Source organism: Dryobates pubescens, chromosome 30, assembly GCF_014839835.1.
Source record: "Dryobates pubescens isolate bDryPub1 chromosome 30, bDryPub1.pri, whole genome shotgun sequence".
Classification (NCBI taxonomy): Eukaryota; Metazoa; Chordata; class Aves; order Piciformes; family Picidae; genus Dryobates; species Dryobates pubescens.
In genome coordinates this window covers 3109191-3216350 of record NC_071641.1, presented here as the reverse complement: position 1 = coordinate 3216350, position 107160 = coordinate 3109191, and the positions used below count along the sequence as shown (strand labels likewise).

The 107160-nt window shown below is 42.3% G+C and overlaps 5 protein-coding genes and 1 non-coding gene across 10 annotated transcripts; 1 reads left to right on the top strand and 5 right to left on the bottom strand.

Moving 5' to 3' along the window:
* Nucleotides 1-5630: 5630 nt before the first annotated feature.
* Nucleotides 5631-7009, top strand: NKX1-2 (NK1 homeobox 2). Its single transcript, XM_054174606.1, has 2 exons — nt 5631-5808; nt 6411-7009. The coding sequence occupies exons 1-2, from the start codon at nt 5631-5633 to the stop codon at nt 7007-7009; spliced, it is 777 nt and encodes a 258-aa protein (XP_054030581.1).
* An 11512-nt stretch (nt 7010-18521) lies between these two features.
* Nucleotides 18522-34412, bottom strand: LOC104306203 (nucleolar RNA helicase 2). Its single transcript, XM_054174605.1, has 16 exons — nt 34234-34412; nt 33525-34185; nt 33051-33332; nt 31599-31674; nt 30446-30624; nt 29214-29331; nt 28403-28588; nt 26911-27056; nt 26512-26661; nt 24735-24896; nt 24131-24250; nt 23575-23648; nt 22361-22520; nt 21481-21615; nt 20672-20716; nt 18522-20200 (listed from the first exon to the last, which is right to left on the bottom strand). The coding sequence occupies exons 1-16, from the start codon at nt 34410-34412 to the stop codon at nt 20000-20002; spliced, it is 2874 nt and encodes a 957-aa protein (XP_054030580.1). The 3' UTR covers nt 18522-19999.
* Nucleotides 34413-35089: 677 nt separating this feature from the next.
* On the bottom strand, nt 35090-49623 carry LOC104306166 (nucleolar RNA helicase 2). Its single transcript, XM_009907117.2, has 15 exons — nt 49467-49623; nt 48611-48877; nt 47243-47318; nt 46395-46573; nt 44772-44889; nt 43655-43840; nt 42978-43123; nt 41915-42064; nt 40016-40177; nt 39181-39300; nt 38337-38410; nt 37986-38145; nt 37569-37703; nt 36455-36499; nt 35090-35639 (listed from the first exon to the last, which is right to left on the bottom strand). The coding sequence occupies exons 1-15, from the start codon at nt 49569-49571 to the stop codon at nt 35427-35429; spliced, it is 2136 nt and encodes a 711-aa protein (XP_009905419.2). The 5' UTR covers nt 49572-49623; the 3' UTR covers nt 35090-35426.
* A 1414-nt stretch (nt 49624-51037) lies between these two features.
* Nucleotides 51038-59943, bottom strand: STOX1 (storkhead box 1). The gene is made up of 5 exons (XM_009907158.2): nt 59933-59943; nt 59423-59486; nt 57703-57862; nt 52666-54949; nt 51038-51077 (listed from the first exon to the last, which is right to left on the bottom strand). Exons 1-5 carry the CDS (start codon nt 59941-59943, stop codon nt 51038-51040), a joined length of 2559 nt encoding a protein of 852 aa, XP_009905460.2.
* Nucleotides 59944-74521: 14578 nt separating this feature from the next.
* CCAR1 (cell division cycle and apoptosis regulator 1) lies at nt 74522-104315 on the bottom strand. 5 transcript variants are annotated; one of them, XM_054174780.1, is made up of 27 exons: nt 104219-104315; nt 103150-103268; nt 96427-96599; nt 95822-95866; nt 95115-95147; nt 93861-94054; nt 93265-93379; nt 92989-93181; nt 91718-91850; nt 91259-91420; nt 90687-90912; nt 89270-89383; nt 88258-88424; nt 87323-87533; nt 86438-86521; nt 85730-85915; nt 83958-84149; nt 83300-83533; nt 82887-82998; nt 82597-82638; nt 81208-81290; nt 80025-80171; nt 79482-79602; nt 78771-78956; nt 78199-78404; nt 76841-76938; nt 74522-75229 (listed from the first exon to the last, which is right to left on the bottom strand). In XM_054174780.1, exons 2-26 carry the CDS (start codon nt 103220-103222, stop codon nt 76879-76881), a joined length of 3492 nt encoding a protein of 1163 aa, XP_054030755.1. In that variant the 5' UTR covers nt 103223-103268; nt 104219-104315; the 3' UTR covers nt 74522-75229; nt 76841-76878. The 5 variants fall into 5 exon arrangements, with proteins under 5 accessions (XP_054030755.1, XP_054030754.1, XP_054030756.1 ...); XM_054174779.1 differs by lacking the exon at nt 74522-75229 and having other exon boundaries at nt 76499-76938; XM_054174781.1 differs by lacking the exon at nt 74522-75229 and having other exon boundaries at nt 76499-76938; nt 95115-95141.
* Nucleotides 88574-88637, bottom strand: LOC128898718 (small nucleolar RNA SNORD98). The gene has a single exon (XR_008462958.1). It is a non-coding gene; the product is annotated as a small nucleolar RNA SNORD98 (small nucleolar RNA).
* Nucleotides 104316-107160: the final 2845 nt, after the last annotated feature.

The following is a 107160-nucleotide window of genomic DNA, read 5'->3' as shown; positions in this document are numbered from 1 at the left end:
CGGAAGCATCTTCGACAGCGGAATCATAGAGACGCAGAATGGTTTGCAAGAGCACCCTGCGTCCTGATTTCACAGAATCAAAGAATCCCCATCAAGGTGGGGGGTTGGAAGGGACCTCTGGAGATCATCCAGTCCAACCCTCCTGCTAAAACAGGGTCACCCGCAGCAGGTTGCCCAAGACACAATGTCCAGGCGGGTTTGGAATGCCTCCAGAGAGTGAGACTCCACAATCTCTCTGGGCAGCCTGCTCTACGGCTCTGTTGCCCTCACAGGAAAGAATGGTTTTGTCATGTTCAGATAGAACCTCCTGTGTTGCAGTTTGTGCCTGTTGCCCCTTGTCCTGTTGCTGGGCCTCACTGAAGAGGTCCATCCTCTTTACACCTGCCTTTTATTGATAAGTACTGAGAAGATCCTCTTTCAGTCTTCTCCAGGCTGAACAGTTCCAGGTCTCTCAGCCAGTCTCCTCATCAGATTTTCTGAAGCTACGAGAATCTTGGTGTGCTTCCATCCTGCTTTCTCCCTTGGGAACAGGAGCACAGTGGGACAGTCACCTGGCTGAGGGCAGGTTCCCGCACTGCTCCCCCAGCTGCTGCAGCGCTTGTGTTTGCCCCATATGCACCCCATAGCATACCCTGCACTGACCTGGGTGTTTATGCAGGTCTGCAGGAACTGAAGTTAGACAAGATTGGGATCTTGCGTAACAAGGCAGTGATCCACACAGCCTGCCCAGACTCATGTCAGCACAGCCAAAATGCTGACAGGGCTGTGCCCTGTCTCGATGGTATCTTTTTGTACATGCCCAGAGCTCCAAGAAACGACAACCAAGAAAAACCTGCTGGCTTGTCATAAAGAATTGAACTGATCTCTGCTTACAAGCATGGATAAGATTTTATCAATGGTGTTCCAGCTTTACAGATAATATTGTTTTCTCCCTCGATAAAGTCCAAATATTTTCTTATTGCTAAGACTATCGACAGCATGCCACAGCTCTAGAATATATAAGGAGCTGTGGTGGAATTACAGTCCACTTTGTTTTAAGAAAAGCAGAGGAGCCTTGGCAGCATTGATTTGCATCACCACTCCTGGAATAGCCTCTGGCTTCTCCTTAAAGATAATATCTAAACCCTGAAATTCATTAAATAGACCCAGAAATGGATCAGGTTATTTAAAACAACATCACTAATGGCGCAATATCTCAGCTGTCTCCACCGATAGTGAACATTGTCTTGGATAGTGTTATCAGTCCAGGACACCCGCTATGAATATTGATCCACAGCTTGTTACAGCCATCACTTGCCGTCAGGACAGGTCAGGGTTGAAACCCACCTAGCATCAAAGCAATTTAAAGACAGCACTTGGGCTGAATTTTAATGCTCGATCTGGGAAATGGCCCAGCTTCAAACAGACTGCTAAAACTAACCCATGAACATCTGCTTTCTCATGTGTGCTTTTTGACATGCATGTACATCTGTAAGTTGTGTTCAGCCAAAGATATCTGAAGATGTCTGCTGGCTCACAAATCCATCTCAATGCTACAATTTACCTTCTCAGCTCCCGCAGACACAATTCAAACGGAAGTATTTGTAATCCCACATATATCAGATTGGGATTTTTTTTTCTTTACAACCTAAAAAAAAAAACACTGGTGCTGCCAAGGCTTGTGAGAATTCCTGGGACAGGGAAGGCTGCACTTATTTTACACATGACAATACTTAAGATTTCTCCATGTAGCTTGAAACTAATGCTGTGCCACAAAAAGAACCTTGTTTCAAAATACAAACAGTATCTGCACTAAGACTTCGTATCCATTTTCTTTATTGGATCTCACTTTTGAAGCAAGCTGTCCAGCACCTGCTCCTCTCCCCTTCCTTCTCCTTCTTCTGAACCTCAAGGAACTTCAAATACAGAAGCAATAATTACCTGGCATGCAGCAGTACTTTCCAGCTCATCACTGCTTTCATTTTCATGGAGGAGGCTTCCCCAAAACTAAGCATTTTCCTTCTGTACTTTAGTGTGTAAAATCTTCAAGACAGAGCTCCCTTCTCTTCTGTACCACAGCCCAGTGCCAAATGGGTTCTTAGATACTGCCACCACATAATTAACAATAACAATTACTTGTAATCACCTCACCCGGCACATCTTCATCTCATCTTCTTGCTCTCCTGTTATCTTAAGGCCTGTGTCTTTTCAGTGGTAAATAGAAAGCCCAGTTCTGCTGAGGCTCAGACACCTGTAAAGGGGAGGAGGAGGGTTGTGATCTACACCTCTTCCTAGGAACAAAGGCAGATGGAGTAGCAGATTCCTGCAGAGAGGTGCCCCTTCCATCATCTACCTTTCAGACTAATTCACAGCACCAACAAACACTAAGAAGAGGCAAAAGGCTCCTCCTAAACAAACACGGACGTACAGAAATCCATTGCTAGCAAGCTTTTAATAAGCATGGTTGACTAAGAGCAGTCATGGACATGGGACTCTTGCAGGGTAAAGAGTCAACAGCCAAGCCTGCTTTTCCACAGAATCAACCAGAATCACAGAATCAACCAGGTTGGAAGAGACTTCCAAGATCATCAAGTCCAACCAATCACCTAACCCTAACTAGACCATGGCACTAAGTGCCTCATCCAGTCTTTTCTTAAACACCTCCAGGGACAGTGATTCCACCACCTACTTGGGCAGCCCGCTCCACTAGCAAATCACTCTTTCTGTGAAGAATTTCTTCCTAACATCCAGCCTAAACTTCCCTCTACACAGCTTGAGACTGTGTCCTCTTGTTCTGTTGCTGGTTGCCTGGGAGAAGACAGCAACCCCCACCCGGCTACAACAACCCTTCAGGTAGCTGTAGACAGCAAGAAGGTCTCCCCTGAGCCTCCTCTTCTCCAGGCTAAACAACCCCAGCTCCCTCAGCTGCTCTTCATGGGGCTTGTGCTCCAAACCCCTCATCAGCTTTGCTGGACACGTTCAAGAAACTCAACATCCTTCCTGAATCGAGGGTCCCAGAACTGGACACAGTACTCAAGGTGTGGCCTAACCAGTGTTCAGCACAGGGGCAGAATGACTTCTCTGCTCCTGCTGGCCACACCACTCCTGATACAGGCCAAGATGCCATTGGCCTTCTTGGCCACCTGAGCACACTGCTGGCTCATGTTCAGCCTACTGTCAATCAGCACCCCCAGGTCCCTTTCTGCCTGGCTGCTCTCCAGCCACTCTGACCCCAGCCTATAGCGCTGCATGGGGTTGTTGTGGCCAAAGTGCAGAACCCAGTACTTGGACTTGTTAAATGTCCTCCTGCTGGACTCTGTCCATGTGTCCAGTCAGCTGAGGTCCCTCTGCAGAACCCTCCTACCTTCTAATAGATCAACACCTGCCCCCAGCTTGGTGTCATCTGCAAATTCACTGATGATGGACTCAATCCCCTCATCCAGATCATCAATAAAGATATTGAACAGGATGGGGCCCAGCACTGATCCCTGGGGGACACCACTAGTGCCTGGCTGCCAGCTGGATGTGGCACCATTCACCACCACTCTCTGGGCACAGCCCTCCAGCCAGTTCTTAACCCAGTGCAGAGTGCACCTGCCACGGGCTGACAGCTTGGCCAGGAGTTTGCTATGGGGGATGGTTTCAAAGGCCTTGCTGAAGTCCAGGTAGACTACATCCACAGCCTGCCCTGCATCCATCAGGTGGGTCACCTGATCATAGAAGGAGATCAGGTTGGTCAGGCAGGACCTGCCCCTCCTAAATCCATGCTAGCTGGGCCTGATTCCTTGGCCATCTTGTAGGTGCTGTGTGAATGCACTCAAGATCACCTGTTCCATAATCTTGCCTGGCATTGAGGTCAGGCTGACAGGCCTGTAATTCCCTCCTTATGGCATTTCTTGTGCATGGGTATCATGTTGGCCAGCTTCCAGTCATGATGGAGAGTGGCTTGGCAAGCTCATCTGCCAGCTCTCTCATTAACTTAGGATGGATCCCATCTGGTCCCATAGACTTGTGGGGATCCAAGTGGTCCAGCATGTCCCTTACTGCTTCCTCCTGGATTACAGGGGGAAGTTACAGTTACAGATATGTCTATGTGCCCTGTCCTGCTTATAGATATGAACAGACCATAAAGCGTTTCCACTAAAGGCAAGGAGGATTAGTCACAGGCAGCTCAGTGGGGCAGGTTCTCCCTCAGTGCAGGCATGACTCGGTTTCCCTGCCTGGGAAAAGTGTGAATGAAAATGGGTAAGTTCCAGGAGTTAAGGCCAGCTCTTGGCCCAAGTCTGAACCAGACTGGCACTGAGCAGCCCCAAAATTAGAGGCTGCTTTTTTCTCCCTCTGGACACAAAGTTGTGAACATCTGAAACAGCTAATGGCAGAGAGAATGCCTCAAGCTTGGAGCCTGCTTAGTGCAGTATAGAATCATGGAATCATTTAGGTTGAAAAAGACCTTTAGTATCATTGAGTCCAACTGTTAACTCAGCACTGCCAGGTCACCACTAAACCATCTCCCTCAGAATCACATCTCCACAGCTTTTTAATCTATTCAGGGATGGGGACTCCCTCACTGCCCCAGACATCCTGTTTCAGGGTTTGACAGCCTTTTTGGTGAAGAAAATTTTCCTAATGTCCAACCTAAACCTCCTCTGATGCAACTTGAAGCTATTTCCTCTTGTCCTATCACTTGTTACATGGACTAAGAGACTGACCCCACCTGGCTCCAACATCCTTTCAGGTAGCTATAGAGAGCTCAAGTAGCAGAATGCAGGAGCTATCCCTCCTCTCGGTTCACCTCGCTGGCCCTGGGGAGCTGCAGGTGGATCAGTGGAGGGTGGCTGAGGGATAGAGGCAGCTGGGGGTTCTCCGAACCCCGGGGGAGATGCAGCTCACCTCGCTGTGCATCTCCCCAGCTCAGGGCAGGTAACGGGAAAGCCCCGTCGCCGGGAGGATGGGATGCGAGGATGGATGGAGCCGGCGCGGCGGGGAGGGGGGCGCAGAGGCGGCGTGCCAATGGCTGCGCTGCCCCCTCCTCTGCCCCCACCCCGCCGCCCTCCCCGCTCGACCCTCCTCTCCACCGCTCACTCAGTGCCGCCAGCACTGAGGCGTGCGGCTCTGGAGGCGGCCCGGCTTGGTGCTCCGGCGCAGTCCCCTCCGCCGGAGTCCCCTCCGCCGGCTCCGCGCTGGGAGCCAGCCGGTCTCCGAGAAGCGCGGAGGCGTGGGGTGGGGAATGCCGGAATGCCCGGACCGCGGGGCCAAAGCGGCCCCCATCCATCATAAAATCTCCTTCTCCATCTTAGACATCCTGGATCCCCAGAAATTCAGCAGGAGACACGAACCGACCCCGGGGAGCTGGGGCAGCGCACCCCGCTCGGGCGAGCGGGAGAAAAGTTTGGGAAGAGTTGAAATAGGAAAAGACGCTGCAGCTCCCGGCAGCGGAAGGAATAAACTTGAGGCACATGGTAGGAACGCGCTCGAGTTTCTCTGGCCGGCGCTGGCGGGGCGAGCAGGTGGAGGCGGCGGTAGACTGGGACAGCCCCGCGCCCCGGCCCCCCGATTCCGGCGAGGTGCGCCCCTGCGCGGGCCTCTCGCTGGAAGATGGAACGGGCACCGCGGGAGCATGGGAGGGTTGGAGCCGTGTTTCAACCTCCATAATGCGGAAAGTTCTCTATGTCTGCCCGGTGTGCGGGGCATCCTCAAGTCCCCGGGCAGCGCTCCGGGTGTTTTTCCCCCAGCACGGCTGTCCCCGTGAACGTCTTTCCCCGGGGCGGGAGAGGTCGGCTGCCCCGGCCCCCCTGGCTGCCCCTGACCGGCAGCGGGACGGCGGGCTGGGTAATTGCTCAGCCCGTCCCCACCGGAGGATGCCTTAGCTCCCGGTGATCGATATCCTATTACAGACTCCCGCCTATCTCCTGCCCGCAGCTTGCAGGTGCCCACTTCAAACCTCCTTCCCCCGGCCTGATCCTAATATTGTTCGATTAAAACTTACCTTTAATAGATGACATCTATCGATCCGGCCCTCGCAAATCTGAAACTCCATTAGCGCGGGGATGGGGAGGAGGGGAAGGGGGATTTATTTCGCTTCAGAAGGGGACTTTAATAACTTCTTTTTTAATTGGTAAGAAATCCATATCGACGCCTCCTCTCTCCCCTCAGCAGATGCGATGGCGGAGCAGAGAAAGCGGAGGGTTTTTTCCCCCCTCTTCTATTTTATTTTAGTGATTACCCTTATTTTATCACGTTTGGGAGGGTGGTAGAGAAGAGGATTTTGCAGGGGGGGCGGATGGCTCGGTGCTGGCCGAGAGATAGAGGGATGTCGATCAAGAGAAGCCGGTTTTTTGGGGGTGGCAGGCGGCTCGACACTAGGCAAGGGGCGGAACGAGGGTGCTCCCCGGCAAATCCCCTGACCTGACACCGCTGCCATCTCCCCCTAGATCCGCAATCCCCATCAGAGAGCGGCGCCGAGGCAGCGGGGCAGGAGCACGACGAGGAGGGACCGCCTGGGGACGGGACAGAGGCTAGGGACAGGACCCAAGCCGCAGCTCCTCCCGGTCCGGAGGAGCCGGTCTCACCGCGGGGTACTCGGCGGCGGCGGGCCGAAGCGGGGTGCGGCAAGCCGCGCAGGGCACGGACGGCCTTCACCTACGAGCAGCTAGTAGCCCTGGAAAACAAGTTCCGGGCCACACGGTACCTGTCGGTCTGCGAGCGCCTCAGCCTGGCGCTCTCCCTCAGCCTCACCGAGACGCAGGTGAAGATCTGGTTCCAGAACCGACGCACCAAGTGGAAGAAGCAGCACCCGGGCGCCGACGGGACAGCCCCTGCCGCATCATCCTCCACGGCGGTGGCAGCGACTGCGGGAGGCGGCAGCCCCAGCCCGCCGGGCCCCGGCTCTCTGCCCTTCCAGACTTTCCCCTCCTACGCTGCCACCAACGTCCTCGTCGCGCCCTCCGCTCCCTTCCCGCTGGGCGGGAGCCCCTTCGCGCCTTTTCTCGGCCCCGCGTACCTCGGCCCCTTCTACGCCCCGCACCTCTGAGGGGACAGAGCAGGGCGCAAGGGCTTCGCTCCTGGTGGCTGCGTGGCGATTTGGTGTCACAAAGCTGATTTTGAATAGGCGGCACGGCAGCATGTTAAAGGTACTGGCGAAGAGAAAAAAAGTGCTGTAACGGCTGGATTTTATTAACACATTCGAGATGTAATTACAGGCGTTGGAGATAGGAAAAGTAACTCTCTTTACACATGCCTGACACTAATTCCCTCCAGATTCCTCTACAAGTTCCTTTATAAAACAGTCTTCGTTGCTGTTTGGCTTGCCAGCACATGTCCTAAACCTCGAGAGCTTGGGAGCTGTGGCTCTCATCACTACTGCTGTTCTCCTGATGCTGATGAAAGTGCACGCAGCCATTTCAAATCCCAGAGATACTCATCAGAGGAGACCTCTCCAGGCGCTCAATTTGCTTGTGGGACTTTGTTGTCCCCTATTTGACCCACATTTTAGCATAGTTTCTGTCATCTGGTCTGAAAACTGCAAGCTGTGTCCTTGGTCCCTGCCTGGAAGAGTTTTTTTGTCTGAGGTGATGTAGGAAACTGCAGCTCTGTGTCTTCAGGCAACGGCCAGAAGCTCTCTCCAGTCTGTGGGAAGGTGTCCAGTTGCTGCTAACACACACAGCCTCTGCCTGCCTTTTCAGTTCATCCCCTGTGACTTCAAGGTTTGGGATGAGATGTCTAAAGATGGTTCTTTTTTGCAGAGAACAGTTGTTCATGTAATAACACAGCACTAAGTGCCCAGTGAGGCAGAAAACATAAATCAGAGAAAGTGATTACATTATTCATTTGTGGTTGAAAATAAGTAAAACGCAGAATTTCCAGCGTGCCGGGGTCTATTTCCATAACAGAGAAACACATGCTTTTTCTGCTCTGCTTTTTGGAGCATTTGTTAGAAAGGAGAAAAATCACATTTCATCTTCATTCTTAAAGGCACCGGAATGAAAAGGAATTTTAGCTGGGGGCTCATCTGTCCCCACACGGACGGGAAGTAATTGGTTTAAAACAATCTGTCTCAGGCAGTTGTACAAATTACTACAACTTGCCGTTGAAGGCTGAATCCTCTAGGTCTCCTGCAATGTTTTAATACATACATTGGCTCTCCAACCAAAAAATTAGCTCGCAAATCCTATCTAGCTCTTCTTGTGTTTGTCTAAATAAAAAAGGGGTTTTAAATTATTCCATGTTTAATTGTTTTTTGTACTCGGATGGAGCAGTGTTTGCTTCACGGACTGGTATGCGGACCTCAGCAGTGCCCTGTGTAGATGTCTGCAGTTGTCTTTCCATGCTGGAGAGAAAGGATTTGGTCTCTACTCAATTAATCACACAGCTGTTAATAAACTATGAGGTTCACCTCATGTCATGGTTTTGGAATTCATAACTGCTGTGTGAATATATTTACCTGCGGGTTAATTAAAGTAAGTTTTTAACTCTAATTTGACTCTGAGTTACAAAAGATGGGGTCATTACAGCCACTCAGCACACATCCAGAGCTGCCTGTTTTGTTTTTTTTTTCTGGCCACTGAATCAGCACTCCTAGGTGTCTAAGCCATCAGGATAGAACACTGCTAACACACTATCTATCTCTCCATTGCTGGCTGCCTGAAGTCAGTTAAGAGCTCAAACCCCACAGGAAGAGAAAGGTGTTCCAGTCATCTTGGCTAGACCACTTCTCTGCCTCAGGTTAGGACTAACTGGACCTAAATCCTCTTGATCTATTTGTGGCCTCCCAGTTGTGATTGTCATCACTATGCATGCCAAAACCATCTTAATTTCATTTGTCTGTCACTCTAAGATGTTCCCAGAGCATGAAATGGTTGGTCACCTGCAGAGCACTGAAATGTCTTGGAGAAGCTGACTGGTGTCCTTCATTTGAGTAGTTCTTTTCCTCAAGAAGTGTAAAGTAGCAAAAACTAGAGGATGTTACAAATCAAAGTAACACAAATAGTGTAAATTTCCTCCTCTAGAATGTGGTTTTGCTGTTCATGACCCTTTTCAAGGCTCTGTGTTTGCTGGTAATTCTGCCTTTGGCAAAGCTATGCTAGCTTTATAGGAAACCTGAATACTTGCTTCCCATGCTGAACACCAGCCCTTTTTCTCCACCACTCCATTTAGTCACTTCTATAGCCTAGAATCACAAACATGTTTTACAGTTTATTTCAGAGATGATACTGGTCACAGTTACCACTTTGCATGGCTTGCACCTCTGTGCAGTACTGGAAGGGTGATCTATAGTAACAGGACTGCAGATTTTACAATAGTGATCCCAGGCCACCAAAGCTCTCCTGGTAAAATGCTTCAATCCCTTCAGACAGACCCTTCCCCTCCTGCTCTGCTGAGGGGACAGCTCTTTGGGTGGGTGATCTCTTCCTCTACTCTGCTCTTGTGAGATACCACCTGGAGTACTGCAGTCAGTTCTGGTGCCCCCAGCGTAAGAGTGACATCAAACTGTTGAAATGGGTCCAGAAGAGGGTCATGAAGATAATCAGAGGGCCGGAGCACCTCCCCTATGGGGACAGGCTGCAAGAGTTGGGGCTGCTCAGCCTGGAGAAAAGAAGAAACTGGGGAGACCTTAGAGTGGCCTTCTAATACCTAAAATGGGCCTACAAGAAACCCAGGAAGGGACTTTTTGCAAGGGCTTGTACTGATAGGACAAGAGGCAATGAACTGAAACTTGAAGAGGGCAGATTTAGACTGGATATTAGAAAGAAATTCGTAACAGTAAGATGGTGGCGAGACACTGGAATAGGTTTCCCAAGGAGGTTGTAGATGCCCCCTCCCTCGAGGTGTTCAAGGACATGTTGGATAAGGCCTTGAGCAACCTGGAGTGGAGGGTTTCCCTGCCAATGCCAGGGGTTTGACAGCTCTGCTTTTAGTTTAAAACCATCACTCCTTGTCCAATAGGCCCAGCTAAAAAGTCTGTGCCTGTGTTTCTTATAGGCCCCCTTTTAAGTACTGAAAGGCCACAATAAGGTCCCACTGGACTCTCCTCCAGGCCAAACAATCCCAAACCACCATGTTCAGAAAGTCGAGGTACCCAACAGCTGACCTCTTAAATGCCCTCATCAGCCCACTAAGTGTTCAGGTGACTGGGGAATGATTGAGAAGCATTCTTTTTGTCCCATACTCTGGTTAGGAATGAGATCAAAGTCTGGTTTTCAGCAGCTTTACAGCTCACAGGCAGACCAGACGTCTAGCAAAATATTTGGTGGGTGAGATCCTCCTGAAGAAAAATTGATAATAGGGTTCTTGCATCACTGGAGCTGAACACATTTTTTCTTTTCCAGTATGAGCCTGTATCAGCTGAAGTCACCTTGAACAGATCTTTACAGCACTTTCTTGACTTGGAAAACTCATGTTCCAGGCCCTGTTTCTGGCAGTGGACTCAGTAAAAGTTCCTGGGAAGATAATGATGTGCACAACTCAGTTACAAGCTGGATGTTACAGGTTTGGTTTAGCCTCTTATTTGGCATCTTTGCTAGTTTATTCACAGGAGCTGCTCTGTTTTGGCTGTGGTTCATGTAGCCTGTAAGCAACACCAGTTTTCCTTACTACTGTAGCACAAATAATAAACTCCAATTCCCTTAAGACTTTCCTTTTCAAACGATTAAGATTTGCCAAGCAACTTCTTCATCAAGCTGATCATCTCATTTTTGATCTTCTGTGTAATGCCACATGAAAAATAGAATTAAAAATGAGGCATTTTATGAGGCTTAGGCACATCACAGTACTGCAGATGGATTTCAGTAGTGTTCAAGACTCATTCTTTTCCACAGAGCAGCCTCTGGCATACTGCAAATACTTTCACAGATACCAAATCTATGTGGAATCATAGAATTGTTTTGGTTGGACAAGATCTTCAACATCATCAAGTCCAACTGTTAACCCAGCACTGCCAGGTCACCGCCAAACCCTGTCCCTCAGCACCGCATCTACACACCTTTTAAATCCCTCAAGAGACAGCAACTCCACCACCTCCCTGGGAAGCCTATTCCAGGGCTCGACAACTCTTTCAGGGAAAAAATTTCCAGGTTAAACCTCCCCTAACACAACTTGAACATGTTTCTTCTTGTCCTATTGATTGTTACTTGGGAGACTCCTGCCCTGAGTCAAACGTCTTTTCAGTGAGCTGTAGAGAGTGAGAAGATCTCTTCTTAGCCTGAAAAAAAATTTAAAGTCCTGAATAGGGAAGTTCAGGAACGAACAGCATGTCGTCTCAAAGTAATGGCAAGTGGCAAATGATGCAACAGGTCACCTTGCTAATCTTTCACTGCCATGATGCCAAGTTAAAGTCAGACTTGGTCGAGGCATTATGTAAGTTCTTCAGTGTCAGATGACAGTAGCCCTGCGAGCACTCACCATTTGCAAGATTAGCAACCTTTGTCACAGCAATGTCAGACACTTGAACAGCAGGGCTGGTGGGAAGGTGTCATGGAAGGATTTTGAGGAGTTTTCCAGCTCCCGAGATAAAGTATATCCAGATGTTCAGTGCTCAATCCTGAGATTAACCAAACTGACAAGATATTTGTTCTTATTACAGAGTTAGACATATTTATGTTCATTTTCTGTGTGCTCTCATGACACTTATAGATGCCATCTGGGTAAGATTTTGAGTATGGAGAGGAGGTAAAGTTGTTGTCTTTTCCAGAAATCACTGATAAAATGCAGGAATGAAGAATTGGAGTTAGGAAGTGGAGAGTCTGAAGGATACAAACCAAAATTAATTTGTACTAGGAAGAAGCAAATTCATATACAAGGCACTTGAAAGCCTGAAATTCAAACTGACTTAATCTGACTCTGCTTTAATTTGGATTTCATTTCACCATTTCTGATTTTTATGCTAGAAAATTTCATTGATCAGGATTCTGTGAATCCTGAGAATACTGTGGATTCTCTAGAGTTTTGCTGTCATAGTTCTCCCACTTGGCTTGTTCTGCTGCTGGAACTGCAGGTACACGACAGTCAAAACTAGACTATACATACAGAAGTAGAACTAGTTGCATGTCAGAACTAGAGCAAAATCTAGAGCTAGTCACTAGTGAGCTCTTTTAATCCTTTTGGTACATCTGAAAGTTGTTTTTCCCAAACTCTGTCCAATTTGTGTCTTCTTGGTAGAGTGATGCTCAAAGAATATGATGCCCACCAGAAATGTATGTAGAAAAGCTCTTCAGTTTAATTAACTACAAAATAAAAATGAGAGCTTATAATTTACCTTTAAATCTGGGTTTGACATACAAACAAAATGTCTTATCTCCTTTGTGGAAGCATCTGGATATAGATAAAACTGCAAAGAAAAACAATTCAATATAAGTTCAAACATTGGAAACAATGCCTAAGAGAAGACCATAACTATTTTCATTCCCTAATTCAGTTATCCATGCTGTCATCTAACCAACAGAATCTTATTGAAATTGTTGTAAAATAAGACAACACACAAATCAGGGAGGATAAGTATTAACCATAGCTCAGGGTTTATATTGCAGTAGGAATATCAGCTCTAGGGGTTGATCGTGGCGCTTTGAGTTAACCAATATCCATCCAATCAAACAGCACTATCATGAGGGGGTCATGCTATGCTTTGTCAAATTATCTTGAAAGATAGGAGCTAAAAGAGACATCTCTCACTGAACCTGAGAGGCAGATATGCTTTGCATGCATTAGCTTGTTGTTTCTATGTTCTGACTCACTGCACTGTAAAACATTCTAGCTGTGCTGCAGGACAGACTAAAGTTTTCCATCCTGCAAGAAATGTCTTAATGTAGAATTCTACTGTCAGTAAATGACTAGAAGAACACAAACACAGGCCCTGCAAAGGCATTTTCTATAGAAGGCACTATTAAATATCTGTCCAGACTTCAGCTCTCATTGATGAAAATTAAAGATCCACATGTATAAGTAGAAGCTTCTTGAAGTCATAAAATCATTGAATGGTTTGGGTTGGAAGGGATCTTAAAGATCTAGTTTCACCCCCTCTGCCATGGGCAGGGACACCTCCTACTAGATCAGGTTCCTCAAGGTCCCATCCAGCTTGGCTTTGAACACTTCCAGGATTGGAGTCTCCACAACTTTTCTGGGCAACCTGTTCCAGTGCCTCACTACCATCATGGGAAGAATTTCTTCCTAATGTCTCATCTAAGTCACCCATCTATTCATCGGTATTTTATCACCATAGCAATAAAGCACCTTCATCTTCCTGGGGCTTTTCCAGAGAGGTTTCCAAACAGAAAACATCTGCCACAGAAAGGTATTACCCCAATGTAGGTTTGCTATTATACCAGACACAGCAGGCAAACCCAGGAATGTCACATGTCCTGTGTCCCTTCGTTCACATGTACAAGTGCTGCAAGAGTCCCATCACTGAGTGCTGTTACCTTGTCAGTCCTTGTTCAGGTGACACAAACATCTATCTGCAAGGCTGGCCTGTGGTCTGCATGACACCAATATTGCTCTTCTCAGAAAGCTGTTTGGTGTGAAGCAGCAGGACAGGTGTCAGACTGTACAGAGTTCTCCAAGTCAGCACTGTTGGGTTTGCCTCAAAATAATGCCTTGGCTCAGAGAATCATTATTTTTTTTTTTTCTGAGTGGCAGCAGAGTTTCAATAAGAGGAGAAAGGGGGATGAATATCCTTTTGACTAGAGATGGGAAGAGGGGTGGGATTATTTTTCTGCCAGCACTGTAGACTTGTATTCATTTTTATCTAATTATGGACTTGTACCTTGAGCCTCATGTCTTGGATGAACTCCACATCCAACTTGCTGACTGCTCTGGGTCTCACTCTAAGGTGAGGAACTCTTCCTCTGAGCTGAGTAAGAAAATATCACAGAATGGTTTGGGTTTGAAGGACCTTAAAGATCATTTAGTTCCACCCCTGCTGCCATAGGCAGGGACACCATGCCATGGAATAACTGAATACTGGTGCTGCACGCTCAAATATTGGCTAAGTGCTTCAGACACTTGCTGCAGCAGACGCATGACTGTTGAACTCAAGAAGGGGTCCTGCAACCCTGCCACTGCTGCCTTCAGCAGCTCCCCTGAGCAGCATGTTAATTCTGGGCACACACTGAGCTTGTGCAGCCAAACCCACTTAGGAGGCCAAGGCTGCAATTCCCTTGTATCTGCCCTTTCTCTATATAACCACAGTAACTGGGATGTGGTTCCTCAGTCCCCTCATATACATATTCCCAATGACTTCAATGAATGTTTCTGCCTAAGCCAGAGCTGCAGAATTACTCCTAACAACTGGCATGACTTAACTTGTTCCTTCTTATAACTGTATGGCTTACTTACATGTCACTTTGTATTTTCTGGATAAGCAGAATGACTCTAATAACCCTCCTTCCTCAAGTAGGTCATGATTTTCTTCTTTCCTGCAGGGCAGATTACTGTGAAATGTAAATGTTTCATGTCTTCTCTTTTTCATGTTTTGGTTACTGTCATGTAGAGACTTCTAGGTATCTACAGGTAACTAAAGAGTACACATTAAGCTTCTGCTCTCCTTTTTTAAATTGCATAAAATTCTACATCTAGCTGAGAGCACCTGCTACAAGATCTGTGGCAATAGTTGCTGCTGTGCACAACCAGAACAATTTAAAATTCCAAATTGATAAGAATTGAAGAAGAAAAATGGATATTTTCTGTGCCTTAAGTGCCAAAATCGAAGGAAGACAGAGAATTACAGCAGGACAACCTGATCCTATATAAAACTATTCTCAAGCTTACATGAAGCAGGGGTTTGAGGTCATCCTCTCTCGAGTATTGAATAACTAGATTCCATCTGAAAGTTATTTCATAATCTTCATTTTCTAATCTCAGAAAGTCTGTATGAGCTTTAAAAACTACATTCACATGCAATATCTACACATTATTATGTAACTGTGCCCAGTTGTGGTGCCCCAAGCATAAGAAGGAAATCAAAATGTTGGAGTGGGTCCAGAGGAGGGCCACCAAGGTGATCAGAGGGCTGGAGCACCTCCCCTATGGGGACAGGCTGTGAGAACTAGGACCATTCAGCCTGGAAAAAAGCAAGCTCTGGGAAGACCTTATAGTGGCTTTCCAGTACCTCAAAGGGGCCTACAAGAAAGCTGGGAAAGAACTTTTTGAAGGACGTTGCACCAGGTTACACCCATCCTGGGTGGACGGCTAAGTGAGCCTCGCTATGCCCTCCCAGAGGATAAAAGAAACCTCATCCAGGTGAACAGAGAGGGACTTGGTTTTCCTCTCCCAGGAGGGGAGTTCCTCTGGGTCGAAGGTGATCTATTCCACTCCCCCTTCCTGTCCAGCAAGCCTGTAAAAAGGAAGACAGTGGTACCCTTTCTTTTTCTTCTGCCTGGCCTGCTGGAAAGGACAACAGCTGCAGGGTTTTTTTCCTGATTCTTCCACATGGTCAGGCCTGGCCTCTCGATGCTGCTCCCATGCTCCCTAAAGGACTAAATCCACTTACATCCAAGGAAATACAAGGCCATCCAGGCTTGACTTTGTATGTTTTCCTATTTATCCTTATCCCTCACCCTTGTAACCCTCCTGCACCCCAATACCAATATATACATATACACACACGTATTTTTTTAAAATTACTTCCACTTCCACACTGACTCCAGATTATTTTTTTTTTTTTTTTAAAGATTCACCTCCTTCTCTTTTCTCCTACCCCTTTTTCTTTCTCTCCTTTTCCTTATCAGGGAAAGTAGGGGGAGGGCAGGGGAGGAATTCTCAGTTTACTATCATCTGAGCTCTAAAACTCCAGTTAAGACTCAAAGCACCACAAGCATATAGTGATAGGATGAGGGGGAATGGATTGAAGCTTGAGGAGGACAGGTTTAGACTGGAAAATTTTCTAAATAATAAAGGTGTGAGATACTTACTGGAACAGGTTGCCCAGGGAAGTCATAGATGCCACCTCCCTGGAGATGTTCAAGGCCATGCTGGAGGAGGACTTGAGCAACCTGGTCAAGTGGAAGGCATCCCTGTTGATGGCAGGGGGATTGGAACTAGATGCTCTTTATGGTCTCTTTCAACCCAAACCATTCTATGGATCTATGAATTAATCTGTCTGGTTTTGAGCAAATAAATCCTTTCTTTCAGGCCTTGCAGAACCCAGAAGCAAGCAAGACCATTCTTGCTTGAGGATCATTTCTTTGTTTTGTTGAAACCACTGCATTTCAGAGGAATTTAGAATATTTTTGCAGGCACATGATGGCAGTTTTCCTGGGAGTCAGGACGGATGCTTGGCTGCTGAAATCCCCTCACAGGGCAGCACAGCTATAGCTCCATGAGCCCCAAATTCCACACTTCAGAGAATGACCATGGCAGCCTTTATTCCTGCATTTTCCAGAGGTGATATGTGCTGTTTACTCCTTTGCACAAGTTCTGTACTTTCTACATTTTTGTAATTTCCTCTGAAAAATGCACAGCTGAAGGGATAAAAAAAGTACATGGCTGGTCACAAGTGGTGCTCCCCAGGGCTCACTACTGAGGCCAGTTCTGATTAATAGCTGTATCAATGATCTAAACAAAGTGAGTGAGTGCACCCTAAGTAAATTTGTAGATGACACTAAGTTGTGAGGAGTGTTGATCTGCTTGAGGGTGGGAAAGCTCTACAGAGGGACCTGGAAAGGCTGGGTCAATGAGATCCATCAAGGCTAAGTGCTAGGTCCTGAACTTTATGGAGGCCCTGTGTTACTAGGGAGAAGGGACCGACCTGCACCTCACTCCAACCTCCTTTCAGGTAGTTGCAGAGAGCAAGATCTACCCTCAGCCTCCTTTTCTCCAGACTAAACAACCCCAGTTCTACCAGCCACTCCTCAGAAGCCCTTTGCCAGATCTTCACTAGAAGACCAAACCCTTCACCAGCAAACACATTTAGAATTGTCCTGCAAATTCAGGTTAAGATAATGTTACTGACTCTTTCTGGCTAGTTTGTGTCCTCTCTCAAAAAACCACAAAACAATTTAAAAACAAAACAAACAAACAAAAACCCAACAGAAGCAAACTATGAAAGTTGGTTGTGTTTTTTTGTATGTTTAATCAAATTAACTGCTTTAACAATGGGAATTTTTTTTAACATTTACATTTTCAAGTGATGTTTATTACTTGAAACTAATAACTGATTGATACTTTGATGGCAGGATGCACTCCTGATTTATATTTTCTTACACAGAAGTACTATGATTCTGTTGATGTTATGTGATGCTTTGGCTCAAGGCTTAATTATTTTTTGGATTCCAAAGCCAAAATTTGCTGGAAAAGGAAGAAGAAAAAAAAAAAAGACACAGTGACAAGAGAAAAAGCTGCAGCAAAGAAACATGACATAGCAAATGTCAGCCTGTCTCCTTCAGTAGATCCCAGTGGGCTGATATCAAAGCTGCCTTAGAGGTACAAAGCCCTCATTTTTTGTAATCTGTTTTGATATGCTATCATCTAATACATAGAAATTAAATTGTAAAATCTTTTGCAAAAAAAAAAAAAAGTTTTACAATTGCTGCTACCACAGGTCCTCCCCAAATGCACGGGGAAGTTCCTTACCAACTGGGACAGAGGACTGTAACTTCTATTTGCTATATCGGTTGCCTTAATGGAGATATTGTTTGGCTTAGATAAGCATGGGCAATAGTTTTCAAATAACTAATAGCATGATTCATACAAAGAGCTTTTCAATTTTACCTTGTGTTTCAGTCCGTTTTTTCTCTTTGTGTTTAGATTTGTGAACTTGCCCCAAGTGTGACAACTGGAACCTAATGAAGCAGTACCTGAGGTATGCTCATTTACTATCACCCTCTCAGCTGCATACCAGATGATGTGTCAGACAACAACAGATCTGTTTACTGTTGGATCACAGTACTTTGTGTGCATAACAAACTTTACCCTGATGTTTCCTAAAGGCCCCAAAACAGTAAAACCCATGCAGACGTGTCCAACCCTGCTGCTTTTGTTTGGGATAATCTTCTATTTGTAAGATAGACTAGTACTGCTTTCCAATACACTAGCAGAATCCCTGGCCCTCAGCCACAAAGGCAACAACTCTCCAGAAACATACACTGGGAAGATGTTATCTTACTCTTTTGACTGGGCACTTGAGCCATCTCCAATCTTACAATGAGCAATACATTTGTAGTGGTGTACCCAAACCTTCACACCAAGTAAGCAGATACAACCTCAGGATTCCAGACCAACTCCATTAATTCAACCAACATCGTTCCACACAAACACACAGTTCCTTGACAGTTTTGCAACATTTGGCAAAGAAGTACTTACCAAACCAAGCCATTTTTGGCAGAGACAACTAAATAACTGCTCTTACTTCATTTCTAGAGAGATACCTAACCACACAGCAGCTGCCATGATGGAGTGGTTGAGTGAAGACCCTTTTGAGACTCTTCATATGGTAAGAACTAGTTTTATTTCTTCAGACTAAAGAGATTCAGTATTCAGTATCACTAAGGTTGCAAGAGACCTCAAAGATCATCAAGTCCAACCTGTCACCACATGACTATTATTACTCCTAGTCCTACAAAACTGTGCTTACTAATTTGAAATAAAATAGACAAGGTTGAAGAGCAAATAAGAGGCAACGCTGGTAAACAATTTTCAGGATACTGCATATATAAAGCATCTCCCAACTTTATTTTAACAATAGTAATTAAGGAATCACAAATAAGTTCTGGACATACCAAGGTCTGCTGACAACTTCTTGCTCACTTCTTCAAAGTTCTGTCTCAGCCCACACTTAAATAGAAACTGGGAGTTGACAAAGCAGTGTACTCTCAAGAGTCTATCACACTGTTAGATGCTCTGCACACCCAGAGGCATCAGCAGTAAGCTTAAACTCATATCCCTACACATCTACCACCTGTGAATGATCTCTTTGAACAAGAAACAAAAGGCCAGGTGTGCTGTTTTTCCATGATTAATAAACAGGCCAGATCACTCAGGAGACTGAAGTGCCACAAATCTCCTTGCAGCTCCTCGCAGAGACCACACAGCACGGCCAACAGGCACAACACACACCCACTGCCTCCAAAGGCCCCTTACACCCTCTGACTGCACCACACTACCTCTCTTCACCCTTCACAACCCCAACCCACCTGGGCCTGTATGTAGAGGGAGACGCAGTCAGGGAAGAAGCAGTGCAGCTGAAGGAGCTGCATGCAGTGCTGCAGGGGCTCCTTGCTGGCTGGCATTTCATCGCTGTCACTGGGGTTAACACCCAGCTCATACTACAGCACGGCCCACTGCACAGCGGCGCCAAGCTTCTGCCTCACCTCCTGCAGCAGGGCCCAGGCACTGTACTTGGAGCAGCAGGGTTCAGTCTCCTGGTCCTTACGTGATGCTGAGGACATCCGTGCGGTGCAGAGCTTTGCACACACCGCAGCTTAGCCGCTCGATAGTGACAGCACTGCAGGAGTGGCCTGGCCCTGAGCTGCTGTCATGACAATTGTAGCACCGCCCATTTCCCTTGCCAGCCCCTTTCCTGCTGCTTCTGGTTCTGAGTGCCTGTCCCCACAACCTCTGTGACAGTTACACAAAACAGTAACAAGCACCGGGAAGCAGCAGAGGCTGTCAGGAGTACCCCAAGGGCCACCAGACCCCTGGCATTCATGGGACACTCAGGAAGAAGGGTGCTAAGTGGCTCCATCTCAAATTTCTCTGGAAAAAAGTTAGTTTTCAGAACCAGATTTTTTAATGCAAGGGCTGCTGAACAGGCAAGGTACAAACTGTTCATGTTTGGAAATGTTCCACTGCATTGCTGAGTTTCCAGCAAAAGACTTGTCCCCCAGAGATACACATGGCATAACAGCAGGAAAATAGCAGCAGCTGGTTTGCCAGGTAAAGAGAAATCTTCCCCAAAACCCATTTCAGCAAACATGATTTTCAGCCATCCTCAAAGACAAACTGCTTTATCAAAGAATAAAGACAAAGAGGAATGTCATTAGACAGGCTTTTACTTCTTGATAAAAATCAGCTCAGTCCAGATCTGTACCAGCAGCTACTCAAGTGACCTGTTAAAATCATGTCCTCGGTTTCCATTCTTATACCAGTTGTTCTTCTTGAAACCACCGCCGCTGCCACCTTGCCTCCCATTTCCAAACCTGGAGAACCCTCGTCCTGCCTCCTGGGGGAGCTCTTCTAGCTCAGGCAATTCCTTTGCCACTGACAGTTGCCAGCGCCGGGTGTCACTCCACTGTTCCTAAAATGAGACCAATGTAACAAAACTTTAGGTGCCTCCAGCTATGTTCAAGGTACCCTGTATTATTAAAGGCAACTTTGAATACAAAGGCATCTCCAGACAAATCCCAGCCATGCTGAAACAGGTCAGCAGATCCCTCTTGGGAGAGAGTTCACAGTCCCTGTGAGAAAGGATAAATGACCAGAAAGAGAGAAGAGGAAGGCAAGTTGACAGAAAAATGGTTAACTCTCAGAAGTACTGGAGATGTCAAAACCCAGAGCAGAGAGAGACTATATGAGGCAGTTTAATAAAATCAGGTAATATAATGAGAAGTGAAATCATAAAGGGTTGTATTTTCTAACAGCTGTGCTGTTGTCTAGGCAACATTCTTACCAACACACAAACCTTATCCTCCCATAATACCCTATACATGTCAATTGCTAAATCTCAAATCACCAGGTTCCAAAGCCAATTTTGTCCACAAAAACATACCTGTATGTTACCCAGTTCATCAACAGGGATATCAAAGCACACCCCCTATAACAGGAAAAAAAAGTAAGTAAGAAAAATAAAAGTGTCTGCTTTCTCTATCCAAGAACACACACCACCTGCAACCACTTGTACATGCTAAGTGTAGAAACCAGAAATAGCAGAACGCCTTATAAAAGCTGAAGAACAAAGCACTTAAAACACAAAAGGTCAAACCAAAATACAGACTGAAATACTCTCTGCTGACAGCAGCATTGCCTGGCAATCAGCCTGGCTGTTTAAAATCACCTGGTACCAAAAGCTGAAAACACACTTGCATAGCAGACAAGTGTCAGACACAGAGAAACCAGGCTGACAGTCAGGTGAATGCTGTATTGCTTCAGGCAGGCAGGCAGTGCCCTACTCTAGAGTTGTCTTTTCAATGCAATGCTGTATTGTGTTAGCCTAAGCTCACCATGAAAAAATAAAGATCACAGCCACTGCTATCATTATATATATATATGTATTGCTGGTGTGTTTTGTGGGTTTTTTTAGGACAGAACTCCTGCATGTTCACTTAAGAGCAATGTCTCCATTCAGGCAAGTGTATTTTAAAACACTCAGCTATCTTCAGGTTTTTTTACAGTGCATGCATACAGCTTCAGGGTGCCTTGTCTTAAGTTGCCATTTTTCTGAGCAATGAGATTGAGTAGGGAAACAGTGAGATATCAACATCCTCTCTTGGTATTTCAGAACTGCTGCCCAAATCACTACAAAAACTGACCATACATACACACACACCCCCCTCCCTGACTAGTGTTAGGCCACCTTACCATCTTTCCCTTGAGGAAACGCATTGAGGAAACTTTTCCATCTACTTCATCACCAAGCTGTTCTTTGAGTCCTCGCCAGGCATAGCCCATGGTATGCATTTCTATTGAACACTTCAACACCATGGTCACAAAGCCCTTCAGGAAATACACAGAGAAAAACATTTACAAGACTACACTTGGTTGGGCATGCTGTAACTAACTAATGCAATAAGTTATTTAATCCCAGGAAATCAGCTTCCCAAAAGTGAAGTAAAAGCCTCTTAAGAAGCTGAAAGTATCTATGTAACCTAGGATTGCCACTGATATAAATGCCAATAGCGTTTCTGTTATTTTAGCCTGAAGTAGAGACATTTATGGAACAAAGTTACCACTAGAGAACAGGTTAACAATCTCCAAACTGATACAAGAAGCATCCCAGTCCCATGTTATTTCTAAACTTTACCATGCAACAAGCCAGGCCAAGTGCTCCTTAAATGCATCAGAGAAAGGAAGGTCAGCACTTTGTGATGATCTCTTTGAATCAGGTAATCAAATGCTTGACTTACTGGAAATACTACAGAAGTATAAAAATCTTTTTAGGAAGAGATAACTACAATAGCATGAACCAAATCTATTAGCTTGTAAAATGTCATTAGTTAAACTCTCCTAGAGCACCAAAGTGGTTCTGTCACTTAGCTCTCTGGAGAAATTCTTGTAGCTCTCATTACAAGAAAATTTACTAACTGATTTTCAAGTCTCTCTGTTTTCCTGAGTGCCATTAAGAGCGGATTTCAGTTCAGGAACCAGGAGCTGGGGGAAACAGCTATTCAGAAACCCTACTGAAATATGCCACCTAAGCTAGACATAAGCAATCGTTAATGCCAGGTAAAATGTTACTCACTGCAGTCGAGTTGAGTAAGGAGCGCTGCTGTACGTAAGCTGCCCCAGAAATATGGGCAAGAGCTGCAGCCAGGGCAGCAACTGCACCTTTTTCATCTATGAGCTCTTGAGCAGATTTTCTGAAGTAGTCGACTGCAGCAGGAGGAATGGCTTCCAACAACCTGCAGGGTGGTAAGAGATAGCAAAGGCCAGTGTGAAGTGCAGTCACATTTAAAACACAGACTTCAGACAGCTTTCAAGATGAACAAATTATCTCTAAAGTCTTGCCCTATTCATGCTCATGCTTCGCCACCACTCATTTAACACATTCAGGATGCTAAATACCCTCCTATTCTGTTCATTTAGATAAACCTCTTGAAATGTGTCCAAACCCAAGGATGTACCATACAGCATGTTTGAAAGCATCAACAAAAATATCAAGGGCAGGCTCTAAGGTATCAGCATTCTTAAGGCCATACCCAAGGATCCACGAGGAAGTGTTACCAGCAAACTTCTACAATGCCACTGCTGGGCTGGGACAGACTCCTGCTCTCAGTGCAAGCTGATCACATTGTTTTCACTGCCTCTCCCAGAAACGGCTAATCTGGGAAGCTGAGAACAGCTACTCCTGTAACACCACTTTTAGTACACCAGCCTCTAAAGAGGTCTTTGATACACCAGCATCTCCCACCAATTTTCAGTACGCAGTAAAGCCAACACCATGCCAGTGATGTCTTTTATGCTGGCTGAATCATCTCGAATTATAATAATCCCTATCAATGAAATTTTCACCAGTGGGGCAGCAAATGTAAACAGAGCTGCATGGGATACAAATACAACCCTTGAGAATGAATACAAAAACACAGGACAGGCTCACTACTGCAGAGTAACTCACGCTAAATATTGCACTTCACACTGTATCATCCTGTATCATCCAAGAGGACAAAATGACAGTAACTCCCTGTTCTGCCACTAATTTCTGATGACATAAACAAAGGTTCATTTGTGCAGGAACTTGGAGAACACTACATTCTATGAAAAAGTCTGTGTTCAAGCAGAGGTTTATTGACATTATCTTATGAAAACAAGTCAGTGCCTACATGCAAACCAGCTGACTTTTACAAAACAAGCAAAGATGTGGTCACATCCAGGTCTGATCTCTTACAGCTTTGCATTAACAGCATTGCTGTTGGCAAGATCTCCAGACATCTTTTAAGAACAGGCAAATAAACTTACTTTTTGGCATCATTACTTGAAGCATTAATTACATCTGTAGCAGTAGGAACACCCACACGCTTAAAAGTAATCCCCTGAAATTAAGAAAAATGTGTTAGAAGGTGTTTTCAGCACTCTGCACCTCGAGCTTACTTAAGTCACATTCCTGTGAGCTCTAGTCACTTACTGTTTAGAACATCAACACAATCTTCAAAGTCACTTCTAAAGCTAGAATAAAACTCTTTTATTTCTGCCTCTGTTAATCTGGAGATACTTTACATCCACCTACATGCAGATTTTAAAGAAAGGCAGTTTCCTTCATGCATTCTCTGCCTGCTGACACCAGAGCACTGCTAACATGGGAAACTCATGGGACATTAGAAGAGGCTGATACAGAAGCACTTCACAAATGCTTAACAAATACGAATACTGCAAACCTACTGGACCGTGAGATGCACTGAGACCATGAGTCTCACACTGCGTTCCTAAGCAGCCCCTGGTTACAAACTGTAAGAGTAGCAGAGTCTTTTTGGGAGCTGAATAATTTCATTAAGCCAAGTTCTGAGGTAAAACTTACCGCTTTGTGCTCAACTTGCTTCAAAAGATCTTCTTCTCTTCTCTGAAATAAACAAATACAGACGCCAGTCCGTCCAGCTCGACCCGTCCGTCCAGAACGATGGATGTAGGAATCAACATCCTTCAGAAATTCAGATTAACATGGGAAAATACATCATTTGAAATGCAAGCTGAATTCTAAGTAGAAGCCCGAGGAGTGATACATTTTGTCTCTATACTCAAACTTACACTACACACAAACAGCTCAGGTTTGATATGCTACCCTTCCCAATGCATGCTTCCTCAGGTTTAACAAACATTAGTAACATAAGCTTTTTTAACAATTCAGAAGAAAGCAGCAGCAGTAGTATTTTAGAACTGTTGTGAAATTCAACAACATTCAGCAAGGACTCAGAAAAGCTGAGACAATGTTAAAAGCTATCTTACAACTTTCCAGAGCAACTAAAAGCCATCACTTTAACCAAAGTTCAAAAGCTTAACTAGGAAATTCTAGGCCTGCTTTTACAGAAAAAGCTAAACCTAAACATACTTCTGGTGAAACAGAGAAATAACCCACTGTTCCATCATAAAAAGAAATTACAACTGAAGCTTCCCTAATGACTTACTTTTGGTGGTGAACACTGTATAACAAGGTCAACCTCAGGAATATCCAAGCCACGGGCAGCTACGTTTGTTGCAATCAGAACTTCAAACACACCATTTCTAAAGCCTTTTAACGTAATTTCTCTTTGTTTCTGAGGAATGTCACCATGCAATGACTGGGCATCCTGTCAGTGAAACAAACCATTAGCATGTCGTTTAACAGAAGAGTCTAGGCTGCAGTATCTGAAGACATTTAATTACAACCCCCAAAATATTGTGCAGAACAACAGAAAATAATCGCACAGCTGATACCAAAGGAATACAAAGCATCCCATTTTGTGGTATGATCCTCTTCTGGGACAACAATTCTCACAAGCAGTATTTTTACCACAGTATAATTTGGAGTAACCAACAGTAAACTACAATTTGCAGCCTGCTGTGGCAAAATGGTCTAGTACAGCTTTCCCTCGCACTGGGACAAACGGAAGCAACTTTATTTAAGCAGTGCTTGTCAAGAGAGCTAGCAAGACACTTTGGTCCTTTCCCTGGGATGGAAAACCTAGAGAAGATGAAGTAAGGTTTTTCAGGGCATTCCCAACCCCTACTGGTGATCTGAATAATCTCCACTTTTAATGGGGTAACAAACAGACCAAGTATTTGACAAGGAGACAGGGGTCACACATTCCAAATTCAAATGAGTAACATTCTACCAGACAGTTGGATTTTCCTGAATACTGTTCAAAGAGTAAACATCATTAAGAGGTAGGAATCGGAAAAGCACACTAAGGATGGAGGATGTACACTACTCTAGGTCCTGTTTATTACAGTATCATTATCTCCTGGTTATTCATCATAAGCTGTGTGGTTTCCATTGATCCTGACCTGCATGATTTTAAAGCCAAAGGCAAAAGCCTGCTTTTAGAAACGGATTTTATACATCTTAAAACCACACGCAGGAATAACTCCATCCACACAGTTACAACCTCATACTATAGTAAGTATTTCAGGACATTTAACCCCTGAATATCATGGAATGCTGCAGGTTGGAAGGGACTTCAAAATACCATCCAGTCCAACCCCCCTGCCAGAGCAGGATCACCAAGGACAGGTCACACAGGAACATGTCCAGGTGAATTTTGAAAGTCTCCAAAGACTCCACACAACCTCTCTGGGCAGCCTGTTCCAGGGTTCTGTCACCCTCACAGTAAAACAAAACCCCAAAATTTCCTTTTGTTCACATGGAACCTCTGCTCCAGCATGCACCTGTTGCCCTTTGTCCTATCATTGGGTATTACTGAGAAGAGCCTGGCTCTTCCTTCCAACACCCACTCTTCAGATCTGTAAAAACATAAATGAGGTCACCCCTCAGTCTCCTATTCTCCAAGCTCAACTTCCTCAGCCTTTCCTCACAATGAGATGTTCCACTGCCTTCAGCATCTTTGTGGCTCTGTGCTGGACTCTTTCAAGCAGTTCCCTGAGGTCCTTCTTGAACTGAGTGGCCTAGAACTGGATACAATATTCCAGATGCAGCTTCACTAGGGAGGAGAACTTCTCTCAATCTACCAACTACACCCCTTCTAATACACCCTAGGATGCCATTGGTCTTCTTAACCACAAGGGCAAGACCAAGACTCACAGGTCGCCTTCCCCTATGCTGCCCTCCAACAGCTCAGATCCCAGCGGTTTTGGTCCATGGGGTTGTTCTTTCCCAGATGCAAGACTCTACACTTGCCCTTGTGGCATTTCACTAAACATATACAGAATATCCGGAACTGCTGCTCCCTGTTCAGACCCCCATACCTGTTTAAGTGAAGCATTCATAGCCAGTTCATTTGCTTCCTTTTTGGTCTCACAGAAGACAATGGTCCTCCCACGGCTGCCACTGTAGACTTGAATGATATCCCCAAGAACCCCTGCCCTCTGAGATGAGCGACACTGTATAGCCAAGTGCTGTTTGGGAAGGAAGCATGATAAGCATCTATGTTAAATTTAAGCCATGCACAGGACAGACAAAATGAACACAAAGTTTGGGGGGTTTTAAGTTTTCAAACTATTGTTCCTATATGAAGGCTTTGCTTAAAATATTTATTTCATTCATGCAGAAGTCCTTTCAACACCCCATTTATAGTCAGTGCAGAACCCACTTCATGCAAGCCACATGCTCTCAGGACCTGCACTGCTCCAGGCAGAATCACTCACTTCCACAGTCGTGGCAGTCCTCTGAGTCTTCTTTCCAATCAAGTCAATCTTTTCATATTCATCTTTCATGTACTTTTTTGCTACATCATACACCCATTGTGGACAAGTTGCAGAAAACAGTAGTGTCTGGGGAGTGTTCTCAGAACCTGGAAGGAAAGGCTACACATTACAGTCATCACAACAGACTCTGAAACTTGAAAAACAATAAAAAAGCAGAAGAATCACTCTCAAATTAGAGGTTTCTATGTGCAGTATGTCAGCCACAAGATGGCAACAGAAGCAATGAAAACATTTTTCCAACCCTTCACACACCAAAGGCAAAATTACAGTAATTTTATCTAGACCAAACTGAATCCTTTATCCTGCCTGAGAATAAATGCAAGACAATTCTAGATCTGCTAAAAACAGTTTATACCATGCCTGGTCCTCCCACATAACTTAAAAAAAAAAAAGATTCTTAATCCCTCTTTGTCTTTATTCCAATACTAACTAGCTGTGAACATTATGGCTACATGCAAAGGGAAACAGCAGACTGAAAAGGTAATTCTTAACCCTGGTCTGCAGAGGGTGCTAACAAGATTACCCCAGGTAAGAACTATTTAACAAACCTACCTTTCACATCTCTATTGTTCAAACAGAAACACACATAGCACAGAACACTCAGTATTCCCTACAATTTGTTTTCTGGGTATGAATAAAACTTCTAAGGTTGAATCATTATGATAAGCTAAACAGTTTTCCTTTTTTTAGACAATTATCTGTACTTTTGGGCTGTCAGGATAAACATCAGCTCTGCAGAAACATGGAGACTGAAACAGTCAAGGAAAACTGACAGAGACTGTACTGGATCAAGCCTAAAATCCATGAAGCTCATGTAGTCTTTCCAACAGTAGTCAAATGTAGTTGAAGACATGAAAACTCTGCCAGCAACCAGCATTTTGTGGCTACCAGAGGCAGAAATTATAAGCTTGCTTTTAGTAATCCTTCATATTTCCACTTCCAGTACTTCGAATTGCCTTCCAAAACTTTTTGGGCACTGGCACAACATGACAAAGAATTTCAGGCTATTAAACCAACCTCCTTCTGCTCTGTACCTGCTACCTGGTGGCTTTGCTCAGTGCCTACTATATCAGAAATGAGCAAATATTCCCTAGCTGTCAACTTCGTGTGATGACAAGCACAGACACACCACAACCCTAACCCTCTATTGCTCAGCGACCTCTCTCAGGGTGAAAAGTGCCAAGGCTTAGAGGGTTGGGCTGTGTTTCTTGCTTGCCTCTTTTTACCCCAGTTTCTTCCAGAGAGGCCATTCCAGCCCTTCTGTCATCTGTGACCTTGCTTTGAACCTTTTCCAATTCTACCTCGCTCTTTCCTCCGAGGTCCCAGTACTAACATCGAAGGATTCTAGCTGGGAGTGCACCAGAAGTTTTCAAAGCAGCATAACTGTGTTTTCTGCATTGTCCTCTCTTCCTCTCCTGATGTCATAATTTACCTCTTTTATAAGCAAATCCTAAGATTTCTTCCACTTGTTCAGCAAAGCCCATGTCTAACATGTGATCAACTTCATCCAAAACAACATGCTTCACATCGGAAAGATCCAGCTTGCTATTTTGAATGTGGTCTCTGATTCGTCCAGGAGTTCCCACTAGAATATCGATGCCACTTTTAAGAAGATCAACTGGAAAATAAGAAAAAGGACAGTGTCAGAATGCCAAGAGACAACAAGGGAAACAGTTACCAACAGTTCTAATTTTAGAACCAAAAAGCTATCGCTCTTAAATCTCTGAATAAAAGGACTATGCCCAGTTTGAGCAACAAGCAAGCCACTTAATGTCAGTGCAAGCTGCTCTGTCAACAGTTCCAGCTAAACCACAAAGCTACAGTAAGACACAACAATTTCCAAGCAGCAATCAGTGGCCACTGGAAACCCCCAGAGCATTATTACAGAAAGCCACTTTTTTCTTTTTTTTTTCAGCTAACTTCTTTTTCACAGCTACCTCTGGAGACACACAGTTCTCTTCTCCCTTTGGATGGCTGTCTGGTCCCAATGGATGTCCACACAAAAACACAGTAAAGAAAGTGAAAAGACTAGTCGCTTTGCAGACCCACAACCCTTCTCTTACATAAATATTTACTGGAACTAAAATAATTCAGCCTAGGCTGTATGCCACCTCTGAAAGGAGTATCATGGTTCCTGACTGAAGTGAAACCCTGGAGGGGGTGTAAAAAAGCCAGTGTTATTTATGGAGTTAATTTGAAAAAAGTCAAGTTGAACACAGTAGTAATCCTCAGCATTTACTTACGCTGCTCTTTATACGGAGTTCCTCCATAAAAACAAGCCACTGACAGCTTCCTGGTGAGATTCTTGAAGTCTCTGGCTACCTGAGTGGCCAGTTCCCTGGTTGGAACAAGAACCAGCACCTACAGGAAGTGAAAAGAGACCAAAATGCAGCTGTGCTTAGGAGAGGGTGCTAGGAGAACAGGTTTTTGTGCATGTTGAAGTTTGTACTCCCATTCTTGTTTTACATTTGTTGCAGAGGTGCCCACAGCTTCCCATCAATCCCAGCAACATTTCCTGCCACCTGGAGCCTAATAGCTAGCAAGAGGAAACAGGGAAAAGTGTTACAAGATAACACAGATGTAGAATAGCAACATTTTTTTCCCTGAAGTTAATGCCAGATAAAATATTCAGTAATGAAGGACAAGCAAGGCGTAGTTCAGCATTAAAGGATAAGAATAGCCACTAAAACATGTGGAGTACTAAGATCTTAAAAGATGCACTCTAGGAATATACCCTCCTCCACCTACCTGCCTACCCACTCTCCTCCAGTATCTATCCTTCCCATTTTAAGAATGAAACAATGAAGTAAAGAGATGAATTCTTCTCTGGAAATATTCCAGACAGTAAGATTTTAAAACTTACATTGTCTTTGAAATAATTAAAATAGAAAGATGAAGTAGGCACAAATCTGCAGACTACAATAGTTTTTCAGTCTAATAAGCTTTATTTGCACGAGAATAATGATACCTGATCACAGGTATCTAGTTATCAATCCCATCTCATGCCTAAGTAGAAATATAAACACCACTTGCATCCATTAGGCTTAGTCTCTGGAGTAAGAGGGGAAAAGGCAAAGCAAAAGCCTTCTGTTATCACCACAGAATTTACAGTGAGAAACAACCTCAGTGAACAGAACCAAGTCCAGCTGATTCTACCACTACCTCAGAAGAGGCAAGGGACTGAAGCCCAAAGCCACATTATAACTTCCTGAAGACAGCAGTCTGGAAGTCCACTAGCTATTACTGTAGTGACCTGACCATTAACCCAAATGGAGTTATAAGGAACCCTTAACATGAAACGTGTTATCATGGTGATACTGCAAAATCTCTGTCAGCCCAATCTGAGTAAAGTGTTCAGTATCACAAAACCCAATAAAGGTCAAAGAAGCCCCAGACAAAGATTCCCAAAGCAAACACACGTTTGAAAACTGCCATGTTCTAAGGTTTTGGCGTTAACCCTCGAGTGGTAAGTTACTTTTGGTGCACGGCCTCTCCTTCCATCTTGTGAGACACTCTGTAGTTTTTCAATCAGCGGAACAGCAAAAGAAAAAGTCTTCCCAGTTCCTGTTCGAGCTTGAGCAATTACATCTTTGCCATCATAGATAGGCTGAAAAGTCGTCACTTGCACAGGGAACAGGTATTTGACACCTCGAGCTGTAATATAATGCAAAGAGGTTTCATTAGAAAGTGAAGGAGCAGCTGTGTAACTAGTCTGAGCATATGGGGCACATAATGTCAAATTCTGTACACAAGAGACATGCCTTAGAAGAAAACCACCTATCTTTCTTTTAATTCCTGCTCTAGATCAAAAGGGATTCCAGCTCCAAACACACAGCTCAATATCCACAATGCAAGACAGCCTTCTTTGTAATTTCTGACATAAGACAAGAGGAGAGGAAGAAGGTAAAAAAAACCCCAACTTGTCTTTTCTAATACAGCCCAGGATATAGATTGGTAGCTTTGTTCTGAAAGGGGGGAGGAGATCAAGGTGTTTTTTTCAAAACACTCTAAAATTTTAGCTATTTTGCAATGTGGAGGTGAAATGATCCATCCAAGGCAAATTTCTGAGCAAGAAAAGCATAAAGGAACTAAAACTGTCTGATGAAAAAGAATTGCACAGAGGTTCCTAACACAGAGGTCAAAAACATTGCAATGGTTACTTCCTCAACAAAAGTAATTGAGAAGAGAAAAGAAAATGTCCTAAAGTATGAGAATAATTATAGACAATCTGTGCACAGGAGCCAAACAGTCTTCATACACAAAACATCGTTAACACTTAAGTGATACTGTAGACAACAGATATGAGAACTGAAGTAAAGATACAAAGTAAATAGAGTGGTGCTGATGAGAAGGGATGCCCTGTCTCTAGAACCTATGTCTAGGAATAATCACAGCACAGAAGAATAAACTCAGCTTAAGGCACTAAAAATTGATCAAAACTTTGTTCCTACTAAGGACAGCAGACTCTCTGTTTATCTACAGCGACTGCTCACTGCATATTCTTACCAAACAACAAACGAACGACCATTTAGGACAATTTACCCTTGGCTTCTGCGTCTATTCATATGGCTAACAGAGCGCAGCTCTGGACAAGCACTCACAGAAAATATTTTACCACATTAACTAACCTTTGAGAAGGTTGATGGTGTTTTGGGAGAGAGGGAAATTGGAGAAGGCGCCTTCTTTTTCTTCTTCTGTCAGCTCCTTAAAGGGTAAAGATGTAGAAGAACAAAATTACTAGCCCTAAGAGATAAGCAAATAACATATGCTACAGAGACACACCAGAAGTTGTGCATTTGCTTTACTGGTACAATGTTACCAGCTACCTTCTTTGTTAAACGAAAACCAAAGCCCTTATGATACAGGTACTTCACAAACAAAAATGTCATCAAAAAAGTCAAGCAGGAAACTTGAGTCCACCCAGCCTGTATTACAAGAACCACTGATGCAGGCTGCACCACCATCTGGAGTTACAATGTCTTGTGATTCTGATTCACTTAGGTTTACTTATTTCACATCATCTGGATCTGCAGAAGCCTTAAGACAGCAAGCTGTGAGCTTCCATTTAGTTTTACTGAATGTCTGGAGACAATGAAGAAATGCGACATGGAGTCTGGAAATGTCAAATCAGACTAATTTTAGGATCAAAGGCTGCATGAAGCATCTGCAAGAGGGGACTGAATGCTCTGTTAAGGGTGCAATTTCACAGGAATTTCTTTGTTCAGGTCTCTTTTGAGAGGGATCCTCCCCAGAGGCACCTAGTGTGAGCTGACCCTGCTGCTGTACTGCTCTGCTAAATTATATGGTTTTACAAAATACAGTGCCTGAGTGTGTTTTGGGAAACCAAGGGTTTGAACTTCAGGGCACACTAACATCACACACCTAGAAGGAAGGTAAGTGAACTGGAAGTAAAAATGATGGAACCTTGAAACATTAGTTAAGTGGTATAAAAGGCTGAGAAAACAGATGTAAACCTTTAGTCATAAGCTGCTGACCAAACTGGGAATGGAGCTATCTCATCTCTGAGCTTAGAAAGCAAGAAGGTCCATTCTGAACCTCAGGACTCAACAGGAGGGTCTCCTTTACCTTTCTCTGGTCCCTATGTAAATCATTTCAATCAATTCTAACCCAATTTTCCCTTCTCTGTTTCCTCCTCATAGTAACAAATGAAGCAAACCTTGGCATCGAACTCTGTCAAGTTGCATTTTTGCACTAAACCACTCATCCGCAATGCTTTGGCGCTGTGAGACACAAACCAAGTTGCTGCATGATGAGGAGCTAGCACATGGAAACGGCTCCCTGCTGGCTACCCTCCTGCACAGCAGGATAAGCTACTCTAAGCCGCATGGCGTTTGCCACAAGAGCGAAAGCACAAGGAGAGACAGCTACCACGTGTTGGCGTGTGCGGCTGCGCTTCGCTCACCGCCTCAGCTTGGACAGACACGAGCACTCCCGGGTGCTCAGGATCGGATGCCATCCATCTACGGGAAACCGCAGCGCACCTGCCAATGACAGCCCTCACACTACCAGTGGGACTTTAATTAAGCAAGCCAAGGGCTCCGTGGACGGGTCATTAGTACCTCGGCATCGCTGTCCTGCTCTCCAGTGTCCGTGTCGCCGGAGGCACTCTGCTCTGTCGGGGATATCACAGCAGAGGAAAGTTTCACGGTACGCTCAGAGCCATTGCTCTCTCCAACCAAACCGTTGGCTTTTTCCTTGGCTTTTTTTGTCTTCTTGGCCATGGGAGGCTCAAGTTCACCGTCGCCCAGCCCGCTCTCTTCGGGTTGATTCTGCTCGGCCTCGGCATTACCATTCCGCTTCACCTTCTCCCGCCGCTTCGGCTTCTTTTCCTGGCTCCCCGCCTGCCCAAGGAAACCAGGCGTTACACGGCGGAACAGCCTCCCTCGCCCATCCCCTCCAACAACGAGCTGCTGTTCGGCTTTACCACCTGAACCCCCTTGCTCGGAGCTCCCCCAGGAGCCCCAAGCCCGCCGCCGGGCCGCACAAAATGGCCGCCCCGCAGCGGCACGTGGCTCGCGTCCGCCCGCTCCCACCTTGGCTTTTCTCCGGCGACCGCGGCGAGGAGACTCGTCTCCCGCCGGTGCCTGCGGCTCGGCGGGGCTGACGGCGGGTCCAGCGGCGGGCATGACAGGCGGCTGCTCCCCGGGGATGTGCACGGCTACGCTGCCGCTGCTGCCGCTCTCGTAGCGGCGACACCAAGAACTGCGCCCCACCCCGGCGCGCAGGAAGTGAGGCGCGGCGCCGAGGGCGGCCGGCGGACGACCACGGCCACGAGTCAGGGCCACCGCCAGCAGCAGCAGCGGTCCCGACCTGGGGCCTGACAGCCAGCCCAGACAGCGCCGGTCGCTGGCCGGGACCGCCGCCGCCGTCCGGGCTGCGGAGAAGCCGAGCCGCGCCGCCCGGCCCCACACACCACCCATGAGGCCGCTGAGCCGCCGGCCGGACCCGAGCCCGCCTCTTCCGCCGGCGCTGCCCCGGCGCTGGTCCCTTCCTCCAGCTTCCCCCGCTCCCGGGGCACCGCACACCGGGTCCGGACAGCGCCGCCACCTCTTTCTCCTTCCTTCGCGGAGCTCCCGCCTTCGCGCTTCACAGTCCGACTGGGTTGCTGTGTCCCTACGTACCGGCAAAACGCTTCCCGTGTGTAATGGTGCGTGTAAGTCCAGTCGGCAACACGGACAGCGGGATCGAGTGCACCTTCAGCGAATTGGCTGATGGCACCAAGCTGAGTGGTGTGGTCAGCACGCCAGAGGTTCGGGATATTCAGAGACCTGGACAGGCTTCAGAGATGGGTCCGTGTTGAATTTCATGAGATTCGAAAAGGCCAAGTGCAAGGAGTCTTCAGACCGGGGATGAAAGGATTGAGAGCAGCCCTGAGGAGGAAGACCTGGATACTGGTGAATGCAAAACTGGACATGAGCCATTACCGTGCACTGACAGCTCAGAAACCAACCATGCCCCGGCTGCATTCCCAGCAGCATGAACAGCAGTTGGAGGTAGGGGATTCTGCCCCTCTGCTGAGACCCCACCTGCAGTGCTGGAGTTAGCTCTGGGGTTCTCAGCACAGCAGAGACATGGACATGTTGGAGCAGGACCAGAAGAGGCTACAGTAATGATCCTCTGCTGCAAGGAGTTGAGCCTGGAGAAGAGAAAGCTCCAAAAAGTCCTTATTGGAGCCTTCCAGTATTTAAAGGGAGCCTACAGGAAAGCTGGGGCAGGAACTGTTTATCAGAGTGTAGTGATAGGACAAGGGATAAACAGTCTTAAACATAGAGGGTTGATTTAGATTAGAGACAAGGAAGTTTTTTCACTGTGAGGGTGGTGACACACTGGAACAGGTTGCTAAGAGGTTGTAGATGCTCCTTCACATAGAAGCTTTCAAGGCCAGGTTGGATGGTCTAGTGCAAGGTGTCCCTGCCCTTGGCAAGGGGTTAGAAGAAGGTGATCTTTAAAAGGCTCCTTCTGACCCAAACCATTCTGTGGTCTAGGATTCTGTACCATTAAAAAAAACATCTACTCCAAGGATGCATATTTGAATGATGCCACTCAGCTTTGCCCAACACATGCTTTTAAAATCCCCTAACAGAATATGAACTTCTAAAATAGTATTTTATTTTTTTGGAAAATGTACACTTTGAGGGGCAGTTAAGATGTATACATTATACAGTGAGCCAGGCTACAGTTTCAAATGTGACACATTCAGGAAGAAAGATTTAGGTCTTACAGTTGAAATGGCAATACACAAAAGAAAGGAAACAGTAAGTTTTATTTTTCTGGTGCTTTAAAGTGAACAGGATTTTGTTTATGACCAAAGTAGTACTGGGGGCGGGGGGGAAATGATGACATTTTGCCAAGTGGTTCAAACACACTGGAACAGCCTATTTGAATATGATAGAAAATACTGCAGTCCCCTTTTTTTCCACTTTGGATTGTCAAAGTTAACGATCAAATGCTCTGTCAAAACTTCGTTTCTGGCCTCTGCTTCTGAATCTGTTTCTACCAGAGCCACCACGCCGCCCGTTCCTGGAGCTTGAGAAGCTTCGACTGTTTCCTCCGCCGCCACCTCCTCCTCCCGGTCGCTGTGATTCCACTAACTCAGGTAATTCCGTCGCCACGCACAAACGCCACTGTTTGGAGTCTTCCCATCTCGCCTACCGAAAAGGCAGACATAGCACATTAGATTCTAGGATTGCAAATACAGCGTATTTCGCAATTCCTGAGGTAGCTCAACTGAAAAGGCAAAATTAGAGGGGATTCAAGCTTCTAACCAGTGCTCACCACTGGTTTCAAGATTTTTTCACAGCTGTCCAAGCATACCTCAGATAATGTTAAAGAGAATGAAAACCTACCTTAGAGCTTTACAGACCAGCCTCATCAGTAAACTCTTTCCCCACCTTTCGTTTATTAAGGAAGACCACTAAAATGATTACTGATCACACATCCACACCCTCCCCTCAACTCCTCTAATCCAGACTCAAACGTTGGTTTTGCTTTATTAGTGAATAAATGATAGGGCGTGAGGGCACAGGTACACACTAAGGGAGAAATACCTGAAGGGAATAGGAATTTTGGCATGGGAACAGTAATTCAGTGAAGCAAAACCCTGCAATTCACTTTTCCATGGAGAGAATTCTGCTTGAAATTCTGGTTCCTCACTCTGGTTGCAGTGAGGAACAGAAAAAAACAGAACAAAATTCATTGCCCACAAAGATTAATCCAACAGCAGTAACAAGGGGTGAATTGGTCACTACTCTTCCCAGTGCAAGAGTTTCAAGCTACAGATTTTTGGTGATAGGGGAGTGGCTTTAGTAAAGGAACACTGCATGCTTATTCTGTTCTTCAGTTCCTTCAAAGCCAGTCCATTTGCCACTAAGAAAGCCAGGATACAGGCTACACAGTATTTTCTGCCTAAACCAGCCCAGTTTCATCTAGCATCTGCAGTAGCCAGAAATGTCAGTGAACATACCTCTATGTCCTTTTGGTCTGCTGCAGGTATATCAAAGCACACACCCTAAAAAAAAGAGAGTAACTTTAATGCATACCAGTCTAGCCTTTTAACTGACTGCATCTGGGGAAAAAAAAAAGCCTACAAAACTATGTAGTAGAACAAACAGCATTACATTTCAAAGTGGTTTTTAACAGAGTTTGAACACTGGAAGTTGCATCAATAGGACTCAAAACACCAATACTTGCACTTCCTGAATGTTTCCATCAGAAAAAAAAACAACAAACTGTAGTGTATGGCTTCTGTGGTGGAATTTGATATGAGCAAAGAATGCATGGCAATTTAGGTATGTGAAAGTACCAGAAAAATAAAACAGCAGAATAAGGGATACGAGAACAGCATGTGTTGACAGGACAGGAACTAAGTGATCTAGATCACAGCATTTCTCCACACAGATCAGAGTATGTTGAGAAACAAGAAATACCCCAGAAAAATACAAAGATAGGGCAAAATAGCAATAATGCCTAACACACACAAAAAAATGCCACAAAGCAGGACAGAAGCATTCCTTGTCCTCTGTGTTCCCATAAATAACGCTGGACACATTTGGTGACACATCCTCCTGTTAGTGAAAATGCATGCAAATTTTGAGACAAGGAGAATGAGGGGAAGCCCTTTTGTTTATAACAACTCTAGTTCAGGGAGCTTTGCTACAGTTGTTGTGACATTAAGTAGCAACCTAAAAACTAACTTCCTGATGTTTCTTTCTCAGGTACCAGAAGTATGATGGACATGCTTGATCAGAACTGACTGTCCTAAGAAATCTTGCTCTCTGTTTTGTCATTAAGGCACAGGTAGCACAGTTTGTACCTTTCACCTCTTTTGCTCACCACTATAGCCATGCTATATGCTGCATTAAACCACCTTGCCTCCTTAGTGTGTCAGCGAAGCAGAGCCCTGAGCCCCTGAGATGTCTATGCCCTAATATAACAGTGAGGCCCCACCTTCTATCAGAGTCATATCCTTATCAACAGAGCCTTGACTGGGGCAAAAGAGACTAAATTCTCCCCTAACAGTTGCTGAGAAAAGGCTACAACCAGAAGAAATCAGCAGCAAAGCTACAAAAAAAGCTCACCATTTTTCCCTTGAGGAAACACATTCTGTTCACCTTCCGATCAACATCATCACCCAGCAGTTCTCGCAGTCTTCGCCAAGCATAGCTCATGTTGTTTATTTCTTCTGAGCAGCGTAGTATCATGGTAACAAATCCCTAGAGGGGAAGAAATGGGGCATGCTCCATTCTGTCATGGAAATGAACTTCAGAACATCTATCAGACATGAGAACCCTGCTAATTTACACTTTATAAGCTAAGTTTTCAAGTGGATACTGTTATGGGAGAGTAAAAGTATTGATAGCCACAGTGTTTTTTACTTCAGCTAAATTGTTCCTATAAAGAAAACCATAAGGCAACAAATAACTGTCTAGTAAAACAACACAACTGTGTTGGTTTTTTTCCAGATTCCAGACAAACATTAGGCCATAGACCCTTACCGCGTCCGAGTTCAGCAGGGAACGCTGTTCAATGGAAGTAGCGCCTGAAATATGGGCTAGGGCTGCTGCCAGAGCGTTAACTGGTCCCTTTTCTTGTATTAAGAACCGAGCAGATTCCTTAAAATACTCAATAGCAGTTTGAGGAACAGAATCCAGACATCTAAATAATTGAAGAAAATAATAAAAAAAAAAAAAGATACACTAGTATTACTGGGGTCTGGAATAGAAGGAAAACAGCAACCTAAGTCTTTAATAGCAGGAAGTCGAGAGAGACAGCAAGGAGCAATCCAAACAGCCCTTCTGAACTTGGAAGACAAGAAGATACAACCAGGCTTGAGTCACCAAACGCACCTGATGGCATCTTTGCTGGAAGCCTTTATTATATCTGTTGCAGTAGGAACACCAACACGCTTGAATGTAATGCCCTGAAATTTAAAGAGTAAAATACAGATCAATAAACTCTGTTCTAAAGAAACAGTATTTGACTCCAATGAGACAAGCATTTAAATCTATCATTTTTCTTCTTTTCTCTTTTTAAATTCCCAGCTTTTGCTAGCAAAAGTTACAAGGTTAAGCTTACAAGGAAATGGGTAACACTTAAGAGACTTTTATGTACCAGATCAATTTAAATGACCCAGTGACCTTAAACTGACATCAATAGAGACGATTTCGCAGATTCCAGGGAGAAAAGAGTCCTTACACATTCAGTCTTAGTCTGATTTACTTAGATTTAAGTACAAGTTACACAGCCTATCTAAATGTAAGTCTTGAGCTTGGTGAGCCAAGACTAAACCACCTCATCCCAACTTAATCCCTCACTGGCAAGAAAACTACATAAAACAGGGCATGAAATGCAAAACCAGAAGTAACAGTTCTCAGTAATGCTACACATTTTCAACTCACTGACCAGATGGGCAGGGCTAACTGAATCCTGCTTTTTCTCACTTCCCCAGGTACAACCTTACTGGCACTTGCTGAAAAATGCCAGTGAACAGGATGAGATTCTGCAGCGTGCTTCCTGCCCCACAATAACCGACAGCATACCCAAAGTCTGCAAGGTAATTGAACCTCTGCTGGGTGCTTTATAAGCTACATTCTGAAGCTGAACTACTGAACAAAACACAAAGATTTGACATGCTACCCTAATGCTAAGTTACATTTGACTACTCATGATCAGAAGCAAGCTGTACTTTACCGCTTTTTGTTCCACATATCTTAATTGATATTCTTCTTTTCGCTGATAAAAGCAGATACAGATCCCAGTCCGTCCAGCTCTACCCGTGCGTCCAGAGCGGTGGATATAGGACTCCACATCCTTCAAAATAAATAGCTTTATGACTTATCTATTATCATTTAATGAATTCATTGCAGTCACTTAACACAGATGCTATTACAGCTAAGCTTGATCAGCACACAATAATTCCATCACTACAGTCAAACAAATAAGTTTTTCCATAACCCTCTAAAAAACAGTTTAAAAACCGAACCATGAGCATGGGTCAATTAAGTCTTGTTTTGGCACCACCACAGAGAATGAGAGAAAACATTTTGTGTATACTGCTATACCAATCCCACTCACTCTCCTGCACATCAACTTGAGCATGGTTATTGAGATTTTAATAGCAAATTCACTGAAATTTATCTTCTTCCTTTTACACCCTCTTAACTTCAGCCAGGCTTCTCACTGTTGAGGTCTCCTCCTCATATGCACCCCTACTTAGGGAATTGTCAAAAAACCTTTCTTTACTTCCCAGTGCTTCCAGATTTGGAACCATCATGCATGGCCTTGAAAGGAGAAGCTTTGCAGTACCTTCAAAGAAGGCATTTTAAAGACACTGTCTTTAAACATTCTAGGGATTGACACACTTTGAAAAGATCCTCCAAGAAACTACTTCTATATATTGGGACATCTGTTGTCCTTAATTACAACACTGATAAACTCTGTGGTGAATACCATCAACTGACAGCATACAATACTTGAAAACAAGACTACAAGTTATTACAAGATACCCAACATAACAATCTCCTACCTTTGGTGGTGAACTTTGTACGACGAGGTCAACTTCAGGAATATCTAAACCACGGGCAGCAACATTTGTTGCAACTAGAACTTTAAATGAACCGTTTCTAAAACCTTTCAGTGTGATCTCTCTTTGTTTCTGAGGAATGTCACCGTGCAATGACTGGCAGTCCTGAAAAACAGTATAATTACAGGACTGTATCAAAACCAAAGACAGTGCTTCATTTTATGGTCAGTTTTCGGTGCAGTACCTTGGTATTGGATAGATACCATAGGGTCACATCCGGAAATGAATTATCAGTTTTCATTTCTGATGCCTTAAAAGATTTACTGCACAGTTGTTATTCATATACCTTAAAAGGCCTTTAACAAAGGTAGGGAAAAAGAATCATAGCATGTCTCTTCTCTCTACCTCTACTGTGACTTATGAAAATGATTATGCCCTACCTGCCACCCACACCACCTATGCAAGGCCTAGCTGTCTCAAAATAGTTATTGACTATTTTCTCAGACCTTCTTAGTATTCCTGTAGCCCTCTTTTCCAAATAGTGCTGCTTTTTAATTCCTCTGAAGATATTAATTTCTCCCACTACTAACTTAAGCATTAAAGTATAAGTGGTCCTAAAAAAATCCCCAATGAACTACAGCTTCAAATATTCTTTTTCTTTTTAACACAAACATTCTGAAAGTCCTTCTTTATCACAGCAATAACAAGTGTGAAGACTAAACATACAAAAATTATTTTTTCCTCCAAATTTTGCAGGTAAAGAGAGAACAATTTGAAAAAATACTAAAACAATGCTCAAAAATCTTCTTCACAATGTTCAAAACTCTTTTTTGAGTCAGTTTTAGACTAGTGTCAGATGATAAGTGGAATAGGCATATATTCTGTTAGCAAGCATTAACAGGCAAAACCAGAAACAGCTAATTAATTTCCTTCTCTTACTTGCCAAGATCAGTTCTGCCTTGCCTACAAAAGATTCAGTATCACTAATACCACCACCATGTGGAAAAACTTAGCTCCATACTCACATTTAACTGTTACTGAGGTCATCTAAGAGTGGATGAGAAGCACTCCTGTCACAGTGGTGGCTGATGAAAAAGCTTATCTCCCTGAGAACATAATGCTCTACTGCTTTCTAGCCATAACTTAATTCATCTTCTTAGTGAAAACACAGACAGAAAAAGTAGTCACTGTGGTACCACTGCCAAAAGCAAGCATGCAGTGCCGGTGTCACTACACATCATTAGCACTGCACCACTGCATCAATGAGATATTTTTCCACCAGTGCTGGAATGTGCCACAGCACAAACCTCAGCAGTACACTAGAGGTCATTCACACAAGATGGCAGATTAAAAATGCATATGCAGAAAAAATTCAAACTCTTCATAACAGCTAATGAATATCTTAATGAAAATACAAACACAGCCCCTGTTATATTACAGCTCTAAACTCTAACTGCCCCCTCCCAACACTAATCCACATCAGCACTGGAGCTCAGTAACTGCTATTCCATTCCCATGACCTGTTATCCTAGTAGTTCATCAAGGCTAATTACATTTTTTTAATCCAAGACAATCCTCTTCACAGAAAAAAATAATTCACAACTACTTCATTTAATCTCTGAGAACTCTGAAGGAAGAAATCCTCTGTTAGGCCAGTATTCATCAGTGCAGCCTAGTCCTGAAGTCCTTAATGCTGTAAACTTTCAACCAGTTTAGCCTTTTTGTTGTTATTGTTTGGGTTAGGGTTTTTGGCAGTCTGGAAACTACCTGACTGCCTGGAAAAACCTGGACTTATCCCCTCTGAAAGTCTCCCTTTAAAATTTCTGCAGCATAGGCCTGGTATCGGCATAGGATCAATAGAACTCTGATACGTTTTGACACTTAATACAGACTAGTAAATACCTGTTTGATTGAAGCATTCAGAGCCAGTTCATTTGCCTCCTTTTTGGTCTCACAAAAAACAATGGTCCTCCCATGGCTGCCACTGTAGACCTGAATGACATCTCCAATAACCGCAGCTCTCTGAGACCAGTGACACTCTATTGCCAAATGCTATGGAAAAGAATTCCAGTGTTTAGCTTACATAAAACCACAAGATTGGTTGGACTCAATGATCTTAAATGTCTTTTCCAGCCTTAGTGATTCTATGAGTCTAAGAAATTTTCTTAACACATTTGAAGCTGTAAAATCCAGAAATACTGAAGAGTCATACAGAGTTTCCTGATGGGCAAAATATTGTAACTTGTGTTCCTAGAACATGCAAAATCTGGAAGGCTCTAATGTCCATCACAATTGGTCTAATATTCATTGGAATCCAGGGCAACAAGGCTGGTAAGAGGCCTTGAGCACAAGCCCTGTGAGGAGAGGCTGAGGGAGCTGGGATTGTTTAGCCTGGAGAAGAGGAGGCTCAGGGGTAACCTCATTGCTCTCTACAACTACCTTAAAGGTGGTTGTAGCCAGGAAGGGGTTGGTCTCTTCTCCCAGGCAACCAGCACCAGAACAAGGGGACACAGTCTCATGCTGCGCCAGGGGAGGTTTAGACTCGAGGTGAGGAGAAAGTTCTTCACTGAGCGAGTCATTTGTCATTGGAATGTGCTGCCCAGGGAGGTGGTGGAGTCACCATCCCTGGAGGGGTTCAAGAGGAGATTGGACATGGCACTTGGTGCCATGGTCTAGTCATGAGGTCTGTGGTGACAGGTTGGACTCGATCTTTGATACTGTGAATAGTAACAGTAAGAGTTAAAAAAAAAAAGTCCTATCACATTTTTAAAGCAAGAAAAGAAAAAACAGGAGTTGTTATGCCATTTCACTAGAGGACAGTACAGGGTCCAAGATTTTTGTCACAGTTCTGTCAAAACAACTTTCAACATCATTCTGTACCTTTTAATGTACCTTAGGATAGGATGACCACTTGTAGCACAAAGGAAAAGGCCTGAAAATATTCCATATTATCTAGATTACTCACTTCTACTGTTGTAGCAGCCTTCTGAGTTCTTTTCCCAATAAGGTCAATCTGTTCATATTTAGACTTCATGTATTTCTTAGCCACATCATACACCCAATGTGGGCAAGTTGCAGAAAACAGTAGTGTCTGGGGATTGTCTTCTGAATCTGAAAACACAGAACGGTGTTTCAGCAACTTGCTATCTTTCATCTTACTGATGTATACAAGTTGATTATATGGGTTCATAAAAAAATCTGAGGTCAAATATCACTTTATAAACTAAAGGAGGCAGTTCTGCTTTTTTAATTTGTGCATTACTAACATCTGGAGAAAAAAAATACCCTAAAAACATCAATTTTCAATGGTAGAAAGAAGTTACTTTGACCAAAAAGCCAGTCTATTTTCAAGCAGTGAAAAGGGTAAAAAGCTTCTAATTCCTTTTAAGGTGAAGAAGTGCAAGTACAACTTATAGATGGGGACCTGTAAAGAACTTTTTGACACCCAAGTACTGGATTTCAAGCTTTGCAAGTCATGTAAGCGATTCCCACTTAGACAACACTTGCTCATGTACGTTTCTAGTAAAAGTAAGTATTTGATCATTTCTAAGCAAAGCCACCTGGCAACTTTCAGAAAAAATACACCTGATATTTAGCAGACTGAATTATTATTACTATTTGTTATTATTTGTTTGAGATTACCCTTTTTGTATGCCACACGTAAAATGTCTTCCACTTGCTCAGCAAATCCCATGTCCAGCATCTGATCAACTTCATCAAGAACAACATGTTTCACCTTGGTAAGGTCCAGCTTGCCATTCTGAAGATGGTCTTTGATTCGACCAGGTGTCCCAACCAAAATGTCAATGCCATTTCTCATGAGATCGACTGATAAGACAGGAAAGAGCAGAAGAGTTAGCAGTGAACTAGGGAGCATCCTCTACACTAGAAACACAGGGTAGCTAATGAGTAACAAAAGAATGTCTTAAACCATTCGTAAGCACTCTCCTTACATGTCTAGGTGAGAACAAATAATGAACAGGAGGAAAACACTTGAGTGGGAAAAAAGGAGTCCCAGAACTGACCAGGCAGAAGTTCTACTGCTCTTCCTAAAGCAAAAAAGATTTCCCACCTCCCTTCCCTCTCCTCATGATGTAAATAAAGTGGCAAACAACATTTGGATTTTAAGACACTTTGGAAATAATTACTCTTCCCAATGTCCCAAACTGTCTACCTTAATTAGAAACTTAAAAATAAAACAAACCCACAACACCAACCCCTTATTTATCTGACTATCCAAATTAACTGAAATCACTTCCTTCCCTAAGTTCTGCAAGGGAAAAAAAGAAGTCATCCCTAACATGTGAAGATACATTACAATGAAAGAGGTTAGTTATTCCTGTTCTCATCTGCTTTGTTTACAACCATCAGGACAATAAATTATGCTGTCATAATAAATAAATTCTTCTCCATTTTACAGATCCTCTAGGGATCACATTAAAAAAAAAACCAAAACACCACAGCCACCCAACACAGCTCTAAGACTAAACATTTTCTGAAGATAACGTTTACAGGAACCTAAACCCAAGCTTTTTACACATGCAGTATAATCTCTTTAAAGAGCACAAGAAGAACAAGGAACATCAAAAATATAATCAAGAGAGAGTTATTTCTCACCGTAAGAAGCCAGATTCTGAGCTACTGAATTCCCCATGAACTCTCCATTTTTTGAGCTAAAAGTATATGTACAGAAGGACCCAGCTGCACTCCTCAAATATATCAATCAATCAACATTGTAATTACTACTGATGTTACTTACTTTGTCCATTGTATGGAGTTCCTCCATAAAAACAGGCTACTGTTAGCTTTCTTGTGATGTCTTTAAAATCTTTGGCAACCTGGTTTGCCAGCTCCCTTGTTGGACAAAGAACTAGTACCTAGACAAAAGAAAGACCAATACATGCTCCCTCAGCATAGCTTCTGCCAAGAAACCATTACACTTCTTATCATTACTTTAGGTCTGACCACTCACATTTAAAAAAGAAAAAAAAAAAAGAAGCTGGTTTAAATAGTCATCTAAGCAAAGATTAGGGAAACACAAGTCTCTTGTAACACCATTAATCTCCTTCAGCACAAAGTTATTTAGAACAGGCTTCTTAAATGAGATGGACAAAAGGTACTAGTCTTGAACAGATCAGCCACAAGTTTTCTTCTACAAGCATACATGCTGTTGGAGTACAAGACTGAAGGATTTGGGCAACAAAAGGTGCTTCACACATGCCTTTTGGTCCTGTAAGGTGTAAGAGTTATCAACCGTCTCTCACCTTCCCTGTGACTCACAGAAACATATGTTCAGTGTGCAAAGCTTATGTTCAGTGTGATTCTGGAGCCTGTGCTGATATCCCTGCAGAAACAACACAGGAACCATCCTCTCTTCCAATAGACAGGATTCACTACAGTGGACAGACAAACCACTAACTAGGAATATTAACTAATAAAAGTTTAATATGTGACTGCAGTAATCCTCTCAAACCTGGCATCAATGGCTTGACAAAACAAACCCCTTAGTCCTTATCCGGTTACTTGTTTAAACACAAAAATACATTACAAAAAATAAAGTGGTGTACTATGATCAAGTAAGGCCTGAAATCTTTTTTAAGGCTCATAACTCCCTTAAAGAAGAGCTTTCCCTTCTCTGCAAGACTGCCAAATCTAAAGTAAACATTCTCAGGCAGACAGCCAACATAATGGGCAGACGCAAGTAAACCAGCTAGAACTAGTTGTGGAATGAGTTTCAGGTAATCTATGGGATGAGTAACAAGATGAAATCAACTGACACACAAAAAAATCCACTACTGATGGGGATAAGAGAGGCTTTGGTCTATTAGTTTTAGAGGGCATCACAGAAAAAAAAAAACAGATGGTATTCCCTTGCAGAATGCAGACATCTCATAATGAATCTATATTCTCTGGAGCAGAAGCTTCAGATCTGGTAATGGTCCTAGTGAAAACTAAATCTATTTTTAAAACCTGCTGCTCCTTACAACGTTAAAGAAGTGTGTTTAAGCAAGACAGCTTTTATCAATCAGAAAAAGTCACTAATCCATAACTTATCCAGGAGAAAAATCAAGCATCCATAACCACTGGGCCCAAATGGGTAAGGTGACTGAACAAAATTAAGGAGAAACATGTGGAATACCTATAGCTTTGGTCTCCCTCTAGACAGAAAAAGAAATTGACAAGTGGATTGATTTGTTTTGCTCTTTAGTCTTGTTCAGAGAGTATTTATTTGGCAATGCCAAATAAATGCAACTTCCAAAGAATCTTTAATGTGGGTTAGCTTATCCCTGCAGAAACTTGAGAACCTTTCCAGCAGGTTAAAAGGATGAATCACTCTAACACAAGACAAAACAAAATCAGCACCCTAACCAAGCATAGTTACCTTTGGTGAACGGCCTCTTCTTCTTTCCTGTGAGTCTCCCTGAAGCTTTTCAGTTAAAGGAATGGCAAAAGAGAAGGTTTTCCCTGTTCCAGTTCGTGCCTGAGCAATTACATCTTTGCCAGAATACACTGGGTCAAAGGTCTTCACTTGCACGGGAAACAGATACATCACTCCTCGAGCTGTGACAATTTAAACAGACTGCCTTAATATGATCATTTTGCAAGTGTTCTTTCATTCTCTTCAGAGGAAGTTATCCCAAGCAGAACTTTCATCAGCTCTGGAATCAGGACTGTATTATTGTCCTCACCAATTTATTTAATTACACAGGTCATCTGTCAACACCCTGCAACTGTCTATTTGATTCTCAAGCTGGGACAGATGAATTAACTATCCTTTAACAAAAGCCCTAAGTACTGTGGCTCTATTTATGTAATATGCCATATTTATCTATGAAAATCTCTTCCTTTGAAATGAAACATACATCAAATCCACTTCTATTCTTCCCTAAGTTCACATTAAGTGATTAACAAACTCGTGTCAAAGTAGTGTTTCCTTTACTCACATTGAAATAATTTTTAATTGAAAAATCCCTGCATAGAGATTTTCTTTTTGAGATTACATCATTTAAAATTCTACTGTAAAATCCAAGCTGGGCAATACTGCAAACAAAACAAAATCTGTATTCAAAGATGTATTTAGAGCAGGCAATCAAAATGCCTCTGTATAGCATCTGTCTTTGTGTACACACAAGCAGAGCACATCTACAACACTCACTGAATATACTGAGCATAAAAACACAGGAGAGAGATCATTTACTTTCTGCGGTCACAACATGCCAAGAGATTCACCTTGAAGAAGCTGAACAGTTCCTTTGGAAATTGGGAAGTTGGAGAATGCACCCTCCTTCTGTTCTTCAGTCATCTCCTGTTAGGTAAAATAATACATCAGGTAACATTCCACATAAATATCATGACCATCAGAAAATTCAAAATAACTACATAGGCACTGAAGTCATACCCAAGGGTCAAATTTTCAGTGACACTATCACAACTAAAGAGCCTTCTTTGTTTTACATACTACCACATTTCAAAGTGAGTTAAAAGTGATCCGCAATTTAACATCCTTTCCTGTCTAGTGGCATAACTCTGTAAATGCAAAACACCCAAATTGAAACTCAAAATCCTTATAATGACATTTTCACATTCTATTTGAAATTATTGCCTATTGGCAACTGGTCTAACAGGTTATGCTATAATACACAAGAAGCAGGCTTACTAGCTAGCCTACTTCCCAACTGAAACAGCACAGTAATTTACAGATAAATGGAATCTGAAAGAATAACATTACAAAGCAGAGCATCAAACTTACTCATTTAGCAATGCATTACTTCCATATACATTTTAACACCACAGTGATTAAAATACAAAGCTGGAGGGAAGAATGCTAACCCTGGAAACTCTGGATGCTTTGTGAAGCATCTGTTGGAACAAGAAACAAAAAAAACCCAAACCAACCAACCAACCCCTACAACCACCAAGCAACAGCAACACACAGAGGTATGAAGGCTTTTCAGAACAAACTTTAGGTACAACAATGTGGTTCCCTTCAAAAAAACCCAGTTGTTCATGTCAACTAACTTTAAAGGAAAGTGAATTAAATAGAAATAGACATCATAAAAACATTGTTACAGAAAGACTTAAAAAGCTTACAAACCTCATGACATATAATTAAGCACCATCTTATTACATGAACAGCTACGGTTTAATAAGATATAAAAAATACATATTAATACTTTTCTTTTTCCACTTGCCAAAAACCAAGTAATTCCCATTTCACTTGAAATGTACTCAAAATACCCCAAAGAAACCACTTAAACTGTATTTGTGGCAATTACAGGGACCTCTAACGATGATGAATCATATTAAAGCACCCTCTCACTGCAGCTTGTCGATCTGCACGGTAGCATGATACTGTGGAATTGAAGTAATGAAACAATGGTGCACTGACCTAGAACTTCAGAACTTTCATAGCTGAAAATTTTTGCAAATGAGCAACAAGGGATAGTCCGTGTAGCTTTCAATCCTGAAAGTTTTTAGCAGTCTTTCCACTGATTGGGAAAAATTAAAAATAAGCATAACCTGCCCTAAATTTAATCTTGCTGCAAAGCAGGGGGTAAAATCCAAAACACAGCACAATGAGTAAGTCCTTAGTTTTACCTGCTCTTGCTCGCTGTCTCCCTCACCACTTGACGTCTCACTAGAATTACTGTGTCGTTTTTTGTGGGAGGATTTAACGCTTAAGGAAGATAATCTCGTGTTCTCCGGGCTTTCTTCTCTCGTATCACCGTTTTGTTTAATTTTACTCCTTGATTTCTTAAGTTTTGGGGAATCAGCCTCATCCTCCGACTGCTCACTTTCCTCCGTCTCAGCCTTTCTCTTCCGAGATTTCTCATGACGTTTAGATTTCTTCTCTTTTTTCTCCTTCTGGTAAGGCACAGTGCAACGCAGTGATAAATTAAATAAAGGACAGAATCCGAGCGACACAGAGAAGACGCTACAGAGCGGTCAAAACTAAAAGCTTATGTCTCAGTTACTGACGAGGGGGCTGGCAGGAAGCAACAGATCCCACCCAGCCGCTGCGCAGGTGCCGCCCGGAGGCATTTTCCGGAGCATGAGCCACCCGGGCCTTCATTTTCGGCACACTTGTCCCGTAGCGTGCACCCCAAAGTGCAACCTGGGCCACAGCACGGCGAGGACAGCCCCACATCTGCTCCAGCCGGCTCACCACCTCCGGAGGCAGGGCCGTCACGACACGAGGCGGGGCCCACGCTCCGGCGCCAGCGGCCATGCAGCCCCGTCGACCTCCCAGCAGGCCCCGCCGCCACGCACGTGGACGGCCCGGTCCGCCCCGTGGCTGCCGCTCCGCGCAGACCCACCCCGGCTCACGCCAGCGGGACGAGAGGCCCAAGGAAAGACCCGCCGGACACGAGCCTCAGCGTGCAGACGAGGCGACGCCGCGTGGTCAGGCCGGGCCGGAGCCGCCCGCGGAAGGCCACGGACCCCTCCCCGGTACCTTGCGCCGCCGGCGACTACTCTCCTGAGCTGACTCGGTCTCCATAGGGCACTCGGAATCCGATTCGGCCTCGCTGCTGGCGCTAAATCGGGTGGCTTCAGGCATCTCCGCGCACCGCCGCCACGCCGCTGCCGGCCGCTCTGTGACAGAAGCACGCCCCGCCCGCTGCCCTGGTAAAGCAGGGTGGAGCTGCCCTGCTCAGCCGCCGCACGGCAGCCAATAGCTTGCCACCTCCGCCGCCGGACTACAAGGCCCAGCATGCCTCGGCTCGCTCCTTTCCCCGGACTACAGCACCCAGCGTGCCCCGCGCCGTTGAGGAGGGAGGCGAGCTCCGCGGCGCAGGTGGGAGGTACCCGCCATGATGGGCGGGAAAGGGTGGCGTTCTCGGGGCCGGCGGCAAAGCGGGTCTGCGCTGGGGATTGCCTCGCGCCGTAGCCCCGCTGGGCGCGCAAAACCTTTTAAAGACACGGAAAAGGTGCTGACAGAGCGGAAGCGTGAGGCGCCGAGGGCAGCAAGGGAAGAAGAAGCCTGAGGGAAAAGTCCTGGTACCGGCCCTGGACTGAGGCAGACAGGATTGAGTGCTGAAGGGCTCTGCTCAACCACAGCTGCCAGAGTTTTTCACATTTTTTTCACAGCCGGAGCCACCTTTTCTAAATGAAATCTCCCAACTGATAATGAGAACTTCAACCTACTGTCTCCATAACTACCGAAGACAAATGTTCAATAGGGAAAGAGCATAACACAGTCAACAGTAGAAACAAGTGCCTTAGTAAGATTTAAAAGTACCAAAGTGAAACGAGGGCAGTACACTTTTACCTACAGGAAGAAATCAGCAGTAAAAAGTCAAAATTAGTCTTACAAATGAAACGCTGTAAAGTAATCCTGGTGGCTGTCAGGATGTTGATTCCTGAAGGAAGGATGACTGGGAACAGAGCAGGGGCCCAGTGGCAGGATTTCCCTCAAAACAATACCACTGACCCTACGTGGTGTCTCCCACACCAACACATTCTCATTTGCAAACATGAAATCCTGTTTGCCAGGTAGAAACACACCAGGCAGATTCAGAAGGATGCTGAGATCTCTTCAGGTCACAGTGAGACATCCGGGGGATTCAAGAAACTTTTGTAGCAGCCGTGGAGCAAGGTGTGTGTCAATCTTCTTGGTTTGCTTTGTTTTCTGATGGGACTTTGAAGAATTGCAGCATAAGATAGTCCTGTCCAACTGATAGAGTTCTTATTAATGGAGTTTAATGTGTTCCAGGTTAATGGGAACGGTGTGAATGCAATCCATTACTTCTCATTTTTATTATCAGAAGGATGTAAAAAGTAAAGATGATTGCAACAGAATACTACGATCGAATACTATGGTCAAAAGTTTTGACTAACAGCTTTGGTTTAAGGACAGCCTCACAAATGTTACTTATCACATTTGCACTATGGTTACTAAGGGAAAGTTTACAAAGCTCAATGAAAAGATAATCACGTATTCGTGAACAGAGTTATCTGAAGCAAGGAATTTTGTGGCAATTTTCCTTCTACTTTGTCCTCCTCTTTGCATTAGTATTTATACTCTCAGAATTTGGCAGGAAGCTTCATCTTCTTTTCAGTCCATCTAAAACAACAGAATTGTTACACATCAGTCTTCACATCCTAAAAATAAACTGAGTTGGCTTAGCTTCTGGTGCCACGGATGACAACAATGCAAACAATCAAAGTGACCCTTTGAAATATAGCTTGCTTAAAGAGCGTCTAACAGACTTCAAGTGCCCATGTCCAAGTAGTAAATTAGAAGTGTGCTTGAAAGCGTGCACAGCCAAAAGCTGGTTAAGCAAAAGAACCCAAAACAAAACCCAAAAAACCCCACCACAGCCCACCAGAATTGCCTTAAAAACTGTAGTATGTGATTTGTTCCTTCACACACTAGCTTCTCAGCTTGACATGCGTGTCTAATTAGAACTCAAATGGTTCAATTACACTTAAAACCCCCCAGTCATTTAACAATCTGTTATGCTATTAAAAATACATTTATTTTTTTCCCCTCACAGCATTTTATGCTCTTGTTAATTTAGTTAACAGTTGTGTAGGTCTTACCGACATGTGACTGTGTTAAAAAATGTTTCCTACCAATTTTGGTTTCCATTAAGGGATTTTTCAAGTATAGGTACCCTATGAAAAGAAGCAGAAGCTTCTAGCACAAGTGATGTACACATTTTCCTGTCTGTTGTCAGTAAGTCAGATGGTACCTCACATTTTAAGTTTTGGTTGAACACCTCCATAAATCACTTCTTACTCTTCACCTACAACTGGGGAAACCGTGACAACAGCTGTAATGTCATATTCAGCTCAACCTGCCTGCTAACAGGCCTTTGTGAATCATCAAGTTTAACACTGAGTTTATCAATTGCCGTATTCCTTGGTGTTTCTGTGCTTGGCCATTTCCACCTGCAAGGCAGAGCTCAGATTATTTTCTTGCCACCTGAACACAAGCTATATAAGCAGCAGCATTTGTACAGCTGATTCAGGGGGAGTATTCAGAATTACATGGTAGAACTGGGCTGCATCAAAAGCAGCATGGCCAGCAGATCGAGAGAAGTGATTTTGCCACTTTTGCTGCTCTGGTGACATCTTGCCTGGAGGATTGTGTCTAGCCTGTGGCCCTCAACACAAGAAGGACACAGATCTGATAGAATGGGTCCAGACTAAGGCCAAGAAAGCGATTAGAGGGCAAGACAGCCTGAGGGAATTTGGGCTCTTTAGCCTGGAGAAGGCTCCAGGGAGACCTCAGAGCAGCCTTCAATAGCCTGAAGGGGGCTGAAGAGGGCCTGTTTACAAAGGCTTGTAGCAATAGGAGGAGAGGTAATAATTTTAAACTAGAGAAGGGTAGATTTAGATTGGACATTAGCAAGAAGTTCTTTACTATGAGGGTGGTAAAACACTGGAACAGGTTGTCCAGGGAGAAGGTGGAGGGCCCATTCTTGGACATGTTCAAGATCAGGCTTTATGGGGTTTGAGCAATCTGATCTAGTAGGTATTGTCCCTGTTTACTGCAGGGAGGTCGAACTAGATGGCTTTTAAAGGTCCCTTTCAACCCTTTGTATTCTAGGATCATATGAGTCTATGATTTACAGCAATATTTCTGACTATCTGTGACTGTTAATTTGAAGATAAAACATCAAACATAGTTACATGTGTTTTCTTACCTTGGGGAGTCAATTCCACTGTCTCCTGTAATGCTGTGGTTTTCTATCCCTTCTGAGTGTTTCTGTCCTGATGTCACAGTGCAGGCATCCTTAAAAAAGAGATCTTTCCCCAGAGAGTTTCTTTCTTCTTCAGCCCGTGAGCCCAAAGCACAGCATACTACTACTGCTCCCACCTCATAGGTGAAGTTCTGCAAAGTGTCAGCATTAGTGTCAGCATCTGAGTCAGCTTTGTTAGCCTGGCAGAAATCTTCTACAGCTGGAGCCTTCATACAGTTATTCACACCAGTTTTTAATTCCTTTGTGTGACCTGTTGGAAGAATCTGACTGCAGAAATAACTTCCTTCTGGGAAGTCTAGTTTTGGGTGCCCTTTTGAGCCATTTATTGATTCTGCAGAACTAGCACTTTCCTTACAAACAAGCTCTCTAGAGTCACCTTTATTTAGAGTTGTGTTGCACTGAGCAGGATCAGTATTAAAGTTTTTTACGTACAGCTTTTGCACAGCTGTATTCCTGTCTCTTATAGCTGCAAAAGCATGGCCAGGAGGCAGGTGACATGGTTCAAAATTGTCATCCAGGGGTAATGAGTTACAGGTATCACCATCCTGTGCTTTTTGGTATAGAAGATGGCAGTTATCAGTAAATCCTTCACTTTCCAGCTTCACTGATTGTGGGTTATTGGCACAGTCATATTTAAGTTCACTCTTTTCATCAGTCTTTGGTCTGTATTTCTCACCACTTTTTTTCACCAGGTTAACCTTGGCTGTATAATTTGAAAGACAGACATTTTTAAATTCTTCAGCTGTCTGATCTAATAACTCACATACAGCATCAGCTTTGCTCCTGCAGCAGTCATCTTTCAGATGTAATGAAAACTCTGTGTCTTCTTTGCATACACCCTCATCCTCAGCGTAGGAGTGAGGGGATTTTTTAATATCCCCCAGATCATTTTTGACTATTCTTCTGTAGATGTTTTCTTCAGATAGATTACTCTCCAGAAAGCATTTGCTTTTATTATCTGTTTGCAAAATACTGCCTTGGGGACAACTAAAGCTTCCGCTTAAACTGTCTGTCTTTAGTTGGAGGGAAGACCTACTAGGGTGGAGCAGTTTATTGTGCTTAGTTACATCAGCCTGCGTTTCAGTAGCCAGCTCTTCGTGTTTATAGCCAAAGGTTTTTGGGGAGTTCAAGGACTGTGGCCTTCGAAAAGCCCTTTCTTGCTTTCGAGTCTTGGACTTGAGCTGACTGTTAGCAGCACCGTTGTACCCCTTTGCGTGAAAGCTGCGTCTTCTCCATGACAGACCCTGAAAAGGGTTCATGATTTGTTTTTTATAGATGACGTGGGATTCCACTGCTACGTCGGATGGCTGTTGATTTCTGATAGGCAGTGAAAGGTTCTCTTCCAGTTTTGCATTTTCGGACATTAGCTCACGGCTGTGAGGTTTCCTGTGGCTCCTGCTAATGTGCTTCTCTTTCTTTGATTTGGTTTTACTGGTGTGTTTTGCTGGTTTGCTTTCTGTCTTCTGACTATAGTCCTTTGAGAGACGTATTGACACTTCAGCCAAGGTACCCTCACTGGTAGATTTTTTCTGCTCCTCAAACTTCTGCATTAATATTGTGTGCTTAATCAAATTATCAACTGTAAGGGTAGGGTTAATACGCTTGATGATTTCATGTTCAATATCACGTGGAATACTATCTAAGTCATCCTCATCCCTGACTGGCCACTCCTTAGGAGGAAACTGGGCTGAAAAAGTGGAGTACTCCTTCATTTTTTCTTTTTTACAAGCGCTTCTCCAGAAAAGGCCAAGGCCAAACCTTTTGCTTTTCAGTTTCTCTTTCACAGAAGTCAGGGATTTGATTGTGTCCCAGGAATGTTTTTCATCAGACGTGGAGATACCTTGGGTTTGAATGGAAGGCTTTGATTCACTGCAGCCTTTCCTCCCTCCTCCATTAGGTTTGTGGTTCATTAAGTGCCAATGTCTTATGTGAAGCATATTCTGGTCAGGCAAACAATGGCAGGATCTGTAATGGGATACTGTAGAAACATTTTCTTTCACCAGGTTTGCACAGCACCCAGTGTTTACCACATAAATGATGGAAGGCAATGAACAGCAATAACTGTTCGCCAGTGGGACCTCTCTCTTGTCTTCTGTGGTATTATTTGGGATGAAGTATGTGTTGGGAGTCACAGTGAAGTATCCTTCTCCTGTATGATAGATTTTCCGTTCTTTAATCAGAGTGCCAAGGGTATTATATAAGATTTTGTGGGAGGGAAGTGCAGTGCCTGTGACAGAGATACAGATATTTCAAATCAGAAATAAGTTTTCAAATAAAATGGGAGCTGGCAAAGAAATAACTTTCTTACAGCAGATGTGGAAGTCACTGAACATAAAATATCCAATGTATTTAGTTCATGGGATTCCAGAAAAGGTTTGAAAAGTTTGATCACCACACAAAAGGCAGGATCTTTTTTAAACACATCAACACTTTGCTGAGCTTACAGAGCCAGTAATCTTTGCTGCATTCAACTTTCCCCTCCCACAGTCCCGTGCTCCCTGCAGAACAGGGACAGCCCCACGCTGCAGCAGTGTCCTCATGTGGGGCAAAGGCTGCCCCAATCTTGGGGCCAGCACAGGCTACAGCCCTGACTCAGAGAGAACCCTTCTGGGCCATCCAGACGAGGGCAGCACAGAAACATCAACCAGTCGAGGGCTCTGGGAGGTCTTACGGATCAGTAAAACCGCTTTTTAACTCTGCCACGACTGTTCCTCACCGATGAGGAAGAAGGTAAAGACCAGCTGCGTTTCTGGTTGTCCCTGCAGCACTACTGTTAAGGATCTTAGCATGATCTCCTTCGAATAAGGGAAGATGTTCTCTTTGTGTGTGTCAGGACATGATACTCACAAGAGAGACCTTTTACCAGGTACAAACCGAACGGTATCTTGCTCAAAGCATTTCCCTTTTGGCAGGTATTTAGCAGTGGCTTTTATTACTCTTTCTGAAGCTTCTGGTGTAATTCTGTCAGATGACAATTGCTACTGAAGTTTACCTCACTGAGACTAGTCTCAGCTATTTGTTTTCCCTAATGTGTCACAGTTCCAAACTTTTTATTCAAATGGCATCTGATGTGGCTGCCCACAGGAATGAAAACTTAGCAAGAAATATGCTCTCTCACTACAAACTTGGAGAGAGCTACTTCTGGCTGACCTTAAAACACTGCCCTGTGATTGTCTCAGTGCACATGCAGCCTACATCACATTCCTGGTAGAGTTCCGGGCCAGTTTATAGGGACGCAGTAAAATTTTTCCCACTAGTGAGAAAACCTGCCAGATCAACCTGTAACTTTTGCAGAGCTATAAGCTTTAAAAGACTCAAGAGCAGCAGGTCAGTCTCAAACAAAACAGCCTCCTGCAGAGGGCCATAACGAGCCTTTGCAAGTCTCACATACACACACACAGGCGATCTGAGGGAAATGTTTGGGCTCCCCAGTTCAAGAGACCTGCTGGAGCGAATCCAATGGAGAGCCACAAGGATGATTAGGGGACCTGAGCATGTCCCTTATAAAGAGAGACTGAGAGCCCTGGGGCTGTTTAGTCTTGAGAAGAAAAAACAGAGGGGAATCTCATCAATGTGTATAAGTATCTGAGGGGTGGGTGCCAAGTGGAGGGGGCCAATCTCTTTTTGGTGATGTGTACTAATAAGACAAGGAACAACAGGTTCAAGCTTGAACACAGAAGATTTCACCTCAGCATGAGGAGAAATTTCTTTACAGTGAGAGTGACAGAGCACTGGAACAAGCTGCCCCGGGAGGTTGTGGAGGCTCCTTCTCTGGAGACTTTCAAAACCCACCTGGATGCATTCTTGTATGGACTACCCTAAGTGATACTCCTTTGGCAGGGGAGTTGGACTCGATGATCTCTGGAGGTTCCTTCCAACCTCTAATGTACTGTGACACTGTGAACACTTTTGAGATTTCAACAAAAACACAGTATTTAAGGAAAGTGGTTGCTGCCCCATCAGAAGAGAGGTATTAAAGTCACTTCCTTTCAGGAAAGAAGGGGCTCCAATTTGTTCAAACAAGCATGAATTTGAGGCCAGTTGTATTTTTTTTATAGCAAAACCAGCTCTTAACTCCGTCCCCGTGCCTTTGCCATCAAAGTCAGCTATGTTCCTGTCTCTGAAAGGAGGACTCAAAGTCTGATCTGACACACAGTCTATTTTATGCTGTTCCATCTCTGCCAAATAATTACCTCATCTGTGCTTTCCCACCCTGTAGAAAGGACATTCATTCACAGAATCACAGGATGGTAGGGATTAGAAGGGACCTCTGGAGATTGTCTAGTTCACACCCACCCAGCCAACCCCTGCCAGAGCAGGTTCACCTGGGGCAGGTTGCCCTGGATGGCATCCAGGTGGGCTTTGAATGACTTCAGAGAGACTCCACCATGTCTCTGGGCAGCCCATTTCAGTGCTCTGCCACCCTCGTCGTAAAGAAGTTCCTCCTCATGTTTAGGTGGAACTTCGTATGTTCAAGTTTGTGCTGGGTGGGCACCACTGAAAAAAAGACTGTCCCCATCCTCCTGATACCCACCCTTTAAGTTTCTATGAACACTGATGAGATCCTCCCACCCCATTTCCTCTTCTCTAGGCTAACCTGTCCCCCAAGTCCCTCAGCCTTTCTTCATAAATCCCCTAATCCTCTTCATAGCCCTTTGCTGTACTCTCTCAAGCAGTTCCCTGTTCTTGAGCTGGGGAGCTCAGAACTGGACTCAGTACTCCAGATGAGGCCTCACCAGGGCAGCATGCTGTTGCACTCAGTTCTCTCTTACTGTCAAAGAAGCTTTATGAAAATGTCACAGGTTCTCATGGGTTGATGAGGAGCATGGACATTCATGTGTTCTACCTGTTACCTATTATTTTATGTTCTTTCACATTGCCAGCTGTGCTTGTAAACATTCAGCAATTATTTGCCCCTTAGCATAAACTCAAGCTTGATGACACAGTCACTATAAAAGTAGGGAGAAGTGAGCACATTACCTGGATAATTTCTGACTAACTGCTCCGTTAAAGCTTCCTGTGTGACCATCACACGGTCTGCATTCATGTCCAATACAGTACGGCATATTCCTTCTGCCAGGGGAATGTTGTGTGACTGTGAGAGAGGGTTCATGAGAGCAGGGCTCACGTCACCTGTAGTCCAGGAGAGGAAAAATAAGTTTGAATGTAATAGTGTTCATTTTTTCTAGTAGCCATGAAAGATTTTCGCTAGAAAATTCTTGTGTTGTCCTAGAACAAGCACCTTGTCCTCAGGTAATCTTCTTCAGCAAATGACTCAAGTATTTCTCAGAGAAAGGAAATGGCTCTAGCCACTTCAAGTGCCCTCATAACAAAGGAAATAGAAGGTTACTTTAAGCACATTAGTTTGTTTGGTATTAAATTCCAGCTTAAACTACATTTAGCTTAATAAACAAGGGAGCAGAGAGACAAAATTCTCTGATGACTGCTGACTTTTTAGATGACTGTTTACATACATGCAGAAATATTTCTCTAAGCCAATGAAAAAGGTCAACATCCAATAATCTTAAGTACAAAGTCTTTTCACCGAGTCAAAAGACCAACAATAGGATTTCCCCCTTTGTCAAGCACACAAATTTGAATAGAAATGGTAAAAATTCCACTTTTAGACCAAGCTCTAGAACTAGATTGTCTACTAGTAATGGGCAGAGGGCAAAACCTCTTGTTACAGCTGCATGCATTTTTTAGGCTGCATCACCATCTCTCCTGGTGAGGGACAGTAATGTTTTCCCTATTCCACATGATGAAAGTAGAAGCTTGGAGGGGCTGAGAAAGTGGCCCAGCTCCCCCTGTAGCCCCAGTTCAGGGGCCTGAAAAGGGTCTTAGTCCTTTGCCTCAGCTCCCCCATCCATAAAACACACAGATATATGCTGCCCTCTCCCTTTCACAAGATGGGCAAATAAGGGCAAACTTCCAACCCAGTACTAGTGAATGATGTAGAAAACCTGAAAGAAGCATTTTCCCTGAAGCTGATAACAAAGCACATAGCAGGCACTCACCTGAAGTCTGTTCATATAGCAAGAGAATGACTGCATAGACCTTTTAAGCCCGATGGTCTGCTCCCACTGCCTGCTGGTGTCTTGTGCTTCCCTGTTCTGTGTTGCACAGAAAGCCCCCGGGTATCCTCAGCTGCCAGAGCAGGCAGAAGGGAGTCCTTGTTACTGCACAAACCCCTGGAGTTAAATGCTAACAGTAATTTCCCTGTGAGTAAGCAGGGACATTTTAGATTGAAATGATATTCACATTTAACTCAAGTGCAATTGGATAGTCCATTGGATGACTCTAACCCGATATTTGTCCTTTAGGCAGAAAACTACAACACAAGCATTTATCTGAGTAAAGCTTAAATTGCTTGTGACCTTTGTTTTACAACTCCTGCGATGTTCAACAAAAAGCACTGAGGGAAAAAAAAAAAGTCCTGGTGTACAATTTCCTCAGTGCTGTTGCTAGGTTACTCCTTGCAGGTGCAGAAACCATTGCAAGCTCCTTTTTGGATGGGAAAAGACTATCAGCATTCAGTGATAACTCTTGTGAATCACTTGCTGTCTCAAGGCTCTGCTGTGGGCACACCATACTGCTGCCAGTTTTACCGTTTGTTCATGCAGAGCACCAGACTGCTAAGGAGTAAGCCACCGACATTTATTCTTTACCTTTATTATTATGTTGTTGTTGTTATCATTACCTGCATCTGCCTCTCAGCTTCAACTCCCATGTCTCCATTCAGGGAAGTCTCTTTCCGAATAATACTTAAAACAAAGTATTAAGCAAAGGCCAGCTTGATACTGTTGGGGAAAAAAACCCACTACAATTGTATTTAGATGCAAGTCTATTTAAAATTATTGTTTCAGATTGATAGTGCCAGAGTACACAGATGTTAACAACACAAATATTAAATATCATTGCCTCCTGACTGTGAAATAAAATCTGAGATCATGAAAGCAAGAGGTAGATCATTGGCAAGACTGATAAATGATTTAGGAAAATGCCCAGGTGGCCCCCTACAATTATCTCTCAGTCTCTAATTAAAACTTTTGTTGATTTCCTTTGCATAGCTGGGTAACTGCTACAGTTGCAGTCATGATGATCTCCAAAGTTTGATGAAATACATAGAACCTGCATCCCTTAGATTTGCACAGGGAACAGTCTTAATGATTTGTGCCAACTATGCCTCACAGGCCTGATGCAAACTCACCAAAATGCCATGCTCGTTAAACATTTTCAGTAGTCATCCCTTCACAGCTGTAAAAAGACTACAGAATCCCCTCCTCCCTTCCCTATTCTACATAAATCATCTGATGAAAATAATTTTCTTGGTTTCATTATAGTTTTTACAAAGAACCTACTTATGCCTAGGTGCAAGGTACCTGTCAGCAGTCAAGGAACTTGGGCTAATCCTCTTGATGGTTTAAATACAGGACAGTTCCCATTCACCTCCACAGCTCTTGCAGAATCACATTTACCAATGCCATCCTAGGCAGCTTGCCAGCACTCATGCACTCATGTATCATTATCCTTCAGTTTGGTTTACCTGTCTTTTCAAACTCTGCTTGTTACCTGAACATCTGAAACCAAAGAATACCCTTTTGGAGCACGTAACCGCTACAGTGTGGGGAAGTCATCTGCAAGGTGAGCTCAGGCAATAAACCAACACACAGAATAGCCTCTGGATCTTTTGGACTAGACAAAGTGATTTTTTGTTCCATCTCTGTAATGTGAGATTGACCTTTTTTCACCGAGTTATTTAACAACGGTAGGATTTTTGCATCTTTTGGCTCTAGGAATTGCATACAAATTTTATCTGAGTGAAAACCAGGCTAGTTCTGTGGGGAGTGAACAAAGTGATATTTTATTGCAATAGCACTTAATGTACTTTGTAAAAGTTCAGGTAAATTACTTATATAACGATAAATGGTTAACAGTAAAGGACTTCCAGAAGGAGGGGAGGGAAAGAAAAAAAAAAAGAAGAAGAAATTAAAAAAGAAAAAAAAAAAAGAAGAAATAAAAAAAAAAAGAAAAAAAAAAGAATAAGAAATTAAAAAAAAAAAAAAAAAAGAAGAAGAAGAAATTTTTAAAAAGAAGAAAAAAAATGAGGGAAAAAAAAACCCAAACCAAAACCAACCAACCAACCAAAACAACACAAATGCAAATCAAGAATAAACTCCCTTATACAATCCCACTGACATCTGTTGGGACAGAGAGGACACAGCACATGGAAACAGAAGATTAACTTTCCTGGTTTGTAGCTAGAGAGATTGATCTTGGAATTGCTTTGTATGCTCTGTTAAACTGTGCACATCCTTCACATTCTGTGCCTCTTTGCATAGGGGCCCTGCTATGTATGATGTACAGTTGGAGCTGATGGTCTTTTCCAACTGAAAAAATTCTGTGATTCTACTTCACTCTTTGCAGAAATACACCCAGAAAGCCATAAGAAAGCACAGAACCGCAAGCCTGCTGTTTTTCTGTAGACTAGAGCACATTGTGGCCACATTTTGTAGTAAAAAATACATTCTATAATTACAGACTGAGAATTTTAAAGAATAAAAGCTTATTAGGAACATTATAGAAGGTTGGGATCTGTAGCAAAATACTTTTTGAACATCAAGGAAGATTTTACAAGGTATTTCTGTAATAAAGAATAAAAATTCTATATAGAGAATAAATACAGGGTTAAGATCATTAAAACATTTTCAGTTTTAAGTATATAACAGAGAAACTCTGTTTTGGCACCCAAATTGTGTACTCGATCCTATTTGGAACACCATCCTTTTACTGAAGCAAAGAGTTCAATTGTATTAAAACTGTGTTTAATCTGTTACTGAAACAAACAGAAGCTCTCAGGAACAGCACACGGTATCTTTCTATTGTTTGATGATTGGGTAGAACTCTCAGAGAAGATACAAAATTGTCATTTAAGGTCACTGACACTTCTTCAGTTGACATTAAAGGCCTTCTGCCTTCCTGATATGAAAATGTGACCTATAAATGCTTTCTGAGGTTTCTAAACAAGAGCTATGAAATCCTTACTCTAATCTCAGGGCTAACGGCAACCCACAGCCATCTTTTCTTTCATCAGCAATAAAAAACCCACAGGCAGGTATGGTGAAAACAAACAGAGCTCAAGAATAAAGGCAAGAGCTCTATCTTGCAATCTCAGTTCAGGCCCTCATGTAGGATGAGTTACCAACATATTCAGTGTGGTGTAATTTTCCTTCAGCCAAGAACAGTGGGAAAGCTTTTGCCATTGAAATGTGTATCTCTGATCTTCAGACAGCAACCCCTTCAGTGCTTACCAAGGCCATTGAACTGCCCACTTAAATGCTCCAAGAACACCTTGGGAGCAAGTTTCAAGCTTGGAAGGCACTGACTAGCAGGCATTAAGCTTCAAATAAAGTGTTTAAAAGAAACAACACTTCTACTTGCATGGAGACTAGGAGGCAAGTTTGCCAGTGGAGATCTGTGTTTCACCCACAGCAGCTGCCAAAATACCCAATGAGCAAAACCATACAAATACATCTGCCTTTGGGGCATTCCTGCTGTTAAGTGTAGAACTGGCATGGAAATTAAGCTGTAAGTAATTCAAGATAATTCTTTTATGCATATTTTAGCATGCCAATAGCTTTAAAGTCAACTGACATATGGCACTAAGCATAACCAACACAGCTGATAGGAAGGAGGATTGTCTTTAACCATTTTGGCATTCAGTGTCATGCTTGATTGTAAAAGACAGATTGATTCAAAAGCTTCATTACAGGGAGATACAAATAATACAAAATTAACTATTCCCAGACAAGCAAAAGGCAGTCACAGAAAGTACACAATATAAAGCTACAGACATGAATAAGATACACCTAGGGTAATGTCTCCCCAAAATTCAGTCCTCTGCACTCTCCCTGGCTTCAGCTCACATTTACCCCAGCCAAGGAAAGTCATACTTCCAGAGACTCAACACCCACAGAGCTATTCAAAAGAGAATGTGTCCCCCTGCTTTTCAGAAGAGGCTTTCCAGAAAGCTATAAATCAAGGGACACATGGCCACGACTACGTCCAACTCACTCCCAGGCAACACTTGGCTAAATGCCACACACCACATAAGAAGCTTCAGAGAGCTCAGTGCAGTTGTATCTTCCCTCAGACTCAGGCCTCTAGCTTGCAGTGAGAACAGGAGCCACCATCACACACAGAGGTGGATCCAAGCAGGAAGCAAACCTCAGATCTTGTTTCAGGGCATATCCCACTGCAGGGAGGTTTTTTCATTCGTCTGAGACTAAAGCTTTGATGGTATATGGGCAACTTCACACCTGCCTGAGCAGCTCACATATTAATGGATGTGCACAGCCACTTTTCCTTCCACTCTCTCTAACAGATACACCAGAACTTTAAAGACTTTCATCGGCTTGGAATTTATTGCCCACTGAAAGGAAACCAAACCAAACCAAACAATTAAAAAACAAAACAAATGTTAATTTAAAAAAGGCCCCCCCAAAAAAATCACCATTAATCAATCAAACAAAAAAACCAAACCCACCACACCAAAAGGCAAAAAACAGTTTAGAAATTAAAAGCAGCATCTTTACTACCATCTCAGAGGAGTTGTTTGTACACTGCAGATTAAACAGCATTACTTAAGGATTTAAACTCGCAGTTCCCAAATCTTTCTCCATAGCTTTGGCACTATTAAACACCCTTTCTATGTTTCAGTTCATCTACATTTCAGCCAAAAGGAAGTGGCAGAAGCCAAACAGAACAACTGAGAGCCTCCACGGTATTACAGAAGACTCCATTAATATCTTTTAAAAAGCAAATTTAGCAGAACCCTTACTGTGATGATCCTGGGGTTTGTTGGATCTCACACAGCAAGGTGAAGCCTACAGTGGCAACTAGAGAGATGTGCAGGTGCCTGCAGGATGTTGAAAGTGTAGAACAATTCCAAGGGAAAAAACCCAGTTATGTAGCCCATGAAGTAATTCAGCAAGTGACCCGAATGACAGGCTTTCTTTGCTGCAATATTTTCGTGGGAACAAGCAAAATATTTCATAATTTCAATGGAGTTTTCAACCTTGGAAACTCAGCATGTAACTGGCCATAGCCCACAAAAGAGATATCCAGCATCCAGAAAACAAGCAAGCAAGCAAAATACCCCAAAGCAAACACAAACAAACGGCAAAACATTGCAACAAGACAAAAAAAAAAAAAACCAACTCATTCTTTTCCTTTTTACTTACAAGAAAAGCAGAACAAAGTTCACAGAAGTTCAGTTTATTTCAGCTTTTCAAATAGTGTTTCAGCTTCCAAAACAGACTGAGTTTGTCAGATAGATAGCAGTTGCAGTTTCAGTTGTTTCATTGCCCAGAAATCTTTCTGCTTCAATACAAATCAGGATGCTTACAGAGAAGCTATGCACTGCCAAGTGAACGGAACAGATTGCTGCTGGTGCATCAGTATAAGATAAAGCATATTAGGGAAAAAAAAAAGTTTCACATCATATAATACTGACTTCCAAGGGCTTCACTGTATTCTCACCAGTGAAAGCATTAATTCTGCTCATTTTTAGCTCATGGACTGTATAACAAAAAGATTATTAAAGCTCTCCAAGTATGAAACAAGAAGTGAAGTTATCTGAATAAAGCTACTCACCTCTTTCTGCTGATACTTTTACTTGGTATGGAATGAAAGCAAGCCTTTTAACAAGGCTCCTCAGTATTGAGAAGGCTCATATTACTCACATAGCAACAAAGGCCAAGAGCATCCTGGGCCAGATTAACAGGAGCAAAGAACAGCAGATTAAAGAAAATTATGATCTGCCTCTACTCAGTGCTTGCTAAACAATGTCTGGCATATTAAGTCTGGTTTTGGGCCCCCAGTATAGAAAAGATGTCTGTAAATTGGCCACCAAGATGGTCTGGGCTGGAGCGCTTGTTCTGTGAGCCAAAGCTGAGGGAACAGGTCTTATTGAACTTGGAAGAAAAATAGCTTTGGGAGGACCTGACAGCAGACTCTTGAAAAGATGGATCCAGCCTCTGCACAGCAGTGTGGGTTGGGAGAATAAAGCAACAGTGAGGCATCATCAATTGGAACAAGAGAGGTTCAGACTGACTAGAAGGAGAACATTTTTACCTTTAAAGACAGTGCAGAAGTGGAGCAGTTTGCCCACAGGGGTTGTGTGGTCTCCACTCCTGCACAGTTTCCCAAGATGTGGCTAAACAGAGCCCTAAGCAACCTTGTCTGACCCCATAGATGACCCTGCTTTGATCCAGAGGTATGATAGGCTTCCAGGAATAAAATTAGTCCAGTCATCTGGTTTAGTTGGATGTTTGTACCTGTGCCTCCCACAGTCACTTTCGGGCCCCACTTCGACCACCCTGCTTCCCATAAACCAATGCAACAGCACTTTTGACCTCCACTAGCTGTGAAGTCTTCTTGGGTTACAGCAAGTTAAAGAAAAAACATTACTCTTAGATCATGCTGTTAATGAGGCCGTGCAAAACACTGTCAGTATGGTAAAGCTATTGCTTTTCTCTTCAACTCTCAAAGAAATAGCTACTGTTTGTTTTTTTTTTCATAACTGAGCTTCAGCTGTGTGGGCTCATTATTATCACAGTATCACACTGTAGCTAAGGCTGGAAGAAAACTTTCTGTTATTTGCTTCTACCTGACAGGAACCACAAAAAAGGGAGCCAGGCAGTTGAAGCTCATGGAAAATGCTGTCAAGAGCGAAGGCAGGCTGGACCTGCAGAAAGGAACTGGCTATGACCAAGGACAACAAGCAAGCAGCTACTGAGATGCTTTCCCCTAGACTGATGATTCCTTTCTCTCTCCAAAGGCTGTGGAGGTCAGTGCCTTCTAACGGAGTGTTTCAGTTGTATCTCTTAAGTGTCAACTGAGAGGCCGCCACTTCTCTCCCGGCTCTGCCCTGCATGCAATCCCCCCCTGGCTGTACAGGAAAGGTGGGAGGGAACAATTTGCCCCTTGTTTGGTTAACAATTGACTGAATAACCCAGCTGAGCACAGGAGATGGTCCAGGGGGCTGTTAGCATACCGACAGAGACTTCTCGGCTATCAGATCAAGAAGAAACTTTTTTTCAAAGATAGCCCCTACTTCACTCTCCCAGAGAGATTTAAATTGCAGCTATTTCCCATTCTTCCTTTCCATCCCTTAAGGAGAATATAATAGGTCCTTCCCAGCCCTGGGTGTACCATGCAAACCAGAGCTGGGGTCCCCACGGGAAGGATAAACACATTTCAGGTTTTACTACAGAAAGCTTTTTGGACTGGATTTTCCCTTTATTTGATTACTCTTCCAGTGGCGAACATCAGTCAAGGTGTACTCTGTTCCATAAAGTCATTACCAACTGCCCAGTATGTTTCTCTAGACCAAACCTCATTTAACTGCTAGAAAGACACGACGGTGTCTTCTGTTGACAAGCAGTGAGGAGGATTTCTGAGTGCTGAGGACTTTAAACCCGACATGCAGAGGGACTGGAAGATACCTAGGCCCTAATGTAATTCTTCACTGAAACGTGATTTTGCAAAATGAGCTCTGCAGTGCTGCATGCCCATTGCTTCCCACTGCAAACCACTGATTGTGGGTTACAAAGCAAAAAAAACAAAACGGGGAGCTGAGCCTCAAAACTCAGTCGACACTTTTCATGTACCAGAGGCAAGGATAAAGATACTGCAGGCCAAGTGATTGCCTCCAATGACACCTCACGCCTCCAGATACCTGTGAAAACTCACTAAACACTTCTGGAGTTTGCAGACACTGCTATAAGCTACATGCTGCAGGAAATGTTTCCTAAAAAACACTGAGGATATTGTTTGGCTCCAAACATCTCAGCCTTCAGTCACAAAGAAAGCCAAGCATCTTGAATTCCATGTGATTGCTAAGTCACATGAATGCATGGAGATTTAAAAAAGCAGTCAGTTCTCTGTGTGTGTAAAATAAGGACAGCAAATGAGATACCAATAGCTTAATTTAAAAATATTAACAATGCCTTTAAAAAACCCCTTTTATCTCTTGCATTTTAATGCTCTAACTTCTCACTGGCTTTCCTAGAGCAAAATATATCTAAGGAACAGAATAAACGTTTTTCAGAGCAGGAAGTGATCAATATGATGGCTGATAGGAAAGAAGGCACAGAATACATCCATTTAAACCAGACAAATACCTAGCTAAAGACACTCAAGTTTTACATTTGTTTCAGTTAGGCTTCCAGAAATGGAACTACAACCATGAAAATGTCTCTTTAACATATTGCCTGAAAAAGTGAAATCCACTAAGAGAATCTTCTTCAAAGGCACTGGATTGAAAAAACAGTGAAAGAAATCTAACCTGTTAGAAACCTCTTCAGGTGTTACCGTAGCAAGGGAGGAGATAATAGGGGAGATTCTCTAATCCATTTACCAAAGTAAACCAACCATACTATGCATCAGAAAAGAGGTTACTGGGAAGCAAGGAGTTAAAAACCAAAGGCGTCAAGGACACTTTCTAAATCATCCCCCAGAAACTAGCAAGTAACATAACAATGTTCATCACGAACACAAAACTTAGCTATAGTGACAAAGAACCATTCCCAACATACCTAGAGATATTGCTGTTTTTCATGTGGAAACCAGTAAGTTTCCTTATAATACCTCACCTGGATTAAGAGTTAAGAGGTTGTCAGGCTACTTGTGATCAGGGAAGCTGAACTCGTGCTGGAGCAGATGTTACCAATTTAGTAAATTTACCAGGGTACCCAAGAAATGAGATTGCACAAAGAGATCAGTTTTCTAGTCAGCAGATGGGGCTGCAACAGGGAGTGTCTGTTTTATACAAATAATTGGGAAATAAGGGTAAATTTAAAAAAAAAAAAAAAAAAAGTGATTTAAGCTAAAGCCAGTGTCAAGAGAAGAATAAAGAGGTTGAGCTGGCCAAGGAGGCAGCTTGGAGGAAGAATTCAAAGCTGCACTTTAATTTGAAGAACTGCTAGTTAGCTTCAACTAAAAACTTTTGTGATTTTATCATTTCCAGTTCTGTTAGAATGTATTTCTAACTTAAACTGTAATTCATCCCTAGACAGAGAGGATTACAGAGCACTGGGAAAAATACCAATAAACCTCTCAAATAATGAGAGCTATGAAAGTCCCCTCTAACCTTTGGAAATCCAACTGAAAAGGGATTTGCTTGCACTTCACTAAGTATGTAGCAGTTACTACAGGATTGAAAAACTCCAAGACTTCACTGCAGTATTTTCTATTCAGTCTTTGTTAGCAGCATTCCTGGTTTGGCTACTAATCCTTTAGTTTGGGGAAAGTTAAAGCACAAGCAGTTTGCATCAAAAGGTAAAAGTCTGTGCTGACATAAAGACTATGCTGCTATATATCACTTACCTGCCTTATGCTTGAAAATTATCACTTGATATCTCCTATAATCATCTTCAGCAGAGAGCAATCCTACTGATAACCATGTCAACACCACACAGAAAATTGTTGAAACTACAGAATTGCCATGGTTTGCTCTCCTCCCACTAAAGGTTGATCAGAAAAGCCTTCCAGGATGCTTCACACGACCAGGAGTAAAGCAGACTCAAGGATTAATGATCCCAGCATACCAAAGTCCGCCCCCACTCCAGGAATTGCAAACAGCACTGCAAAATCTGCTGACAAAAACCAATGCCTCAAGTGAAAACTGAAGAGCTGGGAGGCAGCAGTTGATACTCAGGAGCAGCTATTTAATCTGCTTTTCTTGTGAGCCACAATTACCAGGCTGGCTGGGCTATTCTGCAATCAGTAGTATTTCAGAAGGCTTTTCATGGCAGCCTTGCATTAAGAGAGTTCAGTAATCCATCAGCAGTACTTGACTGAAGCCTGGCCTCATCACACTGCAGAAGTCACTATCACAATTAACTGGGTATGAACTAATTGCGGGTAGCAAACAGAAATGGTGGCTAAATATTCATCAATATGTTTATGGAGTTAAAATACTCAAAAAATTTCCCTCCAGTTTTTTTTTGTGGGTGTTACTACTGCCAGGTCTGATAATGTGTTATTTGAGTATCCCATGAGAGTTAATAAATTCACTTTAAAATGGGGGGAGGGGGCAAAGGACAGTGCTGCAATATGTCATCTTCTGCAAAATTCTCATCTTCTCAATTTTTCATGTGAATAAATCACACATTTAAAGTAGCATCCTGAATGTTCTTGGCCTGATTTCTTTTTAGATCTTCCATCAATTGCACTTTCATGAATTTGTAGAAAAGATTTAACAGATGTCTTTGTAGCTGTTTATTTTCCCCCTTCTTTTTCTTTTTTTTTCTTTTATTTTGTTTTCTGGTCAATACTTCCAGGAGAATTAAGACTAAAAGCAGCTGCTGACTTCAGAGCATGTCTGCATTAAGCAGCAAAGTGCCTCCCCTCCTGTACAGCTGTCACCCCACCCATGGTGTTGTGTGCCTTCCACCTTTACCTTCTCCAGCAGCAGCATGTTCTGCTTCTCTTTCTCAGAGATATCCATGTGCTGAGTCAATCCATAACATCCAGGCTTGGCTTTCATTTCTATGGATCATCCTTGGCCTAAAAGTGCTCATGGTGAATGAAACTAATTCAGTCTTCCACTGGTTACAGAATTAACTAGGTTGGAAAAGACCTTTGAGATCATTGAGTCCAACTTTTCACCCAATACCAGCTAATCAACTAAACCTTGGCACCAAGTGCCTCATCCAGTCTCTTCTTAAACACCTCCAGTGATGGTGACTCCACCACCTCCCTGGGCAGCCCATTCCAATGGCCAATCACTCTTTCTTCCTAACATCCAGCCTAAAACTCCCCTGGTGCAGCTGGAGTCTGTGTCCTCTTGTTCTGCTGGTGGTTGCCAAGGAGAAGAGACCAACCCCCACCTGGTTACAACCTCCCTTCAGGTAGTTGCAGAATACACCTTCATTGCAGTATCAGTCTCTGGACATACTACAGCCAGTTGCCTCCTTGCAAAAGAATGCCATGACCAACCACCACACCTGCTTCCTGCCCCATTTTTCATCAACATGGAGTATTCTTGTTTACACCGAAACAACTCCCCTGGAAACCACCATCTTGACTTCACACTAGACTGCCAGCAGCTGAACCCCACTTTGTCCTAGTGTCCTGTGTCCCAGTGTACTGACAGGGAAACTGTGCCTCTGCAGAGAGCTGTGGTGGTGATGCCCTGTGTGCTCCCTGCTTTTCCACCAGCATGGCTGCAGGACTTCTGCCTGCTAGGATTCACAATGATACCACTAATGACAAAATGCCACAGGTAGAAGTTACCTGCTTGAGAGTGGTTTGGTACTTGCAGCTGGTAAAGCCTGATGACAGCTCAGGCTGCCCTGCTTGAATCAACCATCAGCTCTGTGAAACAGAATTGACCTCACAGAGAGGACTGGGATCCCACAGAAAGGCAGTGAAGGAGACAGGAAATAAGATGAAAGCAAATACATTAAGTGGTATTGGAGGGCTCCAGCACTGGCTATGTGCTGATGCCATTGTGGCAAACTTTGCCCCAGATCTCCATTCTCATCCCTGCTGATTCAGGATGGGGCACTCTCCCCCCAGAAAAATCCCACTCTGAGCTGGAGGAACCTGCCTCTACCTTGCACTAGAATTCGAGAGAGAGGGAGAAAGAGAGAGAGGGCTCCTTGCCCACTTCACCCCTGTGTTTTTCTCCTCCAAGGTCAGGGCTCTTGTCCTGTCTCAGATTACACTTTCATGAAGCAGGGCCCTGGCAGGGCAGGCAGGGGAGGTGTTAGCATTGCTCAGGCTGGTTTTCACATCTTACTTGCACAGATCGTTCCTATTCTGCAAAGTTATACAGTGCATCTGTGACCCGCAAGATAAGGGCACTACTTACTTTGGAACCCAGTGCACACAAAGCAATTCTGTGTCCAATTCAGTGTGTTCCTTAGGGAATTTGTGTAGGTTCTTTAATTGCAGGTTGCTTTTGAATAATCTTTTTTCAGACTCTCTTCATTGAAAAAAAGAAGACCTAAACCAAATTCATTTTCCTTTTCTTTAAAGGGTGAAGCAGGTATCAGAATGAATACACTGCTCAGAATAGCTGCACAGCCCTCTCTTACAGGTCCTACCTGTTCTGATCCCCTGCTATCCAAAGGTCAGGCTAGACAACTTCTGCTTTTGTCCATGGATCATAATTATTGCACATTGTATTACTCCTGAGACCCCTTTTGTGCTGCCTATCATTACAAGCCCAAATCATAAGACTGAAATTGCTGACTGCACATTCCTTGTAAGCATATTACTGGATCCCACGGATAATCAGAGGATTTATAGATGTGCTGCCACCTATAAATGTCCCAGTACAAAAGATCATCTATTTTATTTCTCCTCAGTATAATGAAAAGATACCCCCACCCTCCTTCCCAAAAGCAACCTCATTAGCTTAATTTCAGGAAAGACACCAAGGCAGAAAATCAGGTTTCAATACTGGTAAGCAGCTGATCCTCATTTTCATCTATTTAGTCACATTATACATGGCTTCCTTACATCACAGGAGATACTGACATGTATTAGCTTTTCTCTGTACACAAATGTTTTAGGAACACTCTCAAGTTGCATTTGGAAACTCTCCCCAAGACTTTACAACTTTTAACATGATTTTTGTAACGCATTTTGTTCATGTACTTAATTTGCTTGAGTAGTACTTTGACAGAACAAGGCATAAAGAGACAAGCAGAAAAAATCTGGTGGGAGACCTTGACTAACTCTCATGAAACAGACAGGAGTGTTTCCAGATGTTTAAGAGAACTTCCAAAATTCTCTCATCTCTTATTAGAGCCAAGCTGAAAGTATAACAACCCAACTCCCCAACCCACATGTACCATTATACTTACAGTGAAAATTGCATACTGCTCTTTTAAATTTTCCTCTGCATATATGCAGTGGGCTGTTTTACAGTAAATCAGGTTGGTCTGTGACACAAGTGGTTTTTTGAGACCAGCATTGCAAGGTACTTTTATCTCTGACTGTTCGTTTCCAGGACATGACATGTGGCAGCAATTTCTGCTTTGTTTATATGCAGATCTGCTGGCTACCATCCAGCCCTGCTAAAAAGGGACCAAAAATGCAGGTTGTTCTCCAGATGTTTCTGTCCCTTGCATGACAAAACAGGAATATAACTGGATGACTCCCTGTCAGGAAGACCAAAAAGCAATACGGGGGTGAAAAAACCTTCAGTTAAACCAATCCTTCTGTATAACACTAAAAAAGTTGCAAGCAAATTAGTACTCTAAAAACACTTGCTGAAACAGAGTGGGGAGGGTTCAGGCTGGGATTCTCTGCAGCGTTTCTCCTCCCCATTCTTCCCCTCTATTCAGCCTTTTGCCAGCGGTGAAATGCCAACACTGATTCAGTTAACAAGATCCTTTCACTAGACAGAGGCAAAATAATCTAGGAATCAACTTCCCATCAAGACATGTGGCATTGGGAATCTGTTGTCTTGGCTGAAATCCAGCTCAAGCAGGTTGCCCATGATGGCTCCAACGATGGAGACTCCACCACCTCTCTGGGAAACCTGTTCCAGTGCTCCATCACCCTCAGTGTGAAGAAGTTCTTCCTCATGTTTAGATAGAACTTCCTATGTTCAATTCTGTGCCCATTACGCCTTGTCGCTGGGCACCACTGAGAAAAGACTGGTCCCACCCTCCTGACACCCACTCTAGGAATTTGTAAGCATATTAATTGTCTACTTGTTCCAAAAGATCACTACAACACTCTGTATCTGCTAAGGTGGAAGAGTCTGCAGCATATGAGAGAAGAGACTTTTAGAGGCACCACGCATTACATGCCTCTCACAAAGAAATAGTCAGACCTCACCACAAGGGGGAGACTGCTTGCCTATGGGAAATGAATACGAACATGCCTTGACACTGCACACCAAGTTACTAACAAGAATAAAAGCCAGCTATGCAAGCTCCTTCCTCAGTCTGGTGGAAAGAGGGAAAGGAGGATTATTACCTCTAAACAGAAGGACATCACTGAACAGTTTCAATTATTTCAGTCAAGAAAGTATTTCAAAATGCATCTGTGGTTTAACATGCTCTGGAAATGGTCCAAGTGAAGAACTGCAGGGATCATAAAATTGTTTTGGTTGGAAGAGACCTTTAAGATCATTAAATCCAACCATTATCCTAACACTGTTAGGTCCAGCAGGACACAAGAAACCAAAAGCAACATACAACTGCAGTGTTGTTTTCAGTACAAATTCAGGCATTGCATACCTGGAAATTGTCCCCAGCCACTGTTAAAACACTACAAAACACAAGACTTCAGGAAATACTTGCTGTGTCCCAGAACTTTATACTCTTGCACAATGCTGTGGACTATATAGTGGATAAATAAAAAAGGAAAAGTACTTTTGCTTAGAAGTAGTGCATTTTTTACTGTAACTACTTTCATGCAATACATCTAATGAGACCCAGTACTCAGAAACATCCTAAGTTTGGTGGAAAAATACTGGCAGTTTTGATAGCTGTGTGGGAGGTATTCATTATCTACACCATTTTTATTGTGGCATATATATTGTAGCAATATATAAATCCCAGTTGAATTTCTAATGGTACTATTTCTACTTTCTATAAAATATTAGCATGAGGGTACTGACTGTGCTACCTATACATTTTGCAACCATTTGCTGGCCATAAGACTCAGTCACTCAAAAAGATTTTTTGTATTTTGTATTTTAAAATATAAACTGCACTGAATAAATGCATTCAAGGTAAGAACAGGACCTGGGTACACAAAGATTACAAAGAAGCAGAGAGAAAAACCAGGTTTTGTGCACATTCGTGAGAAAATCAGTGAAATTAGCTGTCATGTAAGTCCAAACAGGTATTCAGACAATGTTACCCAGCAGAAAGATGGACTGAAAGCCATTCAACTCTCTCAAAGCAATTAAACATTGAAAAGAAAAAAAGAGTTGTTAAAGAATCAGGCTTCATAACATTAGGCTCTGGAACAACTCAGTGGTTAAATGCTGTCTCTGTGGAAACTCGCAAGCACCGGGTGGATAATTCCAACTTCTCCTTTGTACACTTCAGGACACCCTAGGCTGAGACAGAGGACATTGGATAAACCAGGCAATCACTGGCAAGTATTTCGCAGCAGTGTCCAAGCACTACAGGCAGAAGCAGCAAGCATTGGGTGAGTCAAGAAAATATTGCGTGACTTCATCCCAGTAGAACATGCAGTGGTACTGGAAGCAGCTCTGTTATCCTGCATGCAGTCCTCAACACTTCAGATAACTTTGGCAAAAATACACTAGTGCTCTGTTTGCCACTGTTGCTATGTAGCACTGAAACTATACACTTTGGCCTTTTCATTACCAGAGCAGAAGTAAGTCAATCTACTTTAGATAGACCATTTTGCATGCAGGTGTATCACTTGGGACTTCCTTTCTAGCCTTAGTCAGGCATCCATTAGCCTGAATGCAACATTTTAAGGGTTTAGCTAATTAATACCCCCATACTAGACAGAATAAAAAAGGGGAGAGAAATAATCTCTAAACTAAGACCAGATTTAATTTATCAGCCTGCTGCAGTAGTGCTTTCTTCACAGACAAAACAAGGTAGTAGTCTGAGATCTACTATCGTCCACAGAGCGCATATGGTTATTTTTTAAACCACAAAGTGGATGTTGAGACATCAGAGTAAGACCTGCCTTATGCTCACTTTAACCAGTCTTTCACCCACAGCTGTTACAGAAAGACCTGGAAAGCCCATAAGATAGGAAGCATGGACATGAAAAACAGTAACATCGTTCAGAAATTATAACTGACAGAAGATTGCTTCTCCAAACCTCCATGACTGATACGCAATTCAATTTTCTTAAGAATTCATTTTATTCCTGGGAATATTACCAAGGAGCTTTAGTTAATGATCAGCATTGATGCTGTGTACACACAGAACCTTGTGCTGCTTGGTAAAGCAACTTAAAACAGTCTGTAGAAGTGTCTGTTCTTCCGCAGATTAACTGCGCTCCAGGGGACTGGTCAAGCTCTGCATGGATCACAAAACTTTTTTTCTTCTTTATTCTTCACCCTTTTAACTTTCTTTCCAACATCAATGCAGACTGTACATATAGTATCCAAAACACTATTACATCAAAGCAATATAGAGAAGGATTACACTAATTCCAACAGCTTTTATTCTTAAACACTGTAAAAAATGTGTAATTCTACTAGCTATCTCACAGGGCTGCTTGCTGAAATGCACGATGAGGCCTGCTTGTTCCAACAACTACTTTCAGCTCAGCAGATTAAGGTAAAAAGACCCCAGGAAAATATTTCAACAGGTATTTCAGTGTGCCTAAAAAGATGTTATCTTGAGCTCTAGAATTATTTTCTTGGATGTTGACATGTACTGCTGAAAGTGAATTGAGCAAAGTATTCCAAATGTGATCCTTTCAAGTCCATGTAAATAAAACGGTGCTCAGCGTCGGAAGCGAAACATGCCGTCAGCAACTGGTACAAAGGTAAAGGTGAAAAATAGAATCTGATTACAAAAGAATTTGTTAACACCATCTGTACACCACAGATAATGCTCCTTGGAAGATTAGTATCACCAACCTCATTCAGTCATTCCATTGAGATACTATCTCTTAATTCATAAAGCATGCAATAATCAGTGTTTTTAGAGTACTCCCTACTTTAGTGTGAACAGTTAAGATTATTACACAGTGACTTGACTGAGATGAATGAGGGGAAGCTTATGCATGTTATTTTAATAAAAAGATACTGACTTGTCTAGCTCCAAAAGGGCAGAGAAAAGTTAGAAGATAAAAGCACCAGCTTAGACTCTTTTGAACATAAATTCAGGCATTTTAATGTGTATCTCAGTAAAGCTACATGAATTTCCATGTAGGTATTCATACATATTATGGCACTTGAACTCTCCTAACAGGTATTTAGTTACCTAGGACATCTAGGCTACAAAAGAAAATGTCTGCTAAAATAAACCATTTCTGTAAGAAAACACTTCTGTCCCAACCTTCACACCTCTTAAATTTCCTGGAAGTTGCACCAAAATATAATTGTTCATATTTCACATTGACTAAGTTGCCTCTGACAATGATGTCACATTAAATTTAAAGGTTAGATCTCTGGTGATTTGTGAACACCAAGGCAGGTAATCTTGCCCACTTTAAAGCAACTGAGTTGCGTCTCCTTGCTCCTTAGGAATTATAACATGAGAGGACTGATACTTGTGTATCCATTCTTTTGTTGGACTCTCTGAAATAATTACACATATTAAGAAAAATGTCCAAATTTCATTGAAAGTGGCTAACAGTGGTAGCTTTTTTCTCCATGAAGGCATCATTCTGACATCTACTGGCCTGGTATCCAACCATACACTTTAAGACACTGCACTTGTTTTTCAAAAGGAGCATACATATTAATCCAAAGATGAGAATAATAAGGGAACATAAATGACATACATTTAAAAGAGGCCCATGTTACTTCATGTAAATCTCACAATCCCACCAGTATTTGGGTAGGTTTCTATTGCTTTAACTCATCTGAACTACTGTATATTGGGAGGCTTTAATACAAGCAGCTCTGGGAAAGAAAGTTACATTTGGAAGGGAAAAGAAACTTGTGAGAAGTAAAAGAAAAAATGCAAGAAGCTGTTTTTTTTAAAAAATCTTTACTTGAAAAATTAAGCAGCATGCTATTTTGTGATTTATAGTTGAATTTAAAAAGACTAATTAGACCGAAATAAAAACAAAAAAAAAAAACCCTAAAAATGGCAATTCTATAAATAATGAAAAATTCTGATTTCACTAGACTTTCATGAAAAACATTTGGTAATTAAATACTTGCTACTGTTCATCATGTTGACGAACTTTGTTAGGGTTAAAACTATAACAAAGTTCATCCTAAAACATTTTGCAATGCAAAATTATCTTCCCTCAAGGAGTGTCTCAAATTGAATGCTAAGAATTACAAGCAATCTTCGGAAGTAGACACTCATGTTCATAAAACTTTATACATCTTTTGGAACTAAGATATTTATACTATTAAAATCAAACATGCATCACTCCCCATACATTCTGGTATCATGATTTATATTACATTATGTAACACCATTCTTCTGAACAGCAGCAGGTTTATCATACGTTTGCTCCATTTTCTTTGGATTTCTGATCTTTATCTTCATTCTTCACCATATCCTTTAAAAGATAAAAGGAAGAGGATAACGTGAGTTCTAGAAGTGGTATTTCTCCTGTGAACTGTAAAACAGCATGAGGCAAATACAATCTTTGGTGTCAACTTTAAATACTATATGAACTGGTATCTTACTCAGTTTAGTTATCAACCAATTCGTATTTCCAGTACCATACCAAAAAATCATGAGGGCAGAAATAAAATGCGACCTAAGCACTTCAGAAGAGAAGCACATCCCCAGAAACCTCATTTTATGGTTTTAAGGTTTTGGATGTGCAGGGTTCGTTTTGGTTTTTGTTTGTTTTAAAGAGCAAGTAAAGAGTTCTTAAAAAATCCATTAAATTAAGACAGCAATTGACAAGAGCAGCTCTGGTGTAAAATACCACCAAAAAACACTAGGCTGTCATCTCAAAAATAGCAGACAGAATTAGCAAGGCTATTTAACTGAGATAAGGGCAAAAGAGGTTTATACAGTGCCTTCAGCAGGTTCTGGTGAAGCAGCTGGTCTACATGTAATGAAGCATAGGAATGCATAATACTAATGACAGATGGCTGCAAGGTACTGCCAGTGACTTAGATGATACATCACTTGTATCCTCAAGTGAGAAGAGTAGTTCTAATATTTTTCAAAGTTTTCTAGGGGTTTGTATGTGGTTTTGTTTTCAAGCTTTTGTAGATGCAAAGCTGTAGAAGCAAGCCTCTCTCATAGTAGCAGATGGCCACTCAGTACCCTTTATACCCTACTTCAGTTCAGGCTTACTTCATGGGCCCTTGTGGCTTTCTAGGCATTATGCAACCACCTTTCTGTACGAGGATAGAAATGCTCTGCAGCACTGTGGTTTGCTTATTTAATACCCACATATAAATTTAAATTTGTCAGTTCTGCCTAGGGGATTAAACAAACAAAAAAAATCACTCCTAACTGAACAAATGGAAGACGATTTGGACTACTGGGGATGGACAAGATCAGAACATGAAAACAATAAGACAAGTTGAGATTTACATCAACATATCTACATCTTAAGAAACATTTCAGTCAAGAACATGTGTTTCAAGCTTAGAAAAAAACACACATTTTATTTATTATCTTTCAATAATCAGTACTGCACTGAGCATCTTACATATATGTTAAGATACTACTGCCCTGAACTCATGAAAAAGTGATGTTCCTTTTTTTTTGTTTATTCAGAAGTTTTTGTTCTGATAACTGAAGTCCACAAGAAGCTTGAATACAATAATAAACAATGGAATTAAACAATTCTAACCTGTTTAAGAACACTCTCTATTTCATCCATAACAGTAGCTAAATTTTTGATTGTCTTATTCAGCTGACCCTCAAATTGCAAGTTTTTATCATCTGAGATCTTCAAATTTTCTTGCAGTTGGCCAAGGTCCTTTTTCGCTTCTTTGAGCTCCGCAGACAGACTTTTGTTAGAATTCTCCAGCTGTAGTATGGTCTTTTCATCCTCATCTTAAGGAAAGATAAAAGGCAGTCACCGCCAATGCTGGGCACTTTTTATCTTAATATACCATTTACATGCCAATACCATAACTACTAATTTTTAAAGGACTGCAGTGCATTACTATTTGAATTCTGATTACATTTGGAAGTCTTATGTTCAGCCTGAATAAGAACTATAAAAACATTTCAGCATGCTAACAATGGCAACAATAGTCATTGTGTGCAAGCTTAAAGGGCTCAGGAAATAGAAAATAATTTACAGTAAGCAAACAGCTAAGGAATTTAGATAATTAAAATGACTCAATTGGTTTAGCTACTTAAGTAGTCTCAGTGTCTTGCATCTGTGTAAGTACCACCTTCGAAGTAACATCTCACCTGTTTTTTCTTCTAGTAACTGAAGCTTTTGCTCTATCTCTGCCCGCACTCTTTCACTCTTCTCCAGCTTCTGCAGAAGGCTCCCAACGTCCACCATAGCTCCGTTGTACACAATGAGGCCAACATTCTCTTCTATGGCTTTTGATTCTTGCTTTACAGTTGGTGATGGCAGCAGCAATCTGTTTCCTGCATTAAATTAAGTAGCATAAGGAAACAGTCACACTGTCATTTTTCAGTTCTAGTAACAACCTCAAAAACTTCTTAAAATAATAGAGTCAAGTTTACTGGGCTATTCCTCACATAGCTCTCCCCATTCCTTACCCTAATTACCACTTCCCCCCCCCAAAAGAAGCATGCTCTTCCATGACATTCTTCTATACCTCCTTGCTGCACTCATTTGTCTTCAAAGCACTGATCCTCCTGACTGCAAAAGTGCTATGAATGAGAAACACTGTTCATCAACAATTAACATTAACCTCGGCCCTCCTTCCTGTTCCAAGGTATTGTGATTTACCCTAAAGATGCAACAAAACGTGTTGGAAACCAGAAATACTGTAATTTATGAAATACCCAAGATTCATGTTTCCAAACTGGCAGGTTTCCCGCAGACCTGAATTTGTTTCTGCAAGAAAGCCATTTATCTCAAACCTCTCATCTACACAGAAACCATTCTCTGCAAATTTGTGGCATAAAAAAAACCCAAAACCCCACCTAACATATCTTCCTGTAGCTCCTCAGACTCTTCTTGGTTTTCTTCATCTTTAGAAGTATCTGTTAGTCTTCTGTAAAAGCAAGATTCTCTAAGCACTACTTTATTAAGTAGCTTCTTGACCTAAAACACAGCCACAGGAAGAAATACGGTGTTACTTAATACAGAGGTGTTAGATCACCTTACAAGAATGTTTCAACCTTGAAAATTTAGAGATTGCCCAGTTTTTAACTTGAACATACTGGGGCTTAAAATGTAAACAAGCTAGGGAACAAAACCAAAAAACCCAAAACCCAAAATTTTAAGACAAGAGCTCCATATACAATATGGGCATATTAGGAGACTCAAGCTTCACCACCTATCACCTTTTCATTCAAAGACAATTTACAAAAGATTCAACTAGTGTTTCACTGTAAATATGAAGTGGCTACATAAACCCCAGGGATCAAGTATGTAAGCAACAGCCTTTAGAAGCTAAACTATATTCAGGCCATTTACAGCACTGTTACAATAATTTCCAAGAGATTTCTATGACTATACAAAACCTGAGCACGTGACAGGTGTAGTCCAAGAGTGTACAGTATCTCCTCCATGTCCTTCTCCAGAAGGTATCCACAGTGACTTTGATCAAAATAAACAAAAGCCATCAGGAGATCCCTATTAACGGTTACCATCTGTGTCTTGTCTTTCTCCTACAAAAAGTCCACGACAGGACAGTTAGCAAATTCAAATATAATTTCCCCATCATCTACTAAAACCACACAAACCTCTCAGTTAACAGGAGTTTTCCTCTGTTCACTTTATCATTACTTTCAGTCAAGTGATAATACAATCAGCATTTAGCTACTGAACTGACATAGAAGCAAGCTATTTAGGTCAAGTTGTCTTAAAAGAATTACAGCACAATGGACGGCAACACCTGGTAGACACCTTCCTTTTCTTTATGCAAATACAAAAAAAAAGGAGAAAGGAATAATTAGCCTAGTCAAAGTAAAAGTAAACATCCTTTCTCCTCTCAATCATGTATTTTATGGTACAGCTGTTTTCCAAGTGAAACCCCCATAAAACATGTAATGAATAAAGCATCCAGCTCTCACAGCTACAGCAGTTCTGCAGGCTGTGTTTACCCGTTATTCCTACATCTCCTATTTTTCCTTAACAAAAAAAATAATTAGAAACTTATTTTATTCTTGCACTTACAAAGAAAGTTTAATTGTAACAAATCAAACTTATGCCATTCCTTAATCTGAATTGTGGAGGCAATCTGTTAGCCTCACATCGCAAAGCACAGGGAGATATAAAAACCATCAGAAAATGATTCCAAGCTTCACAACTGAAAAGCCAATTATCAATCAGACAAATTGTCTGTCTGCTTTTTTTAACTAAGAATACAGCAGTTGAAAAGAATGGATACAATCATCACATCTGATGCTTCTGACATGTATGGATAACATCAGTCTTCACATCTCTGCCTGATCAGAATCTCACATGAGGAACGTTTTTCCAACAGTTTTTATCCAATGAACTTCAAAATGTGAGTGAAAGCAGCTGGTAGGTACCTTACCCAGAGTTGTCACATGTTCCCTAACTTCTATATACACTTCATGTTTCAGTCCAGAAGTGCTGAAGGAACCAAGGAGTGCAAATAAGTCTTATAATAGAAGTTAAGCTCTAATTAGGACACCTCTAACAAGGTTATATGCAGTTGTTAAGAAAGGTGTTAATTACTTTATCTTTAGACGCCCTCTCTTTACAATGCCTATTTCCCTCTCTTCTGTCCTCCCGTTTGTTCATTTCCTCTTCCTCCCTGTCTGTAAAATAAAAAGAAAATTCAACATAGCCACAGCACATTATTCTATGACCATTATCTCAAAACACAGATGCTCATAAAAAAAAGTTCACATAAACCCTCAAGTAGCTGAAATGAGTATATTTCCTTGGAAAAAAACCAAAACCAAAAAACGTAAGAAACAGGCATGTGAGTCCTACAATGTTTTTTGTTTTTCTCTGGTCTTATTTTAACATAGACCAGTTATCATTTTTTCCCCCTCCATGTTTCTTTCATACACAGAGGATAGAAAAGCTGAAACAAATGCTAACTAGGCCAAAAATGAGTTCTGCCAACATCACCATCTATTGAAGTGTGTACAGAAGATTACCACAATTCTTCCTAATGAGGCTTGGCAGAGTCTGCATGCAGCTACCGTTATTCCCATTAGGATGATTTTATCCTGAGTACTATTTACTCTCATATATTTTATATCTTAAACCCTGAATCAACTACATAATTAGAAGAATGTGTTTATACTCATGTCTGAGCAAGATACTATTGATGCTGTAATTTAGAATTTCCAAGAAATTACACATCACACTGCTTATTAGATGTGAGTGACAGACTGCAGGGTTTTGGTTTTAAGGCAGAGTGAACAGGAAACAAGAACGTGACACTGCAAGGATGGATTATGGCATGCAGCTCTACCTTATGTGAAAATCCTTGGTCACAGAACCATGTACCAAGTTCAGCTTTAAGCTCACCTTTCTTGTGGGGAAAACTCTGGACAGAAGTATGTGTCACAACACTTGTCTAATTTTGCCAACACCCCCTGGTGTGTTGGATTGTTCTCAGCAACTCTGGCTGAGAATGGCACAAGGAGAGATTATGGGAAGCAGAAGCACTTGCACACAACAGGCAAGCCTAGGGCACCCTCACAACCAGATTATAAGTAAATGGGAGTTACTTTAGAAACCACAAATTAGAACCATTGTTGTTAAGGCTGAATGCTGGGACTGCAATATCTAAGCAGTTCAAACCCACATCTCCAGCAACAACTCTCTACTAAAGGACAAAAACCACAAAGAAACACAAGACAAAAAGCATACATCGTGTCTTACACCTTCCCGCATCTGAGCAGAGAAAGAGGGCCCTGGAGACAGGAAAGTTTCCCATCCCCTTTCCCCATTTCTTCAGGCAAACAACTCCACCCAAACAGAAATCCACTCCTAACACCCCACACTACATTCTGGCCTAGTGAAAAATAGGATGATCGTTCAGAATTGAAGAACAGGAAGTTAGGCACTTCGAAGTGGCCTGGTTTTTCAGAGGTGCTGAATACTCACATCTCCTACTGACTTCAATGGGAGTTGCGAGTGGTCTGCATTCTGAAAAAAATAAAACCACTTCTATATGCATGCCTTGCTTTGAGTACCACAGGTAGTTAACCATGTTCACACAATGCCCCACATAAAGGCACTTACGTTTCCAGTAGGCCTGGTCAAGAACTACTAAATAAAATCAGACTATTAACACAATTTAAAATGGTCTAGTTCCAGTGCATACTCCAGCTTGAAGGGACATGCTCAGTGGTAATTAATTTTCTGAAAGCCACAACATTTGTAATTCAAGATACCTTCATCTTCGTCTTCAGCCTCTTCTGCCTCCATTGGATCATATTCTTCTTGATTATTGTCATCTTCAGTTTCTTCTTCATCTTTAGAATCATCTTTTCTTTTATCTTCCCTCTGTAAAAAAAGTTCCCCAAAATGTAACCAGTCAGAACACTAAAAAACTAGGGAAGCAAAAAACCTCATTACCACACATTCCAAACTGGCATGTTTATATTTAGTCACCAATATAAATCCATGTGTTATAGGTGAATGTTAAAATAACTGTATAGAGTTGAAGCATATTTAAATAGAGATCAGTGAGTCAATTAACTAACACTCTGAAACCCATTTTCAAAAGCAATAAAGTAAAATTCAAATACAACCAGTTTAATATTGATCCAGACAGTATAGTACTTCATATGAGCTAGCTGCACACCTTCTTTTCGTCTCTATCTTCTTTTTTATCTTTATCATCTCCAGATTTTCTCCTCTTAGGTTTTGGATCATCTGTTTCTTCATCTTTTTCTTCTTTTTTTTCTTTCCTCTCATCTTTTTTGCTTTTTTTGTCCTTTTTGTCCTCCCTCTCTGGGAGAGATATCAGTGCTTTGTAAATTCTGACACCAAAATCTCTCTGAAGCATTTCATTGAAAAGTTCTGCAAACAATGATACCTGCATATAAAGAACAAAAAGAGAATGTACAAGGAGTTTTAAAACATACACTTAAATGTATGAACATTTATGATTACATGGCTGTAAGATACTATCTTACCAGCTTTCATCACAGCAGAATTTTAAGTCCTGTCAGATTTCTTACTATCTATTCTGAACTTCATCAAAATGCTTCTTTCCTTTACTGATGTAGTTTAGGACCTAGACTTGCTGCATAAACTCAGTTTCCTGTCAGTGACTGTACTGCTCTAGTAGTGTACCAAAGACTGGACAATTATTTCTAGGGACTGCACAATGAAACTAATTTACTGAAGTAGGCTTTTGCCACGCTATTATAAAACTTGTCTAATTTAACAACACTGACATTACCACATGATGAAAAAGAAGCAAGAATGGCTAGCTGTCAGTAGTGCAGCTGAATTACCTCAAAGGAATGTTCTTTATTATCTTCTAATCTATAGTCCAGAAGAACACTAAGAGACATAATGCTACAGTCAAATTTCCCACTCTTTGCTGCCCAGTTGGGATGTACAATGATTGCTGGCTCATCAGGCAGGATGTAACGTCTCTCCCGCCGCTGACGTTCCATTTCTTCTTGACGCTTTCTTTCCTCTTCCTAAAAAGAAGGGGGGGAAAAAATTACATACAGTATATTCCAAAGCTGATGTTTCATCCCATATATTATTTTCATTACTCACTGCTTTCAAAAAAGGAAAGCCAAAGCTGCTGAATTCAACACAGAAGACAGAAGTCACAGAACATATACCTGTGCACCGCCAACACTTGGCCAAGCTAACTGGAAGCCTGAGCATCACAAAGCAGATCATTAAGTGTTGTTTAGCCCATAGAGCAACTAGTACCTTCCAACTATCTCATGGTGCTAACCATAGCATGTTTTTTCAACAGTGGAAGGACTTGAGCTTGTTCACTTCAAAACATGGTGTGCAAGCTAGCAATGGAGTCAGTGCTCCTGAAAGGTTTTTTTTAATGTAGAACTGTACAGTACATTAAGCTGTTTCATTCCTTACAGAGGAAGAAAGAAGGCTTCATACATAAACTTCCCAAAGATATCCAACACAGATTTAACAATTACCAGATGACATTTTACTTGACTCTTTTGATTATGGGATAGGCAATCTCTGTAGCCACAAGTAATGCATATCACACAAAAGGTTAAAAAAAGGTAAAATAGCAAGCTGCTTACTGACTGCCAAAAGAGAAACATTAAACTACTCTGAGTATGGAAAGAAGTCATGGTAAAGCTTGTGCTTTTTAAAAAACAAACAAACAAGCACACAATCAAAATTCCCTCCCCTAATCTTGAATAAAACTGTGGCAAGAAACCTCAGGATAGCTGAAGCTCATCCAAAGTGAGGGAGAAGGCAGCAGCTGAGAATTAGCAAGCACATGGCCCTCGACACGGTCCATGCAGATATAAAATTTCACATCATCTCAGATTGGTTAGCAGGCAATACACAAAAAGGCAGGTTTAAAAGCAACTAAAACATAATATATTCTCCAGATATTTATGTCCCTTCTCTGTGGTTGAGCTTCAGCCTTACTGTACAGATCTTGTTTATCCTTATGGAACAGCATGAGAGGCTAAGTAGTACTGAAACAGCAAACTGTAAAATTAAGAAACTTCAATACACAGAAGTTCACCCAAAAATAAAAAATTAAACCTTCATAATGAAGAAAAACAAACCTAAGCAAACCATTTGCCACAGGAAGAAACTAGACCTTTTACAGCCTGGAACCTGCCCTGCTCCCATCTCACAGTAATTCCCCAAGGCCTGTATGCCACTAGAAGCCAATACCAATAAGCAGCTGCTTTTCACCTAGGTTTAAGCAGTTAAGATTTTATTAAGTAGATTCACCCCTTCAAGCACAGAGTTTGGATTTTATTTTTCCTTACATTTAAGGACTGACATTAATTCAGACACCCCTAGTGCAGCCAAACATTTCAGCTGACTGTGCTGATATAAAGATATTCAAACCTGCCAAGATTTTGTTCCAGTTGCACAGATTAAGTTACAGCAAGAGTTCCCAGTGCAGCCATAAGAGAACTAGGAAAATCTCAACACAACTACATGTACATTCCTGTACTTTTTACACTTGTACATATGTATACAAATTTTATATATACTTTATATGTAAATATAATAAGTCTTAAACCAAATATATTCAAAACCTAACCTCTTTGTCATCTTCAGATTTCCTATCCTCCTCCTCTTCCTCTTCTTTCTCAGACTTCTCCAGCTCCTTTTGTTCTTCTTTTTGTTCCTCTACTTTTAGCTGCTTTGTCAGTCGAGCTATCAGCTGAGATTTCAGTCCTTTAGAACTAAGGGTTCGACTTTCTAATTCTTTGCGAAGGTCATTTACCTGGCAAACAAAAGCTTTGTAAGTGCTATCAACCAGTGACATCGGAAAATATTTGATTAGCAGAAAAAGGTTTAGTATAAAGCACTGAAAAGTCAACTGTAGTTTTAAAATCTGTGCTGAAAACCACTATTATTTACTGGTATATCTAAAGCTGTGTTCTCCTCAAAGAACCCCTTTCTTGAGGAACTTTTCACAAGGACAGGGAAAAGATTTTACTACAGTAAAATAGTTAATTACTATTATTCTTTTCAAGGAAACTCTTCATTATGTCTCCTGACAAATTTTTGTATAATTACTGCCTTTTCAAACTACCATTGAAATATTTTAAACCCCACATGTTTAATGCTAGTAGATACAAGCAGGTAACTGGAGTTTTGTTTTCCAGTTAATGGATCATACAGGCCCTTTCATTGTATGAAGTTCAAGAACTCAGAATATCTTGAATTAGCTCCATTCATTTATTAAAATCAGGAGGCATGTTTGATCATAGTCTAATACCTATAAAATCAACAAGGAAAATACCTTCATTGTTTTGGGATCCAGTTTAGACCAGTGCGTAGGTGTAGAGATCTCTTTAGCTTCTCCATCATCCTTTTCCTCTTCATCCTGACAAATAAAATTTAGGAATTATCATTCAGAAGCTTGAAAGCATTTAAGTTACTTTTTTAAAATTCTGTTGCTGATCTGTGCAAGGTCAGAACTGTTTCAGATAGTCTTCTCCTAAAGTTATTATTTAGACAAGTTCACACACACATTCTACCACTTCATAAATGATCACAGTGCCACTCAGCCAATACAAGCCAGATCTGTGGAACACAAAAGGGTGATAAGCAACACCACAAAGCATATCGGGGTTACACAGACACTGCTGGTCTCCATCAACCACACAGTGTGTGATCTTCCCCTAGATTTTAAATCCCCCAGATTGCTCTTTTTTCAGTCAGACCTTTCCTTATTCCAAGATGTTGATCAGCCACGTGGCCTGAAATTCAGATGTTTCAGACTACTGTTTGTTCAGTTTCAAATATCGCAATTAGAACTGGCCACAAGAGAGAATTTAGAAGTTTTAGAAAATGGCAAAATGTTTAAAGACAGCTACTCATAAACTGCATCTCACTCAACAACTGGTCCCAGATTCCAGCAACTACATCTATGATAAAAAATTTTCTGCGCATCATAAGCACAATTTGATTCCATTTGTGGTATCAGCATACACATTTAGAGTTAGTGAACTAGCTGAAATAAAAAGCAACATTCACTACACTGCTGAAAGCTGGTTTACCAGTCACTGTTACCAGTTATGTTCCTCCTGTGTATGTGTGTTGTGTAGTATGTGGTGTGCATTTTGTGCCTGTGTTCCTGTGCCTGTGAGAAGCAGAAATAGAAAAAGGGATTAGCGTTCAGTGCCTGTTCTCCATCAGCCTCCTTGCGTTCACCCTGAAGCTTCTCGACCAGCTGCTGCTTGTATCCTCGGGAGAGGGTTTCCCACTCTGAGCGGGTGGGAAGGCAATGCCAAACATCCGGGAAAAATAAAACCACTGTCTCCACATGAGCTGGAACTGTACGCCCCTTGTGGGTCTCCTCAGGGCGATGGTAGCGAATCTCTGCAAAACGGTACCTGTTGCAAGGGAAGAAGCATGTTGGAAAAAAAATTCTACAATACATTTTAAAGAGCCTAGATCACTTGTAGCACATCAAGTAAAGAAACTTTGCTGCAAGACCTTGAAGTTTATCTAAAGAAAAAAATTATGGAAGCCATATTTTCTCTTTTGGCATGTTTGTAAAAACGGTATCACAAGTAAGAAGGAGGAAACCCAACAAAAAGCTTTTAATTTAACTTGTCGTTTAGTGGGTGAGAGTTTAATGTGCAAACAGACGATGCTGAAGCACTTTCAATTTAGCATACAGTAGACTTCTGAGGTATTAGTGAAACTGCAGTGAGTACTAACAGGGCTGGAAGTCATGAAGAGAAAATATGGCTGTATAACGAACGGCTATTTGTTTATAACAAAAGATCAATGAAATGAAGTTCTCTTGACGATCTTCTCCAGCTATGCACAAAATGAAAAATATTTTCAACGCACATTCAGTAAAAAATTACAACATGTCAAAATAAATTCAGAATTTTTAATTAGTTCTTAATGCAGTGTTCAGCACAGTTGGCACCAATCAAGCCTCTTACAAAACAGAACATCCTTTGAGTAGTTTACCTGCACTACCAAGAGCAGCTGGCAAAGAAAAAGAGGGATTTCCACCTCTTCTTTTTTTTTTTCCCCTTCTTCAAACTCCTGGTACAGACAAGTATTTCTACAGTGTACTTTGTTCTGCAGTACAGTACTTACCATTGTGTGCACACACTTAAGTCAATCCCTGTAAGAGCCTTGCAACAACGAATAGCCGTCTTTATCAGCACAGAAGGGTCCTTTTCTGGATCAGGTCCATCCAGTGATGGGGACCAGTGTCCTCCAATAGCCATAGCTTCATCTTTGCCTTTCATACCCACTAAAAACTAGACAAAAAGAGTCTTCTGAATGTTCCCCTGCTAGGGGTAAAGTCATTTTCCCAAAGTGCAAAGATTATTTCACAGAACACACACTGAAATCCATGAGTAAACTGTCTCATTATTTTGAAATCTGAAAATGAAAGTCAGTCAAGAAAGAGTTCAGTTATTTTTTTCCACAGGATAGTTCAGAAATGGAATAGGTTTAAAACATCATCACTCATTCTTGTCTGCAAGACTTTCCATCCAGTTTCTTTACTGGTATAGGCTTACTGTTTTGCAAGCTTTCTGACACAAAAAACAAATGCTACTTATACAGTTCCTTACTTCCAATGCACTTCTATAGATCTTCCTGCTTAAAAGTGATAAAGCAAAGCTACAAAAGACCACATAAGCATACCTATAAATTCAAATACTCTGATTTGCTTTAACATGGAGCTTAATTGATAAACAAGTCTGTGCTCTCCTGAAACGCTAGTGATTACAGCTTTTTCAGGTTAACAAGAATTGCACTTATAGTGCTTAACTGTTGCTTCATTTGTCTTCTCTTCACAGCTAAGCCCTTAGAAAATAAGCCTAAGTGCTTGTAAAAAAAGACCTAATGAAGTTAATAATTATAGGTTTCTCCAGATACTTAATGTCTGAGTTTAACTAAGTTGAACAAAGCAGTAAATATGAAAGCAGTGAAGACACAGCTCTTATAAACTGGAAAGAGTTGACACATAACTAGGTCTATTTAGATGAAAATATGAAGCCGTCACTTAGCTGCCTGCAACTCCTATTACTGGCAAGTATTTTAAAGCTCTATAACCAACCTTTATTGCCAAAAGTGTCTGGCATCGAAGTATATTTACCTTTACAAGCCTAGCAGGATGCTGAAATCCATCACGAAGTTCTTGAGGATCTTCAGCCAGAGCGCATGACTTGTGATAGAGATCTTCCATACTAGGACTAGCCATCAACATCACCTGTTGTGTAAATCAGATCAAATGAGTCTTGGGAAGATCTCTCAGTATGACTAGTAAATAAACGACCTCAATTTGCAATTACATACATACCAGTGCTTTTTCCTCAGTGTCACAATACCCCAAAACAAGCAAAGGCGAAATAAAATTAGAACTGAGTGTTAAAATGTCTGGCAAGAACCAATGCCCCTCTGCCCCATATGGATGCAGTGTAATCTTATTAAAATAATTGCAACAAACCAAAGGCATATGAAAGCAACTTGCTTTGCATGCTGTCACTACCTGTCAAATACCCTATAGCAAGGAGCACACTGAGTGTATTTCTGGTATCAGTAACTAACCCCTTCCCTTTTGTCACAATCAGAACTCACCAACACATTCATCTGCAGCCTGTTATCCCAGCCAAACTGAACAAGGTTACTTGATATCCTAAACAGGTTAGTATTATGAAACAGGATGCTATTCCTCAGTTACTGAGTACATTTTGAAGCTTAACCTTCTGAAAGAGAGCTCTTGCTCTGTATCAGTAGACCAAAAAAAGTACATCAGATATTTGAGCTGAGGCTTCAAAGCTTTTATATACAGAAGGGAAGTAAAGCTGAAAGTCTTTCAGAAACAGTGGTTAAAGGCAGTTCTGTTTCTAAATTTATCTTTAACATGAAATGCTTCTAAAACAGATTGACCTAGAAATCTCAAGACCTATTTTAATGGAAGCTTTCAAATGGAACAGGTTTTAGGAAGACATTTTGACACTGAGGTCTTTTACATATCATTACAGCTTTCAGTGTAGCGTATTTTGGCATTCAGATAATCCCAATATGCTCAAAGCACATTCAACAAAATAACAAATACTGAGTATTATATGTTATGTATCTGAAAGAAGAAAGGAAAAACAGAAAAGCACAAACTATACAAAAGAACCCCTGAAAGGGAGGGGGAAAAAAGAGAAAACAAAAAAGGCTGCACTAACTATTCACAATGAATTGCCTAAGAAATACATTCAAAGCTCTTCCAGGAGATGGCTTTCTTTCCTGTAATTAGATCAGGGCAACTAGGTGCAGAGAATGGAAAAGAGACCTCAGTAAAAACAAGATTGAGGACACCTCTAGTAACAGAAAAAACAAACCTCATTTCAGACATGATTCTTCAAGATCTACAAACTACCTCTTCACTGGGAAGTTTAAAACACTGTCTTCTGTTTGCTCGAATTGCTGTAGAATATTGTCAGTGCAGTTAGGGTCACTTCACCACCTTACTGTTAAAAATATTCTAATCAACAGTCACAGCAGTGGAAAACTATACAAACCTTTGCACTGTATAGATGATCAGCATCGGGTGGATCAAGGACAGCAGTGTTTTTATCTATAGGATCTACTTCTCTATGCATCACGTAGAAATTACAGTAGTTTCCCAGCTGAAATGGTCTAGACATAGGGAAAGCGTCCACCCACGTAAACTGCGCGTCAAAGAAATCACTTGGGATATAGAGGTTCTGGTAACGTCTCCTCAGCTCCATCATGTCACAGCTACGGCTGAAATAAAACACAGGATTTGGAAGATAGAGCTATACAATCTCTGTATATCTCTACAACCACGTATAACCAACTGAACATACAACCTTTAAAGAGCAAATATATTGAAGTCAGTGTTATGGACTGATGCTTAAAAACAAGTAACTACTGAACGCTCTTCTGATTAACATGGCTGCATATTATAGAGTAGTTATTAAAGAGGGTAATAAAGCTATTTTGCTGGAGCATTCAAAAACAACCCAGAGCTCAGAAAAATTTATCACACCATATTTGTTCTTTCTTTGAAGATCATCATTTAACACATCTTAGTGATCTGTGCCCACAGTTAAAACAAGCGTAAACCTACCAGTCCAATGAAAACTTGGAAAACTGAACGGTGTAACGGGGAACAACGCGCCGCGGCCTGCGAGGAGACCTCTCCCGCTCTCGTCTGGGCGATCTCTCTCTGGAGCGTTTTCGCTGGGGTGATCTCTCCCTGGACCTTCGTCGCTCTCGGTCTCTTTCACGACTTCAAAAAAAGCATACAAATATTTTTGTGTGCCGATACCACAAACGAATTTCTAGTACAACAGAGGCTAGGCCTGTTGGAAGTGACTCCCCAAAAGGAGAGAAGTTTGTTTCAGTACAGTCTCTTTACAATGAGACCAATTTTGCAATTCCCTCCCTTCAGAGAAAACTCTCCAATTATATCTAAAGGTAAAGATACTTGTGCATATTGCTGACTTACTTTGGGGCAAGAATCTCAGCTCTGAAGACAGGTCTTTATGGAATGTTTTGATTATAGCCTGGACTTAAGACAACATACCTCCTGTCATCTTTTCGGTTTGGCATAGGGTCTCCTCCTCTGTCATTCCTCCCAGAAAATCTGGATGGTGGGTCTAATCTTCGAGCTGGCTGAGGCTGTGAAATCAGACGAACTGGAGGCTGTAGCAAACCACCTGCAGCAAGAATGTACACGATCAATAAATAGGGCGCAACTATCCACACTATACAAACATCGCTGATTTACGGTTGTTATACTTCAGTACGTTTTCTAGACTAGTTCTAGAGTCAAAGAAATATAAATCTATTTACTAATAACCACCACACAATAATGGTTTAGCAACTCAATCCATGACATACCCAAGAAATGAGACTTTTGCTTTACACTTCACTGATGCAGACTCTAGTATTTCAAACTGGTTTAAAAGCATCTTCTTAGGATAGAAACTAATATAATCTAAGCACACATAAGCTACCACTGTAGATAGGCAAGCCTTTCCTCAGAAAAGTGATTTGTTTTAAGACAGATTACCTACTCACAGACCTAAAGAAAACCTAAAACTTATTTTTGAGGCTACTCATAGCTAAAAACAATTAGCTTCCTGAAAAATCATTCTTACATCAATTTATTATACTGCTGCATCAATCCCTCAGTACATACTGTCTCAAGATATTTAACCGACTGTAAATGGAGCAAACATTACTATGAACACTAATGAACAACTAGGACTAATTAGACTGTAACATTTACCTACAACACGTCTCCTCAGGTGACAGCTTAAGACCTCCCCTTGCTTTTACTGCGGGCAAGACAAGTCCTAATTTTATCTTGTTACCAATTCTATTGCTGATGCTTCAGCTGCTACAAGTTCATGTGACCCCACCACAACCTTTGTTTCAGACTTGCTACTTTTGGCAGTTTCTCAAATGTCAACTGGGCTAACTGAAATAATAGTTTTAACACTACAGCTGTGTGAAATCTGATCTCATTGAGCACTCAGAAGATGCTGAAGAAATATAACTGTTAATACTTTTAACCCTGCAACTTGTCTGTGAAAGCATGAGAATAAAAATCACATTGAGTGTTTCCAGATTTAATGTGAACAAGGAGTCCATGAGGTATCACTAACCAGGTGATTCTTGAGCTATTGCAGGCAATGTGCACTGCAGGAAGACACATACTCAAACTGAAAATTTTATAGGGTCCTTTCCATATTATTTCAACTATTGCTTTGCTCTCACTAACAAGAAAATAGCCATCGGACACTAAGCACCAGAATGACCAAAACAAAACTCCATGCACTGAAGGAGCACCTTTCTGCTGTGGCTGCTGCAGCAAGGGCTGAGGCTGTGTCTGAAGTAAAGGTGTGATTGAAGCTGCTGAAATCTGTGCCTGTAACAAGGACTGTGGCTGTGGCTGTGCCTGAACACTGAATGCAGTCTGCTGTGCAATGGGCTGCAGAACAGCTGGAGGTGTCTTCAGTAATGGCTGGGCTTGTGTCTGGTTCTAATGGCAGAAGAGAAAAGGAGTTAGGTGTGAGCTTAAACCAGAAGCAGCCAGTACAAGTTAGACTGGGTAACCCCACATACCTGATTTGGAAGTGTCTGAATCCTTTGTGCATTCCATTTGAATGGCATATTAGGGTTGTAAGTAGCTTCTACCAGAACTCTGTCACCAACCTGAGGTGTCTTTCCTTTAACAGCACTGCAAACAGTACAGAAAATGTATTGAGAGTCCTATTCAGCTAGTTTTACATTTGCAAGTTACATGTAAAGCTGAAAGCAGACAAAGCTAATGAAAAAAAAGCTTATAGATACAAATTCAGTAAAAGTACTCTCTGCTATAGTTTGGAGTATGCACGGGAATTTAACTCCTACATGGGGCCCAAAAGCAGAAGTTCTCTAAGCAGAACTGAGTTGAAAGGCAGAAAGCCAGTTATATGCATTTAATCCCCCACAAATTCTACAATTTCATATTATAAGGAGCTTAATACCTTCTGAGTCTCTAAAATTCACATACAGGTACTCAAATCTAGTGTCTACTAGCTTATTTGATCATCTGCCTTTCAGCACTGACACAAAAAAATATAATAACTGCAGGCACCATCAGTGAAGCCACAGAATTAGAATGTCAAAACTTAAACCATTTATTTAGAATGCTTGTCAGGCAAGTATTGACATTTTACCTGAGTTGAAAAAAGACATCTTCATCCACAAACCCAAAAGTATCATGCAGTTTGGTAACCACCCCAGTGAAGACACGCTGCTTTTGCGGTTGGGTTTGCTGCTGACTTGACCGAGGTGCTGGATAGGAAACAGTAATCTGGGCTGCCGGTTGAGGAGTGGACAGGCTAAGACTGGTAGGTAGTGCAACAGCTGGCTGTAAGCAAAATATAGCAAACCATGAATCTTATAACTAGCTGACATAGCTATAAGGAACAGTTCCTTTACCCAGAAGGCAGGGGGTTAAAACACCTCTAAAACAATGATTGTAAATAAGAGATATTCAGAAGGTGGCATGTTTGTTAGGGAATTTTTTGGTTGTTGGTTTTGAAGTGGTTGGTTTTAGAGTTGTGGGTTTCATTGTTGTTGGTGGTGTTTTGTGGGGTTTTTGTTTTGTTTTGGTTGTTGTGTTTTAAGATTAGGTTTTCTATTTTAAATGAAGACTGGCTTTGTTCATCCTTTCCTTTTAAAAAAGTCAACCTCCCCAAAACACAGACGTTGTCTAGAAAAAAAATTAAGACTGCCTTACTGCTTACAACTAACCTGTCCAGGGGGCCTGAAAAGTAGGTAAGTTCCTACCTTGGCTAGGAATACAGGCTTGGAGATTATGCTCTGTTTATATCCCAGCTGTAGCATTACTGTCAGTTAAAGGTTGAGGCTAACACAAACCACTTGCCTAACTCACCTCACATGCTTGCCTTCTCACAAAAGCAGAACACAACGAGCTAAGGAAATTAAGTAACCTATTTTTATCTTTCTTTTTTTTTAAAGTATGTTTACAAAGTCAAATTAAGAACTAGAGCAACTTAAGAGTGTGTTAAATGGTTGCATGTTTTAAGCCTGTTAAGCTCAGGAGGACTCTTTTTAAACCTACTGCAATACTGTTAACACACAAAGTTAAATTCCTCCTCCAAAGGGAGAAAGATTTTCCCAGTTTGCCACTAACTGCAAATCAACCAAATACCTGAAGTTCAAAACAAAATCATGATGTAATCAACACACATATTCCCTTCTAGATTAAGGAAAAGTCCTTGCTATTGATTTTTGAAACCAATGCTATGCATATTTTAATATCTGGATAAAACAAACCTGTACCAATAAAATGACCACTTATATTTAGTTAATCTTACAGATTAAGCTACTCAAGATGTCACAAATTTGCACTCTTGCATTATTGGTGTTTGGGGATGAAGACCAAACAATAAAACCAAACTAACCTGAGTTAAAAGGGTCTGCTGAGGTTGCTGCAACTTAAAATAAATAAAGTTATAAATTAATTTTATATGTTTAAGGAAATTCTACAATTTTACCTCCTCTTTTCAAGTAAGAGTTTTTGCTTAATCTGAGCCAGTTACTCATCTTTTGGGGTTTGGTCATTTCGGCAGTTTGCATACACATAAAATTGTGCTCATGTGGTTAGCTATAAGACTGGATAATCCACGTTTATTCAGTAAGCAGAAATGCTGGGGAGGGGAGGTTAGGTTAAATGAAAGTGAATAGCAATACCAAATAAAGTTTTGGCAGCTGGAGAAGCTTAGGCTTGTAATTTCTCTGTTATTTTATTCTTTTTCAAAATCCTGTTAAGTTCAAAGACCATAAAAAAAGTAACAGGGAGCCTTTTTTTGGGACAGCTTCTTTCCAGCAGTTAAAATATACAGCCCTGTTTAGAGCAAAGTTTAGCAGAAATCATGTACACATGGAACAGTATCTATGTTTAAATCTCCTTTTGTATGAAAGCATGCAGGCTTCCATCCTGGATACGTCTCTTCCAGTTTATGAACTTCAAGCTCTCTCACTACAAAAACTGATGACGTAGTTTCTTTTAATAACTTCCCACCCCAGGATGATTTTGAAGACAAATCCTATAAGACACACAAGCAACATTAAAGTTATTTGTGATGTACACAGTAAGAATCAGACAAACCTGTTGCTGTACACTATAGAGAGTCTGCTGAGGTTGTGAATATTGCTGAAACAGATAAAAGCAAAATATCTCATAAACGGGCAGTATTATTACCCCAATATTACCAAACACAAGTTCTCTGATAAACAAGCTTTCTCAATTATTATGAGCATCAACAGGTTACTACTTTCATAACAACTATTCCCAGCTTTTAGATTGGATTCTGATGTACTCTTTATAGCCAAAATAAGTAACTTTTGTTAAGCTTTACACTTGCACAATATTTAGAACACAGTACAAAGTCAAGCAAAATGCTATTAAGAATATATACAGTGATGACAGTTACTCGGAACCTGAAATTCTCCGTTTAGGTACAGCGGAACTCCTTTTCCCAAAAGGCTTTCTGCAGCTAAAACTCAGCACCTCCATAGCCAAAATTCCAGCCTTCACAGATCAATACAACTATGGATAGCTGTAGCCCTGAAATCTGCATTTTAATCATGTCTATGCTTCAATGTTCACTGTTTCCCATTATGCTTTTCTCCCAGATACTTGAGCTTTACAAAGACACTGGTTTATACTGTGTAAGTCCATGCAGTCAATAGCAAATGCTCCTTTTTGTTTACCTGCTGTAAGGCAGCTGCTGCAGCTGCAGCTTGCTGCTGCAAAGCAGCTGTCTGGGTGAGCTGATAGTTGGTTGGTGTTTGTGTGGTTAGGCCTGCTGCTGCCAGTGCTGTCTGCTGGGTGTATATGGTAGGAGAGGCTCCAAGCAGCGATGGCTGCTGTACACCAAGAGCAGCTGAAAATAGAACACACACAATAAGCACTAAGAACAACTTTAAACAGCTGAGGCTTCTGACAGTTACACTAGATGTAGTATGGGATGCTTCATTCCTGAGCGAAGCAGATAAATCCAATTCCAAAATTTCAGATAAAGGATCACACCTCAGTAGCTTCTCCTCTAAATTAATTTCAAACACTATGCCACAGCAGAAGCACATAGACCACTTCATTTCCTTCTCTCAAGCTGCTCGTGATTTTTCAGTACTAGCAGTTGCCACCCCCATCTGCACCCACCCCCAGCACACACACTGTATTCTTTCTTGAAGGTATTCAGGCTTTGGATGAGCCAGATAAAGATTGTAACTCTGTTCTGTATGTTCATGTATATGTTTCATTACACCTGAGGGCAAAAGAAATCTTTACTGTAATAAGAGCTATGAAGCAGAAGCTTCTGAAAATGCACAAAGCTTTTCTTTACTCAGTACTGTCTTTGTCCCCAAGCAAGCTGGACACTGTAGATGTGGGGGATGGTAGAGAAGGAACGGCCTTATAATGACAAGGAGACCACGTCAAGCTCTCTCTGACTCTTACTAGGAAGAGTTTGTGCTGCCCAGAGTCAAACTGCCTGAAAGAAAAGGTTAGTTTATTTTACAGTCATTACAGCTTTTAACAAGTGGCAGCTGTCATATGCTAAGTTGTTTATGCACGTGATACTTCTGAATGAGGAATGCTTAAGCCTTACTAACAACTTTCAAAGACAGAAAGTTCTGCACAATGCAAATCTGAGTGAAGGGCTGCAAACCTATCTGGAAAGCTGCTCCCCCTCTTAGGCAGGGATTCTAAAAAAGTTATCTGCAGCTGCATGATCAAATATCACTTCATCGAGCTGTCAGTCTAGTACACATGTTTAAATAAAACCAAGGAGAAACTCAGAAGGAAACAATGCCAGCAGAAACAGGTCAGCTAGCCACCTTCAGAACTGAAGAACACTGCAGTCGAAGAGGTTTCCTTTCTCTTCCAAAGCCACTGAAGAGGAACAATGAAGTTAAGAACAGATTTACAGTATTATCTCTGCAGAGTTTGTGCTCTGCACTATTGTTACTGATCCAAAACGAAGCTTTCATTCCTGACTCATGGATGCTGCAAGAGATTGCCTGTAGTTGGTGGTGATCATCACCATAGAATTCACAAAAATGCTGTAACCAACACAACAGATCCTGAATAAGGTAATCCTCTCTGCCACACTGTTCTTTCCAGCAGAGTAAACTCTTCAGGAAGGAGCTAATCATGGCACTGAGCATCTTATAATTTTGGAATGAAACACGAAGAAACCTAAGCAACAGCGAAAATCATCACAATCACTATAGTCTAGCTCAAATATTATCATGTTAAATATACTGGGAAGTAATACTATTTTAATAGTGCAATCAAGCATTCTATAGTACAGCAAAACTAGAGCTTTTCCAGCATCACAGAAATTCTTTCCCTGGTAAACTCCAAGATTTGGGCTTCCGAAGAAGCCAAGCAAGCCAAATCTGAGACTCTTCCCATGATAAGCCCTCCATTCTCCTGATCCTCTCCCCTCTTCATGCTTGTCCATCAGCTTCAATTTGAATGTGTCTTTTTGACCATTCAAAAGCACAACCTCATCTAGAACCTCAGCACTGCCCACATAACTCTTTTAAATCTAATGAAAATGCTTTACTGCTGCATCCTGGGACAATTTTCACTTTTCTTGGCTGCATTACTCTGCTGGCTCACTCAAGGCAAATAACCAAAGCCTTAATCTTCCTCCTCTTATTTCCACATGCTGAGCAGAAATTCCTATCAGTGCAGAAATATACTTCATGCCATTACCTTAGAATGTGTTTGACTACACTAGCTATTGTAATTCAACTTAATTCTATTCTAATGCTGTTCTAACATAGGGGAATGGAGTTGGGAAGCACCTTCAAACAAGTTTCACAAGTTCTCTCCTACTTTTTGTCGGAAGGATATTCACAAAAATATTAGCAAGCTTGCTCCCAAAACCAGATCCTGAGGTTAATCAGCTCTTCAGTTTCCATTATGACAACTTCCTTTCCTGTATAACCCATAATTATCTCACACAATTCCCAGCCCACCCTAAGACTCTCATCACATTTTGTCCATTAAGAAGGTAGGAGGAATTTTGCTACTTCCAATGTAATTTTATGGGCATTTAATAACAACTGGGCATCATGTCATTTACAACACTGCAGATCAGCTTACTAACAAATGACAAAGACAAAAAAAAGACTGTAAATATGCCCTCAAAGGATAACACCTCTAGGAACACAATTTTCAGAGCTGGATCTTGTTCCTACTATTTGCCCCAGAGTATTCCAGGAGTTTAATTTGACTGCTTTTCATTTATGTACTTATCTAAGCCAAACAAACTCTATAGGCATTACTAGTTAAAGCCAGCAAGCACACAAACAAACAAAACCAAAAAGGAAAAATCACACAGAAAGCCAAGAGTGAATCACAGGCTGAGTGTGGAATTGACATCTGATTGCTCTATTATTAATACTGGCTACAAACATCTGCAGTGACAAACAAGAGCTCCGAGGATGTGTAATTATCTCAGTAAGTACAGCGACAGAAATGCTTTCCTTCAAATGCAGTCTCAACAACTCCACTTGCACCACATACTGCATGGCACGACCATCTGAAAGGACTTGGCTAGAAACTGGAGTCCTAGGCTGCTGGTCTGGCATCCTTCTAGGAAACAGAAATTTCTGTTGTAGCAAACACAAAGCCAGTATTTGATAGTCTCTCTTGCTGTTTCTAAATTCCAGAGACCCTTTAAGATTAGGGAAACATCTTCCAAGTATGTGACTACATTTATCTCCTTAGTAAGTGATGTAGCTTTATGAGAATCACAGTAGAAGTGTGGCCTGTGACTTTGGGTCCTTGGGATTTTAAGCTTCTCCAAGCATAACACACTTGCAATACAAATGTCAGACAACCTGCTTGAAACAACCCCAATCCCTCTTTACAGGTGCACAATAGAAACTAGGCTCATTGTATTTACCACAGGGCATCCATTTACAGCATGTCAGCAAATTGGGGATCAGCTATTATTTCTTAGTGCCTCTGAGATCCACTGCGTACTTGTCCTACTCTTACACTTTTTTTAGTCACCTCACACGGGCTTCCAGCAACAAGATACTGAGCTTCAGGCACTTTTGCTTTCATCAGGTGCACCATCCCTCACCCTAATGCAATGAAGTCTTGATATCACCAAGACAACACCCATCAGCCAGAGCTCAGCATAGCTAGGACCTCCCTTCAACCACAGTTCTATTAAAATCGGCTTCACTATGCTATAAACCATAACACTGGAAACAGCACATGCTCAGCTCTGTGCTGCAGACCAAAGACATGGCAAAAATTAATAGCTGAGAGAACAGGAAGGGATTCTCCCTCACTGGTGTATCAGAAACTTGCACGTCATTATTCAAGTTAAAAGCATAAAGAGAATGCAAAAAGCAATCTGTGCCATGTAGGAATATTTGAAATGTTTAATTTTCTATAGCAGGCATGACTTAGCAATGCTTGACCAGCATAGCAGGGACTTCAAATTCTGCTTTTAATCATGTGATGCACAAAACTATGATACAAGAGCAGAGAAAAAATTTCACCGTGTTATAAGAAGGAGTCTCTTTGCACACACAGATCTTTGCTTGCACCTGAATCTCTTGTCTGTCTTCTAACACCACAAACACAGGCGGTAGCAAATTATCCCCAAGGTATCCCAGGAACTCTTCATTACACAGCATGTCACTCTACAACTACCTTAGTGTCACACCTTAATAATTAAGAGCCTTAACTCAGTTACTTCTGCACCAGGGATGGCCAAGACAGTATCCAAGTCATCAATACCAAAAAACTCCAAACAACAAAATCCTCAAGCCTGAAATTACCTTTCTGCTATAACTAAACTGGGTTTGTAACAGCATCACCCACCACTGCTGACTAGCATTTGTTTGTGCTGTGAAAATCAAGATCTCTTTCCTCCATACCCAACCAGCATAAAGCTTTTGAGAAACAACCTGACACAGACAAAACCAGCTGTCATGCAAAAATGTAATGTCACACTGCTGGCCAGTCCTCTGAAGATACAAAAATATTTTGTACATGTAGTTGCTTAAAACCAGTTAACAAACACTGAGATTCATCGGGGTAAGCCCACCTGCCGGTGAGACATGGCCCGAGCACTGGGAGCATCTCTCTTCTGCAGGCAAGCAACCTGGCTGCACAGCCATAGCTTCACGTTGAAATGTGCAAAGGTGACTACTGAGCTGCAGTGCAACACTAACACTGCTCCTCAGCTCCCAGCAGTGCCAGAGCACTGCATACTTTGCAAAAGAAGCACTTCCTGTACTCTGTGTTCTAAATCATTCTGCACTGGAATGGCCAACAATAAATGCCAGAGAACAGATACGTACATGGGTACTGAAACAGGAGCTAGGCAGTAGAGTCCTGAGGACTGAGCTCAGTAGTACCAAGAGAGGAGAAAGAGGATGCAGACATAGTGATTGCATACTGCAGTAGGAACAGGAAAGGACTGCACAGAAGGATGTTAGGAACTAAATGTATTCAAGTGATACTGGAAATAAGAGAGATACTACAGTGGGGAGAGACACCAGAAACACAAAGAAGGCACATGAAGAAGGCAAAAGTGCAACAAAATGTTAGCCTTTAATGTCTGTCATGTTTGAGTCAGGTGCTGCAGGATCAGATGAACAGCTACAAAACCCTGGAGATACTGTCCTCATTGAGCAGGTGAAAAAAGTCTCACAGCAACTGATGCTGACCAGTTATATCCCAATTAAATTTTCCACTTAATTTAAGCAAGCTCAGAAGTAGGCTAGCCAAAGGCAGAGTCACAGGAATAAGAACACAGGCAAGAAGTTCATGTGCTTCTAGAGCCTTTGCTCCTTTCACCTCTCCTCCAGGGCCCCCTTCTGGTCCTAACCCCACAAGGTCTAAGATGGCTGCCAGCTCCTCCTCTTCAGATTTTATGAGGCTTTCCCTCTGAAACAGGACATGGAACTGGCCCTCAGTCTTCTACCACTATTTCTGGTGCAGCAGCTGCCACATGAGCCAATGTATCAAGAATACTTCACCCCAGATGCTGCCATTTTTTGATGGCTCCAAGGTGTCACCCAGTCAGTCATGAGAACCAAAAGCACAGTTTGTCTCTCTCCCCCATGTTCCCAGTGATGACTCTTTCCAGCTGTTCAGCTGTTTCTTACAGAAGGAGAGTAGTGCAATTTGGATAAGCATGAGCTGCTCAGAAGAAGAGCACAAAGCTGGTTAGGTACAGTAACAGCTTAGGCAGAGAGTGGCAGTGAATGGGGATGGAGTAAGAGGGAAAGACACACTGGGACTGAATACTGTGAAACACTTGGGGAGCGGCAGTTTCCTGAGTATTCACTCAGATTGGACCAGTGCCCTAAGTGAAAATTGGGGATGGAGGACTCATTTCAGGGGGAAAAAAAGAGTCAGAAAAAGATTTCTTCCTCCCCCTCCATCTCCCCAATAAGTACCTCCAAAGCACAAAAGAAAGGGCATTCCCATAGTCTGCAAAGTTCCCGCACACAAAACCACTGACAAAGAAGGTATGCCATTCAACATCATATCCAACTAGACATGCAAAAGACAACTGAAAAACCATACAACTCTTTAGAAAGACATCTCTTCAGTGAGGTTACTGCCTGTGCTGACATTTTGACATTCTGGATCCTCAAAGTACCACAGGTTTTTCACATCAGACACTGAAACAGCATTTGGCAAATGCTTTGCATTCAAGAAAATAGCAGCGCAGAACTGGAAAGGGAAGCACCAAGATTCACCATGCAGCAAGCTTCACGTCCTTGCTTCAAAAAACTTTATGCTATAAAACAACATAAAACATGAAAATCTAGCCAGTTAGGTTTTTAAATATGCTAGCCTGCAATTGAATAAGGCTTCTGAGCTCAAAGGAAACCCTCTCTTCTAATCAGGGAATACCTTTAGTTACAGGGATCTCTGCAGTTATAATTTAGCATTAAAAATAAAACATACCCTCTCCCCATCCAAGTAGCAAATTTCAGAGACCTCTTTGCTATGTGAAGTATGTCAAATAGATTAGTAAAGGCAAACTACTTTGTAAACATTGATTTAGGCTGCCCTTTAGGCAGCACTTTAAAAATATGCAATGCCTTTTTTGCGCTGTTATTATTTAATGTAGAGCAATCTAGAGCAATTTGATGAAAGGCAATTTGATTTACACAACTTTGTCTACTGACCAAGAGAATCAATACAAATTCACATGGGATTTTACTTATCCCCCCCTTACAAAAGAAAACAAACCCCAACAGCTAGTATTAGGAAACAGCCTTTAATGACTCGATTTGTGCAAAGAACTCCCAACTCAGACCATTTACAGAGAATTTAAGTTAGTTAGCATGGTGCTACTCTTAACTCCATACCCAACTACAGAATCACCAAATCTACTAGATGTCAGGGTTCAAACATTAAGTGGTATGTCAACTGACCTGGCTGAGATACTGCAGTGGCTGTAAACTGAGTAGCCCAAGGGGGATTCTTCTGGCCTCCAAACTGAGCCATGGCGAAAGATAAAATCTCCTGGTTGTCTATCTTCTATAACTGCAATCTATTAAAACAAAGCACAGCTACAATCTTTGAAACATATACCAACAGGCTATTTTAATTGTGGATTAAAAAAAAACGGAAGAGGGTGGTGGAGGTGTTAAAAGATTATCATTACATCCCTAAACCTGGTAGGCAACACGCATAAGAAGACGGAAACACGAATGATTGCAAGAGAAATGATTATATTTCCTAAGCCGCGATCTCCATCCTCTCGGTTTTAACAATGGGACTAACGCTATTAAAAGGCAAAACTTGGTTCAAGACTGCAACGCAGACGAAGGGAAAGGTGACTCTGCAGAACGAAGGATTTGTACTTTTAAAATTGTTATTTCTTTCCCAGGGCTCTGACTACACCGCGTTTGGGAGCGCTGCCGGCAAAGGCAGAAGGTAGGCTTCCAGCCACGGTTCAGTTTCCCTCTCCCCGAACAAGGGCAAGTTAACCACGCGAACGCGGCAGGGCCGCTCACCAACTCTCCGACTTGCCAGAAAAACCGCCCGCTACTGCCCCACAGCCATCGTTTTTAAACCGACTTTAACCCCTCTCCGCACCGCTAAACCCACCTCCCACCCCCCCTTTTTTGTTTTTTTACTATTATTAGTATTCTTTTCTTTTTACGCGCGCAGCATCGGATACCCGCCGCGTAACCGGGCCCCGCCGCCGAGGAGCGAAAAGTACAGCTCGGCAGAAACCAAGACGGCAGGCGGCGGGAGCTGGCCCTTCCTCCCACCCGGCGGCGGCAGGCCGGGCGGCGGGAAGCAGGCGCCTCCCCACCCCCCGCCGCGGCGAGGCCGCCGCCGCCGCCCCTCCTCCCGCCGCCCCCGGCTAACAATGCGGGCCTGCGCCTGCCGTGCTCCCCTCCCGCCAGCGCCAGGCGCCGCCAGGGCGTGCTCCCGGGAAGCCGCCGGGGCCTCCGCGCGCCGCCTGGGCCACTTGTGCTACCGCCGCCGTACCTGATCGGCACCTCGCCGGAGCCATCGCCAACCCCTCCGACTCTCTCGCACCGAGCGCACCCCCACTGCGCAGGCGCTCGCACCCCTGCCGACGGCGGCAGGCAGCGGCGCACACTGCTGACGTCCGCGACTGCGACCGCGCGGCGCCGACGGGCCCGAGCGCGCAGGCACGCCGCGCGGCCGGACTGGCTGTTGGGCGCGCGCCCAGGCTGCCGCGTGCGCCGAGGCTCCCAGGCGAGGGGAGGGGCCCTGGCGCCATCTTGGCCCACACAGGCGGCGGGAGGGCGGGGCTCGCCATCTTAAGCTGGGTATAGCAGCTGCGCTGAGCGCGGTGCCGCCTTCTTGGCTGCCCTCACCGACGGTCTCCTCTGTCTTGCAAATGACAGCTCGCGGGTGTCCTGTTTCTGTTAGGAAATAGGCAGCCACCAACCTAAAGCAAAGCCCTGCGTGAGCCGCCGAACACTCGAGAGCTGATTTTATGCCCCAGGTTGATACGTGGGGAGGTAGCAGGATCATCTGAGGTGAAGGGAGAGTAGATTCATCAGAGGGACTCACCAAAGCACTTAAGAGACTTTGAAACAGAAATTGCAGCCAGGAAACATTGCAGTAAGTAGTTCAGTAGTTCGTGAGCACCAGTAATTTCCCTCTTCCGATGATGTTATAAAGAAATGCTTAAGGTTTAAAACTTAAAGAGTTGTTTACACAAGTTTGCTTTCAGGTGCAATACGCACAAGGGATATTACTTAACATTCGAGAGTAAAGCCAACAAGACACGTGTTGCAAATTAAAGTGAGACTTAGAACTGTTGATACTGTCATTCAAAAATGAAGTGATGGAATAAAATCACACTTCCTGGGGGTTGGGTTATTTTGTAGAAGGGCAACTAGAGAAGGAGGGTAAAATTCTGCCAGCATTTGGTACTGACAAACACGAATAAATATACAAAGATGTGCCTTAGCCCTTCAAAGTATATTGCCAATTACGTAAAGGTTATATGTTTTACAATGAGCGGCATAGTTCTTCATTTTTAAGTCCACACATTTTAAAGCTCGGTCGTACCTCTGTGTGGCATAGCTCCATCCAGCTCAGCTGACTGAAGCAGACTGCTCCCTTGCTCAGGAGAGCCACAGCGGTCTTTACTGTAACCTGAATTTTTTGGGAATGAAACCACAACGATCCCACTTGAACAGAGGCTCATTTGGTACTTGATGGAATACTGTTATTTAAAAAGGTTTAAAGCTAACAGCTTTCTGGTGGTGTTTAAGGATCAGTGACTACAAGAGCTCTCAGAAACAACACCTCTCTGCTTAAGCATAAACACAAGTACATTTTGCACTACCACAACAGCACCCAGCATTACTGATTCAGTGCTGTGGAAGCAAGAGCTAATACACCCCAGAGTATAAACACTGGAGTAGCAAGTAGAAGCATGCTGATTTGGATGTAGGTGGAGTGTGGATTGAGAGGTGGGTATCGCAGGGCTCCATTTGAGCATTCTGGGTGTTCAAAAATCTAGTGTATGGCTTGCTTTGAGAGAGTGGAGTTTCTCCATTATCTCAAGGAATATGAGCTTATATCATTCCTGCATACGGTATGAATTTTGGACCTGCACTGGTGTTGGTATATGCCAACATTTGCCACACTATGCTTATTGTTTGGTGCAGCATTTCATCTTCAGCTGAGCAAGGAAAAAGAATTTAAAACACTTGTAATTAATTTCAGAGATACAAAACATATTTGACCTTAGTTAAACTAATTACACTGACTAGATCCCCAAGATGTTGAACAGGCAGAAAAATAATCGTATTTGTCACTGAAAAAAATGTTTGTGGCTTCCAAAGTGCTGCTGGGGTGCAATTGTATCATAAAGTTAGCACAAAACAAGTGTGTGCTGCAGGGGGTTTGCAGAATAAAGGGACTGACTGGATATCAGTTGCAAAAATGTCTGTTGTTGGCTTTGAGGTGTACCTCACAGCCTTGGAAAAGTAGATGTCCTATTTTTGAAGTGAAACAAGAGACTCTTAGAATGCTTATCCTCCTTTTGAAAGTAAGAATGTGGATAAGGTTGGTTCTAAGGAAGTGATTAGAACTCTGTGCGTTGGTGGTGAGATGCCCTGTTCCATACACTAGCAGACTGCTTCGCTAATGCACAGAATCACAGGATCCCAGTATGGGAGGATCATTAAGTCCAACCTCCCTGCTTAAGCCCCTAGCACTCTAGGCTCACCTAGAATTTTTCTGTTACTCTATAATAAATCACTATCCATTATTGACAGTATGTATAGAGTTTGACACCAAAATAAATGCATTATAGCTCAGCACCTGGTATCTAGTGTCCTTGATACAAAAGTCAAGCACTTTTCAATTCTTTGTCACTGTACTGTAGCAGCAGAGGTACTGTGATAGTCCCTGCATTGGACAGAACAAAACTAGTTTCAGGATTCTTAGGAGCGTGCTGTGAAAGGAAGATGTCGATCAAAACTTGGAAGAGGCTTCTTTTTCACTGAAGAGAACTGAGACACATTTAAGTGTATTCATACTATGTATTTAAGGCAGTTGACTGGAGGGCAAACTGTAATCTTTCAATAAACATAGTTTTGAAAATCTGCACAATTGAGAAGACACAGAAATTAGTGTTTCATACCAAACATGAAGCTGCTGGACAGAAAATTACTAATCATTAGTAACTGGTCATGTTGTATCTGTCCAGCTAGAATGTAAGACCTCTGCCAGCTACAGGGAGATGGTTATTTCACTCAGTTTTGATGATGTAACTTTGCTGATAGAAGATCACTGTATTGTGTTTTCTTCATATCCTTGTTGGAGATACATTTTGATGTATCCTGCTCAATTTCTGACAACTTTCGGATCTATACATGTTAGAACCGCAACCTGCTCTCTGTAGCTGTTGATGTTGAACTCAGAGCATGGCAGAGATGTCT

Bases quoted from the DNA above. Each gene is read 5' to 3' on its own strand.
- LOC104306203 (XM_054174605.1), bottom strand. From the start codon at position 34,412: ATGGCTCATGTCCAGTTTTGCATTCACCAGTATCCAGGTCTTCCTCCT. The intron at 33,333-33,524 runs GTGGGAGCGGGC...TTCCTTGGGCAG, and splicing joins GTCGCCGGAGAAAAGCCAAG to GCGGGGAGCCAGGAAAAGAA. The intron at 21,616-22,360 runs GTGAGTAACATT...TATTTCCTGAAG, and splicing joins CCTTACTCAACTCGACTGCA to GGCTTTGTGACCATGGTGTT.
- STOX1 (XM_009907158.2), bottom strand. The intron at 57,863-59,422 runs GTAATGATAACA...TTCCTCTCCTGG, and splicing joins AAGCTGAGAGGCAGATGCAG to ACTACAGGTGACGTGAGCCC. The intron at 54,950-57,702 runs GTAATGTGCTCA...TCTCTGTCACAG, and splicing joins GTTAGTCAGAAATTATCCAG to GCACTGCACTTCCCTCCCAC.
- CCAR1 (XM_054174780.1), bottom strand. From the start codon at position 103,222: ATGGCTCAGTTTGGAGGCCAGAAGAATCCCCCTTGGGCTACTCAGTTT. The intron at 89,384-90,686 runs GTTTGTATAGTT...TTTACACAACAG, and splicing joins ATCATCTATACAGTGCAAAG to GTGATGTTGATGGCTAGTCC. The intron at 78,957-79,481 runs GTGGGGTTTTGG...AATTTAATGCAG, and splicing joins GCTACAGGAAGATATGTTAG to GAAACAGATTGCTGCTGCCA.
- NKX1-2 (XM_054174606.1), top strand. From the start codon at position 5,631: ATGCGGAAAGTTCTCTATGTCTGCCCGGTGTGCGGGGCATCCTCAAGT. The intron at 5,809-6,410 runs GTAATTGCTCAG...ATCTCCCCCTAG, and splicing joins GCAGCGGGACGGCGGGCTGG to ATCCGCAATCCCCATCAGAG.
- LOC104306166 (XM_009907117.2), bottom strand. From the start codon at position 49,571: ATGCCTGAAGCCACCCGATTTAGCGCCAGCAGCGAGGCCGAATCGGAT. The intron at 48,878-49,466 runs GTACCGGGGAGG...GTGCCTTACCAG, and splicing joins GTAGTCGCCGGCGGCGCAAG to AAGGAGAAAAAAGAGAAGAA. The intron at 46,574-47,242 runs GTGAATCTCTTG...AAATTGTCACAG, and splicing joins AACTGTTCAGCTTCTTCAAG to CTCGAGGAGTGATGTATCTG.